Here is a 144179-nt window from a genome sequence, read left to right as displayed (position 1 = left end):
TGATGGCCTGTGTTCTGGTGGGAGTTTCCAAAATGGTTATTGCTTTGAAATCAGTCTTCCACTGAGCTTTCTCTTGGAAACGTAACTTCTGGTTTTTTTCTTGCCTGGTAGTGTTAACCTAAGGAAAAGGTAACCAGTTTTTGTATTTGTATTACTGCCTTGCTCTCGTTCATCCCTTCTGTAAGCCTCCTTCACTTCAAGACTAGCCAGAAAACAAAATCTTATTAAATATATGAATGCTTTGCCACTGACATCATCAAGAGACAATTCAGACCATCTTTTGTTTTTTCACAGCTGAGACCTAACCTACAAAGGTAATATGGATAGTTCAGTCATCCTCAGTCTTTGGGTCATGAAGAGAACTGGAGAGAAAAAAAAAAAAGTTTTTTAAAACCCTTCATCAAGTGATTCATTATTTCCTGAGGAACAGAGCAGTCCTTCCAAAAAGCGCTCATATATTAAAAGCTTCCTTTATCATTATACAATTTTGAAGAGGTGATCTTTTAAACAGTCTGAGATATTATTCATCAATCAGTAGCAGTATCTTTTATTGACTATGCACATAAATGATATCTTATAAGCTAAATGAAATTAAGCAAGCTGAAAATAAAGAAATTAGTGTGATACAGTTACCTTATTTCTTAGCAGACGCTAATCCCCAGGCAACTAATGCTTGATCCATAGCTTTCTGATCCATGCATCCACGCACATTGCAGTATGTGTCTGCCCAAATGCAAAAGGATTTTGCTTAATTCTTCAGCGATATTCCCGTTCAGCCTGGTATGTGTTTATTGCCTTGCAGTTTCATTTTACTTAAATTCATTTGCAGTCCTACAGCGCATGGTGACTTCTTGACTCCGGTGCCTCTGTGAGCTCTTGCAGGTCATATACATCTCCTGCTGCTCCAGGCAGGCTGCAGCACCTGCCTATGTCAGCTATAGGAATTCACTCACCAATTAGTTTTGCGTTTGTATTTTTTTTGGAACAACCTCTGCTCTAGGCCCGAGAAGAGCCATCGCACACGATTTGCAATAAAATGAATGTTGTGTTTGCTTGCAGCTGCAGAAAGCAACCGGTGGAACTACAAATGGGATATCTCAGAGATAAAGTCCTGTTCAGTGTCAATAAAAGATCGCAGAATCAGCTCTTCCAGTTTATCATGATCTTAAAACTTTGATACAAGAAGGCAAGGATTTTTCCAAACAGGAGCCAGTGCTCCATTTCTCTTGATTACAAAGAAAATGCCAGTACAGCGACATTTCTGGTAATTTCACATGACACAGTCTGTGTAAGAACCTGTTGGTTGTGGTTGATGGTCAAATGATTGTTTTGAATTAACACAGAAACCAAGTATGTTTAGTATTCACCTCCTTTTTGTCCTCCATTTTGCTTGTAGAATGTTGAATTAGACTTACAGGTTCTAACTAAAAACCTTTAAGCTAATAACATTTTAAACCAAAAAGGCTGAACTGATAGCAAGGGCATGCCGTACGTCATTAATAGTGCTTCCCAAACCACAGGCCTGGAAATAACATATCTATTTTAAAAAGGCTGCCTGGGCTTATCAAAGGCATTGCATAATTCTTTTATTACCATGGTAAACCAGTTAAAGCAATAATTAAAATTGGAATTTCAAAGTCATTAAAGTTAGTGGACCTGTAGAAAAGCTTCCAGTGGAAAGAAGCCTCAGAAAAACCTTATCAATATATCAAAAATCCAATGGAATCACAAACCCAGAAGAGCTGTTACAGGGAAATAAATTAAACCTTTAATAAACTACTTTGCAATTAATCTTTTAGTCTCTCGAAGATCTATGAATTGAATGTTACCTTCCCTGAGCTGGAAAGGCATTAATAAGTTTTCCAGTATATTTAAAATAATTAAGCAATCAGGTGAAGAATTGGCAGGTGATGCACGATTAGTTGAGCTCTGAAGTCCACAATTCCAGCACAATAAGGGAGGCAAAGCAAGCTGTGTAAAAAATAGATATGATCATGTAAATTAAAGATATTTTTGAACCCAAACTCTTCTGCCCAGCCTGAGGCAAAGATCCAAATATCCTTCATTAATAAAGCAGATGTATTCGGTTAGATCATCCCCATACGTACAATAACCTCCTCCCCTGCAGAACTTATTAGGAAGAGCAGAAATTATACTCTGCCTAATAGAAAAACAAGATGCAAACCCAATTTATTTCAATCACAAGATAACACTTTTAATAATGGACATTTTGTGCAAAGAAGTGAATAGATATGAATATCCATGTAAAATTGCTATACCAGAAGCAATTACAAAACATAAAATACCTAGCTAATTGCTAGATGGAAGTTTATGAGTGCGCGTGCTCATGCATGACTTTTTCTACAGAAACAGGCACTGCCATCTACGTATCTTTTTAAAAGCCTTCTGTTGCAAGCCTCTATTTTTGTCTTTGCTGAGTGAGAAGGAGCCAGCCCAGTTTAAAACAAGAGGAAATTGAAATACTTCACATCTAAAAAGAGCAAGTGTGACAAAAGTGATTTCTGCTCTGACATTTTGAAGAACTGCAGGGTAAAGAGAAAAAATTCTGCCTAGAAGAGAGTGGCTGTGACAGATATCACTTGGTTATCAGATCACAGGATCAGTATAAAATGTAGTATCTACCAAATTCAGTCCTGCCTTTCCTCCACAAAAATTGGAAATGAATTTGTTTTACCTGTCTTCAAACACCTGAGAATATTTTGGGTCTTTTAATTAGTGACTGTCTTTCCTCTTCCTCTAGTATATATTCCCTGCATTTCAAATATCCAATGCTTGTCCCATGACAGTTTAAATCCCAGAGTGACTGTCACATCTTCGGTGGCATTATGAGCAGTGCGCTAGAGGTCACTCCTAAGCTTAATTACTTTCCCTAAATGAGTGCCTTTCCAGTTTCATTGCCTTTTCATTTGGACACGGGTCTCTACATTTTTTCAGGCACTGCACAAGCTCGGACTTCTCAAAGCCTTCCTCCCCCATATGTGCAGATATAGCTAAGACGAAGTGCCTTTGGATTTGTTGGAGACCTCTAGCACTCCTGCTGCAAATTAACCACACAGCGAGATGAACACGACTCCCTAAAGTTAATGAACAAAGAAGACGACAGACACGGCTTGTGACTGAAACAGTAACGATGACAAAGCCATCCCTGTTGGCTGTAAACCCATGCTGGACCTCTGGCAGGGATGAGTCTGAAATTCAGCCCTACCTGAGCTCAGGTTGCTACATCAACTCACAAGGCAGCTCCACTTTTCTGAGGGACTGCACCGCATCCTCATGGGAAGCCTGGCAAAGGCAAGGACATCGCCATCAGCTGTGCCAGTTCAGCTCTTGTCGAGGTAGTCTCGATAGCTGATAGAGTCCTCGTTACTTCTCCCCATGGGACAAGAACTCATGGGTACTCATGGAGCCCCTTTTAAACATCAGTTTGCTCTCATCCTTTTGACAACATCGACAGGAAAACATAAGAGTCACTCAGAGCAATAATAACAGTTTTTTTAAATTCAGGTGAAATTTGATTGACATGTTTTCATGTGAATAACATCAGAATAACTATGCAGCTTGCAAATAATGATGGCATAATCTAAGTAGGCTTTCAAATGCATAAATTCTTTTTTCCCAATTTTCCAAAAGCAATTCTCATTCAGTTGGTGCATGTAACATACTGGATAATGTTTCAACAATTACTGGAGGCTGGAAATCAGCCTCTCTAGAAATACCTTCCAGAGTTTGGGTTAGAAAGTGTGTTGGGGTGTGCTGAATAATTCTAACCTCTGCAGATGTGCATGTAAGAAGATGAATGGTGAAAGAGCTGATGGAAAAAAGTATTTTTCCTCTCTGAAAGTAATGATATTATTTTAAAGGTTCCTGTATTATGGATATATTAATTTAATTCTCTTTTAAATGGGTGGGGGTGCTTGTTTTATATTAGTTTTTCAACATCTCTCAGAGAAAATTATCTTAATTTTCAGAGTAGTTATTCTTTTATTCATTTGCATATAAGAAAGAGGTGAGGAGTAAAAACAGGTTGAGAATGGAAAAAATTCAGAAAACAAAACTAAAATTCTCTTACATCTTTTCAAAAATTAAATATAAGTAATTATTCTTTGCTAATAAATATAACTTTTGCGAGAAATGGAAAGCGCATGTAAAATCTATCAACCAAACTTTTCTTTGTTGTCTTTAGAGGTAAACCAAATAAAACAGGTACATTTATGCACTCTCTCCTTTAAATGAATACTTTTATAATATAGCTCAATATGACGATGAAGTGTGACTCAATATCTGCATCATTGATGATACTGGTATGGAGTGATTCCAAAATACAAATTGTGAACCAAACCTCATGCTGGAATATGTCATTTAATATCTTGCATTTGCGGGAATAACACAGAGACACCAAGTTACTTTCCTACTCGCACCAAGTGACTGAGCTTGCTCATCCACTAGTTGGTCCCCAGGAAGAAAGCTCTCACCTGGTTCAGAAGCAGCCCAGGGAAAGGGAGAGCTCTGCCTTCCACCTACACACACATCCACCCACGAAAGTCCCTGACTCAAAGTTCACATGGCTTGCTGCTGCTGCTGCTGGCTTGATTTGATTTCCTTAGCTGCCCTCAAAGCCCTTAAAAACATAAGTGCCAGAAGCATCAGCCATGTGCCTCAGGACCTGATGTTTCTTTAATTCCATGCAGTAAGCTAACAGGAACAACCTGAGCATGAATAATTCACCAAGAGTGCTCTGGTGAGCGGTGCTGCTGTAGCTGTCGTGGCACTTGCAGCACAAGAGCTGCACGAAGAGACAGGGGAGGATTTCTCTCCCCAGTTCCCCAAAGCGGTGGCCCATGAGATACTGGCCAGTAACCCCCAGTTAGTCCCAGTGTACCATAAAGTATTCGCTGTGGACAACACATGGCACCTGCTGGAGAGCAAGGAATCAGGCAAGAAGCTACTGCTTGATGCTAATTATCTGGGGCTAGGAAGAGCGGGGCTGAAGTAAAATAATTTTTGTTCAGTGAGGGTAACAGCTACCTCTGCACCGTGACACCCTGCCGGCCAGGGCCCGAGAGGGACAGTGCTGTATCTTCTCTTTACACCAAGCAACCTTGCCAAAGTTTTGCATGGTACTGGGCTGAAGACAGTCCAATATCAACTCACCAAGTGCTTAAAGAGCTTCCTTTGTGCCTTCTCTTCTTCAGCCTCTGTCCTGGCACAGCAACCAAAGGCTTGGATCACTTGCCACGCAGTGAATCAAAAGTTATGATTTAGCAGATGCAGAGAAGAAAGTGTTCTTCGCTGCTTTTGACATTGTTAATGGAGCAATGAACCAGCAGTGCCAGCTGCCCTGTTAAGTCTCTCTACCATCCTGACAAAGTACGTAGACATTACACAAGTCATTACTCATGGTATCCGTACTATACATATATGGTGAAATTCTGATGGCTGAAGACAGTGAGACTTTATCGTCGATCTGGCAGAATGATGATTTCATGACCCATTATGTTACTCACATAAAAGAGGATAACACTGTTTTTTCCAGCGTGACACTTGACCTTCAAATAATCAGACTAAAGATACTGCTGTTACTAAAGCTTTGTTTAATTGACAATAAAGTGAAATAACCCGGTTCTACGGTTCATGAACATATTGCAAACTCTCCAAACAGCCGTGAAGTAAAGTCAAGACTGATGGAGGCAAGAGGAAATACCCATGGGCTGTCTGCAGGCACACTGCCTTCCCAGGGGACATCGGCTGTCTTTGAATGGGCTAAGATACAGATAAAGGAGAAAAAATATCTTCCATGTGTCAATACTCCTGTTATTAAGGTCCTGTAAAGTTTGTACATTGCTGATCAAAGGAGGAAGGTGAGACAATAGGAGAAGGAAAAGGCAGGGAAAGCATGAAGCTGAGATCTGAAAATCTGGCAGAAAAATTGGAGAGCTACAACTTTCAGTACAAAGGAAATGCATCAGACCTGAAATGCATTTTCAGGTTAGATTTTCAAGTAGTTTTCTTGGTGATATAAAGCCTTAAACATTAGTTTCCTATGAAATGAGTGTCTTAGATGTTTTAGTTAGGTCATCAAAATAGCCTCCTATCTAGGACATAACTTTGAAAATTTCATTTATCCCAAGTAGCTATTTCATAGTCCCGAGTGGGACAACATGTAGAGAAAGCTTTTTCCCTTCATGACCACCCCAGCAAAGACAAGCCTTCCATCCATGTGTTGTAGACCTTTTGAAATTGAAAGATCAACCCAAAATATGGAAGATTGAATCAGCTTCATGCCTTTGTCCATTGCCAAATATAGACAAAAATGTAATAAAAATTACTACATGGAGAATAATAAATTAACATCTTATCTAGAGGAGTTTCATATTGTTGCAATATCCCTCCTGTTTGGTACAATACTAGTACAAATCATATCTCTGTCAGGGTAAGCTGGTATGCATGTGGTATGTAGGCCACAAATCCATTAGCTACAGGCCATTGTAAAAGAATAGCAAGAGATTTGTGTAATCCGTCTAGAACTGGTCATTCACGGATAAAATTCATTATTTGATTAAGATAAGGCTTTTAAGCTCTCTCAAGGATCAGGGCCTTACTGTGTATAAAAACCTCGCCTTTGTCCCCATGAATGTATTGAACAAAGCAAAGATGGGAGAGGTTTGGTGACGTGATGTCTCCATGGTCACATAGGAGCCAGGTCTCTTGGTTACTAGCCCATTGCTCTACCTGCTGGGCCATGCTTCTTCACAGAATCACCTATGCATTTAATATGTATAAAATACAGTAGATGTTCTCTGTGTGTGTGTGTGTTTGTGCTTAATAATGGAGCAAATGCCAACGGGGTACTGATCTTCTAAACCCAGACCTAGTACTGTCAGAGTTCACTGGTGACAACTGATATTTATTGGTGGTGCTTAATGCTAATTCATAATGTAGCCTGTCATTGAAATATTACAAACCAAACTTCCAGTCCCTGCCATTAGCAGCTCACAGGCAACGCATTCATTTCCTCTACCGTGATAAAATATGCACAGCATACTCTTTCCTCCTGATTTGTATCAAATGAAGCTATTTGATGGATCCATCATGCTCTCTTAGGTACGCATGATAAGTAAATCCAGAAGCATTCAGTAAATATCCTCAGCTGCAGAGATTACCAACAGGGGAATCAATTATGTAAATTACTTGGACCTTTAGAGTTAGACATACGGACCAAGACTCAAATCAGCCATCAAGAGAAAACTTCAGCTTTCTCCTGAAATCTAGAAAGCTGTTTCACTTTATTGTAGATTTAAGCCCTTTTTAGCTGCTACATTTTTCCTGTAAACACTGGGAGTTTAGCCTTACTGATAGCAATGTTTTCTTCACCCGCGACACTTGTGCAACACAGAATAGCTTCATAGGAAAAGGCAAAGCAATCAGTAAACTGCGAAGCATTGGACTCAGGATGCTTCATTCATTTAGGCCAACAATTACTGAAGAACATGACAAACTTGCTACTTTAATTTAGCTTTCCCACAGCGTTATGAACAGGAGTAGCACCCTACCAAACTCGGCGGGGGGGAAAGGGCTAGGTGGAGGGAGGGGAGATTTCAGATCTTGGAAGAAGGAGCTCAGACATCACACAGAAGACACTGTGGGTCTGCTCCAGACAGTCCTGCAGCTATCCACTCCTGATGCTTTTCCACGCCCTGGTAAAGGGATTCAGCAGAGCCAGTCCATAGTCCTGCCAGCCTCTCCTGCCCTTCAAGATATGTCCACCATTGCCCTTTGTTCACTGTTCCCTCCACATCAGCTCCACATTGGCCCCCTCAGGACGGGTCCTCTGCGGTGTCTATCCCATGCCACCCCCAAATACAACCTTTAATATTCCATCACTGCTTCACTGAACCATCTCCTTCTGCCTCTCATTATTGCACATTTTTCCATCACTTTGGGAGAATCCTCCTTTCCTGACTGTCATCCCTAATCCTTTATCTCCAGATGCAAATTTCCTCCCTCCCTGTCCATCTGGGTTTCACACTGATGCCAGACCCCCTGTCACACCAGGGAATTACGAGCAGAGCTTTTGAATCCAGGAGACATCACAGCTCACTGCAGGGAAAACAGCACGCTGCTTCAGGACACCGTCTTGATAAACCCATAGCCTCGTGTGCTGCAAGGCAAGATAAATGACTACCCAGTGCCTGTGCTGCTGGGCTTTGAATGACTTGTGCAGCTGGGGACGTTGCAGGATTGACTTGAGCCAAGGAGGAGGCTGAGCGCAGGAAGGAGAAGCCAGATGTCACCTCGACACCAAGCGTGCGTGCGATTCCTCTCTACCACTGCCACAGAGCACCCGCCTCCCATATGTCACTGGGTTTTCCCTTCCTTTTTCCCTGTCCTTCCTAGTCTCCCAGCAAGTCTTGCCACGTCTTTAGAAACTTCCCAGTTCCTCTTCCCAGTGCCTCCCAATTCACACGGCCTCTTCCTGGGGGCCTGCAGCTGCCTTTGCTTGCTGAGCTTGAAGCTGGCGTCGTGCTAGGTCCTGTCACATGGACACCCTGCTCAGGCCATTGACGCTAGGACACCTTTCTCAGCCGGGGCAGTTGCTTCCTACCCAAGGAGGAAACTTGCTGAGGTTCTGGTGCCATGCAGCAGCAAGATCTGCATCTTCTCGCTCATCTCCCTAGCGTACCTCTCCCAAGAGGGTAATGAGCCCTCTTATTTAGAGAAGGGGTCACCTTTAGGCTTTTCTCATGTGGCTTTGAATCACTGCCACTCAGGAAAAGACCAGACACTGAAGTCCTGCTCCTCTTCCACTCAGCACGAGGACATGTACTTGTGTTCTGGAGACAGGGAGCTCACAGGGCTCACGGACAGACCTGGGCTCTGCACCCTGAGCTGCTCCTCCTCTGCTGAGTGTGTGCATGGAGGAGCTGGTACCCAGCTAAACTGTCCCAGAGAGTCCCAGCTGCCTTTGATGACAGTCTTCTGTCTCAATTAGCCCTTTAAAGCCAGGTTTAAGAAAACAAAACAAAACAAGAGTGGAAGAGAAGGGGTCTTCCTACAGCATGCAAAGCTCTGACACTGTGCAGCGTGACAGCTCTGCCACTGAGTGGATGAGCCCCGGTGTCTGGAATGAAGAGCTGCTGTAAATCGAGCGTGCACGGCTCTGGCAAGGACTGTGAGCACAGAGGAAAAATCTACCTAAGCATCTAGCTCTCGCACACGTGCAGAGGCACTTACTAAGCCACAGTAACTGCGCTGCAGGGTATCTTTTGCCTTCTTATTGTGCACGGATTAAGGCTTGGCTGCCTTGATGAGAAAGCTGTCCTGATTGCTCACAACCGCTCAGCATTCCCAGTTAAAACTGTTTTAAAGAGACAGGAAAGGCAATCAGAAAACGGTTCCCACTCCATCCTTTAAAACAAACTTGATTTTAACACCTAATTATGTACAATACAGACTCGTTCCTATTTCCTTTGCCAAGCTGCTGCTTAGTTTTGATCTCACAGGATGCTCAACCTCACAGGGAGGGAGGCTTTGATTAGGAAGAAGCAGAGGCTGTTGAAATGGAGAAAACCTGAGCGAATAGCGAGACTGTCGGCACGTTGCTGTCTCTGCCACTCACCTGCTCTATGACCTTGGGCGTGTTACAGTGCCGTTTGGGGCTGTGGTTTCCCTGCTTTTAAAGGAAGAGGGGAGGCAAGCATTTTCCTCCTACACATCATGCTTGGAGAAACAGGACTGCAAAGTGCTAAACTAGAGCAGTAAAACCATTCCGGTAGCCTTCCAGAGAAGTAGCAGAATACATCCATCTTTCCCCATCTTTTTGAGCACAGCTAATGAAGAGAAAAGAAAATCCCTGCCCTGGCTGAGAGCAAGCAGCAACTGTGAAAGCGATGCACCGAAATGTAGGAAACACGCTGGAGTGCAGGAATTCAGTTACATGGCTGTTTGCAAATTAATGGCTAAATCAATTAAATGAAAGCATGGGATTTCTCTTGAGGAAAGTCTAGTCACAATCGCAAGGAGAAGGGGAGGGGTTGTGGAGTGGGGATGACATAATCACGTTTGCGAATCACCAGCAGTGTGCATGCTTTAATCCATTAATGGGGTTTTTATCTGTGATCATAAAAAGCAGGTTACATTCAGCCTGGAAGGGAGTGAGGGTTGGAGGAGAGGGGAGGGGAGAGAAAGAGCAGGAGAGAGAGAGAGACAGAAAGCAAGAGAGAAAGAGAGCACAATTCACTCGGTGAATTGCTTGCAAGCTTTGGGCTGATAATTAGGGATCTCAGGAGAGCAGTTTCTCAGAATAACCTGCTCTCCTTCGAATGGACCGAATGGAGACAGTGGTTCAGTCCTGCTGATATTTTTTAAGCCCTCCTTGCAGTTTGATGGGCATTCCCAGTGCTTTTGTGCACGTCTCGGAAAGCGTTGACGTGGAAAGGAGCAGCGAGGAGGGGGAGGTTGGAGAAAAAAACTGCAGCTCTTCTAAAAATACGGAGAGCATGCAAGAGTGCGAGCAGGCTGGGGAGGAGGGTGAGGTGAGCGCGCCTCGCACCATGTTCCCCGGGTGCCGGCGCGGCACAGTTTCGGAGATGTCCCTCCTGTGACTGGACGCACCATGAGCATCTGGGAGGTGATCCTGGCTTTCGTGGTGGTGGTGCTGATGCTCGTGGCCCTGCTGGCCAACGTGCTGGTGCTGATGTGCTTCCTGTACAGCGCCGACATCCGCAAGCAGGTCCCGGGATTGTTCATCCTCAACCTCACCTTCTGCAACCTGTTGATGACTGTTTCGAACATGCCCCTGACCTTGGCTGGGATCATTTTCAAGAGCCAACCAGGAGGAGATCAGATCTGCCACATTGTGGGCTTCCTGGAGACTTTTCTCACCACGAACTCCATGTTGAGCATGGCAGCTTTGAGCATTGACAGGTGGATTGCTGTGGTCTTCCCTCTAAGTTATCACTCCAAAATGAGGTACAGAGATGCTGCTCTCATACTGAGCTACACGTGGTTACACTCGGTGTCGTTCCCGATAGTGGCAGCTTCTCTCTCCTGGGTGGGTTTCCATCACCTCTATGCCTCCTGCACCCTGTACAACAAGAGACCAGAGGATAGGACACAGTTTGTGATTTTCACTGGGGTCTTTCACACCCTCAGCTTCCTCCTCTCCCTTATAGTCCTGTGTTTCACATATCTAAAAGTGCTGAAGGTGGCACGGTTTCACTGTAAGCGGATTGACGTGATCACTATGCAGACCCTGGTGCTGCTTGTGGACATCCATCCCAGGTAAGGTGCTCGTGTGTTCAGCAAGTGAGACTATTCACTGCAGAGGAAGCGAGGCTGGGGTTCAATGTAACGTTAAATACAGTTTGATCTGTATCACAACAGGGCATGGGGAGGGGGAGAAAACAAGCATCTTTCTTGCCAGTTTCTATTCTGCATGTTTCTTGGTCCTTGTGTTTCTTTTTCTGGTTGTAGAAGCAACTCTTTTTTGTTATGCTTAAGGGCTTGTTTCGGGAGGGAGAGCAAAGAAACAGGCAGTTTTGGCTGAGCATGCACTTCCCTTGGAGATAGCGATCAGATCACTGCCCTTTGTCTCTGAAGGTGGATTAGTGGTCGATAGATTTGCATTTTTTGGCATGGTCAGCCCAAAACATTGCTGGATCCCTGAGAAGGAGCAGGCTGAGGCTGCACATGTCCCTTCGGTCGGAGTTCAGAAGGGAAGCCGGGTGCTGCGCGTGGCTCCTTTGCCCGGCAGTTTCCCTATTGCGCTGCTCTCTGTAAATTTATCTTTCCTGAAGGCAGAATTGTAAGGGAATAACATCTGCAAAATGCATACGCTTGAATGCCTGTACTTAAATCCAAGTGAGAGAGACTTCAGTAGCGATGCTAATATGACAAGCAAGGGATGTATAAAGTTCATTTCAAATGAAAGTCTTTAAGCAAGCCCCTTGTGCCTAAACACAGGAGGAGAAAAGTCTGCAAGGGCTGGGAGGATAATGGGCTTGAAGGCAAGCAGCAAACGGGCATGAATGTGTGCTGGGATTCTCTGCAACAGAGTCCCGTCAGGCATCGTACACAAACTATAAATCCTGCGTGAATAGGCTATGTCTGGATCTGGAAGGGATGTGGATTTGGCTGGAGGAGGGAAGGTGGGAGAGACAGTTTTCCCTGGGTCAGTAAGGGGTGCGTAGTGGTAAAGCTGAAGGAGAGAAAGCCTTGCTGGATGGAAGCCCAGGGGTGGTGCTGGGCAGGCAGCGATCCTGGCGAGGAGCTGGGGAAGGTGCCCCGTGCACGGGGGAGGAGGAAGTCGGTGTGTGCTGTGAGTATGTGATGGCTCTGCCCATGAGAAGCAGAGAGGAGACAATGGAGAGGACCAAAACAGGCACGTTTGGAAGGATGTGGGACCGGGCTGGTGAGAAGGGAGCCGCAGGACAAGCCAGAGTGATCTGCCCCGGGAAACGGGGATTTGAGAAGTGAACCTGCACAGCTGAGCCAGGATGGAGCAGGACAGGGTGGCTGATGGATCAGCCTGTCCTGGCTGAGGGCTGAGAGGCTGTGAAGAGCTGGGGCAGATCGGGCTAAGACCCAGGTAGGACTGGGACGGGGTGGCAGAGTCAATGAGTGAGCTCTGGGAAGGGAAAACCAGGGGCACTGGTCGCAGTGTGCAAAGAAATCAGCCCCGTTTGCTCAGGGGAACTAGCATGTCTTAGGAGCGGGTGACTGGAAAGGAAAGGGTCTCACGTATTTGCCTGGAAAAAAGGGAGAAAATGGTTTGGCTAGGTAGGGCGACAGAGCGGCTGTGAGGGATGCGTGTGCTGCTTGGGAGAGAGTCAGAGACGGGATCTTAAGGTTCACACTGTCTTTGTCAGAGACTGAAGGGAAGGGAAATGTCTTTCAGAAAAATGCTGTCAGCTGGCAGCGCAGGGAGGCGTCTGATACAGGGGAAGAAGTCTGCCTGGAGGAGAGGAAAGCTGAGAGCAGCCGAAGAGGGCAGTCCCACGCCAGACATCCCACCTGACCCCCCTTGCTGTCCTTTGCTCTGCAAGCTGGAGGGGAACACCAGCTCCCTCCCTTTGCAGCCAGCCAGGAGCAGAGCTGCAGGACTGAAAGCTGCGGCTGTCCTCAAAAAAAGGTCATATTTTGGGGATTCCTAAGCCTAAGGCAAATCAGTCTGAAAGGATCAGGGCAGGACAGCACAGTCTTAGAGGAACAGAAACATTTGCTCAAAATTCTCCAGTTAAGCTGTTTGATCTGTCTCTTGACCAAGAATGCGGAGCAGAACTTCAGGCAAGTCCTGTTCCTGAGAAACACATGTATAAATCTTCCCTTATCCCCCAAGTCACAGAGAGGAAAAAACACCCTTCTGCCCTACATGCTGTCTGGTTGCTAAACTGTGCCTCAACTGGTCTCAGCTCCCGCACGCGCTATGAGATACAGCGGTTACTCCCAGGGCAGTGCCATCGACCCACTGGGGCTATTTGGAATAGCGATTGTGATGCCTAATGCTTAAAGTATGCCTGGACTGCACAGGAAAGTTTAGAAAAAGGGCAAAAATCTCCATGGTATTTCTCCTCCTCTGCATTTTTTCCGGTCTAGGTTAATTTGAGGGTGTCTCTGCATTTTGTAATCACCTCACTGAGGGATGGATTCAATGGGGCTGTGGGAATGATACCTCCGTTCTTCAGAGGAGACACAGTTGCACAGGCACTTTGCTGCGAGTAACTCGTATTGCCAACCATTATTTATCTCTTGCATCAGGTTATTCTAATCCCTCTCTCTAAGAAAGGAGAGTTTGAGCTTCTTTTCCAGACTACAGAAGCGGTGGCTGGTTTAGCCTATGGTAGTGCTGCCTTAACCGGTGACAGCTATCACCGCTGCAAGGGTTAGACCTCGGATTGCCTCCTCTACCGTGAGAGCTGCAGAAAGGCTGCGGTTCTCCTGGAGCAGTCAGTGACGTTCATTAAGCTCTGACATAACAAAGGCATCATTTGAATTATGTAAGTGCTATCCATATGGGCAATTTCAGTGTTTACTATAGCACCTAACAGCATAGACATGGGTGCTGGGAGAAGCCTGTAATCCCACCTTAGAGTACCCTGACTTCTCTGGCTTTTTTGCACGGTCTAGTTTCATTGCTGAGAAATGTGTGCGGACAATTTTCTGCTTCCTATGACTCAGAATCCACCCGCAAGCAGGTCCAGCGCCAGGCATTGTGATAGATGGCTTTATTACCTGTGACTTGGAAAGACACGAGTGATCTTCTGAAGATCGTGCGAGACAAGTACAAAGGAAGCCTCTAAATACCACACAAAATTGTGTGAATGTTTGGGGCACGTGTCCTTTCAAGTTAGCTTAGGTATTTTTACTGGATACTGCTTTTTCTTGACTTTGTTCTTAAGAAAAAGATATCGTAGGTATTGTGAGAAGTTTGGGCAAGACTTCACTTAAGTGCTTAACCCATGCATTTCTTCACCCAAATTATTTATACTATCTTTTTGGTGTATCCAGCTTTACAGATTTTAAGGTCCAGTATCTTATAAACTTTGTTTAAAATACCAAACCTTCAAAGGGATATATCTCAGATTTTCCAGGATATCAAAATCTTGAAATGAAAGCTTAGTCAATAATCCAGTTCTATTACTAGTGTCACTACTGGACCTTGCATACGTGTTCTTATCTTAGTGCATAAAAATGTGTGCAAAAGCAACATAGCCATCTGTATACATTGTCTACATGAAGGAATGAGATAAAATACCTTCGTCTGTGATGTGGTATTTATTAGCTACATCTGGAAAGGCTGAAAAAAAAAAATTGGTTGAAGTCTATCAGGACTTTTCAAGTCATGTGTGAGCTCCAGGAGTCAAAGACAGCTTTGTATGTGCCAGTAAGGAAAAGATATACCTGGGGAAACAGTTAGAGCAAAAAATACAGCACCCTCTACACCTTCACAGCACCCAAATTGAACCTACTTTGGAGATTTCTCTTCCTAGATCGCTGTGTGCCTGGGATACTATGAATTTAATAACGCAGGTCTTAAGCGAAGCTGTCGAACCTCTAAGATCATCTGTCTGCACCTAAAATTACTCCAAGTTCTCCAGCTTTTGCAGAACTGAAAGCACATAGGTTGCCTTGAAAAGGTGGATATTTTTTTCCTTCTCAGCTGTCATTTCTCGCTGCAAATAACTCAGACATAGAACATGTAACACTTTTAGATGTATTTTCATTCTACTTAGGCATATTCTTTAAGAGTGAGATGATTTGTTATTTCAAGCAGGAAAACCTTCTCCTCCAGTATTTTGTTCATTTTGCCATCCATCGTAGTTGCTCTTGGGACTGGCAATGTAAGACCATATGTAAAACATCTAAGAAAACACATTTTCTTTAACACAACCAAAAGGGGACATAAGAACTCACTGCCACATGGATCATCAAAGCACGCTGAGATCCCCGGGACATAACGTGTTTAGATGATGATCAAACATTTGCAGGTACAGCAAACAGCATAAGGGTATGGCCATAAACCTTGCAGCCATTGACATATGTGAGTGTGGAACCTGATAGTGAGCCACCAATTACAAATTTACAATAAAACCAGAGACACCAATGCCAAGCAGTTACAAAATGCAGCACACGGGCCAGACCATTCGGCTTGCCCGAGACATGCGATTGCTTTACCACGAGACCTGGGCATTGAGTCGACTCGTAGCAGTGCTGCTATGTGCGTAGAGAAGGATTTCAGGAGTACTGTCTGGTGCTGGTTTTTCTCTTTCCCAAAGGGACTAGTTCAGGTACAGGTGGCCCTGGGAGATACAACTAGTGCTGCCCATCCAACCTACCTGCCTGGAGAAGACAGTAACCCATCCGCTTCCCTCAAAACACACAGCCAGCACAGGAGTTACACAAGCGGGTAGAGAAGGAGGATGGTTTTTTTATGTGATCACTCCTTTGGCAAGCAAACGTGCTGATTTCAAAGGGGATTTCCTGCAGTGGAAGCGTGGTCTCAGCCCCGTGCTCCCATCACCTTGCTGGCACACCAAAGGTCTTAAGCAGTTCTGTCATGGTGAGACCACCACTGGGAAACTCAAAGGAGAATCTCTTGTCCTAAAATGTCACAAGTAGGAACAACACCAGGGTGTGACTAATTTGGATCTGCTTAGTCGGGAACAAGTCTGGTTTGAGGTGAGGAGTCAGAGCATCACAGCGCTGTGGATTTGTTACACAATTCCCGGCTTTGCAGAGCGTTCAGCACAGGGGCTGTGCAAAGCTGCACAGGCTGCCGAAAGATTTATGGCCACACGGTTCACAGCTGTGGGGTATCGTGATTGCTCCAACGTTGGGCTGAACGTTCAGAGCACGTTCCCCCCCACCCCCCCTCATTATGATTTTATTGTGTTTAATTGCTTATCTTGCTGGGAAGTTTCTCCTATCTAAGATAGTGGTGTTGGAATTGCTGTTTCTAGGGCAGGAGCATGCTGCCTACCCCACTCTGGATATTTGCTGCATCTCTGAATATCATGAGGCAAACTCAGGTCTGCAAATACAGCTTACAGTAATTCAAAAAAGAGCTGCAACTGAATTCAAGGCTGAATTCCATGAATTTGACTATATATAAATCGATATAATGGGGGCACGTGCATATAAATATATTATCGTGTATTTCTCAGTAATTGTTTCTGGAGGGTGAGATGATCATGCAATGCATTAATACTTGGTATTGTCCCCTATAAATGCAGCGCACCTGGTATTGGCTTATGCGAATACAACACTTAGTGGAACGATTGATTGCCATCATTCCATAAGTAAAGCCATTAAAATCTGCTACCTGACGTTATGATTCATGTTCTTGTTTGTGTTGAATGTCACACAGCGTAAGAGAGCGTTGTCTAGAAGAACAAAAGAGACGGAGGCAGCGAGCAACAAAGAAAATAAGTACCTTTATTGGTACTTTCATACTTTGTTTTGCACCTTATGTAATTACAAGGTAAGTGTGAACCTACATACTGGGAAAGACTACTGAGATGCGCTCTTTACTCAGAGAAGTAGGGCACTCTGAACCAGAAAATGATTCAGGTCTCCTGTGAAAATTTTGTGCAATGTTTCCACTCCTCTGACAGCTACTGCATTTACTGAGCTAACGAAACTATAAAATGGCACAGCACTCACACAATCCTGATGGAGTCTGTGGGTCAAACTCTGTTCGGTCAGCCCAGTCGATATGTTGGTCGCGTGAGGATGATTTAGGAAGTCAGTCCACAGGACTTTGCAGACTTTCAGGTCACTTTTTTCACCTACTCCTCAGATTGCCTCCCTGGTTCTGGGGGTGATCTGCAGGGGAAGACACTTCTCTGAATAGGTCAGGTCATAAAAATCTGGCCAAACATGATCCACTTGATGTGAGAACATGGTGCGCAAACGTAAATGATAGTTTTGTTTGACAGGATAGAGTTTATTAGTCATAAACATCAAATACCAGAGCTGTTCAGGCTCATAGCTGAAAAAAATCCTTGTGATTTATGGTCAGATGTCCTTATCTATCTACCAGCTTATCTTTGGAAATGGCTCCTATGGGAAACACAAAATTACTCCAATGAAACATAAAGTATTAGAAAGTCAGTATATCCAGAAAAGTGTTACCTAGTTGTTGAAGGAAATTTACAACTTGCATTCATTATTAAGCCTCTGGAAAAACTGAAATGCTGCTGTGCAGACCAGAGGAAAAAAACCCCAAAAAACAACTAACCTTCAGTCAAACTCAGATCCATCATAAAAAATCATTGAAAAAGCTGAATTAAGACTCAGTATAAGCAGGCATGTAGCCAGCCCAAAGTTTTTCCAGTTCAGTAGGATGTCTTGAATTTCTATTTCTAACAAAACAATTCACAAGAAGGTCTTGTAGTCTCTTGGTAAAAACGGAAACCTGCATGTCACATTGGTTTTATGTTGGTGATAATAACAGCTAATTGATTCATGCTGTTTATTTGTAACAATGTTGCAAATAAATTCGTAACAGTGTTACTATATTTACCTTCGCTTTCGCTTACTAGTCACAAGAAGACACTCCTTGCCACACACTTTAAAAGGGTATAAAAGGATTTATTATAATGGCATTGAGCCTTAATTCTCAGGCTGTAAGATATTGGAGTATTTGTCTCACCAAAAATGGTTAAATTTCATTTTATGTTGGGTCTCTGAACTTAATGAAAATCGTCGCAGTCACAGAATAGCTTGCGGCTGCATCCTGAGTGACGCCGAGCGCTCTAACCGGGACTGTCAGAAGTATTTCTGTGCCTCTCTATTGGCATCTCAGGCCAGCATTCAGGTGCCACCTCCCCACCACCTCTTAACTCTGGGGCATCCTAATCTGTGTCCCAGTAGCCCTAAGATCCAGAAGAGGGGTTAGAAAAAATCCGAACCCTCCTCCCTTTAGTCCACACAAGGATCACTGAAATGTTCCCTTGGGTCTTCAGCCTGCTGAGGACCAAGAGCTTTGGCACAGAGAGCGACTGTGAGAAGAGTCAAGACGTAGGGTCTTGAGTGCATGAAGAATGCTCAAAGGGTTGGGCACTGGCCAGGCATGCCAGGTGGGGTGAAGTCTATCCCTTTCCTGGCCTTTTCAGGTCTGGCATGCCCAGGGGGATCACTGCACAACAGGCTACAGGGAATTCATAGAATCATAGAATCACAGCCTGGTTTGGGTTGGAAGGGACCTCACAGCCCATCCAGTCCCAGCCCCCTGCCATGGGCAGGGACACCCTCCACTAGCCCAGGTTGCCCAAAGCCCCATCCAGCCTGGCCTTGAACACTGCCAGGGAGCCAGGGGCAGCCACAGCTTCTCTGGGCAACCTGTGCCAGGGCCTCAGCACCCTCACAGGGAAGGATTTCTGCCTCACATCTCATCTAAATCTCCCCTCCTTCAGCTTGAGGCCATTCCCCTTGTCCTGTCACTCCCTGATAAACAGTCCCTCACCATCTTTCCTGTAGGCCCCTTCAGGTACTGGTAAGGCGCAATTAGATCTCCCTGGAGCCGCCTTTTCTCCAAAGAAAAAGAATTCCCTCTTTAGCTACTTGAATCCCCCCACCCAGACCTCGCTGGACCCTGCACCGCACGGACAGGTATTCGATGCCGTGCATTGCTGTGCTTTCCTGTGCCTCACACGTATGGCCGAGGGTGTCGAAGTCAAGGGGAGTAGGAGGTTTTTGAGCTTTATTATGTAAGGAAGTATTATCTTCTGGACTACGTCCATCGCTTTGCATTCACGAGACAGAGGCAATCAATCACTTTTGAAGGCGGCGAACAGAAGATAGGCGATGAAGTGTACAGCTCAGCCTCTCGTTTGGACAGCCAGCTCTAAGTACTTCACGAACGGAGGCCTGAAAGCAGCAAATCACAAGGCTTTACTATAACAATATCGCTCTGCTTCCACACCAAAACCAAATCGCTGTCTCTAGCAATTCCATGAACCAGCAAAGGAGTTGTGCTTGTAACCCCAGCCAGGTCAATTCTTCTCTGGGTAAACCAGAGTTTTTCAGATTACATTAAAATGAAAATCAGATTAGGCACCTCTTTTATCAAGAAAACACCCTTCTAATAGTTCAGTGGCTGACCTTAAGTAGTATATCAGTAGAATCCAATTCTTCTTGATTCTTTTCCACTGTACCAGTGTGACAGAGGTATTACCCCATATTATTTGTTTCTAGGCATAGCTTGTTTCTTGGTTTGTAAAAATGCTGTTAGTACACATCTCTTCTTTTGCTATATTTATCATTATGCGATTAAATAACATTGTTCAAACCCTATTTTCTCCAAGGAGCTTTTTCATAAGAAAAATTAAAATAAGTCATACCAATTTCTAATATTAATTTCCAACTCCAGGCATTTCATACTGAAATACAGAACTTTGCTCATGTAAGTTAATAAGTGCTGTCAGTGTGTGAGGAAATTGGCTTTAAATTAAAAATCCTGAAGTAATATCAGAAAGAAGTTCATAGCCCCAAGCCCTCAGGTTACAGAGGAGGATGGTGGAACAGGCAGAAGATTAAAATTCTCTTGTATCATCTCTGGGGGACAAGGGGTAAACAAACAGTGTTTTTAAAGTAGTTGCCTGTCCTCTGCGTGCAGATCCTGCTCAGGTAGACAAGCAAGTTGAGAATTCCTCTGCAACTTAAGTTCTTGCCTGTCTGTGCACATAAATGCATCGTTTTCCTATGCAATCTTAGGTTGACATCTTCAAAGAGAGTGGCCTTCTAGACTTCATCAAAAGCCTCAGCTGATGTGAGGTAGAGATATTTTCCTCCTGGATAGAAAAAAATCTTTTGGTACAAGCTGGACAGTGCTGCTTGCTATCTTCGTATCTCTGTGCTGCCTTGCTGCCCTCATGTCTCTGTGCTGACAGGTGGTTCCTGCAGCTCTGGGGAAAAGCAAAAGCTAAAAGCAATGGTTTGCTACAAGAGGTTTGCAAGATTAGCTACAAGAGTCCAAAAGTCTGCTTCTTTACAGAAGCTGGCCAGTTGTAATATATGTGCCACCTAAGAGACAAAACTGGCTGAGGGTAAGTCGGCTAACAATCAGTGCAATGTCAGCTCTGTATCAAGAAGCAACAATTAAAACAGGGCTTTTCCACCAGCAAGGCAGCATACAAAAGATTCAGTCTACCAAGCAATAAAGTGAAAATAAGGTAAAATCAACATCAATGTAAAAGTCATGGTCAGCTTATTCATATCATTAACACAAAAGAAACAAGTAAGGCCTAATTCTGGTACTATGGGACTTGTGTGGGGGAAAAAAAAAATCAGAATTAGACACAAACAGAAATGTCAGGAATGCAAGCTCAAAGAGCTGATCCAAATTGTTGGGGAAAGGACTGAAATTATTCTTGTGAGAACTTATCACCTACCAGCTCCAAAATGCAGTGCTAGCTTTGTTTCACTCCTGAACAAGATGACATTTTAGCTTGTTTGATCTAGTCAGAGCTATGGAGACATAGGGCAGTAAAGTTCTCAGGTTTAAGCAATGCACAACAGATATGTTGCCATTGTAGGAGCCTCCAGCTGGATGTATACGTGGTCAGTAACATATTTTACTAAAGCGATAAACTGCACATGTATACAAAGGGTTTTCAGTGTGTAATATCTGCATAAAAGATCAAGGTCTCAATCTTCAACATAGCATTCTCATTTGTTTACTGAAAGAGAAAGAAAATAATTGGAGAGCCATTTGACATGACACACATTACAGAAGTATAAGTTTCTAATGTATTAGCAAAGTATCACAGCAAAACAGCTTATAGCTTTGAAATAAAAAGACAGTAGAAGAGTGGCTTATGAAAGCAAGATAGGGAATTATGTAGCTGATACTGTAGAATCTAATTTACAGGTAGCACTGAAATATTAATGCTCCTTCACTGAAGATGTCTTCTTTTTGGCTGAAACTTTTTATGAAAATTGAAGCTACGCATATAATTTCCCTCATAAATGAGAAACAAAACTCTCTTTCAAAGTCAATAAAGTATGTGATGTGCCTCGAAAGACTGGCATTTAATTGTTTGTACACGAAGTGGAATTGCATAGCTTAGGGTTTAGCTGCATTTCTGTGTTTGCTGCTTGATATCTGCAAATGTAATTTACTATAAAAAACAATACACAAGAATTACAAAATGTGTAAATATCAAGGACACTTAGGGAACATAATCAAAGAAAATATTTAACATTCTGTCAATAAAAGTGTAGGCTTTTTAGTTGATCAGTCGATGAAAGTAAAATTAGGAAGTCTAGTCTTGCAACCCTGAAGTGTCTGTTTAATGTGCTTTAAATGGAGATTTTTAACATCTCATAGAACTGATTGACAGACTCAGACACAAATTGTCATATTTTGGCCATTCAAGGCATCCACTGAATTTAATTAAACTTAATCAAATTCACATCTGTAAAACATTTGGTAAAAATAAATCAACCAGATGAAGTTCAACATGACGAAATTCAAAATGCAAAGAAGGCATCAAATATGCGAAGTGGAGAATAACAAGAAGAAGGATGGCTCATGGTAGATTACAAAGTAAACATGACTCAGTAGGTGATTAATTTCCAAATAGGCAATTCTCATCTTAAAGCATATTAACGTGGGTGTCATAAGCTACGTTTTATTAAACAAGAGAGAATACACCAGATGAGATCCCCCGCCAGCTTGAGTAGATGATAATTATGTCTGAGTTTGGATCCTGCTTTGTAAGAAAGATATCAACCATGAGCTACAAGGAGAGGTTAATAGAACAACATTTGTTTCATCGAGACAAAAGGAGAGAGAAACGGGACAGATGGTGGTTTTCGGTATCTCAAAGTTGCTTACGGTAACCAGCTGAGCCTAGTGCACCCATGGAGAGGCAAGAGCAATTCCCAAGTATTTTCATGTAACATGGCCTGGTCACCTCAAATGTCTCACACGTCCGTGAGCCCAAAGAGTATTTTAGCCAATGCCACCACTCCTGAAAGCATCATCGTACAGGTGCATATCACTTCCAATGGACATGAAATGGAAGTGTCGATGGAAGTGATACACAAAGCAATCAAATTGCGAGCATAAAGCACACAAACTGTGCTCAGCATTAGAATTTCCAAGACCGTGACAGTGGCTAAAGGCCCAACACTGGCCGCAGACCCATGGTGCTGAGCCCAGCACACATATCTAGGAAGGGACAGAGCTTCTGCCATGGAGTCTGCAGTCTAGGCAAACCAAAACAGAGAGAGAGGACAGAAGCTTGTAGTCAGTGGTGTAACAAATTAAGGCTCCTTAGTCCTACTTTCATGCTCAAATGACTGGACCATGCCATCTGCCAGTGCTATTTTAAACAACACGATGTAGCGAAAGTTTATGGAATGAGAATAAAATGACTGAGGAAAAAAAAATAATCCTCATCTTTAAACTGCTTGAAGTACCAATACTTTTGTCATTGCTGCCGCAGAAACCACGTTCAGAACGCTCCTTAGAAAAGGTGCTTTCTCTGAAGAAGCATTAGCAATTGAAGGATTTTCCTGGCAGGTTTAAGAGCACCGGCTGCTGAAGACTGTTTCAGCAAGGATCTTATTTGCCATTGCATAGTGGGGCTCTCTAGCAGCACAAGCAGCTGTTCCTCCTCTAGAAAAATCAAGAGTTTCTCAACAGCTGTAGAGACATATTGAACAGAACTGCTCTTCGGTGTTGCTCAAAGACATAGGGAAAGAAAACCTTATGGAATTATCAATATTTTACTGTCAGAAATACTCTCAGTCACAGTACAAAGTGAACTATGTGTAGATATGAGGAGCATATAAAGCTCTTCCTTCTCTCCTTCTCTCCCTCCCTCCCTCCCTCCCCCAATGACTTTAAAATTTTTCCTTGCTGAATTTGTTGCAAATGTATAAGTTTGGCCTTTAAACTGACTAGTTTTTAAATTCAAGATATATTATGCCATCTCTCAATGGTGAATTTTCCTTTCTTGCGTGCTTCTCCTACAACCCAGACAAACTGTTCAAACACACCAAACTCTCTCTCTAGGAGCCGGACTGGCTAAAAAACTAGATAGCACCAGTGAGGTGGTTTCTCAGATGCTTCAGAGGGGACCTAGAATCATGAGTTCAGACTAGATGTTGGATTTTTTAGATGGCTAATGGTAATGGAATACGAGTCCCATAGGACCAAGCAATGACACTTTCTGTCCTGATTTCAAACTTTAGTGCTCAACAGATGGTTTTGCATCGATATTTAGAAAATTATGGTAGGCTGTGCAGAAATAATTTTTTGCAATACTTGTGGTTAAATTTGCTGTCATGATGGATTCAACGGTGACAGTAAGTGTGAAAGTCAATAGGAAGATTATAGTCCTTTATTCTCTTTAGAGTTATATTAAGTTTGTGATGAACTTCAGCTGCCAGAAACATGATTTTATGACACACACTACTAGAAAAATACACACAACAAGAAAGAATTTAAAGCGAAATATCAAATGAGAAACTTTACTTTCTAACGAGAGATCTTACTAGGACTGAAAACCCTAGTTTTGGGAAAGTAACACACTTTGTCCCTATGGATAAGTTTTGGCACAGGGACTAAAGGTGTAATGGTTGAGGATAGGTTATGTAGGAAATGATTTTATGAGTAGATGCTGCATGATATTTTTCATCAGCAGTAAACTTTCTGTGAAGTGTTGACCTGCTTACCTCAAAGTATTTATGATTCCAAACAGAGTGTTCACTAGACAGAAAAAAAAAGACTAGGTTACAGTACTCTAGAGAAGGAGAGGTCCATTTATCAAGTATCTTGATGGCCTGAGAAAGCCAGATGAGTTCAAAACCCAGCTCTGCATCAGAGATCTGGACTCAGTTTTTAGTCTCCAAAAGGCGTATTCCAATAACAAATAAATAGGCTCTTTTGAATAGTGCCTCACATACTGCTGGAGCTATTCCATTTTGCACTAAATTCTTCAACATTTATTGTGGCAAAAGATCAAGAGAGCCTTCTAGGAGGCCTTTAGGTCCAAGGTCCACTTCCAGGCTCAGTAAATGTACAGCTAAATGTCCAGAGTCAAGGATGCCTTGAAGTTTGGTGGTCGAGACATTCTGATAGGAGCTATGTAGTCCCATCCTTGGGAAACAGACCTCAAGTTCACATTTTCAGTCTCAGGAATGTATAAGGGGAGCACTACACTCACATTTTCATGAGTATGGCTTGCCCTTTTTTTTTTTTTTCCCTTGCAACTGCCCAGGAATAAATTGGGGTTTTAGAGGGGTCATTGGCTTACAGTCGTGCTGTTGCTCCATGTTTTTAACATGAATATTCACTGTTTCAACCTTCCTCTTTCCACAGACTTGTTGAATTATCCTCTGTGGTCCATATCAATTCCCACTGGGGAATCATTTCCAAGTGCTTAGCTTACAGCAAAGTTGTTTCAGACCCTTTTGTGTACTCTTTGCTACGGCATCAGTACAAGAAGACATGGAAAGACATCATAAACAAGATCCTCAAAAGAAGCTCCATCAATTCCTCTGCCCTCACGAGTGAATCGCACAATCGGAATATATTGCAGCTGAATGAATGAGGAGCCTGGTATGGGACCTTCAAGACACATAAAATGATATATGGGAAACAAAAGTAACTGGCCTATCCCTAGTAGCCATCCTGAGCTGTCAAGGTTTCGGGAGGCGGTCATGGACAGCGTGAAGCCCAGTCCGTGGCCCTCCAGTAGCCCATGTAACACCTAAGGGAGGCTGCTTGGTACCTCCTGCCTCAGACTAAGAGTGCTATTGATCTGTGGTCCCGCAGGCTTCGCAGATACAAATCTCCCATTGATTTCCATCAGCAGTTACACATACATATTGGGTAAAAAGCTAGTCCTCAGCAGAAGGACTCATGAAAGTAATGGGAGCAAACAAGTGACATCATAAGATTATTCTGAAAAGCTGCACATGAATATTTGTGCTGTATTTTTCACTGGCTGTAGGTAACGCTCCCTCTGATGGAGCTGCCAGCCTGGCTTTACAAAACCAACCCCAACCCAGTTGCTTGAGTAGGTCCCATATAGAAAAACTCGTAATAGGAAAAGGTTAATAGAAAAATCTTAACCTAGATACTCATACAGTGCCCAACAGAGCTTTCAGCCTCTTCTAATACATATTTTTTCAACAATCCTGTAGAACTGAAGGAAGAGAAAAATCACATTTGAAGTACACTATAGGTTGGATTCAGCCATGTCTTCTCTAAGTTTTTTAAGTAACTTCCACAGAATCCCCTTAGTTTTTTCCCCATTAAGTTTCAGGGAAAAAAAAAAAAAGGTAGACAGGATGGAAAGGTCAGGATGCCTCCTGACTACCTTCCAGTATATCTTAGGTATAAAGAGATGGTTTTTGCCCAAAGCTGCAGAACTGGACCCTATGCCCAGGGGAAAAAAAAATTAAAAAAAAAAAAAATCTCTTTTTCTGAGCTATTATTAATCGTATTTTTTCCTATAGGTTTGTTACTTAAAGGAAAGATGAGTCTAAAACTGAGTTTAAAAGTATAATTTCCAAAGCAAGTGGAGCAAAAACAATAAACCCCCTCCCCACCACGAAAGTGCAGCCAATAATCTGAATCCACATCTGAACGTGCAAACCTCAGGAGGTTTCGTTATAGATCTTTAGAGCTCTACAATGCAGATCTGCATAGTAACATTATTAACATTTACCAGGCGTTCAGTTCATCCTGCAGCTAACACAGGGCTAAATACCAGTAGAATTTTCAAAGCCAGGACAATCCTACATGTCACGCTTCCTCAGACACTGCCACAGTATCTTCATTTTTGTAAACATTGTTTAATTCACTGTAAGTACAATTACAGCCGGTAAATGGCTTCACAACTGTCAGGTAGACACGTGATGCTGAAGCCATCCTCCAGTGACTCATGAAGAATTAGTTTCCTGGGTAATTTTCGGTGACTTCTCTCTCAATTCAGTGAAAACACTATGAAATGAGACAGTTTTGCAAGTGTTTTCTTATTAATTAAGCTGTGGAATATCAAGAGCAATAATTAATCAGTTGTCATTTCTGTTGTTATGATTTTTAGGAATATCAATTTCTAAACCAACTTGCGTCAACAAAGTGTGTCATCCTCATAACAGCTTAAAATTATTTTCAGGTGAAGAACTATTGGTTTCAAATGCTTCACATTTATACTTTGATTAGCAAAAAACTTACTACCAATTCTCACCTTAATTCTGCACATGTTTTTCTCCAGCAAGTGACTTAAAGTCCATAAGACTTAGCAGTAAGTTAACATCAGAAATGAAATTAATTTTTTGCTGGGTGGATCAAGAAGGCTTCTGTCCAGTGACCATAAGGTACACAGTTTCTTTTGTGAGGGCAAACGACAATACATGACCAGATTTTTAATAGTCTTGGTTAATTAGGCTTCATGCATGCAATAGCAGCTTAACATCTGACATAGCTGGTGATCTTAACCCCTAGCCTTGCTCATGTTCTGACTGACAGTACAGAAGTCAGGACCATACCGAGACAATAAGGCCCTGAGTACTAAAAATGAGGAATTACTTTTAGTTCCCACCTCCTGTGTCCATGAAGCAAAGGGCACTGTTTAGTGTCGGAATCCCTGACAGCAAAGGTTAATGAGCTAAATTAGTATATCCCCTATCACTTACTTACACTAAATATCAATCTCTCTCATTTTGCAAACATTAGCCCGCTCCGTCCTGCCAGCTCTACCATGTGCCTTTGATACAACACACTTTACGGCAACTACAATTTCCTTCGTACCTTGCAAAACGTGTGCGCTGCTGAACTTTCTGGCCAGTGATTCAAAGCTCAGACAGGTAACTCAGTGAGGGGCTTCACCCCAAAGTCAACGAACGTGGGGTAATACCTCCGGCGGTCTGGAGAGTCTTGCCTCAGCCCTCGCTCTGGCGTGGTGCAAGGAACCGCGGCAATCCTGAAACTCACATGGCATTACGAAGGGAAGAATTAATATAATGAAGATCGTCAGCTACCATATAAATACAAATCTACAGTTTAACTATTCATTTGGGTTACGAAACGATAGCATACCTACAATAAAGCATACACACAAATACAGTCCCAGAATTTAAGAAGGTTTTTACAACACTGCGTTCAAAATTAGCCCCTAGCCAAACTACATAGCCTACCTCGTCTTCATCATTTTACTTCTTAGGCTTGACATCATTTTCTCAGGGGCAAGAGAGAAAAACACCCAGTTCAATACTTGTTTCTTAAGAAATTCAAGTCATTTTGATGACTTGATTGTATCAGAAGACAGGATATTAGAAAGTTGATTATTAGCGAGTTTAAAAAGATAAAAAGCTCTGTATCAGATTGGCGTAGGTTTCACTAAGACCACTTTTACTTAAGTAAATTGCAACAGGAGGATTGTTAAAGTTCACAGCTTTTGTCAACTTAGACTTCAGGCTGCTGCCAAAGTCAATGGGAGGTTTGTATGTCCCAGAAGGAGTTCAAATTTTAAATCAATTATTCAAATAGACAAAGATAATTCCACGGGGCGGGGGGGGGGGGAGAAAGAAGAAAAAAAAAGGTACATTTAGGATGGCTAGTAAAAGATGGAGAAAAATACAGCATTGGTCTTGTCTCATTATGCTTGTGTATCACAGTCAGTCACTGGTTGATTTATGTGTCACCATGAGCAATAAATCTCTCCCCTTGTATGTGTTTAAAAATTTGTCTTTCTTTCATGGTGCCTTTCTTCTAGAATTAATCTTATAACAGAGAATAAATATAATTTCCCCTTCCTTACATCAGCTCTCTGACACATTGTCATATTTCTACCATCTGAAGCAAGCGAGAGTTGTAAATGCTGGTGCTTGACAAACTGACTCAGTATACAAAGTAAAAGTGATACCCTAACATTTCCTGATGACATTTTATAAGATACTAGAAATATGATACTGTGGCTCGTTAAGTGCTAGATATTCAGCTGAACTCTTATAGGTAACTGGCAAAATTTTCTAAAATGTATGTCTAAGTGATGAATGTAGATATGAGTAACTATCTGTCTGCTGAGTATTATATGTGCTATACAACACTTTCACTCGAGTGGGTTAGAATAATGATGGTAAATGTAATGCACAATACTTGATTATCTGTGATCATGAAGTGGAACTGTTCTCTTGCCTAACGCAAGTGCGCGTGTGTGCGTGGGGGGGGGGGATTTTCCATTTGTTATTTAAATATTTTTGAAAAAGTTTGTAAAGTATGGCTACAATGTGTGCCCAAAATATGGAACTGCATGTGCAAAAATTGTGCAGCTGCTTAGGCAATATGCAGTTTTCTGTTTGTTGGTATCTGCGATCCATATGCAATATCTATTTCTCACACGCATGTTCAATTAACATTTTCTTCATATCTTGTAAATTTGGCAGGCAGAACATTGGCAGACGATTAAGAGAATTTAGTCCGTTATGTCATTTTGCAGATTCTGAGCTTTTTTCTCCGTTCATTTTACAGTCATTTGTATAATTTCACAGCCCTCTCTGTGAATTAGGATCCTGGTTTATGTTATGGTTTTGAGCCAGTTTGAATCTGAAGATCTGGGGAATTGCATCTGGCAAAAACAGTGAGAGATTGATAACAGTTTATTCAATAAGTCCCAGGTCCTCTCCCGACATAAATCAACATAATAATCGGTTGTTTCACCTGAGGATTGGGTCCCACTAGATAACTATATCCAGGTTTTATAGATCTGTCTTCTAAATGTGTAGGGTCCTGTTTTCATGGTATTTACAAACGGGAAGATGTAAACAGGATTCAGGGAGTTCCTCACGTGCATACGTGCCCACTTGCAGTGTCAGGCAAGCACGTGACTCTTCTGTAAATAAGTTCTATCCCTGTTTTCACTTTTTGAGTAAAAGACCTCCACAACCTCTTTTCAGTGGCCCTTAATCAGACTTTTTATAACCTCCCTTATTTCAGGGGGAAAAAAAAGTCAAATCTAGATATTAAAAATGTTCTAGGCAAATCCTGATGAAACCTGACGACTGCTGCAGCAGTAGCCACGCATATCCCAGCATCACAGACAAGCTGAGGTTGGAAGGGATCTCTGGATGTCATGTTGTCCAGCCCCCAAGAGGCACTGACTCTTGCTGTCATTTACTGTCACAATTTTGCCAATGCATCCGTTTGCTCTCCAATAGTGCTGGGAAATGATCTTAGTCTGCTTCAGGTCAACAAGAAAATCTTCCTGGAAAGAATTTAAAAAAAAAAAAAAAAATTTGGGAAGACGTCTTAGACTTAACTACAAAAACAACTACATCAGAACAACTTCAGAGGTTACAAAGCTGGGGCAGAAATCGATGGGAAGCTGAGGGTCAGGAAGGTTGGGAACGATAAACTGGCTTTGCTGGCGTTGCAATGATATGTGTTACCTTGGCTGCAGCGGGCTTTTCCTAGTGACCTATTTCCACACTGAGAGCTCTCCAGGTCTCTCAGACACCCACTTACCCCAAAGAGAAAGGTAAAATGTCTGTCAAAGCCCAGTTGCTGCTACAGAGTGGGCTGAGGCTACAAGAACAGCACGGTCTCCATAGGAGGATCCTTGCTGGGTTGGGAAGGCTCTAGTGGTTTTCAGATGGGCTATATGGAAGCTACTCACATTGTTTGAATGACCAGAAACCACCCACACCTGGATGAGCCTTACCTTAGGAGAGTAATTCTTAAAGCCCAGGAGGTTTAGGTAACCTGCAGAAAGTAATTTTTTTCTGGACCTACATGCCTAAGGTTCCATAGTTCCCTTACCCCTCTTAATCCTCAATGAAGAAGGCTCCAAATATCTTGCCCTATCCATTTTCACATGTGCAGTGAATACCTTTGAAACAACCCTTTGGAAATTGCTTGTTTTTCACTGTGGTTAGACCTGTCTTCTCCCCACGTTAAACATTCTTTTGATTAAAAGAAGCCTAAAAGCAAAGCTAGAGACTTCACACCTATGTCAGCTCATTGTTGCTTGACCCTAAAAATCACATAATATTTCAACGCATCACATTCAGCACAGAAAGCTCAGTTAGATCCTGATCTTATGGTCACTAGGTGTTTGCTTCAGTGGGAAGCCCTGGATAGTTAGAGCTAGGCATAGACTTATGTGTTTGCAGAATCAGGGACTATATCTTTGTAACCTACCCAAGTCTGAATAAGTAAGAACAATAACATTTTAGCCTTAAATCTTTTTTTTTTTTTTTTTTAATTTGCTTTTTATGCTTTCATCATTCAGTATATCAAAAATCTTTGATGGGCAAAGTTTCTTTATGAAAACCCTCCCGCTCAAAAAGGCAGTTCTCCCCGGTGGGGGGTATAAAAGTTTACATGGAGAAAAGAGTTGCTGCAGTCTTCGTAAAATGTCTACTTCTTATCCTGTAGTCCTGGTCTGTATCATGTAAATATGTATTTAAGATTGTTGGTTTTTAAGCAAATAATGCTGATCTAATGAACTAGAGAGGTTGGTATAGTTTATCACATATGTCTATATTTATAAGAAAGATGGTTAGCCCTATGGACTGTAAGTGCACTTCAGAAATGTGTGTGTCGAGAAGCAAATGCATCAGGTGTATGACAGCATGCGTGGGTGGTAATTGTGTAGTAAAATGTGGGGGGGGGGGGTGTGGAAGAAATGCTATTGCACACGGTTTCAATGTACCCAAAGGCACAAGCCCGCATGGTTGATTAATAATCTACAAAGATATATTAGGAAAAGAATCTCCATTTGGACTTATCACTGGGAAATTGTTTTCTAGTCACTGTAGTTATACAATTAGAGCTTTAAAGCAAACCTTTCTTAAAAATCATACAAATAGCAAAAAAATTGAAAGCCTCCATCCTCCTGGGATGTGGATCCAGCAAGAGTTCCTAAGAAAAAAAGAAAAGCAGTGCTTTTGAATGAAACGCCAGTGCATGCTGGTGAGATATTAGTGGGCATGCCATATGGCCCAGGGTGCGAAGGTGGCGATAGCCTTCCTCTTGCCGACCATCACAGGTAGTCCTATTCACTCATATTGCATTTACACTGCCTTGAGTTCTTGAACAACCATTTTAAAAAGCTCTGCTGGATATCGGTGTGTTTTACATTACCTTCTGACCACAAAATCCTTACGCAAAGCCAGTAATTTCTACTCCTCCTGCTTTGCTAATGTGAACAATGAGCTACAGAGACAAAACAAAAACCAAAAAAAACCCCCCAACAATAAAAGCACCCCACACAACAAACATGTGACAAGGCTGGGGAGAAGTTCTCCATGCTCTGCCATCCAGCCCAACCTCATTCAAGTAAAATAAAGCTACCTGCATCAGCCAGAGTAAAGAATGGGTCTTTTTATAATAGAAACCATAGAGCTTCCCAGATAAGACGCTTGAAAAATCATTATCACAGATTGCCTTGGAAAATAGAAATAGATAACTAAAAGGTGCCTTGATTTACCTTTACTTATACACAGGGCATTTTTCTAAACCTTAGATTTCCCCCCCCCCCCCCAGTCTTTTTATTTTCTTAAGATCATTTTAGGATAAAAAATCCCATCTATTTGGCAATTGCTAATCATTCCCTTCTTAATTCTTGCAGGGATGTATCGTATTACCAGTCTTTCAAGATACATTTAGATGTAAACATTTTCCCCTATATTAGATTATTAGATGGTCATTTGCTTTAAAAAAATGTTAGGAGCTGGTTTTACAAATCCTTGCTGTAATGACAGTGGAGTCGCTTGGATGAATAAGGACCATTCACATAATGAGAGGTATAAAAGTTCCAGCCTGTGTATTTAAACTTTTTTAGTTTGTTTTGCAAATATTGAAATTAGATGGTTCCCTATTTCTAAAAGCACCTAGCCAGTCTGAAGAAAGATAGTTCTGAAATAACATTAATAATAGCTGCGGTAGATAGGGCATGTTTTGATTATATTATTATAAATAGACCATTATAATTTATTGCATTTTACTTTTTTGTATAACAATGGGATGTAATTGCAGGGGCTATTTATTTAGGAAAAAATGGCAATATAAATACAACCTTTCTAAATTGCATGGATAGAGAGTTGCACAGACCAATTTGTAATGACAACACGCTCAAGAGTGACGTGGGTTAACATGGACTTTAGGGTCCCAGGTAAGCTAAACTGCAATAGTCTCCTAACAGGTATTTCAGAGACACAGATTCATTCATGGAAAGGCAGATACATAAAATTCTGCTATATTAGTACCTACAGTTGAAAGGAATACAATAAAATAAATTTTACTCCTGACTTCAAATTTTTGAATAATGGGGCCTGTGCTATGCTGTTTACAATGGCTTGTGCTTTGTGAATACATATCAAATGTTGTAATATATTTTTATTACATAGAGCTAATGGTTAATACAAAGTGACTTATATAAATACGTACTATATATGTATATTGTGATTTTGTTAAATTTACTGTTAATGAAACGTGATTATGATTAAATGACTTCGTGTGAGCTATTTTTTGCATATAAAATTAACATTTTAAAAAGTCTGTTTCACTTCATTGTTGCAGAAGTCAAACCTGTAATGTCATTGCAATGACGTGGTCTGACCGGTCCGGATTATTTTTGGAAAATATCTACAAAGTCAACTGCAATAGAATATTACTTTCACGAGTGAAATAATCAGAGGACCTTAATACCTAATACATACATCTAGTCTTAACGCATGTGCCTAATCTTAATACACATGGTCCTACTTAAGTTCAGCTGTTCCTCGACTTCTTGAGCAGGTTTCACAGTTGGTGTGAAACCAAGGTTGGGGGTGAGCTGGTAGCGTGGGGCTCCCTCTTGCTGCTCCCTGAGCATCCTTGCCCAGCCAGAGCTCCCACAGAAAGGTCTCTGGAGGTTTCAGACTCACCCTGAACACCACCCAAGAGACATACGGTGCAGAGGGAACAGCTGGTAGTCCTCACAGAGCAGAAGTCTTTTATTGTCTATGTGAAGTCCAAACTTTTGGTCCCCAAATGTGTTCTTCTGCTGACTCACAGGGTTTAATCATTAACTGTGCTTTAATAACAACGTCATAACTTCAATACTCAGATGTGGGTAAGCACTCATTGAAATAAACAATATCTCCAGCCTTCTCCCTGCTATCTCTAGACAGAGATTTGAGCTGAAGATTAAATTCCACTCCAGTGCACAGATTAGGCCTCTTAAGGGCTCTTTTGCTTCCCTTACAGGCATTAAATCTCTGCTGCAGAAAAGCAGAAGAGACCCCAGAAGAGCTCAAAATTCTCAGATCTCAAATAATTTCTGATTTAACCAACATGATTACTTTGTGCTATGTCTTGGGTTCCCATTTCCCCCCTTTATTTTAAACAGCTCATCAAATAAGTTTCTTTTTCCATCTTTCTCTGTGTGTGCCCTCCCTTCCCGTTACACACGCACACGCGCGCACACATATATATAGATGGTCTCTACAGATTAACACCGTGCTCTCAGAAAAGCTGGCAGGGCTGGATGAGGTAAATAATTTATTCATGTTCAGCTCATAGCCACTTTCAGTTTGTACCGAGGGCAATGCACAAATCAGGCTCCAGATGCAAAGCTCTCACTGTTGTCTTTGGGAGAAGAAGCTGGAGACTTGCTGGCTCTGCCAACCCTCAATGCCACAATAACGTCCTGTCACGGGGGGCGGGGGGGGAAGACGTTTCCCAGCATCACAGATCCGTCCTGGGCTCCAGGCTCAAACGAACACCCAAAGGAAACCTGCTAACACAATGTGAGCGGTTCTGGGAGGCTGTTCCCTCTCAATCTGTGGGAGGTTTTATTTTGCTCTGGTCTCCATTACAACTGCTTCTTTTCATCCCTTAGGAAGGACCTAAATATTGCCTTTCACATTACAAAGGCTGATGCAAAGTAATATTAATTCCTGGAAAGTTTTGCCTAGACATTTAGCAGAGACAGAATAATTATCCTGGAAAATGCATCTCATTTCAAAGGACGTGCCATCCACATGGTTATAAAACTTTTTTCTTTTGCCAGCATCATGCTAGAATCCAGTTAGAAGCCTCATGCCAACTTCTGCTACCCAGATGTTTGAAGAAAACAAGCTGTAGTGCCAGCAACACAGTGGACACGCACCCAGCATGGCGAGACACCTCAAAGAATAAAACTACTTATTTATTCTTTTGCATTTAGTGGCACGTACAAGGTAGAAAAGGGGCCTGGCCAAAGCGATAGGGGTCCCAACACCAAACAAGATGTATATTGGATCCTAGAGGTGCAGTCCATCCCTCGAGTCGGGTCCCTGCACGCTGGAGCAGTACATGAAAAGGTAAATCTCCGCACATCACCAGGTGGCCAAGAGGCCTCTGAAGGGTTGTGAGCTATTTGGTGGTTTATGGTCGATTAGATAACAACAAGCTGACATTAACTGATATTAACCCTGTGTGTGACTGTACGGACCATTTTCCGACGGGTGTGTGCAGATATGCCGTGCAAACAATGCAGAAATACTCATATTGGTGCCATTTACTCAAATTATTTGTGTTAGTCTCCCTCCCAGAATATTCCCAATGTATTTATTGACAGAAAGACTCTAATGAAAGATAAAATTAAAGAAAGCAGACCAAACACAATTACCTGGCAGTAAATAAGTGGTTATTCATGTTTAGTGCTGTATCAACAGAAAGAAAAAGCTTTCCAGAAGCAGAGGAGATTAAACAACTGCTCTTCAGCACAGGAAAAGCGCTTTTGGAATGAGGTATAGCTCAGGAGATGCTTTTCCAGTGAAGCAAGAGAGAAGAGCAAGCAGCAGCTCCAGCATTCCTGTGCTCTGGCTAGCACACGCGTAGCACCGGAGCCCCTCGCTGTGAGCTCACCTTGGCACTGAAATGAGGAAGCACTTGGGTTTTTTTGGGTTTTTTTGTTGAAATTAAACTCAATCAATTCAGATCATTGCAGCACAGCATTTTCCAGGTAATTACTTGTATTAATCTTTAAGCCCCATAGCTCAATATGCATATGCTGAACCATTATATTTGATAATTAGGATCAATAAACTTTGATGGTAATTTTGAGCGTACACAGAGGCTTCAGCTGAAGGAAACACTAGGAGGAAACACTGCGTATCGTTCTCAGTTCAAGCAGTCTAAATGATTCAGCTTTCCAGTTGAGGCTGGACATAGCTAATGCTATTTGCCTTTGGGTTTTGGTAAGGAGTTTTATTACTTTGAATTGCAAACATTTCTTTTCAGATTTCTTTTTCTTTTCAGCTCTTCCTGAAAGTACTTTAGAAAGCCTATTTCCAAGATGACAAGTGATGTTCCGACATCTTTCCTAATGGTTTCATCATTACATCCGACTTAATAATTTAAAAATTAATGCTGCACCTTAACTCTCCAGGTATCACATTTAATTCCCATTTTGCTAACTGTAGCTACATAGTATTTTCCTATATCTGCCTATATTTGATGTCACATTTGCTTTCATTAGTTCTGTAAGCTTCTTAAACTGTAAAATAAATTATTATATACCTTTCCTACACAGCAGTAATTCCCGTTGCTATGTGTTAAATACCCTGACTTTCATGGCATATGGGAAGAAATAATGTTGGCTTGATTTACTCTGTTCTACCTTTGTTTCTGAAGTTGTGTGCTTGAACCTAATACTCTCAAAATCTTTAATTTACCATTTGTCCAAATTGACCGTCACAAGATTTCACTACTAACATCTTGGGATAAACCTCTCATTCTGCTAGTGTTTGAGGAGAAGCCCCACTGGGGCAGGATCCAACCATAAATGTTTGTATTATTGTCTTATCGTTCCTACTTCTTTCTATTGTAAACTCTCCACTCCCCACAGGCAAACTGTCAAACCCGAATTGTTTCATTTAAAAGCAGGTTTCTCTGGAATCCACACAATTTCATACCGCTCGTAAAAATACATGTGATATGAACAGCCAACCCAACAAAATGATAGCATCCCAACTCGCTCCAGTCCAATTAGTTATCACCTCTTAGACAAACCATACTTGAAGTATTGCATTTCAGCAAGTAAACCTGCATTTTGTCCCTCAAGGGCTGTCAGTAATCCTCAATGTTCCTGTACTCACCCCAGGACTGCTCAGGTTGGGTCCCAGGGTCTGTGCGGGGCGCAGCACCTAAGCAAGGACCCAACATCCGGGATGCCCCCGCGCACATGGGCTCCAGGGCAGGCTCTCCCTTGGCACCTCTGTTTTGCAGGGAACGCTTCTCCACATCATCTCTTGCATTGCCGAGCCCTTGAGCCACCACTCTGAAGTTGTCATTGTTCAAAGGAACATGAGAAAGGAAAAAGTATGTTAAATGTATTTTCATTTTCTTACTTGTGGTAAGAGTTGCCAACAACCATAAGCATTTCAGATACCTTTAGGAAGTCCAGTGCCTTGATAATTTAGAAAGTCAATTTTCCTTCCACCTTTAGGAGATTTAATACTTCCCCATAAATTAATGTAATCTGGTGTACTGACCATGCACTTGCACGAGAGCCTTCACTGCTATTTCAGAGTCTAAGCTGTAGGGTGGTTTTCAGCAGTGAGCTTTGTTTCTCTGGCTTTGCCTCTCTGCCAGGAGATTTTCATGCCAGTTGATATGGTGATATGTCTTTCCTAGTGCCTGGGACTGCTTTTCCGATCATTGGAGACAGGCTTTGCAACAGGGCAATTCAGAAACCCCATATGGGACACAGGAACTATTCTTCCAATACATTTGCTGAAAAATTTTCATCTGAAATTTATTTGTAATCACTAAAATCCTACTATATGAGCCCTGCACACTTTTTTTTTTTAATATATTTATTTCTCTTATAACTGTTACTAATACCAAACAGCTAAAATTCTTATAGGTCCGTAGGGAAGTATTTAAAATAAAATGTTACAGCAAATGATAGCAGAAGGGTCCTAGGAGATAGCCTGAAGGGACCTGATTGACAGGATATTATAGAGACTTTCCACCGAGTCCAGAGGCCCTTGGACTGCAGTAAAGTCCCAGATCCGAAAGCGTGTGACTATCACATTCCCTATGTGCAATCAAGAAAGCGTAAACACTAGATTTACAATCACAGCTAATCTGTCATGTGTACACGAACAGAATCACTTCCAGCTGCAATGCTTTGGACTGGAGCGTAAGAAAATAATTGTTAAAGACAATATTATAGCGAAGTAGATGTTTGGGGCTCCCTGCCCTCAGGTAGGCTCAGGTATAACTAATCCAGCTCCAGCATAGGATAGCCTCACCTGTTTTTTAAAACTCCTAGTGATGGTTGTTCCACAGATCCTCTATATTGCCCACATTACTTCAAAGTTTTACTGTTCCTAGAATTAGATTACTCTCTATAATATCTAACATTGCCATAAACCTTGATGCAAACTATATACCTCTTAATCTATCTTATGCAGGTGTAGTTACAAGAGAAAATATTTTAATAAGTGAGAATTTTAAACAGAGTTAAAACTCTATTTATGAGAAACTAAAAATATAAAGGAAGCTTTCAGAAAAAAAACCATAAAGTTCCTCAGCCTTTTTCTCCTGCAAACCCGCTTTGAAATGGATAAGCACTTGCACAATTAGACTCTACATGCGGATGGATGGGATGCTGGCACAGTTCTGTTGCATTATTTCCAAGCTGCTAATGAGTCAACAGTAACAATGTCACACGATGTTTTTGAAAAGACTTCAGGACATTAAGAAATTCGAAAAAAAACTCCAATAACCAAAACCTCACATTTTCAAAATTTTGGTTATGAAAAACTTAGTCAAAATCTTAGCTTTTCCCCAATCAATGTCCTATAGATGAAAGGTTTTGATGGTGTTTTATATAAAAAATATGCATAACCTGCAACATTTATGTTATATGTAAACCTTGATGAGATAGATACGAACAGGGGCAGCACTGGCAGGTTCCTCCTTGCCTCCCTCCATGCTGGGATGCCCATCCCATCACACACAAGTACCCCCTGCCAAAATGAGGTAGACAGGGAACATAGGAGCTACATACCCCACTTGAGGCCAGCCGAGAGCTCCTCTGCAGTTCCCAGCAGCTAGCACCAGCAATCGCATCCCTGAAATGGTGCCAGCTACCGGGGCTGGCAGGTTGGTCCTGAAACGCTGCAGTGTGGTTTTATAATCAATGTCCTTTTCATTCCTCTGAACGCCACTGTGAGAGCTCCCATGTCGCTCTTAGGTGGATACTCTTTTCTAAATGGAATTTACATATCCTAAAAGGTAATCTTTATTTTCCCAGTATGTTTTTAGAACATCTACCTCCTCCTTTGTTTTCTAAGATGTGTGAGTAGTGACATCTCCAAGACTTCAATCACAAGCCATCTCCAAGACTTCCATCCCAAAGTCCTAGAGGAGCCACATGCCTGCCAGGCTCTACCATCACATCCCTTTAGGGAGAATGGAGACGAAGCTTCTGCTCCCCCAGGCCAGCCCTGCACGCCCCAGTCCCCAGGACAGAGCCGTTCCTGAATCACACCCCAAGCAGCCATTTCTCTATGTTCAATCCAAATTCAGTCAACTCCTGCTCTTAGCGAAGCCCAGTTCTCATGCTGACTTTGCTTGTCAAATTAGCCTCTCGGCAGTTGCAGATGCTAAAAATTCCAGGATATTCTGGAGATCAAAATAGTAATTACGAAACGCAGGTGCTTTTTTAAAATTTTAAAATGCCGACAGTTACTGCAATCAGTATCACGAGGTGTTTTGCCAGAAAAATATCCACCTGCACACTGTGGATTCAGAGTGAGGATGCCACAAGAGTCAACAGTCAACCTTACAAAAATTCCAACGGCAGAGTAGATCAGAAGATAACAGCAAACCTGGCAGTGCTCTGAGGCTCAGCCTTTGTCTGAACTCGGACAGAAGAACAAAAGCCCGCGTGGCACTTGGCTGCGCTGTTTATTTACAAAGGTGTACACTTTCTCAGGATCGCAAATTCTCGTTTTACCACTGTAAGAAAAAAAATAGCTCATTTAAATTTTTTAATACATACAAACTCATGGTATGTTAATTTTTACAAGGCTGCTTTTTCCTTCCATTTTTCTGATGTAAAGATTGCTTTCAGTGCTTTATCGTCTGTCCTCATTTAATCCATTTCAAAAATATCTGTGCAGCATGAAACATTGCCGTTGATCTCATTAGGTGTCTTCTAATAATTGCAGGTTTTAAGAAAGCTAAAGACAAAAACTGACTGAAATTAAACTTGTAATGAAAAAGAACTAGAAAAAAATGAGTAGGAGGATGGTAATTACATGCTTACGACTGTGACAGTAGGCAAAAGAAAACAGAGCAGCAGATGGTATCTAAATCTAAAGGAAAATGTAAATGATGCTGAACAGAGACAGTTCTCTAAATAATGGTGTATTTAGCAGCAGGTAGATATTCCACCTAATTCAAGGACATTCATCCTATATAGGAGGGATATACCAGTCGTCTCTATTTCAATGATAAATCATTTTATCAATTTCTATGTATGTAATGCAGGGCTTTTACCTCACTTTCCTGGCATCTCTACAATTTCGCTTATCAATAAACTTACATTAGATTTGATATTTGTCACTGGTAGTCACAAAAAACATCACCTTCTTCTGTGACCTTGGTAGCCTTAACATGGCTATTTGCAACGTAACCTGGGTCAGTAGTAGCTGGCCTCTAGTTCAGTGGGGAAAATAAACTAAAAGCCAATAAAAATTATCAGCAGCATTTTAGGACGTGCTCCCAGGAAGGCTGCTCAGCATCATAGTAAAAGCGTTATGTGAATAAGTGCAATGGAAAAATCATGTGTCTCCAATTTCCCACGTCTGTACCTGCAACAGAACACGAAAGATCAAGAGGACCCGGGCGGGAGGTCTAGCCAGCAAAGTGCTGACTTACAAAAGAGTTTTTTTTAAAGAAGGGTAGAAAGCAGGGCATGTGTGCAGTCCAAATGTTTCATCAGTGAAAGTTTGTGTGTCAGGTCTGATAAACTGCTGGCTGAAGCACCAGCCAGCTGCCTGAAAGCCTCTTTCCAGCTATGAATTATTGGGTGTGTATAAACACAGTTAATAAGTTTCTTGGGCCTTGTTTTGCTCATCTGGTTATAATTCTGGAACCAGCAATGTACGACCACTCTGTAGAGCCAAGCAGCATTTGTCCAAAGATATTTTTACTCATACTTTGTTCCTCCTTTGCAATGCAAAAGAAAGAAGAGGAAGGGAATCTTCATCTATGCATTTTTCACATTTATATACATATATATACACACACATATATACATATATATACATATAAATATATATATACATTTATATACATATAAATATGTATGTGTTTTATACAAATTTATTCCTCCAGAGGAATACTACAAAGGCAATAAAATCCATTAACTGCTAAAAATTAGTCAATTATTTTTATAAAAATATTAATATTTAGAAATTATAATTATTTTCACCTCTGCTATGTCAAGATGACCCAAAGAATATTGCTGCCTACCAGCAAACATTGAATATACATAGGCAGTGAGATCATCATCTCAGAAGAACTTCTGCTTACTTTAGATCGTTTCCTCTATTTCTTGGCCAACTTGCACAGACTTCTTCCAAGGACTGAGGCATATCCTGGTCTACGATAAAAGTGAGATTAGATTAAGTTGATTAGGTGCCAAAGGCACTACCTGTGCCTTTCTAATTTTACTTTTTCTTCCTCCATAACCCAAATTCCATGTGTGTTCCAAAAATCTCCATCAGTTTTAGTTTCCTGTGGGAGGTAAGCATCCAGTGCGGCCCCACGTCACTTGCTTGACTCACCTGCACCACCATGAGCTTCCACACCATGGCCTGAACCAGCAACACACTTTTGTGCTTTGTAATGTGCTAAAAACCTTCAGTACATGGTCCTAGGCTGCTTTACGATGTATTTTCTCTTTCCATCTCAGTTCCTACCAGCCCATGTCATGACCTGCAGATGGGCTGACGAGTTACTGCTTGTTATTCTGTATATTTTGCTTCTTTTAATAGATGCAGGTGCACACGCTGCTGAAATGTTTTCCCCAGGAGCCCGCAGTTCTTAATCATCCTATTAAAGTGGTTGTGTATTTGCCATAATTTTCACATTAAAATTATCTGCTTTAACTGCACACATAGAGCTGTTCAAATTATTTGTTGTGAACAACTGATTGAATTTAGCTCTGTTTGTTGTTTACAAGTTGTCCCCTGCCTGTTCACAGTTTTAGAGAGCTGCTGAGTCACTGAAGTTGTTCAAGATATTTCAGATACTTTGGGCTGGACAGGGGGGTGGGGGGCATGAGCGCTATTGCTTGCAGTGAGCCGATCTGACCATATAGTTTCTGAAATGCCATGAGGCACCTTGCAGACTAGCACCTAACCTGGTGGCGTGCTCGGTCTTCAGTAGGCTACCAGAGTTTTTCTCATCATTAATGCATGTGTGCACAGAGTCTTCCTACGGCAGCCGCCTCTATGGATAGGGCACTGAAGCCACATATATATATATATAAAAGTCCTGACTTCTGTTTATGTAGAGCCTGTACATTTTTGCCTTTCCATACTATGTTCTTCAGTCTTCTGGTCCAACTGGCTGATGTGCATAAAACAAGGGAGCTTCCAGGCAGCTGTTTAGTATCACTTGATGTGATGTAACTGCTTGCTTTAAATATCTTGCTTGCCTGGACAGAGCGGGTAGATGTGTGCATCGCTCCTGCCTTGGAGTAAAGGGATGAAGACGATGACCTCAGATATCTTCTGGTACTTCTTAAGAATCAGTGATAAGAAAAAAGATATTAGCTACCACACTGACCATGAAGACCTCTCCTGCTCTGTTGGTTGGGTTTTTTTAAATGGTTAACATGTTTTTATAGTGGGGTTTCAAGAACTCTTTTTTGCCTTGCAGCAAGAAACGTGCTTGCATATGGGGTATTTGAAAGGCTCTATAAATTTAAGAAGATGTCTCCTATTTAGAAATGCTTCCTGTGAACTTCTACTCAAGAACTACAGTACTGTTTTAGAATTAGTCTCAGCTTTTCCAAAATACATTTGTTTATAACATGCAGGTACGTGCATTGTTCAAGCTAATTTAGCTTGCTGAAGTTTGAAAATTGTGCCTTTGCCTTTGGAACAACATACCAGTGAACCAAAAAACCTGCCAAACGTTGCTGTGAATACTGCTGCCACCATCCCCTCCTGTCCCACTTTGCTTTCACAAGAGAAAAACATTACAGAGACAAGCACTGGTGATGGTACTCAGTTTATTTGAACATGAAGCAGTGTTTGCCTGGAGGAATGAAAAACAAGGACACCATTTTCGTGCTCCCAAGTCTCTTCTCTCTCGCCTCCTCTCCCTCTGGGATGTTTTGCACGAACATACTGGCAGTGTATTTCTTTGAGGCTTTCTCTCGTTAGTGTCTTGCCCCTTACGCTGTTTCTCTCTCAGTCATCTACGCCATCACAAACAAGTGATCAGCTTTTGAGAGATGGCTAGTTGATGAAGCTTTGGGGTTACAGCTGAATTTCAGGGAGTTTTCTGTACAAACCATGATAAATGTACAATGCTGGATGTGCCAGTTACTCACATCAGTCCCCACGTCTCCTTACCGTGACACCGATCTTTCCTGGGACCTGTTACTGTTCTCCATTTCTCCCTTTTGCCAGCAGAACAACATTACAAAACTTTTTTTTTTTTTTTTCTTTTTTTTTCCCACCAAAACAGGCTGATTTTCAGTAGTGACTTGGACTATAGGTCTGTCTCTGGGAGGCTAATGATTAATGCTTAAGATATTGTGCATACAACTTAGAGAGGGAAGAAGGGCCAAAGGCAATAGGGTACCATGGGTACTGTGATTAAAGCGATCTCTTAAGCACAGAAAATGTTCTTATAAACTCAATGTTAATGTTAGGCACAAAATTCCTATAAGAAAAGCAGTCTTGGAAAGCAACAAGTGAAAAACAAAATATCCTCATAATAGTACCAGTTCAATGTCTTAAAAATTTCTCGTCTGGCTCAAGCAAAGTCATGAGTTCAGCTTAAAAATACTGAAAAATGTAATTGAGGGCACTGGTATTTGGCTATGGTTTCTCCAGATGCTTGCAAACTTCTGATCTTCGGCTTTCTTCTACAACTCTGAAGGCTAGAAATTTTTTTTCTTTTAAAAAACCAAAAGCTGAGATTCTTCCAGGGAGATCTGTGGTATAAATACAAGTATTGGCAGCATTCTACCAGAGCTCAAATGACATATTTTTATTAGTAGTTTGTTTACAGCAGCACCCACAATGTGCTAGAACTTTTATAAACATTCAAGTGGGGATGGGTCACAAACTTTGATGTAGAAAATCATCATACTTTCACAGTAGGAATCAGTTAAAATTAACTCTTGGTGAGCCACAACCACTGTCTCTGTATTACTGATAACTGCAGCGACAAAGTGGCTGGGCAATTTTATCTTGATGCCAGTAGGTTTTGTATGGCTTCAACAGATGAGAATTCCTTCTTGTTTCCTGTCTAAAGCCTATTTAAACCTGACTCATATGAAAACATGGCCAAGTTCCTAAATATTTCAAGCAACCATTTTCAGGTACAAAAGTCACAGGAGGCTTTGGGGTTTTCTTCAGCAGGGTGGTGTTTTGGTTTTTTTGTTTTTTTTTTTTTTGTTGGTTGGTTGTTTTGTGGTTCTTCCCCCCCCCCTTTTTTTTTCTTTTTGGAAGGTTGGAGGGATGTTAAAACCACTATTTAACACCTTGAGTTCTTAGGCTGCAGCTTCATCACTGAAACGTATTCAATGAGATATAACCGGGAAAGCTGATAAATACTACAGACTCCTACACCCTGCTCTGATTGTTACTATAATAAGGCTACATTCGTACAGTTTGGTTTTTCTAATGTCGAACAATTGGCAGCTCAGCAGTGTTGATGCCCCTGAGGGCTGCCTGTCCTCCTAATTGCTTCTGTCTACTGAAAGTAAACACATGAAGTGTATACAACATGCCCACACGAGGTACATAAACACACACACCGGTATTGTTGTGGGTCACGGAGACTCATTCCCACTCTATTATTTTTAACATCCTTATTCGCTCCTTCCTCCCCCTCCAGAGTTTATTTTTTACCTCTAATAACAGACATTTATAATATTGTAAATTGGGAATGGATCATTTCAACACCCTCAGCAGTTCATGATACTTCTATAATATCTTTCTAGAAACTCAACACCTCTCTCCAGATTCTCTGTTACGGGACAGCAACGATTCAGAGCCATGCCTGTGTCTGGTATGGGCCAAATATTCTGGACAACAGGAGGCGAACAGAGCCCTGGCTTGGCTTATTTCACATGTGCTCCACTAACTGTCCATCTTCCTGCCCTGAAAGGATATAACACCATTTCCTCCTTCAGACCAAATGTGAAATTCATGTCAAAACATAAACTCATTGAAGGAATGCTTCTTTGACCATCCTATTTCCAACCTTGGGCTTTTACCAGCTCTCTTCCAGTTCCCTTGACGTGAAAAAACCCCAGTCTTCTCCTTCCTGCCAGATCCCAAAATTCAGATTAATTTTCTGTTATTTGAAAAACTATCACCATTTGGGGAAAAATAATATTCCAGCATCTGCTTCTGAACTCTCTGGTTTGGACTGGAAATCTTCAAATGCCACCACTTACGCAGCTCTTTGTTAGTCATCTCACTGACTGCTTCAGAATCAAGGACAGGCTGACACAGTTGGGGTTGTTCAGCCTGGAGAAGAGAAGGCTCCAGGGAGATCTAATTGCGCCTTACCAGTCCCTGAAGGGGCCTACAGGAAAGATGGTGAGGGACAGTTTACAAGGGCAGGGAGTGACAGGACAAGGGGAATGGCCTCAAGCTGAAGGAGGGCAGATGGAGATGAGATGTGAGGCAGAAATCCTTCCCTGTGAGGGTGCTGAGGCCCTGGCACAGGGTGCCCAGAGAAGCTGTGGCTGCCCCTGGCTCCCTGGCAGTGTTCAAGGCCAGGTTGGATGGGGCTTTGGGCAACCTGGGCTAGTGGAGGGTGTCCCTGCCCATGGCAGGGGGGTTGGAACTGGATGGGCTGTGAGGTCCCTTCCAACCCAAACCAGTCTATAATTCTACGACTATTTGAAAATTCAGGAAAAGGCAAGTTCAGGGAAGATTATTCAGGACAAATATGGGAGTAGATTTCAACTTGAATCCTCTTTTCCATGCTTCAGCTTTTTTCTGAAGAAGTGGTTATCTTTCTCCCGGACCCAATCTCATGCTTCTTCTGTTCTCATTTCCCAAATGCTAGACCTAAGAAGCTAGCAAGTTCCCAGTAGATTATAAGGATGAGTTCCAGGAAAGCTCTGTTGACATATATTTTGCACAGATCTGGTCACAGTATTCCTTCTCAACCAGCATTAAAGGTGAGTTATCAAAAATGGGGAAAGTTTGCTCTTTGTTAATGTCCCATGAGTTAGTACCCATAAGCCACCAAGCAAGTGCCCAGGTGAAACCCCATCATTCTCAAGCACTTACTACATTTGATTTTCAGTGTGCTAACAGCAAATCATCCAGCAGTCAAGGAATTAATAATACATCTAAAGAATGTGATAATCTGAAAAGTACTCTCTGAAGACTCATACCTCTTTAAGAATAATCGATTGCTTCTGAAGCCAAGATGGAAATTCATCAATTAATTTGTATGAACACTTTCATTAGCAGGAAACTGATTTTATAATGCTGTATTTTCTCCAACTCACATATGTTCTGCACATCACTTAATGCTGAAGGTGGCATGGTTATTGACAATACGTACCATCAGTACTCAAATTTACAGTGACTCAGAGTCACTAAACTGATCCTTGATGACCTTCTTAGGGCAAAAGTGGTATAAAGTGTGCAAAGAAACGCTGCTGTGAAATTTCAGTAAAACCAGATACCATATATCTCTGAATAATAACTCTCGAAGTTCTAACACTAAAGCAACATATTTTAAAATTACAGTATACCAACAAACAAGAGCAAAACCATTTAGAATTAAACTGAATATGTGTATTTAACAGCTTACACTTTGTTTCTGGTGGGGCCGTTGACTTGATGGCCTTGGTCCTTCAGTGCAGCCATAGAGGGTTGAAGTGTTCCCAGAAACCATTATGTTCATTACAGTGGCATTAGATGCCCTTCATTAGCCAAATACAGAAAAATAAACTTTTGCATTTAGGCAGATACAGGGTAGATCATAGAAGCAGAGTCTGTTTTCCCATTCACTTTCCACTCCTTTCCAGATTATACTGTGAATCTACCAGTTCTGCTTTTGAGAGCCTGATCCGACCTGGGAGCCACCAGGAGCTGATCAGTGAGCCGGGTTAGAGCTGTGGCATGGCACAAGGAGACAACCAAATGAATGATTCCATTCACCTAGGAGTTAGAGGACTCACAACACTATAATGAATAGGAATGTGATTTTAACGCCTTTTACATTAAAAAAACACCCACCCTGAAGTCATGTAGTCAGATCCAGATCCTTGTGGTAAGAAACAGATCTCAAATTTATATCCCCCTGGTCTATTCAAGTGAGATTATGCTGCCATTGATCCTTATTAACCCAGGTATTGAATTTCTGTCACATCTAAACCACAAAAAGTAATTCCATTTTTCATATTTTTACTTGCTGACAATAAGGCTGGCTGAATTTTGTTAGATCTTTAAATGATGGTTTATTCTGAATGCTCTTTCTTGTTGCTCTTGCTAATAGTACAGAGTTAATAAGAATGATTGTGCTGTTGACATAAGTGAATTCTAGAAAGCAGCTGCTGCAAATTAAGTGAGATTTAATGACTAGAATAATTAAAATATCAGGTGGTTGATATTACTTCATATAATAATTGGTGGGAATTGTTACTAACTGCTTTCTCTAAACAACATGAGTATTTCAGAATATACAGTACAGATTTGGAATGGAAAAGCATTCAAAAGAAAAGAGAAAGCTTTCTCTTCATAATTGTGATTTAGTATTACTATTCATAAATATTATTTCAAACATGAAGAGGAGGATTTTGCTTGCAAAAAGTAAAATGTTGCTTTGGGTTGATTTTTTTTTTCTTTTTTTTCCATGGGACAGCCCATTCTGTGTGTATATATATATATATATATATATTTATCACAAGTGTGGCTGGGCTTTGTCCAAGTGGGCACTTACCAAGCTGCCATGCTTGAAGCTACATCCTGGGTCTCTATATTTTTATATTTCTTTAGATCCCTATACGTCCTATTCCATATATCTTTTTTTTGGCCTTGAAAGCCACTGTGCACATTGAAGCTTTACCCTCTGAGACAGCATCTTTCAGCTGCTTTCAGCCCGTCTGCGCTGGACACTGCAATTCCTCAGTACGTAGTGAAGGACAGGATGATTTAATATTTAAGCCGCTGGGCAAAAGTGCTCATTTTCGTATGGAATTCATAGGTGTTGCAAGACAAATTTAAATACATCTATAACTTCTTCATAAAGTCTTCATAAATCTAAATGCAAAGCATTCCTTATGGAGCCATCACTTCATCCTATTTTTTTCAACATTCGCTCTTCATCAGGCTTCAAGTTTTTCTTTACCTATGTCCTGATCAGGCAAATAGTGCTTTCAAAATTGCCTACGCCTTCTCTTAGAATAGTATTAGGCTAAAAAAACCAGACATTTGCAGAGCAGTGTAATGATCCTTCATAGTATTTTGGTGGAAAAAAAAAAAAAAAAAAGAAGCCACTTTCAGAAGCGCTGCTGTACCTTGAGAGCCCAAGTGCCATCTCCCGATGTGATGCTGGCACTCTGGCCATGCTCCCATGACCTTTGCAGGTGAAGGCTGGACGTTCATCTGGGAGCCTGGCTGATGGGGAGAGGTAAGTGCTGGAAAGGTCTCTGAAGATCGGTTTAGTAAAGAGTCAAAGTAGCATGAGCAGAAAACTGTGTGGGATATTGTTTAATCCAGCCTGCACAAACCACAGGGGAGGGGAAGATGGATTTAACCTCTCTGAGCCTGGCACTATAGCAGATGACTAAAGGCACTCATGTAACTGAAAAGGCAGATTAAGTATGTAAACACGCAGCTATAAAGTACCTTTATGTTCACTGCCGAAACTTTTTTGATGGGCTTTCCAAAATCCCACTCTTGGCATTTTTTTACTGATAAATGTATTCATTTCAGGTAGTTATGAGCTGAAATGCTATACCAAAAATTGTCCAGTCAATACAACCCCTCTGAAATTTATGAAAGGCGTAAAAATGTCCTTTTTCTGCCAAATGAGCAAGGTAGCAGATAATGACCTGTTTCAAATTTTCATGTGAAACAGTAATCCAAATCTCCATCAAAATAAAATTGGGTACCTTGCCAGGTGGAGAGAAGAGATAAGCTACCACAACAACTCATCAACAAATTGTCCTGCAAATCTGAATGTGGACTTGGTGGGTTTGCAGGTCTCAGCTAGACATAACTGGCTACGCATGCTGTGAAACGGTGATTATATCAGTGGAAAATGGCAGAGAATGGTTATTTCGTGACTTACTGTTGCAGGCACAAGATTGTGTTCACTGTGATGGCTTCATTGAACATAAATTTTGCGGGTCAAAAATCATATTATAGTGTTACGGTGAAATACGAAAAGGTCATCTCAAGCTAAATGACCTTTTAAAAGAAATTAAGGACTAGTAAGCATATTAGACTAAGTGTATAGATATGATTTAAACTTGAAAATTAAGGAAATACCAGAATAAAGATCTAAAACTTCTGTAAGTTAATCACCTGAAGCCAAAAAACATTCATAACTGTTTATTAGGGATTGAAAAGGACTGAGAAAACTGCTTGCCACTCTGACAGCACAAAGAAGCAGAGGCAGAAGTAGTACTAAAATTATCCATGAAATCAACCGTAAGAATCACTGACTCTCTTTCCATGTACGCAACTGCTTCAGTAAGAAAGGAAAAAGATGTTTGGAAAGCTGTATCCTCTCAGTGAGCATGAAACAGATCTTCTTTGGGCTCCTGCTGGACAGCTGGTAGGTGTACACAGAGCTGTTTGTCCTGCGGTGTTTCTGCGCCGGCGTAACGATGTACTGCAGCAGGAGGTGATGCTCCCACAATTTATATGACTCGTGTGTGCTTTTATACTCCCTCACACTTACAGTGTTATGACTGAATCCATATGGAGACTAATTACAAAGACAAATGGTAGAGAGGCACATTTGCCTCCAAACTCAGGCATTTTCAGACCCACACCAAATATATTACATGCCAATTTTTAAAGGTTAACTAGTGAAAGTCGTTGGTGTGAAACCACTTGTACCCTATTTTTAAGTTAACTCATCTCTGTTCCGGTGTTTCTCAAAAAGGTCAACCACCTACTACAGCATGATAAAAGAGGCAAGTAAATTTGGCTGCCAAAAACCACACTTTGGGAAGATCTCCCATATTCACTGAGAATAATGAGCGGAAGTTAGAGGAAAACCCCACAACTATACATGGATAAGAGAAGGGAAAGTAGTGAGTGACAGAAGCTGAAAATATGTGACCGGCTTAAAATACCCAATGAAAAATTACATTTCTTCACCAGCATAGTCAACAACTTCATTTACATTCATTCTTATCAGCACAGAGTTCAACCTCCTGGTAAAAGTGACACTCAGATACTCCTAACAATGTTCTGGTGTCAGCAGATTAAATTTGGGTTAGAGATTACCAAGATTCACGACACTTATGCCAGCGTGTGTAAATAGATATAGTTTTAGTAGATACAGTTTTATTGGCTTCAGCAGTCCCAAGCTGATTTGCAGATACTGAGATCTGTCTTTGAGAGTTTAGCGTACTTGTAGTTACTAAGATGGATGAGAAAAACTGAAATACAGGGTGATAAAAATTATGATAATTAAACAGCTAAAAAATGGATAGCTGGATAGCACGATACGGATAGTCAAGGAGAAGCCAGCCAGCTCTCACTGTATTTTATGATTGTCAGAGCTCTGCATGAGAGCACATGACTGATGGGTGGTATTATCAAGGAGAGTAGAATATGTCCTGTTTTAACCTTTTATTTGTTTAACCTTTCCTGCATAGGTGAGATTGTGCAGCTGAATTTCTTATTACTTGGAAGGGACTGTATTTTTTTCTTTTGTATCAGGGATGATCAAAGCGTAGTAAAGTCTTTGTATAAGTAGCTGTTGAAATGGACCTGTAATTACAAAAGCAGCGTATCCATCCTCAAGCTCTATTTCCTGTCATTTCTGCAGGGCTGCCAATTTTCCTACAACACTAAAAGGAAAAGAGATTAAAACCATAGAATTTAGAAAAAAATTACCTGTTCTAAAAACATGGAAAAGGTAGATAAATAGAAAACACGGGTATCCAAAATTACTGTTTTGTGGTTTGAATGTATTTAAAGGTTAAACAGCAGTGCTATGTATTTCAAAGAACACGACCATTTTAACTCCCAAGTGCATAACCGTAGCAGTAAATAGGGCACCCATCAGTTCAGTATTATTATATTCAGGGCAGGCATAAGCATCTTATCTCAGCACAAGATATTCACACATGTGAAGTTCCTGGTAAGACTCCTTTAAACTTGAGTGTTTTCCAGTGTAAAGGTGCTGGACAATCAAAAAATAATTGCGCAGACAAGTACACTTGACAGCTGTTAGGCCGTTTATTTAGTAATGCCTGGACTAAAATGGAGTAAGGTCACCTGCATTAGTCATAGTTCTGCTGTGCCCAAGTATGTGTAAGCACTAGTCATGGCCAGTAAAGAGCACCAAGGCCACGGTCTTCAGCATCTGATGTTACTGAGGTCTTCAGCAATCAGAGTCCATCTAATTTTAGCTAACAGAGACCGAAGAATTTCCCATCAAATCCATTTCTTCCTATCAAATAAAAAATAACTTCTCGTTGAGATAACCTCATACCTGAGAACAAAGCGTAGGCACCTCTAGGTGTGTAAAGTAAATCTCAAACCAGGCTGAAACATTATTTCAAGGTAGAAAGAACTGACCTGCCAGGACTAACATAGAGGTTTCCACCTTCAATCTGATCATTGGAGTGATTTCAATTTGGCCGGTTAGTTCCTCGTTTGCCTATGCATGCCAACCACTCCCAGCAAGACGACTGGGTAGCCTTCGTGGGACTCCAGAGAGAAGCCACCTAAGAAACTCCGTCAGCTCATAACACAAAAAATCATGTATGGTCCTGATCTGTTGTGGTGGTAACAAAATCTACATATGCCAATCAACAAGCCAAAGTAAACTGCTAACACATTGTCTGCTGCCATTGCTCCGCATTCCAAAATTATTTCACATCGTTACCTGCATAAAGACATCATTAATCCTTTCTCAGCTGCCAAAAAATCCCTTCTGGACAAGTTGCTGTTATATTGGCATATAGACTGTTGTAAGGGTGGTAAATAGAGTGAAATAAGTAAAATATAATTCTAGATACTAATGTAATGATTGGATTATTTGTTTACCTCTATTACTTAATTTAAATGATGCTGACTGGGAGCTGGAGTTCCATAATTTCAGTTATAGAAAATTATGTATGCACTCTTCTATTTTCTTTGAGGCCTTGCTGCCAAATAAAGTGCTGTTATTTAATGGCATCTGCAGAACAAGCATGGGCTGGAATTGTCTAAGAAATTTAAGAATACAACTATTTATTATGCAAGGCTTCATGATGATATTATTAATTCTGCAATCTTTTGCCTTTTATGTGTTTACAGGGTTTGCTGACAGGAAAAAAGATTTAATACAGATAGCACGTGGTATTTTTACAGTACGTTTTCTACTTGCACTTTATTTTTCCTCAGTTTTGAGTGATACTTGGATGAATGTCTTTTCCAAGAATCATATCAAATAGGCAAAAAGTGTAATAGCAATTAAAATGTTTTAAACAGAACCATATTTGGAAGTGTATGCCATGATTTTCTACCAAGCATATTGAGATATTTATTTAGCTACAGACTTTTGACTGGCTAAAATCAAACAGCTGGCCCTTCATTTGGTATAATTACGGTCATAACATTGAAGCTAACGGAGGAAAGTTGATTTTCACCAGCTGATACTTTGTCCAGTGTTTGTTTACTTCATTCTTTCCTAAATCTGACCTGCATCCTTCCTGAACCTCAATCCTATCCTGCTGTATAATTTTGTTTCTTAAAAGCCAATAATAGAGCCCAAATCCTGCTCCCATAGAGAAGTAAGGCCAGAAAAACAGCAGCAGCTGCAGTGACAAGAGGAGCAGACCACGCAGAGGAATACAAAATCCCTCGCAAGTCACAGAAGACAGTGGCACAAGGCGTGCACGAGCACAAAAGGCACTTACAGGCAGGCCAAAAATCAAGAAAAAAGATGGTATCAGTGGATTCGTGAACTATGCACATGCCAGTGACCAAGCCTCTCCTCTCACACACAATACGACTGGCTGTGTCCCAAGAAAAGCTTTGTTTCAAGTCCTTCTCCCAGGTTAGAGAAGGGTGCGCCATGCCACAGTGCTGCAGGGGTCCTTACCCCGTGCCCTTTCCGTTAGGTTTACTTCATGGAGTAAAAACGCAGCCTTAAAAAGCCAGAGGAGAAAACCACTCCTGGTATGAAATTCAGGAATCGCAAGACATCCTTAAATACAAAGAGCCCAAGCAGGAAAGCTAAGGTGGGTTATTTGCTTCAGGTTTTTTCCCCAAATATTATGGTGCTTGTCGAAAGGTGGACTTTCAGGGAAAGGGGGACTGAAATTTTGACCAAATTTTAATGATATTCAACAGAAGTAGTCACCTCTCAGTTTTCCTCCTATATGAGAATAAAACATAGAGTGTCAAAACTTTTGAATTGCAAAAATATACCAATTTTATACTTTAGTAACAACATTTTTCAGTTTTTCATTCAAAACAACGCTTCTCCTTTATAAGAATCTCTTTTTTTTTCTCTTTTTTTCCTACTTTTAAAGAAAACAGATTTACAAACGATTAAATAACCCAACAAGCAAAAAAAATTCATTCCAGGTTAACTCAAAACATCTTTCTACATTCTTCCTGCCTCACCCCCCCCAACCTGGGGCTTATTCTGGTTCACCTTGAATCCTGTGTCTGTTTTTTCGCCAAACTGAACCTCCACCCATTATTCATCCAGCTCCACTAACAGAAGGGCCTCGTGCAGAGAAATATGCATGAAGAGACGGGCTACGTAACTCTCACTACAACTACAGCCAGGCTGACAGAAGCAGAGCTCATGGATGCCGCGGGCTGCCAGGCTGAGGTCTATCGCCGCTGCCGCCACTGCCGAGCCCTCTGCCTGAGCCGCCGGATGGACAGGCTCATCGGCTGCTTCCCAAACTTCTTCATGATCTCCTTGATTCTCGCCAGGTTGGTTTTGGAGATGGTGAAGTCGCACTGGGTCGCTCCCATGTCGTAACCGACTTCGCAGGTCTTGGTGGCGGCGGTGTAGCCCTCCGCGTTCACGCCCACCACGTATTCCCCAGGGTTGAGAAGACGCCAGTAATCCCCGTCGGCTCCTGGTAGGAAAAGAGATGGTTTTCAGGACAGTGGCCCTTTCTCCTCGAGGAACGTGTTGCGTATGAGAATACGGAAATGCCTGCACATGGGTAAGGTGACAGCTGAAGCAGCAACCCTGCATCCTCAGACCAGGAGGGTGTCAATGAGGCTGCCCTCATCACGCACACCCCTCCTTGTCCTGCCAACCCTACAAGAAAACTTATTTTCCAAACAATGAAAAAAGGACAACGGGCTTCAGTCTGACCTAAGATTTTTGTTAGCTGAAGATCCTGAGGCAAAGGGCCACCTTGTAACGGTTGGTGATTCCTGAGGGATATAAAAGACCTTCCCCAAACTAATTTGAAGTAACCAACCAAGAGAAGCTCCAGTGGGGTACTGCCATCGCACTCACGATTCTGGCCAGACCGCCTGGACACATGTTTTGGTGCTAGTCAGTACACAAAGCGTGTGAATGCACAAAGTCAACTCACTTAGACATCTAAGTAAATATCCCCTTCTATAAAAGCTTACACTGAGTTTTATTACACTAATTTTCCTACAAACTCATCAGGGTACTTAGCCACTTGCTTACCTGTAAATGCATGAACAGAGCTCCTGTAATCAACTAAACTACTCATGCACAAATCAAGATGCATTTTAACACCTCGTTGAATCAGGACTTTCTGTTTTCTTCTTTTTTTTTTTTTCCCTGGAAATGATCTCAGATTACCCATACATACATAAAGATGGTTTTAGACGACTTCTTAAATATTATTTTAACTAGCAAGTGTGCTTAGCTGCGGACTGAAAAAGGTGAAACACTAATATCTACAATTAGTTTTGCTCTGTCCTGGGAAAACCCACTGTGGAATGAAAGTGCATATTCAAATATGCAATTCCATATATAAATAGAAATGCAACATCTCTTCTATGAAGAGAGCTTGGCTTTTTTTTAGCACTGATGAGAACTGACAACCTTACTATCACTAGCCTTGGGTCGCTTGCAATGCAGTGTGTTGCAAAAACTAAAGATGATTTACCTAAAAATATTATATTTGGGAAAAGATCAGACTAGCTAACCTCTGCTTAAACAAATGGGAGTTTAATTTAGGGGTTGGCAAAATAAAAAAAAACACGTTTGCAAACAGCAAGTGTTAGCAAAACAGCAATATCAGGTATACCCTGGTATTAGAGTCTCTGAATGCAAGTGTGAAATTTTTTGCAAGAAGCACACCCGATCATCTCAGTTCTTGCATACCAGCTTGTTCAGGTTTTTCTTTCAGCAGTTTTGACCCCAGTTGGGGTGATGATCAAGGTCCAGATTTTCTACTTTTCATGACTTGGGCATTTTTAGGAAGGACTCTTTGAGAAGCTCTTTATTCAGTTCTCCCTTACTATTGGGTCTGTTGGCACCTTAACCAAAACACAACACATAAAGCTGCCCAGGTTTCTTGAATTTATCCCCAAGGGCTCATTTTTAGCTGTAAATGCTCTGGTGATACTACAGGACTAGCAAAAGGCTACGGATCACCCCGTGCGTGGCTGCGAACGCATCCTTGCTTAGAGGTTGGCTTTAGCCCCTGGACTTCAAAACTGACCCACATTTTTTTGACACATTTAACAGGCACTTCATCACAACCCTGCACACAAAGCCAGAAAAACATCTACACATTCACACACAACCGGGAAGTTATTACAAAGCTGGATATTAAACTGTTAGCAGGATGCACTTTACCTCCTTTCCATTTACAAGTAAGTAGAGATTAGTATTTCTGTCAGCTGTCATCGCCCAGAATTTAATACCAGACTAAAAGGGTTTGGTTTTTTTTTTGAAAATCAGATTAAATGCAGTAGGTAAAAAATTTCAGAGCAGATGGCAAGCGAAATACAATTAGAAATACAGATAAATTTAGTAAATAATAGGCTTGCTAAAAGAATAGGCTCCAGTGGGAACAGGCTGGAGGCAGACTACATCTGTCTCCTCCTATTGGGTCTGGAAAAGAATTGCCATGCCTGCCTAGATAAAACAACAATGCATAAAAATATGAAGACAGTATTATTATAAATTAAATGTGTCACATGACTCCATAAACACTTCAATTAAGAGGAACACTCTTTAAGCCTGATAGGTTCCTTGTTACAATTAAGTGTCATATTTACACTTAAATGTACCAAATTTAAATACATTATAAAAATCTAATTACCTACAAAAGACTCTCCAGGAAAGCTAGCCATAGTGCTGCACACCCAATGCATGAAACAACTAAAATTCAATTATTTACTAAACAGGCAGCCAAGAATGAGGCTGAAGAGTTATAATACCAGAATTATGCTTAGCTTAGATTAATGTTATTAAATATTACTAAATGCTCCTTCAAAATCTTTGGGTTTCATTACCTAATGTATGCTGAAATCATATGAAACTTAGCAAAATATTTAAAAAATGTCTCTGAACGTTGTGTGAAATTAATTATGCTTTATTGCAAAAATCACACTAAATGTGCATTCTTCTTTGGAGTCTGGTACAGGTTGTGATATGGAGGAGTTTCACCAGAAGGAAACTCTGCATTTCTTCTTCAAGATTTGCTTTGAGATTTCCCAAATGTGCAATTACCAGAAGCAACCCACAAAACTGCCTTTGCAGCATGGGCTACAAAGGTGTCCACGTGCATTTGGTCATCCAACCTTTTCCAAAGGTTGTCTCGTAGAGCACAGCCCGCATCTAACCGCAACACCGTGTAATCACTCAGACTTGGTCAATAGTTACAACTGCATGAAGAAAAAATGGCATAATTTTCCAGAAAGAATCAATGACTTCAATTAGCCTATTAATATTGTTAGCTTAGTGTCAGCAACACTCTCTTCCCGTAAGATATATTGTACATCCAAAAGAAAGTTAAAAAAAAAAGTGCTTTCCATATACTCTTTTTTGTCCACAGCAAGAAGCAGAGAAATTTTCTCAAACAAGTAACTGTTATTAGAGGCCCTTTACAGACAACTTTTGTCCGGCTCTACAGGGTACTCGACCACATTAATGTATCAAAGAAACAGTAGATACCTTACAGCTTAGCTCATTTCAAACAAATCTTATGAATAGAGATAGTGGCCATAATTCTTCTCCTGCTTGTCCTATTTTTATATCAAGGCAACTCGGAGGTTTAAATGGATTCATTTTTCATTTTAAAAGGTATTACTGAAAGAAGACTGCTGACAATTTGCCTTCTTTTTCTGGAGTTATACATGTCATTTTAACTTTTTGGCTCCAACATAAATTGTCCAGTTTCAAAGACTAATGAGACATACATTGTTACTTGTATAATATAAAACAAGATAGAACTTTTATGTTCCCATCTATAAAATGACTCCCAAACAGAGCGTCAGCTTAAACATCTCATTAAAAGAAAAGAATTAAAAAGAATGAAATAAGTACTTTTAGTTTTACTAACAATCTCAGATGGCCTTGAGCAACAGAAGCTCAGCTCTAAGTCTAGATGTAAATAGCTGCAAGTTTCCCCGAGGGTTACCAGGTGGATTCCGTGATCCTGCACCATTATTAATGTGCCACCAGGACTCCTCTCCGTGTGCATGTTTGCTGTCTCTAAACTGCTGATTTTTTTCTTTCATGTGGCAATCCAGTGTCCCGAGAGCTGGAGATTAATCACCTATTGCATTTGCTCAGCCTCAATCAGAGCAATATATTAATTCTGTTAACAGAGAAATACAAACTACAGTTTATGGCAGTCTTTCAAGACTGCCAAGACTTCAAAGACAAGGAAAAACAACTGATTACTTTAATTCCTCCTATCATTTCCCAGTGGTCCCATTTTGAAATATTTAAGGCAGAATCATTATTGCCTAATTAAATACCTGTCATCAGATGTTTTCTTTTACAATACAGACACAGTAGCACTGAAATAAAATTAATGTAAACTAAGTTAGATATTCCAAGATTTATTATTGGCTCAGATAATCTACTGTAGCAAACGTTCAAGATTTGGAAGTCCGTTATCCATAGCTGTATGATATTCCATAGCCTGAAGTCAGTTTACATGTCAAAGTGTGCCACAGCGTACCTTAGTGGCAAAGTAAGTGAAAGTGGCAGCTAATGAAAGACCCAGAATGCCAGTCAGGATGTAAAAAACACATAAAGTTAGTGTTCCTGTTTCTAATATTGAACCAAACCTAGAGTACACAGCAACATGATTTGTCTGATTTCTCATCATGATGCTACTTTTCCATAAACATCCAACAGAAACCATAAGCTCTTGCAACCAGCACTTTGAGCACAATCGCTAAAGACTCTGGCTGACACCTTGTTCTGCCATTCCTTTCCGCATATCCCCTCCGTTGTTTCTCTATTTAAGGTGACTCTGTGGCTTAAATCACCGTACAGTACCTACACAAACACAACGGCCGTTGGACACTATCCTGGCCATGACCTGCCAACAATTTTCATTAATCTTGTAATTGCTAGTGTTTATTTAAAGCAGTTTTTTTATTTAGTGCCATAACTACTTTCCAGGACATTAAATAGGCTCAGAGTTTACTCTGAATATACATATCCGTGTCTGGGTAGCATCAAGACGGTGCTAACAAGGCAAATAGCCATTTGTGTGGGTTTTTTAAAACTATACATATTGAAAAGTAATTGCCTGGGCTGAAATTCACCCCCACAAAGCAGCGTCTCTACTGAGCCCCAGTAAACAATCTGTTATAAAGCTGTGATGTTTTGCAGGAGGCTCTTCAGGTTGTGAAACTCCCCCTTCCCTGCAACAGCTGTTCCTGCTCTGGACACCGTCTAAATCACATCTCCGACACATTCACAGTCCTGTAACCGTTAACAGCCAGAGAAACACTCTTCGCCCACCAAGGCATTACCTACACCCTCGTTTTTCAGCGCTGTAATTATTCTGGGTTAGGTTCGCGTTACCTTGCCATGAGAAAAGGAGCAATAAGAGTTCTTTAGACACAGCCTTACTCAGGCTACTGATTTTGGGCAGATAAAAGGCTATTTGCTCAATACTTTAAAAGTGGTGGAAAGAGGCAAAGGGGCAGAGAGGAAAGCCATGGAAAGCCATAGTTCTGTTCTTGACTACGCAGCTGCACCATGGCAAGAAGTGACTCCCTCCTCGTGTGCCGCTCCTTCTGCAACGCCCTCCTCGGGCTGGATGCGATCTGCTGGCTTTTCTCAGAAAAGAGTTCAAAGTTGCAACGAGGTCCCCTATTTTGTTTTTAAACCACAAATCTGTTCATTTGCACTGATGTTTTGGGGGGTTTTTTGTGAGCTTTTTTGTTGTGTTGTTTTTGGGGTTTTTTACCTGTACGAATGTCATGGTTAACGCCTTCTACTGAAATAACAGCATTTGGGATTCCCTTTCCATGGACATCTTTTACAATGCCTTTGATGCCTCGATGGACCTATTGAGAGAATAAATAAACAAATATATATTGCACAGCAATGAACAGTACTATCATTAGGAAGATACAACAAATCATTAATTCCATATGTGAATTAAGTGCATTCTCTTCCTACTTTATGGTTCAAGTAATTTTGAAATATCATTATTAACCCAGTATTAGCCTTCCAGGCATTAGCTACTTCTGAACCAGCTTCCACATTCTGTAAGGATTCCTGAGGCATCAAATTCAAGAGACAGATAAACCAAGCAGATAAAACAGCGGACGTAAGTGTTTTTTTCTGGCAGTCACTTCTAGCAAGCTCTGCACTCATGTCAAATTTTAACAAGCTTCATTGTTTTGTCCTCCTAAGTTAAAACAGTCTGGCTGAAGTGATATGCCAGTATTGCTTGTAGATAAGGTTTCTATCACAAATACCAATAATCATTTAATTAGCCATGCAAGAAAAACATCAGAAACCTTAAACTCCCTTTCAATCTGAAAGGAGTCATCGAGTTATTCAGAAGTTGTTCTTCTGGCGAATACCTGTTCCATAAAAACAATCAGGGACTCGCGGTTGTTTTCCCATTCTTCGGGCAGCTCGCTCTCGTGGGGATACTTGTCACAGCCAACGTAGATGGATAGCTCAAAGCAGTTTGTGTGCAGATAACTGAAGTCATTTATGCCTGTCAATAGGAGGGAAAAAAGAAACGATTCACATCCTCTTTTAATCTATTCATCAGATCTGAGCAGCGCCCTTCTGCTATCACAAAAGTTACAGGAAATAGAGAGTTAGCAGAAAATAAACAAACCCACAAAAAACCCAATTAAACTCTTTCCGGATAAAGTTTCTATGATACTGATGGAGAACATGGTGGAACACCAGGAAGATGTTAGGAAAGGTGTCTCTTTACAGCAAAGAGCTTGTGCTTTGCTTTTCAGAAAGCACTATGCTGCACTAATCGTGGACGCATTCCCTTGGAGCAGCTCTCACTTGTATTTGCCCTGGGTAGAAATGGGATGGTCTACGTTAGCTTGCATGAATGTGTGGCCGTTAACCGAATTTATACAACCCTAAATGTCAGGATGCAGAGTAATCTGCACACAGTGATCGTTAAGTAAAAAAGATTTATCAGAACAGTCGATGAAATAGTTTCTCAGTCTAAATGTTTTCCCATGTAAGTAATCTAAATGATAGGAAAGCCAGAAAAATCAAGGCAGTAAAAATTCCTTTAAGTTATAAATGGTGCCTGTTACCTTGTAAGGAATGGAAGGATCTATTCTGTTTTCTCCCTGTTGTGGCTTTGCAGAGGCCTGGAATCTGCAGTAGGGATTTCCATTAGAAATGTGTCCTAACCAAAACCCAGGAACCCCAGTGCCCCTGACCTCCGAGGAGCTGCAGTTTAAGTCTACGTTACAGAGAGCGCTGTGACCTTCACAAAGGTCCTGAGCACTAGGAAAGATTGTATTTCCATACAGATCCCAAACATTTCCCTTCTCCAGGTTTCTCTCCCATTTCTCACAATTATTTTCCTTTGGGAAATTCCATTTATTAGTTCTCCACAATCACACAGAAAACATGACAAAGCACATGAACATTAGAGGAAGAAACGATAGGAGCTTCATTTTTTTATTATCCATCTGTATTTTGAATTAAAAAACCTAATTTAAATATTTAGTTGTTTTATTTTACAATAGCAGAGTTTAGCAGGAAATGCATTCACCAAATGCTTCTCATTGCAAAGAGTTAAAAAAAAAAACCCCTAGTCCTGTCCAATTACCACAGAACAGTAGTCAAGTATTTAACGAGTCCTCAGTGCCTGCTGGATGCAGAGCTGGAGGATTATATAATACAGATGTTCAGCTTTGCACTTCTGTTGAGGGGGGAAGCCTAAATATCAGGCAGTGACATATGCTATTCTGCACATAAACGTCTGAGAAACAGCCACAATTATTTTCCCCCTCACATACTGTAGCGCATCCTGATTAATCTGCTGTGAAATGTTTCACAATACACAGCAATTGCTCAGTTTTAATACATGTATTTAAGAAAATGGCTTAATGTTGCCAAGAGAAACTCTCCGTGTAGCATCTGAAACATGGAAATCCAGACTTGAAAACACTGGAAATAAAATGAAATTCATCTGTCCTTTGCCTTTGTGCAGTTCACTCAGTGCAGGAATGTTATATATAAAATTGCGGAAGAACTTGCATTCATTGCAATCCAAAATATGTGCAGGAAATAGTATGTCTGGGTTTCAAAGGCATACAGAGGTGTTTGATATCTGTGGTGCACGTACTTCTCTAGGGACTCTCTGGTGCTGAACAGGAACTAGAAAAATCCCTTCTAAATTTTCCCATGGCACGAGCAGTGAGCAGTTTATACGCATGATCACTGCAAGGCCAGGCAGCAGGGGGATGAAGAGAGAGAGGATGGGCAGCTTCAAGTCGTGCTACAGCCAGGAGATGCCACCCACACCAAAGGACAGAGGTGGGGCAGCTTTCTGCAAGCAATATATTGGTGCGTCGCCTTTAAGTCAGGCATTAAGCAAGCAGGGGCTTAAGAGAAAGTGCTACGTGTTGATCTAAAAGGTAAAGAAACAGAAAAAGTGGAGAGAGCTGTACAACTACATCTGTATAGTCATGGAATCACAGAGTGAAAAAATACAGGAGAAATTCATCTTCAAATCTGGAATCGTATTTGGAGAACCCTTCACGATGCAAGGTGCCATTGGTTAACTATCACCTGTAATACATACAAATGCATGCATAAACATATCTGCAATACAAACCACTCCCTTCCATTTGTCTAAGTAGAGAAGAGGGCTAAAACCATCCTGCACGTTGCAGGCTGAGCTCAAATGCAAACCACATCCTTTGAGGTTCAGCCTGGAGTCCAAGGTGTAAAGAATTGAAAGCAGTATTCCAGCATTTTTCTCAAAGACTTACTACAATGCAAGAGAGCAGGATGTAAAGTATAATGAGAAACATCATAAAGCAATAAAAGAAATCAGATGAACCAAATCCAATATGCAATTTTTACTAAGAAGTCAAGATGCTATTCGGCACCTGTATTGCACATCATTACTTAATGTCACTTAGTGTGACATCTGTTAGTGACATGGCCAATGTCATCTTTTCTGGATCGATTCATAATCATGTTTCTCATAACACTTAGGACAATTAAACTCAGATAATTAAGCAGTCAAGTTAGCATTCAGAGGGTTTTTTTTAGAATTTGCTGAAATGCATAGAAATGTGTTATCAGGTATTGGCCTTGTGATCTAAGAGTTCAATCTTCCCCCAAAATCCACCCAGCACTTTTTAACCTCCTGAAAAAATATTTGAAAAGTTTATTCTTGGCTCTAGCCTTTAAAGGCTGGCCAGCATTAACTTTACACAGGCCAGTGTAAAAGCCATAAAAGCTGTGTCCAAAATCCAGAAATGTTTATGCAGTGAAACTACCTGCAAGTTACAAACAAGAGCCAGCTCCAATAAAACGTGGTCTGCGCAGACGGTCGCTTGCATCTGTTTGCTGTTACTGCTGCAGTTGTTCCTATTGTCATTAACGTGACGGCAGATGCACAGCTCATTTCTTAATTTCGTAGAATATGTTGTCTAACCTATGTATTTACAAGAAAACCCACCAACATTTGATGACTCAGCGGAGTGCCTGTTCTGAGTCTGCTCGAAGTGTACACCCATAGAGACAACCGTGCCTATTGCTGTTAAAAATGTGCTTCTAATTGGAATTTCTGGAAATCGATGCTTTGTCTGCGCTACAGGACACGGCTTCTGCTTCATGCTCCTTGACAGGGTGACACTCTTGGGCATATGGTGAAAGATGCAATCTGTAATTTATTCTGGCAGCAGAAATGCCTACGGAGCCCATGCAAAGTTTAAGTGTAAGCACGTCCAGGTCTTTTAAAAATAGGGTGGTAGCAGGCAAGCAGTAGCTTTTCGTGGCATGTTTTTACAACTCAAAGTGAATGTGAGTGGGGGCTGATCTGCAACTGTGTTCAGTGAGCAGGAGGTAGAGATCCTGATTTTATCATCTGAGGGCCACTGGACTCTCTCTCCCCAGGCTCCCAGACTGGTTTGGGAGTCGCTGCTTCGGCTCTGACACTGGTTACTTCTGCTGTTTGGCAGTATTTTTCTGTTGGCACCCTCTGAGATGGCAAAGGCTAACAGGCTCCCCCCTGCTAGTGAGTTTGGAATGGTTGGTTTTCTCCTGACAAACCATCCCGCATATGTAGAATCCATAAAACTAACATATTGCACGTGCACTCTTGGAAACCTCAGCAGTAAACGAAATGGTCACCAAGTCACGCAGTCTCCTTCAACCCTCTGATACCTGATGAAATGCGGTGAACAGACTTTCAGATGGGGAAATTGTCTTCTTAATGCACTTTTTACCACCTGTGCCTCTGCAATGTACACCAGGCAGTGACGGCATTATCATATTTAGCAAGGTCACGCTAATTGCAGGTTCTACAGACACTTACTTCCAGCCACGGTATGCCAGGAGGCTCCGTTAACGGTGCCGTCCTCCTTTTGGAAATCCTCTGTGTGGCACGCTCTCCTTCTCGCATCTGTCATCAGGCGGTGAGTGGAGGCATAGGAATACGCGAGCCAGCGAAAGACGTGGTCGTCTGGGGTAGGTGTGTAATCCTGGGTTTTCCACATCGATCGCACCATATCGTAGGGGTACGCCACCACCAGCTCTCCTCCCTGCAAATTGCCACCCAGCACAAAAGGAATTTTTTCCATCCATGCTATTATTGCCCGTGTCTCAACTGCCACCTGGGAGAAAAAGAAACAGCAGCTTTGATTCAAACCGAGAAATTTAGTAATTTTCTTCTAAAGGTAGACCAAATGCAGGAGTCCTGCTGTGAGTTTCTCAGTACGGGGTGAGTAACCAGCACAAAAGATGTGGCCAAGGAGAAGGGCTTCTTTAAATTACGGTGCTTGCCAGCCATGCTTTGGACGTCACTGACAACCCATAAAAACTTACAAAACCTTAATGTTTGTAATTTATGCAGCAGGAAGATCTTCGAACAGTGAGGCCGAGAGCAGCAACCGACAAAGATGTCAGGCCATGACACCGCTCCCCCTGCCATCGGGGGAAATGAGTTTTGAAATAAGGGATTTTAGACACAGAAATATTTCTAAAGCCCACAGAACTGCTACAGTTCAGTGCCTTCCCCTCAAACTAGGGGAACCTCAGCCACTATAAATAGTTGCCATTATATTTAAAAGGCCGTGCAAAACTAAGTTACATTTTTGGCACTGCGATCCTATAAATGGCTTTAACATAAGCCACTGCATCGGTTTTGCATATGCTTCAGTGTTTGCTGTGTTATTTCAAATAAGAACATTAAGAAAACCCCAGGAGAAACCTGTATGGCGACTGAGTTTGCAAAAAGCTCATCTATGCTGCAAAACTAGGGAGAAGCCCGATTCGCAGAACTGAGCTCTGCCGTGGGTTCCTCTTTGTCTGCCTGTTTCTGCCTAAAAGTTGGGTATGGAGTCCTCCAGGTTCTTGCAATAGCCCGGGGAAAAGAGGATCCACCGGGAAGCAGTTCCTGTCCCAATGGCTGCCTCTAAGATATGGCAATAATGGTACTTTTCTGGTGCATTTTTATTTCCAAATAAAAATAACAGGGAAGCCTAGACAAGTAGCTTAGATCAGGTGTGTAACCTCACCCACAAGTTACTAATCTCTTGAGAAATGTAAAGCTCACTCTTTCAGCCCGCCCCAGCCTTTGTGTTCCCCTCCCTCTGGTCTTACTCACCGTGGCGTTTTCGGACAGGTACCAGTCGGGGATTGGGATGTGATGGTTTGGAACTTTTCTTTTACTCTTTTTCTGATCTTCTGACTCCCAGAGCAAAGAGTTTAAATCGGGGAAATTATTGTTGATGTCAATGCCATCCTGAGTCCATCGTCCTAAAGACCAGCCCCCTAATTCTGAACCCTTAGATTTAAAAAAAAAAAAAAAAAAAAAAAAGAAGAAGAAAATAAAGATAAATGTTCATGGAGAATACAACAACCTGTGAGCCCTCAGCAAAGTGTCTGGGGATGTGTCAGAGATAATTCTATACAGAGAAATGGAAGGATGAATTATTTAATTAACTGAAATTAATAATTGGCGTTTTTTCATTTTGTATGAAACCTTGAATGAGGTAAAACAAAACCCATGAAAAATTACTTGGGGTCAGTCAAAGTGTTCCGTTTTGTTTTCAAGGTTTCTATTTAAGACTGATTTTCCCCTGGGTTGCACTAGGGGTGGCATATATTCCCTTCTACAGCTGTGAATGAAACTTTTGTATTCCAGTCTTCTACAGACTGCCCTGGAAGATTTTCCAGTGCATTTGACGAGCCCCTGAAATTTTTCCTCCTGGTGTCTGTCTTCTTCCAGACTGAATTATTATGATGCCCAACACATTGTGCTCTCCTTAAAGACACACTATTAAATTTCAGTTGCAGAGGAATGCAAATTTTCATGTGCTTAGCTTGGTTTCTCATGAGAAACAGACTGCATGAATTTTCCATTTTCCATAATGGTGTTCCCATTGATCTATACACCTCGGTATGGTTTGTTCTGGCAGTCTTTGTGATCCTCCTTTCCATACACATCTTCCTGTTAGCCAATGTCACGTAGAATTCTTTCAGCTTTTTTTCTCAGTAAGATGTTTCAGTGGCTTCTGTTTGCTTTGATGTGTTTATTTTTAAATTTGTTTATTTTGATTGCTTGCAAAATATGACCTTTGAAAAAAAATAATGACAACAGGAACACATTTCATTAATCTAATACAACTAAAATAATTCCTTGGTATGTTCATAATGATATTACCGCTTTATACGCCTTGTCATATCCATCTGGGTTGACCGAGGGCAGGAGGTGGATTCTGGTGTCCTCAATGAGATGTACGATGCGCGGGTTCCCAGCCAGGTATTCCTGACACATGAACTGCATTAACAAAAGGATTAGCTCACGTCCAAGCACTTCGTTCCCGTGAGCTCCTGCAATGTACCGAAATTCTGGTTCACCTGTTGAAAACACGTGGGGCAGAAGTGTAGTCAAAGCAGCAAATCAAACATCTAACCCAATTTCATTTATGTCAATCAGCAGCACTTCACTTAAGGAGAGCTGGAGAAATGCCTTAACTGAACAAATGAGAGGTGAAAAATGGAACTTTACAGAAACAAATAATTACTTTCTGTTGCTGTTTTAGAAGAACAGGCTTATGTATCAGTGATAACTAAAGACACTGTGTAAACCCTCCAAAACCCATTTTCCATTAAACAGATTTTTAATTATACTCACAATTTCAGCATGTTACAGGTAGATTTTAAAAGTTTGGATAGTCTAAAAATAACATGAAAAATACATTGCTGGTAGCTCATTGGGACAGATGTTAAGGGTCGTGAAAGATAACACTCAGATACCGTACAAAATTGATCTCTGAGCTCACACATTCCTTTTCCTTCCCTAATCAAAAAACAGGCTCACATATATTTTTCAATGTTATGCTGAATGCCACAATACTTGCACTCAACTACAAAACACTTCATACTTTAATAGCACCAGCTATTAAAAAAAAGCCCCATAAATGAGTTGTCCTTTGTATGAATAAGACTTGCAAACATCAACAGGACAGACCCAAACTGGCCACCCTCCCAGTTTCTCTGGCCCATGATACACTCCTTGCATGTTCTCTGCAGGACTCTTAAAGACAGGTGAGTGGACAAGGCAGATTAGATTAATTATTCTGGTGTCAACATCTAGGACTCAGATGCTGCAGTCTAAGATCGGCCCCAAGTCTACTGAGACATTAGATCCAATGTGCTGCATCCCTTGTGGCAAAGCAGAGAGATGTCTTAGGAGCATGTCACATTTTTCCTTGGGTGAGATGAATACATATCAAGGTATTTATGGACATGGCAAAGCACAAGACACCTTTATTCCAACAACTGCCCCAGGCACTATCACGCTGAGATCTTTATTCTTCTCTACAGAAGGACCAAAGACTGAATGAGTTTCTATTTTGAAGAATTATATCACCATAGAAAACTGTACCCCCGCACTCACCAGTGAAAGATGATTTGGGAGATTTGACCTGTCCTTGCTTCCAATGCATTCACCCCACATAAAAAAGGTAGATTTCTATCCAAAGCTACATAAATCCCCAGAACTAAAATCCATTCCCCAGTACTAAAATTCACTTTGTAAAGAATAAAACTCATCATCATTAAAGAATTTGCTCCCATATTCAAAATGCCTTCTATTTGTGCTCTCCCTCCTCTTCCCAATTTAGAAATACAGCGCTGAAGTTCCTCCCACATACATTTGAAATCTTTGCTGCCGTGAATATAATTCCATCAGTGATAATTACTGCAGATACAGAGAATGAAGATAAAAAAAAGCCAAATCCCAACACCCTTCAACAGATTTAGTTAGACTAAATCCTAACCAACTTCATGTTCTCCTGGGTTGTCAGAAATCTCGACAGCATACAGCTTTAGTCCTTGGTTGCTTTTTCCAATATTGTAAATTCTTGTGATATTCGGGCACATTTTATTCACAGTTTTCATCAACTGCCAACAAAAAAATGACACAAAGTTAGACAATGCATCATCAAAATAGATCCACTATTAATTATTTCTTCCCAAATTGGTTGCGGCAAAAAATTCATTTTCTGTTCTGATTATTTCTTAGTTGTAAAAGCTTTATGTTTAGTTCATGAATGACAGCTCTGCTATCACACAACACATTTGTTCAGCTGGAACATGCTGAATACTGTCTGCTGAAACACCACAGAGGAGGTGAGATTCAAGATCTTTTTTACATGAGATGTATTTGTAATATTATCATAAAATTAAAGACTCGAGGGGGAAGTCCAATAGGAATAAAACCAGCAAAAACCACACTGCCATACTACAAAAAGGCAGTAAACCATGTTTTCAAAACTTTCTGCAATGGAGGGTAATTAGCCACCTTAACACTTCCTTCTACACACTCTGTGATTTGCTATAGCTAAGCGACTTGAGATGACCCAAGGCGTTAGTGGCACGGCAATGTATCTGCATTACAAGCTGCCACAGGCACACTCTGCCCAGTAAAGGAGATTTCTTGCTCCTTCACCCTACGTGGCAGCAACTTCGTTCAAAACGAACTAAGAGGGAATGATATCATCCCTTTAAACATGATTTTCCCAGTGAATTCTGATTACACCTGCCTCCACTGAGGTAGAAACCAAGCTCACTCTTCTTGTATCACGATGCGAAATTTCATATGGAAAAATTGTTAGTTAAGGCAGTGTTGATGTGACCAAAATAGCAAAATAGATGGAATCCGTATGACTCCATAAACACAGCAAGTTATGCTCCTTCAGTAAATAACAGATTCCTCAGAATTTGCTTACCAAGTTTCAGCAAAAAATAGTTAATAATGGAAATGCCAACAGGCTGTCAGAAGACATTCCTCCCATCAAAAATCTATTCTATTCGCTGTTTCTGCAAACACTGCATGGTATAGTCAAAATATAATCAAATAGCCTCAGTGCTTACTAATGCATAGGGAAGGTCGTGGTTAAGGTTAAAGCTGTGTTTAAACCAATGGAGTTACACAGATGGCATCCAGATAAGGATATCTAAATTGTCCTACAAACACATACTGTGGCATTTCAGATGAACGCTCAATTTTAGAAATAAGACTGAAAATTTATATGTTAATAACAAGAAGGTATTGCAAATAGCTTTAAATGACAAGAATTTATGTCTCTTTTTTTTTCCATTGGAAGGCATTAAAGAAAGAAAGAAGGACTTTACTGTAAATTGGAACCCTAGGGACTATTAATTAGACAATATTTTCATAAACAAGGGTGCATACATTATTGAAGAAATATTGTAGCATAACAAAACTCTTTGCTCACAGAGTGTTAATTTAGAAACAATATTGGATGATAACAAGGCTGATGATTTAAAAAAATGCAATAATTAGATGTGTTCGATTCCTATGCCACCATTTACCAAATCTAAGCGGAAACACAATTCACATTGGGAAGAACATCATTAAAATTCCTCTCATAAAAGGCTTCACTCCTATTTATAATCATATTGCAAAGAGAATGAAAAGATGCTATTTTTGTACGTTTGTTCATCTCATACCTTGGTTTTATACGTATGAGAAACAATTTCTTTTGCAAATCTAAACTCAGCACTCGTCTGAAAAATAGAGTCGGATATGCTCTTTCAGCGTATTGTCTAGTTTCATATCTACATTTTCTCACCACTGTCACCATCATCAGTGTGCTGGTATTTCAGGTACCCAGCTATTTCCATAGAACTCTTTTTAATGTTCTGGGCACACGTAAGTAGGTATGTCATCATTTGTTGTTCTAGTTGAAACACATAGGTGAAGCCAGAGGACATTGTTTTACATTTTCTAGTGTTTGGTTTAAACAAGTCAATTCCCAACTTTTTGAGACAGATTGCCTTAAATCTTCATGGTCAAGAGCTACCACGTCTGAACCCACTCATAATGAACCAAAAATACTAGCAATGGATATCGAGCTATGAACCTCTTGCTAGAGCCTCACAGATCAAAACTTATCCAAGGTTACTCTGGGAAGATCATTAGTTTATGCCCTGCTGACAAGAGGATGAGATGGATTATTATTGGATCAGATACAGTATTTTTCTCAAATAGAGATAAATATTATTTTTTTTCAGTCTGCCAATGAGTACAGATATTGCATTAAAATGAGGTGGTTTTTAGCAGGCTAAAACCCGCTTTCTATAATGTATAAGTAACGTTACTGTCTCAGCTCTACGTTTACCAGTTCCTCTCCTTACACCCTTTTCAAACTGCAAGAAAGTCCCTCCTGGCTGGTGTATCGCGACATCCATGCAGCTCCCCAAGATGTGAAACGGGGAAGATGAACATGTCCTCGCAGGGGTGTCTCTGAAATCAGGCTGCAGAGCAGAAGCTTTCCTAACACGCCTGGCTCTTGAGGGGGCACAGGATACCCAGAGCATCGATTTAGGAAAGCAGTTAAAAATACGTTAAAAGTTTCTTATTAGTGAGAAAAATGCCTAGAACCAAGTTCAAAGTATGTTACAGTCAGTGGAAATGTTTGTATTGGCCTCAGTAAACTTCTCATCATCTCTTTAATTGCAAGCATGTGATTACCTTCTGAGTCAAAGAACCTTTCGTGAATTAGGGCCTCTGCAGTAGACTTCACTGGGGCTCTCTTGATAACAGTATGGATATAGTAATGTAGTTAAATGTTTATATGTGAATACAATACTGAAAACAAACATATTTCATATTTGCTTTTCTCAGATCCATTTCCTACAAACGGCACAATAAGTCACCTGAAATGTCACAGTGTTTTCTTTGCATTTTGTAGAAACTGTCAAAGACAATTGATGATAACAGTCAGTCAGGGCTTTATTAACAACCAGCAGGACTGTAAAACACTTTCACAATTACGTTCACTAACAGTTCTTATTTGACAGTTCCTATTTGTTTGTCACTACCAATTATTTACCCTGCTAGCACAGTGGAAAAAGATTGCATGCAGTCTTTGAAGCAGCCCCGTAAAACTGGTCTCTTGAAGGTCCAATTCCTCCATTTTGATGAAAAGGTGTATTAAACATAGGTCTAAGTGCCATCTACACTTAGAGGAGGCAAAAGGGCTCTCAGTCAATGCCTTTCAGGTTAGGGCTATTCTTTAACCCTCTGTGGAGATCTCTCTATTTCTTCTGCTGCGGGCCAAACCAGAAACTACCTCCTCCTTGAGCCTGGAGACTATCAGACGGAGACCGTCAATCTGGCATTGAATGCCACCTAGGATGTTTGCTGGGTATCGCTCTAGTCTTCTACATTGGGCTGTTTCACCCTCAAATAAACCTGTTCAACTGGTAACATATAGAGTGCTCTTCAATTCAGAATTTTCTGTATTATCATCATGCATACATCACATCACATCATAAACACAGCTGACCGTGAAGAACAACACAAGACTTCAGGGGTGCTTGGAGTCTGGCTTGTCCAAAGATAGGAGTTTTGAAATCCAGTTAAATGTTATTTCAGAATTAACACTCCTATTTCCTAAGAAATTTATGATCCAGGTTAGTTATTTCAAAGACAAGGTTTTACTCAAATGTCCATCTCAAACTATTTCTGGGGATATCTATCAACCATTTTAACAGCTTCCTATACAGCATGAATACATCATGTAAATATTTTGGACTGTAAGACAATCCTGACTTCTGCATACGAGACACACCAAGTGTTCCCATTGACTGAAAGAAGAATCTTGAATGCTCTTTTAAAAGAAAAAAATGGTACTATAAATTTCATCTTCCTAAACAGAGTTCTATTAAAATAATCTGACACTGAGAAAATCCCTCCCTCTCAGAAATACTTGACATATTGCAATGCAATGCTGCTGAAACATGGCCCTGGGAACACTCTCTCCTCCTCCTTCCTCAGTGTTTGTGAGAAATAACCTGAAAGAACAGCATTTTTCTAAGAGGGCTGGCAGTGAAGTAGCTAACAAGACTCACAATAATGCACAGTATTTAAAAAAAAATTATGAAATTAACTCTTGAAATTGAGTTATTGTTCCATTTTACACTCAGGAAAGAAATTACGAAGTTCTAAGAATAGTTTTGGGGATATAAGACTTATTACTACCCAACCAACAATCTTCTGCCTACTAGCAGCAGAACCCAATTAGAATCCAATAAGCTCTAAATAAATTGTTTTGACGCACAGAAAACCAGAAGTTGAGAGAGCACAGCCAAAGCTCACAACTGGCCAGCTCTCAGCCACAGTTGCAAATTTTCTTCTTGTATGAAAAGTGGAAAAACATTCTGGTTTAAAGCTGCATTTTTTTCCCCAAAGATATTTCTAACCTGACCAACCTGTCTTTCTGCAATGAGAATCTAAAATTCACTTTATTTTATTGCTCTTGACAGTAATTATGCCAATTGAGTTTCTTCTTGTCTAATCTTTGTGCTAAGAAATATAGGCCACAAAATCTCTACCAAAATAAATGTGTGACTCAGTACACAATTGCTCTATAAGAAAGAATGGTGATTCATGCAGTATAAATACACTGAAAATTCAGCACACGGAAAATGATTCACACACTTCAAGTCCAAACATATTATCTTTATATTTGAAGAGAAAGAGGGCAGAAATATTTCTTTAGCACAACGCACACCTATGTCTGTGGTGATATGGAGCAAGATTAAAAACAACAACAACAACAACAAAAACAAGGTTGCCTATTGGTAGATAAAGGAACAAGATTAACAAGGCTGGTAGATTTAAAACTATACCAACAGGATTTTTTCCCCTCCTTTCTCCTGGTCAACAAAGTAATTCCAGTGGTTTCTGTTGAGTTATCGCCAATTTTCACAACTATGAATACAGAATTGGTCTCTGTATAGTTTATTATACCCAAACCCACTAAAACATAGGATAATTCTAATGGCTAAGTCAGGGTCAAATCTGAAATGGGAAATCACTGCAACATTCACCACTCAAACATATATGGAAGCAAAATGATGACACTTTATGGGTAAATACTCCCTCTGTCATGTAGTGTCACCTGTTTAAGGTTAGATGATGTACAAATTAAAACTTTGGGATTTTAATAGATTGCCACTTTTACTAATAGATTAAAACTGGGAAAAAAAAAAATTAATAGATTGCAGACACCTTTTAACAAGAAGTCAGATTGCATAAGAGCTCAAAAGCCTGTACCCATCCACCCTCCATCCAGGTCAGACAACAGCCTCTTTGCCTACCTGCCTCATTTCCTTGTAGTTGTGATGCTTAAAGTCAAGATTATCTGTGGTTGTCATTTCATTTCTTCTGTGGTAATAATTATTTGGATCTGAGAAAAGAAATAAAAGAAGTTTCATATGTTTATGAATTTCAAATATAAAGACGCTTAGAGCCATAATGCATGCAAAGAATGTGGAAATCCGAATTACACTGTCCTATATGTATTTAAAACAGTTTTTTAAAAGCAAAACTCAATGAAACAACAAATTTGAAATATTTCTAATTACTGCACAAATCAGTTCATATAGATCCAAACAGAAGCAAGGAGGCAGCAGGCATCAGCTTGCTAGACAACTACTCTGCACGGACAACTAACTTCAACAGAAAAGCAGAAGAGCATCGTAAGGCTACACAGGAAGGCAAAAGGCACTGGAAAATGATGAGTCAGATGCAAGATAAAAGAGTGGAAAAAAATCACGTCAGAGGAAAAAGCCCCAGTAAATGGTTTGTGTCTACCTGATTAATTTACTGTTACAAGGCATTATCTTTTAGTTTTCTTGATGAGTATTTTCAGAGTCTCTGCACTGCTTGCAAAATACAGAAAGGATCTACTGTGCATATTAAACATTCCTGATTATTTTCCTAAACATTTTTTGTGGAAGTTGGAGGTCTTTGTTACTTTAAAATTAGCATATTCATTTCTATATGATATAATTTATGGCTTGTGTATTTTGAAGTATCAAAGGAGAATATGCGGATAGAACAAAAACCTTTGTTTTCTGACTTTCCAGGCCATTCACTTGGGAAAAAGAACAAGAGACCAAGACTGTTAGGGCTCAGCTTTATATTTCCTGACATATATGCTTCTATACCTAATCTATTATGATTTATTTTTAGAGACAAACAAGTATATTTCGAAAACACTGGACACGTTCCTTCATTTGCCATATCTGGGACGTCTGGAATTTTGAGTAATCATTTGTCAAACCAGCGGTTGTCAGGCTGTTATGATAAATTGTTTCCCTTTGCACAAAATCATCTTCATTTGGTTTAAAATTACTGGGAAAAAAGCCAAATATGAAAGCCTAAATATCATCCTGTCTTACTGTGACACAGCCAAAAGACACTGTCTCTAGAGAAAAAAAATTATTTTGTTAAACAGTATCACCTATCAGTTGTGATTTAAAAAAAAAAAAAAACCAAAACAAAACCAAAACCCTATAATTATTAGTAGGAAGAATATGTAGATACTATCCTGCAACAACAAACACTTAATGAAATGATGGAAAACTCATAACACTTAGAAATATCTTATAACTTAACATTTTTAAGCTTCATATTTCTGACATTAAAACCTCAAAATTCTCAAATGTATTCTTCCCATAAAATTCTAAAAGTAATTGGGTTTTTTTCTTATGTGGAAGGAAAGCAAAATTTGAACTATTAAGTTATTTATGGAATGAAACATGCAAGTTCCACTAAGCTTCACTATACCACCACACATGTTCTCTACCACTTATTTACTCTTCATTCCCATGCTTGTCTCCACTCCTATTCCCTAATCTAAAGAAGAAACACTGGAAGGTCAGGCGAACGCCACTCTACAAATATGACTGAAAAACGTCAAAAATTGACTCAACAAAATCTGGTTGTTCAATGCAAGTCTGTCCTTTCCAGTGAGAACTTACTCTACAGCAAGGCCACCTGGAAATCGATTTGAATTAAAGCCTAATCAGGTGAGGAAACAAGATTTCTTTGCTTGCTAAAAAAAAAAAAAAGAAAAAAAGTTTTGAAGAATCAAGAGGCTTAAGTTTCACATGATTCACCTGCATTATTAGGTCTTCTTTCCAACCTAACTGCAGGCTAAATTAATTGACCCAAGTCTGCTGACAGCAACAATGCTGTATTAACCCTGCAGATGACTCTAGAATGCCAAACTCTTAAAGGTCAACCCATGTTAATTCAGAGAAATTATTCATTAATATATTGATGACTGAGAGATGGAAATCATAGAAAACCCCACCTCTTCTAGAAAGAGACAATGTACTTAATGCCACACAGAATCTCTTCACCATTGTAAAAATACATCTCTGTTGTAAAAATATAAACATCATAATACTGCCAGGACGTTGAAGGCTTTCTCTATCACCATGAGCCAAAATATACAGCAACTGATTTTTTCTCCTAATACTTTAATCCCATTCCTTTCAAAGTCTGGCACCTTTTTCATATATCAAACATTAATATCATGGAAATGACTGTGAATGTTGTAGACTTGGTGGAAACTTAAAAAATCGTACAGTGAGAATGACTGTATCTCTCGTCTGTCCTCAAAAATAGTGCACGATTTGACAGCTCCCTACAGAATTAACACTCATATTTTGCCAGGCTGTACTGTGAGTGTGCTTGGATCACTGGATTTCTGCTGCAGCAGGAATACAGATTAGAAAATTAAAGGCTGAAATGAAGAAAGGCATACAAATCTTGTGCACAGCTGGGTAGATCCACTTTGGCAAAAATTAGTTTCTTTCATAAAACAGAGAATAAGAGACAAAGAAACTCAAACCACAGAAGAATTTGAATTGAAATACAGTCGTTTATTCATGGCACTACCTCTGACAGTCTCTCTTCCAAGGGAGAAGATCCTACAAAAGTGTGGCACTCCCATTTATACAAAGGAATATATTATTTTTTTCTACAACTAATCTGTCTTTACATTACCAGTAGAATTAAGTTTGCAGGTAAAGGTAGCTTGTTACCTTCATACTTCTATTCTTTGAAAACAAGTGACTTGGAAGCCTTTTCTATCTTCATTTCCATGAAAAAAAGGGATCAGCTGTAAAATTCCCAGCTACCTTCCAGCACGATCACCCTGGGGACTGCCCAAAAAAGTACCAGAGAGGACCGACCGCTCAGCAGTTTGACATACAGAAGAGATTTTATGTTATATTACAGCTCTACACAGCACCTCTGCAGTGGAGACCTGATGCTTCCAGTGGCTTTCCAGTTCTTATGCTAACAACAACGTGAACTGGTCTTTTTTTTCCTGCTTTAGTTTTCAATGCTCTTTTAACTTGCACTAGAAAGGTATCAAGTGACCTTTGCAATGACTTGAAGATGAAATCAACACTCACAAAACAATATGATCAATATACTCTAATAAGTAAAACTTGCATCTATTCCCAACACAATTTGTTCATATCCTTCATATATGCTTCATACCTTATAGGAGCCTTCCAGTCCCTGAAGGGGCTCCAGGAAAGCTGGAGAGGGGCTGGTTACAAGGGCATGGAGTGACAGGACAAGGGGAATGGCCTCAAGCTGAAGAAGGGGAGATTTAGATGAGATGTGAGGCAGAAATCCTTCCCTGTGAGGGTGCTGAGGCCCTGGCACAGGTTGCCCAGAGAAGCTGTGGCTGCCCCTGGCTCCCTGGCAGTGTTCAAGGCCAGGTTGGATGGGGCTTTGGGCAACCTGGGCTAGTGGAGGGTGTCCCTGCCCATGGCAGGGGGCTGGGACTGGATGGGCTGTGAGGTCCCTTCCAACCCAAACCAGGCTGTGATTCTACGCTTCATTCTCACAGAAGTCCTACAGTGAGTTTTATGGTATCCTACTGATGGAGCTTGCAAGCTCAGAAGTGGTGCTTATGTGGTACTCCAAATGAACAAGATAATTAAGTCATTCCATGTGATTTTGATAACTTTTTAATAAAAAAGAATAGTCTAGTCTAAATCCTTTAGACTGCCTTAAAATCCTCAGAGTGCCATTTTGCAAATGATTGATTTTTTTTTTCATTTCCGTGTAATATAAGTGAATTTGACTTGTCTTCACAAAATTGAACATGTCACAGACAGTGCACATGTAATCTTGAAACAATCCACTGGCAGACGTATCAGATGATTGTAAATTTTTTTCCACATGATCTATTTCATGGCACTCATGGGCATTAACATCACACATTAAATCACCAGTGAAATAATATTCTGCAACTATATATAGATTCTTTAGTATATATGTTGATGTATACTCAAATACCACACAACTAATTCCAGTGAAGTATAATGAATGATAATAATGTGTAAGAGAAAAACTAACTCTTAACCTGCAGTAGTTGCTTCTTAAAGGTTTTGTACAAGCGTTTGATGTTTCTAATGATTTCCTACAGTTTGATTCTAATAATAATGGTAATTCTGAGGACTGGTAATACTCTTCCAGAATTGTATACACTTCATTGTACAAATAAAATGTGAAAGAAAACCTTTTAATGGCACCCACCGCATTGCTAGGGGATGTTACACATCTGTCCTGATGAGCATGGAGAAACATAATATATTGGCTTTTCCCAGTGAAGTTATTGAATTTGGTGTCATTTTTATTCAGTTTTTGCTCAGGCAAACTTCAAAAAAAGTTTTAAATTGCCCAAGCTTAAGTTTCAGCTTTGCAATAATAAAAGCAAAACACAAGAACAGACTGTCACTCTAAGTAAAAATTTACTCTCATGAGTAATCTCCTGAATTTAGTACTGCTGTATACACGTTCACTTATAATGAAAGATACTTGTAGAAAGTCACAGTTTTATACAAAATCAGCACACTCCTAGACTTAATCAGGTAGCCTGGCAAGAAGAGACAAGCAATGAAAATACGATTGAAGGATGCATCCACTGCAAAACAGTACTCCAGTACAGAGTAGTTCATCTTTTATCTTGGGGTGAAAGTGATGGCATAATCATGATACCAATGATAGTTTTCTATATAAGAAGTATTAAAAATTAAATTTAATCACAAATTTATTCCATTAAAATAATTGCCTATTGCCTTGAATACTCTACAGTATAAATAAATGCATGAAGAGCTCAGCTAATTCTCTCTCTTCTATCTCTAGGTACTTTTGATCATATGAAGTTTCTTTTTGATTTTCCCTAGGTTTGAGAAAGAACAGGCAAGGAAAGTACCTCCGTCCCTCTGAGGCAATTGCAAAAGATTGTGCATGTCAGTCCACATCCATGTAAATACTAACATTTTTTGAAACTGAAGAGGGAATTAAATACTGGTGCTTTTGTCCTTTCCCCCCCCCCAGTGAGAAATGGCAGCACTGATCCTCTGCTATAGGTAGCATTTGCTGGCATCTTTCCTCCACAGCTAAATGTTTTTCCCTTGGTGAAACAGCAAATCACTTCCGTTGCCTGAAAGATGGTAGTGACACAGTTGGATAACACAGCTTTTTTTGTAGAGCCACTGTAATAGTTTAGAAAAGGTTATTTATCAAAGCTAGCCTACAATACACCAAAAATGTATGTTATGAATAATATATAAGCATTTCACGGATAAAAATTACAATGGTCTTGTATAATACCAATTAGATAAGCAGTAACTTCTCTGTTCCAATTATCTAAATAGTGTTTTCTCACGATTTGTCTAACTTTTAGTGCACCTGGCATATGCAGCATGTTTTATTAACAGAGCCCTACCCACAGGAGTGGGTGCTAGCTACCTTTAACCATTTCCATCACATTCTGCCAATGCCAACAAGCTTTCCTAGGATATTAATATCTTATTCAGGTTTCTTCTTTATCTAGTATTCCTTTCTTACCCTCCCCTGTGAGCCTACATGATGGAAAGCTGATATAGAATACAGACTGAATGCAAATCACTTAATTTACTCAGGGATTAATAAAGACGTAAAACCTAACATTACAAGTTTAAAAGACATGAAAATAAATTCATGGCCATGAAAAATTACTTACTTCCCTTCAGCCCCACTTTTTTTCTTGGGGTATTTCCCTATGCCCCATCTGCCCATGCGCTGCCATTGCCTCAGGAGGACATGGTGCCTGGGAGCTCTAAAACACGACCAAACTGCTCCTCCTGACAACTTGATTTCTTGTACGCTCATACTCAGGGTGCAAATATATTCAGAAGCACACGAGGCGTTCTAGGAAACAGCATGGCATAACTTCTTTCGCAGGTCTTTGGGCTTTGGAAAGGACAGAGGTGTGTGAACTGGCAGAGCTCCACCTCCTGATGTTGGTGAATTTAGGAGACTTGCTCAGTTTTGTGGAGGAAACCTCTGTCAGAAAAGAGCCCTTGGTTTCTAGTTACACAGTCAATACGGTGTTTGACAGTGCTATCAAAGAGGCTGGACCCATGGCCAGACCAGTCGGTTATCTAACTTGGAACGACTAAGATGACACCAATAAAGGGTCCAGTTACAGGGAACTGCAAAAAATAAGTCACGTCCTACAGGAAGAAAACGTGCATGGAAAGGCCTCTGCAACCTGGGGAACAGCTTTGTTTTGAGAGCCTTGCGTGCGATGAATCAAATGAGCTAGAAGAAAGAAATGTCAGTTCTTTCTGAGCTCAAAAGACGGGTCAGCAGCTTATCAAAACCTATTAGTTCTTTCAGTCCAATTACATTTTGAATAAACACACCCCATTCCCATTGTGTTTCTCAATGAATGATTCTGGTATTTTCTTTCAGGAATAAACTGAATCAGCCACTGCAGGCAATTAACTCAATAAATGACTACCAGGAAGAAGCAGTGATGCTGTTTCTATGCTAATCCGAGACCTGCAACAAGCCGTAAGAGCACTCACTGCAACAGCGGTGGAAGTGCAGGTATGTTCTTACCTCCGGAACACCTTCACCCACTGGTTCAGCCCTGGGACACTGAAGGGTGACAAATATTAACACAGCAAAGCAGCATCTGGCCCTGCACGGGTGCATGCATAGTAAGACTCTGGTGTAAATAACTGCTGCACTTCATAAAAAAAATCACCTTTCCAAATATCTACATCTTTGCTCTTTCCTCTTTAAGTACAGTTTTATGGAATAGAAAAGGATCGTGAGAATTTCCCTACAAATTGCTCTGCAAAATGGTTTGAATGTCATCTCTCTTATTCCCTGGAGACCTCTGTGCATGTCCTGCGTGCTGGTAAATTCACGGTGCTGAAGCAAGCTATGCTTTTCCATCAGCCTCACACCCTGTGTTAGAGAGCGGATCCTCTGCAAACCCGCACAGGAATCTGGGAGAGAGCACTGCTCTCCAACAGCCCATCGGTCATTCCAAGAGCTCAGGGGAAACGCCGGCTCTGGAATTGCCCCTCCAGGGTAAAAGGTACAGTGGGAAACAAGCAACTCACAGAGCTGGAGTTTTCTAAGCCCACGGGTGAAATAAATCAGAATCCTACTGAAAACATGAATATTCACGTAGACAGGACACCCCCGGTCACTGCCGTTCAAGTCCAGGATGTACTTGTTACCCTCAGAAAAGTAGTTGTCTAAGCTCTGCTAACTTTCACTGCTTCATGGTAATACACCTACAAAGGTTCATGACAATACTTGCCCCATATTTCTCTTTTTCAGAGAATTATCCCTTCCGTGACCCAGACTTTTGTTTTGTTCTGTTTTTCCCGTGAATATTTAAGCAGCTAAAGGACAAAAATCAGACTACCTCTGCTTGGCATGTGAAGACCCTACATCAACAGTGGACTTGGAGGCAGCAAGTCTCTGAACAGCAGCAGGAACAGTTAAAGCAGTAATGATAGGCTCTGGAAAGGCAGTTCTCTTTCTGGCTCTAGTATTTCTGAAAATACTATTCATAGCCCCCTGCAAAAAAAAGAGAGAGCTATCCCCAGGGTGCCAGAATTTAAGATCAAAGGAAAAAAAAAAACCAGACAAGCAGATGAAAGATGTGGAATGAGTAGTGGGCAACTTAGAAAAGGTTTGAACAAACAGTTTTTCAAATATTTGAATACATACATACACATGTAGACACAAATCCACCATAAGGCTATTTACAATGTGCTTAATAGAAACATGGCTTTGCCATAATTTGCAGTATTGAATGCCCTTTTTTTCAAAGCGGCCTTGTATACGAAGTGAAACCTTATACCCTTTTTAGCAAAACACAAATTGTATTTTGCACTCATATAAGAGAAACAGCTAACACCTGAAGCTTGTGCTAAACATCAGGTCGTGTCTTTTCCGCAGTCTTTACCAAGGACAGGACCATTTACCTTCACCTGAGACCTACCAGGGATCATGCTGGAGTCAATAACATTTGAAATTTGCTAGAAATTCTTTACATCCCCAAATCCTCTCCCTCCCTCTACAAGATCAGCACTACTTCAGTTATGGTATTTGCCTTCAAATTGATTCAGGGAAATCCTATGGCCTGTGCAATGAAATAATATTTAAAAAAAAATAATTAAAAATCAGGCTACATAATTGTAATGGTCCTTTCTTGCCTTAGAAGCTTAAGACTTCTGCAAGTGACTGCTCCGATATGTAATTCTGTTGCCTCCCTAGTACATGTGCACTCAGTAAGATTAATTGCACTGCATTTCAGCCCAAATAACAGAGAAAATCTTGTTAGATCATCCATGCAATTTTGTTTTATTAATAAAGCCACTTAGAGATACTATGCAGTTTACTAACATTTGAAGAGTTATCCTGACACTGTCCATGTATCTGGACAGATATTTTTGTTTCTATTTGCATAACTCTACTCACTAAAGACAGGTATCATTCCAAAAGCACAGACATTCAAAGGAAATAAAATTTCTGAGTCTTGGCACAGGCAGCCATGTCAACATCAACCAAGAAGGACTCTTACCTGGCAAAGGACACCCTAAGATTTCCAGTCTCATACAGATGCTACCTTCTTCAAACCAGGACCGGGGGTTTATACGGATATAGCGTGCAACCAGCGGCACCGGCAACATATTGAGAACTGGGATCTCTTTTTCACTGTTTCCTTCAAAAATCTATGTAGGCCAAACACACAGAAATGGCGAGATCAGATCTTCAAAAAGCCTTTTAGCGCTTTTGTTAACAGGAACAAATAAAGTCACCTGGTACAGCCCCAGGTTGATGGTGGCTCAGGCCAGAACCGCTCCTCAAAGAGTTCAATCCCCCCATGCTGCTCAGAGAGGGGCAAAGGAACCGGAGCTCCACAACCTCTCTCTGACAAAAGGCACCTCATGGGCGTGAGATGTCCCCAGAAACAAGGGGAGTGATGCTAACCCTTGCATGGGCCATGTGACAAGAAACATGTCTCATCAGAGACAAGAGCACTGCCAGGGGACAATTCACATCCATAGGCAGACACACGCAGATTTTTCATACAGGATATTCTGGGTTTCTTTCTATATTATGCGATTTGCTCTTAAAATTAGTGGGATCACTGAGAGATGTTACTTTGTAGTCTTGCACTGACTAATCTGGCAAATCAAAACTCCACGTGGACAGCCCCCACTTTCCCACCTCTGCTCTTCATAAAACATCTGTTTCGTGATACTCACCACATCTCCAGATTCATTTCTGACAGCAGTCCATGCATGACTGTCATTGCTCACCAATACTCTGTAAGAGGTCACCCAGTTACTCCTTGAAAAAGACAAAGAGCACCTAAGTTATTTTTTCATAACTTAGAATGACTGCAAATTGTGTTTAATGTAAGAAAGCTTGTAAGACTGGTAGCAATGGAAATCCCAGTTGGCAAAGTCACATCAACACTTGGCTGAAAAAGTGACATACAAATCTAGATTCAACAGATAATTAAAAAAGCCCAGCACACAGAAGCAAAAAACCAAGATAATATTCTGAGATTGCAGCAGGTGAGGGATTACTGCTCTTCTTTCCTTTTATATGCAGATTTTGGGATAAATTGCTTATCTAGAACAGATGTTCAAAAAGTCTTACCTTTTCAGGTGCAGATTATTTATTATTTCTGCTGTTATTATCAGAGAGGATGGGGAAAAAAAAATAAATCCTCTAGGATGAAGAGTCCATGAATTTCAACCAGCAAAATTTCCATTTCTTCCAATACAAGAATGACTGGAGCCTGCAGTCATCCTTGTATTTATTAGCAATAGATAGGAACAAAGAGACAATTCTGTCTCTGCACAGCAGAGTCCAATCGATCACAGTACCAGTGCACTGCTACAATATCTAGATCAATCTTCAGCAGGCTGATCTTTCCAGTGGCCTGTTATCTGATTTACAGCAAAATCCCCTTTAATCTAAAAAAAGCAAAACCTTCATTCCTACTTAAATTGCACCTTGTCTGTATTCAGTTAAAGAAGAGCATGAGGAGAAATAAAATGCCGCTTCCTATATTCTGAGAGGAGTTAAAGCTACGTAGCTTTTACACTGTCTAGGCATTCCCCATGGTAATATGTATACAGCTGCAGAGAAGGTAATGCCCTGACTCTCATATTTCTTGGTCTGAAAGGGCAGCAGTAATTTATTTTTTCTTCCTCTAACACCTTCCTGGTTTCAACAGGCAGTGACTTGAAGGAGAGTTGTGGCTTGGAGGTATCTTTGTACCGTAAAGTCAGTCCAGGATGATTAAATTCTATTTTCACGTATATAAACTGATCGTGCGTAACCAGCAGTCCTCTGGTGAAGTTATTCTTGAACACGTGTTCTTAGGTAAGCTACACAGTCAGATTGCTGGGATCGAAACCAGGGTAAGGAAAGCTCCTGGGACTAGAGAGAAGAATAGGGGCAATTTGGGCAGTTATGGGAGAAGCATCGGAACACACGGATTGGAGATCAGGGAGTACCTGGAAGGACAGACACACCTAAGAAAAACTTCCACTTGTTCTGCACCCATACAAGTACAACTGTGTTTGCTTTTCCTTCTTTTAAAATCAACAAGTAATATTAGCAAACAACCTGCAAACACACACACTGATTCTACTGTGCTTATGTACAATGGGACAAACCAGCCTTTATGTGTTCACTAAAAGAGAGTCAGGCTTCTAGTGAAGAGCAAAAAAGGGGCAGGGGTGGAACAAGAGCAAATTCATCAGCCACAAGATCAGTACAAGTTCACCCAGCTTCGCCTTGTACAAAACAGGGACCTTCAGATTATGCCTAAGTCGATGCATGGCAGCAGAAAACAAAACTTTAGATTGCCATCTGCTATTTCATTTTCTGAGTGACAGTGGTGCCACTTACACAAAAGATTCAAACGGATGTCCAGACTTACAATGACGCCTAAACCCAAAGATTAGGTGTTTAGTAGGATCTAGAAAAGCACTTCTGTATGTAGTATACCAATACCCTCAAAAGTCAAAGATATCACGTGATTTTAAAAAAATGACTGAACAAACCCAACTTTGTTTTATGCACTAAACCAGTCCTTTGTAAATCTTTCACCAGCCTTCTTCAATGACTAGATTTTGCCATTCATGTTAGTTCAAATGGAAAAATCTTGACTATTGCCAAGCAGACGGAACTTTTTATTATTGTATTGAAAAGATGAATACATCTATCACTTGTAATGCACACACTGCTTCAACGTTTGTTAAACAACATTAACAAGTTAGCGGCACTCTGAAAATACTAATTGTCTGCTTGTCGATGGAAGATCTCCTGGGGTAGAGGATTTACTGGAGATCTGTGAAGTGCCATACTGGCATCTCGAGTCTTCATGGCTGTAAAATCATACACAACAAAATAGGCAGTAACTTTGGTGCGCTATACAAGTTTCTGCTAACTCTTGTAAAGAACTTTACTTCCCTCAACTTCTCTGTGATCATAAGTTGAAATAAGGCAGATTTACTGCTAGCAAAGGTGGAAATTAGGAATTTTGGAAATGGCCAACATCAAAACTCTAGGAAGAGGAAAAAGAGCTTTTTCTGATTAAAAAACAAAAAAACCCACACAAACCAAACAAAAACCAAAACCAAACCCCAAGCTTGAGAGCAAAACTCCTGGGTTTGAATAGGGGTGGCGGTGGTAGCGTACATATTCAGTGCACATAAAGAATGGTGTTGGGTTTTTTCTTGTGGGTTTTGGTTGGGTTTTTTTTTTTTTTTATTAGTTTAGTTTGTGTTTGGTTTTGTTTTAATATTCTTGGCAATTTTTCAAAACCAAGTGACCAAAAGAGGCAATATCACAAACCAAAGAACATCATTGCTTCTGAAGTATTACAGAACCTTTTTCACTTCAACTGCACAAAAATGATTAGGAGGGCAAACACAATACACCATATTCATTACTCTACACGTGGAAAAGAAATTTAAACAGAATATGACAGTCACATAAAAACAAGACAACATTGGACATTCTTTATAATTGAGAATTGTATAAGAAAATCATGGCACATACAGAAAGTTTTTAAAAGAACCAGCTCATTTTACTGGCGTGAGAAAATGTTGCTGTTACAACAGTATTTCCAATCTAAGACTTTTATTTACCATATTTTAATTTTCTCACTCCCTACAGTTACCAAGGTTCAAACTTCTCCCAGAGGAAAATGTATACTAATCAGTTGTACACACTTTCCATCTTGAGTGGCAACAAGTAACATGCTTTTCAGAGGCAGTCTGCCAATTAAAATATAAATGGGACTACATCCAGTCTTGTACGTTTGCGGTATAGAAGGAATACAGAGGGTCATGAGAGGAGATAAATCAGCGTAATGTATTAGATCACACACCACATCCTATTAACTGCGCTTGCCTGTAGGGAATAAGCATCCAGTTTGCATTTGTTGAGATGCAGCATAAAAACATCACAGGGGACCAGATCCTTCTCCCACTGGCACAAAATGCAAAACTGCCTCTAGGGGCTTAAATTCTTCCCCCTTTTTCCCAGTGTCATAAGAAAACCAGCTTCTGCCAATATTAAGGTGGCTGCTGTAAATTCAGATTCCCCTCAGAAGTGGCATCTTCTGTCTTAAAGCCACATTCGCCGTGGTGGGGAAGGGGAACTCTGCAGGTAGTCGTGTGCTCAGAGCGCCTGGACAATTAGCAGAAGCTAATGCACAGGACTTGTGACCAGGCAGCTGAGCATCTTTAAATCTCAGATATTTCTACAGATCCAGACCAGCAGAAGAGCATTCAACACACTAAATTTTCTCAAAAGCTGCAGATTTTCTACACATGTGCGACACGGGAGGTCTGATGCTTCCAGGAAGCAGATGGACGCGTTGCACATGCTCGAATCAACAGCCAGTCTGTTTTCAGTAAGCACGGCGCTTCCTGGAATTAAAGAGTTTAATACGTACACGGTGCTCAGTTTATGCACGTAGACGCAGAAATCTAAAACTTTCAGGGAAATCCATCACAGAAACACAGCTAAAGCAGTCTCGTGCTAGAAGTATTGGGGAATGTGATCCGCTTTGTGGTGTTACCTGACGGCAGGAAGGTCCATCTCATTGGGTTTGGGATTTGCAGACATTAATTTCCGCAGCGCGTCACATCGAATCTTTTCGGGGCCCATCAGCACCAAACAATAAAGCTATCTGAGGAAAGCTGAAAGCAAGCTTTAAACCTTTACAGCACTTAGGATGCCCATACCATAGTTTCAGAGAAGCTCTTCTGAATTCGCTCTGTAAAATGTCCCTAGACCTACTATTGTATTCCTCAGATATTTGTTGGTTTTATAGGGTCAAGGAGACATAATTCAGGGAAAGTCCTATGCCAGCATTCAGAAAACAGTGCATTAATTATTGAGCTTTTTCTTGGCAGGAAGCTAGGCAATACAGAAGTTATTGCGTGACAGTATCTTCAAAAGTATTCGAGGTTACCTCTAGTTCATCATGTTCCAGCACAAAGTGCTAATTACATGACTGCCTCACAAAATTTCATCAATGCTAGAAAAGGATCACGAGATGCAGATCTGACAGGAATCATTTGGATTCAGGTGCTTCCCATTAATAATTCTTTTTAAAATTTATGCCAGCCTTATCTCTTTGGGAGGAACCTATGTGAAAAAGCTCATTATCTATTGCCAAGATTAATCAAATCATTTCACAGAAAGTAAATGCAAAAAAAATCAAATACAATTCAAATTCACTTAAGGTGGTGAAGTTATTGTTGTTATTATTATTATTAATTAGTTGGCTTTTATCTGTAATGCATTAGCTTTAGACAAGGCTTATCTGAATATCTTCAATTTTAAATTCAGCTTCTTGTGATGCATGGAAACGTCCAGCTTGTCCACTTCCATCCAAAAAAAATGACAAGCTGAGGGATTAAGTGACTTGCCCAGGGACAGAGAGGAAACCTGAATCAAAGAGAATTAAAAGCAGATCTCCTACAGCCGTGGCAGGTTCCTCTCCAGAGGATCAGCTTTTCCTTCTCTGCCCACATCATCAGGCTGCCGAGCATAGGGAAAGACATCGTGACAGCACCAGAACAACAAAACCTCTTCCTGCCTTGCCTTCCCCAATATAATTTCCTTACTTTTCTTTACGTGCATTGGTCACGTTGCTGAATCCCAGGTCAGCAGGACACACAGCGAGTGCTAAATGAGAAGCAGCGGAGAGACGCCAGGCGTTTGGCTGCCCAGCCTTCAGCCGGTGAGTACATCAGCCGAGACTTCTCACTATTTGGATATGGTTTTATTTTGTTTGAACACCATCTGCTGCATGTAATCTTCTAAGGCCAAGCTTCTCAATTATGGAAAGCTGAACAAGCAACAAGTGAAATAAATCTGATACTCTTATCCTAGTCTCTACGGATGCTTTTCCACATCACCAAAACCCCACACGATCTGAGATAAATGAGGAAGGTTGGCAGGTGCTGGTCAGCAGAAGCCCAAGCCCACAGTGGCAGAAATGCTGGAGATGAGACAAGCCAACGCTGGCAGAGTTCACGTTAGCATCATCTACAATGGACCTTGCTGACCATATTAGTCTGCTGCTGTTGTGATAATCTCATTCTTCTGCATTATAGACCTCCCAAATTAATAGAAAATAACGGGCACACAACTGTGTATCCTCCAATATTATATAAATTGACCAGTCAAAATAGTTGAAATAGTGGAATCTCTATACCAAAAAAATGCTAGGCAAACCTTAGTTTAATCTGTAATCATGCAACAGAATCAGCATGCTGGAAATTAAATTACTTTCTGCTTGAAAAAGAGTAATTTGTAGTCTTATGCAATTAAATATAAACCCATTAATATTAATTTTATATAATAATATTTATGCTGATAAATTTTAAATCACCCGCTGCCCAGCAATTTCAAAAACAAGCCAAGTCGAAAAATGCTCAGGCTAACCACAGGTAGCCCAGCAAGTTTTACAAACTAATTAAAATAAATATGATTTAAGAGATGGAGCTTGAAAAGCAAGCAAGGGTATTTTTTTTAATAATTGAAATCTTTGAATATTTAATTTTTAAAATTGCTTCTAGCTGACTTAAATGAATATACTGCTGTGAAATCTGGCTCTTCAGAGGCCCTGTAAAGAAAAGCTCAGGGCCAGAATTTCACTTGCTCAGAATGAATTAACCAGAGATTTTTCAAAGCTCTTTTCTCAGGGAGGAGGTGGTGGGGTTGCAAATACATTTCCCACTTGCAGCCAGGTTTTTACAAGATTTTAATCTCTGACTTTCTGACCCTTCTAGTAAATCTGGTGCCAGCTGTGGGTGTTTCCTTTTTGCTGTTGGACATTCAGATGTTAACACGTGAAGGTGCCGGACCTCCTGCATGGGGTTAAAGGCACCCTCTGCCCCAAAAATTTTACGGTCCTGACACCCGTCATTTCGGGCCACTCTCTGCAAAGAGATCTGCACGTGTTTGAAATTCTTCCTCCACCAGACTTTTCTTCTAAAACTGCTTTTCTGACAGTTTCAATTTTCCATTCCTGTTTGTGCCTATCACACCTTTGTAAATCACTCACGTATTTGAGGAGAAAAATCTGAACTATATAGGCGGTGCCTCACGACGCCTTTCCGTCTGCTTCCTGTGAATATTAAAAAGCAATGGAAAGTGAAAAGCAGCAAATGCTGCTGTTTGTGTGCACAGCTACATATTAAAGTTATGCTGAAAGGACTCACATCTACCAGCTGCACACAAAGATGCGGCCACGTGCCGCTCGGTGCCTGCGGAAGGGACGCTACTTGGGAAGGCTGCTCGGGGCACTGGTGGAAGGGAAAAGAGCCTGATGTCCTCTAGGTAACCACCCCCCCCGCCCATTGCAACGAGTCATAATGCACATGCAAAATATACAAATCAAGGCTGCGATTAATAAGTGTGATAAATCTGTTGCAACAGCTGCCTGTATTCATTTCATGTACCCTTTTCCTAAAGGCTTCAGCTCATTTGATTTCAAACTGTCCCTTCCGCAGAGGTTAAAAAAAAATAAAAATCTTTCCTTCATCTTCTGAACATCCGCAGTGAGCCTCACTGTGCAAAGTGGGTTGTCCTCACGCAACACCACCCTCTCCCAGTGCAAAGTGGTGGCAAACCGGGCAGGAGCCCTCCTCGTGGGGACGGCAGTGACCTGCTCCCTCCCAGTGAGTCACCGAGTCTTTGGCAAGAGAGTTGTAACTGGAGCAAGAACACCATGACAAATCATACCCGCAACAGAACATCATCAGTTTTGACATTTTTGTCAAGCAAACTTGTGAAAGTATAGATACATTTCTGGGTGTGCTGTCAGAACTCCACCTACACGGGATCATCTGAGCTGGTCACAAACCCAGGTCCCCGGTGCCGGGAGTGGATGGCAAGTGTTCATCGGCGGTGATGAACGCTGTACCAAAATCCTGCGTAGGGCACAAGAACCAAGGTGGAGGATGAACGTGGCACAGGAATTGAAGTTAAATAAACAGAAGCAGAGCACTTGTGGCTGAAGCTGCCCAAGGCTGACTGACTCAGTGCTGCAGCAACTGAAAGCCCGTGAGATGACTCCACCAAGCCAGAGTTAGTGGAAAATATAACTTATTAAGAAAACCAATCATAAACACTAGTATAAAATGTAACTAGTGATGTTAATATATCAAGGGAAGTTTTTCTACACCAAGTTCAGGTTGTTTTATAACTCCCATTAATATATTTGATATGATTTCAGTGGATTTGGAACAATTCACTCAGAGTCTGACTCTGGGGAAGCTGTAATAATCTCTGCAGTCCTGTCACCCAGTCAGGGCAAGTAAGTTTGCACTGATTCGATGCACTGTAACAGTTTCTATCAGTACAGAGCATCTGCTTATTTTATTACATGACTTGGATAAAACATAGAGACATTTTCATTGAATTTGCTGAAGTTTCATCAGGGTGTGTTTTCACAGTCTCTGTGTGGGGATCGGAGGCAGTGCTTTGAATGCCAATGTCACGTATATCTGTATATCTTTAGAAAAAGCATGATCAGACACAAAATGAAATCTGCTGGATATATATTATTTGCTATCCCTACAGAATAGTAAAAGGAAATCAAACAAGCGACACAGTAGGGAGCATATAATGGTGTCTACACTAACTTCTAGTTAATGCATCGCTTCAACAGTAATAAACAAAAATGATCAGTTTAAAAGTGGGTCAGTTTAGAAGCAAGCAATATGTGTAATTGTAATTATTCCTTCCAGCCAGCAACACCACTGGTTTATTGTGTCCTCCAACCAACTAACCTTTTAAGCCCTGTTGCAGGTTTGCAAGGCACACGGACTAACCGCTACCCAAATCAGACTTGGAAAATTGCTTTCCTCTCTTTTTTTTTTTTTTCTTCTTAAAGACAAATATCTTGTATAAGAGTAAAAAACCTTCAATATTTTCATGAGGCCGAAAGGTCTTAAAGAAAACATACCTGGAAATAAATCTATTTTGATTTTTTTTCTAAAACATTCAGAATTTTGCTTTGGAATTTGAGCATTCTGCACAGATTATTTCATCCATGCTTTTTCTTATTGTTGTCATTTTGCTATTTCCTGACATGCAGTGATAGTGCATAATTTAACACGTTGAAAGATTAATTTGTAAAATGCATCAAGTCACAAATGTATCTTACTCACTGAAACATTTCATCCTCTTCTAAAAATCAAAACTTCCTCTGCACCGAAACAATCTGAAGCTTTATATTCCAGTCAGTACCCACTGAGTCTATTTAGACATGTGGGTTTTCTCTTGATACAAAAGATGGTGCTGAATTATCAAAAGATTGTTTGGGTTGTGGGAAACATGTTTTTTCCTATGTTATTTAGATTCTTGCCAAACTGCTAAAAGTGATTAATATTTTCTTCTCCTCTGTCAAGAGAGTACATATTTTAAACTATCACATCATTGCTTTAAATACATGGCACAATTCCACAGCGATGCTTCCAGTGTCTCACTCAACAGCCTTGAACAGTCGTTTAAAGATATTTGGTTCAAAAAAGGAAGTATTGGCAGCAATATAAAGAATTTCATATTGTATTTCTCCCCCAAATATTCAGCCATAAACCCTCTTGTAGCCCAGCTATGGCACCATCCACCTCTCCGAGGAGGATGTCACATGCCTTTTTAAAAGGTCACATCACTTGCATAACTTTCTCTCATCCAAGAAGGCAAATAAAACAGCTCTGCAAAGAGATGTCATCCATGTTCATCTGTCAACTACTGGACATTCGTAGTGAAATGATGTGGTAACTGCCAAGAGACACTGATCTCCGGATGTTCTCAGTTCATACAAAGGAACTGATATTCCGCCCACTCTCAAGGTGTTAGCTTTTATTTATATCAACCAACACCTGTGGTACTTCTGAGTTTTGGATATCTTCAGTGCAAGAGTCAAAAAAAAAAGTAGTCCTGGTTCTTGCAGCTGGGCCCCATTTTATCTGTGAAATTCAACATCTGCAGATTTTCTGCATAATCTAAGCAGAATTTGCCATTTATGATGATGATGGAGCACTTTGCCGTGATTTCAGGCTTCCCAGGAATGCCTGAGGTGCCTGGACAGCAACAGTCATTAGCTCCACGTGCTTGATTTGACTGGTAAATCAAAGGACTCCTCTAATTCAGGAGTTTTGGTTGAAAGCCTGCTTTTGCTTGTTAGAGGAGCAAAAAGAAAAGCAGAAAGATTTAATGTCATGTGACTATCATTGAATTCACTGCCAGGCAGTTTGAGCACCAAGTTTGACTCAGAAGTGTTTTTCCTTAAAAAGGAAATGATTAGGCAATTCAAGCATTCACTGCTAACCAAGCATGGTTTCCTTCTTTCTCTAGTCAAGTCATCTGTGCTTTCAAGAGCTGTTTCTGCACCTTGGCCTCTTGCTCCTGAAGGCTTTGACGACTCAAGCACAAGAGCCCTGCACAGGCGAGCAGAGCTGCAGCCCGCGGGGGAAGGCGGACAAGAAATAGCAACTTTCCAAGGGAGGCTGGGAGAGGAATAACTGAGGTGAAGAAGTGACAGCCCCATGCATTTTTGTGTTCTTTGCATTTTGTCAAGTGTAACCTTCAATTCATCCATTGCCTATAAAGTTTAAAAAAAACCCCAAACCCAGTAAGTGAGGCTAATATGAACAGACTGTCTCTGGGTGGAGTGGGCTACAAGGAAAACCAAACTACAGTTGCCAGTGCTGGTCTGAAGGAGTAAAGGGCTGCTTCAGAAACAAGCAGAATCAAAGGCCAGACTGCTAGTAACTCAGATGTTGCAGCCCTGCAACGAGGGGCAAAGTTATTGGCTGCAGGATTCAAGAGGGTGTCTTTGCCTGCCCTCCCTTGTCATTTTAGGTGTCCTCATCGAGGCAGCAGCAGGAAGTTAAAGAGACCAGGACAGGTGCAAATCTGATCTAGGTCGAAGCTCTGAGAAGACTTTCTGTTAAGTAATTTTTTCTCCTTGTTAAAGTTCCTTGTTCAATACAAAGCTGGGGGGGGGGGGGCAGGGGGGAAGGCCGCTTTTCCAATTCTTTATCATAACAGCTTTGGTGAACTTAGCATATATCCTAGTGTCTTGATTTTTTTTTTTTTTAATATAGTGCTGGGAAAGTCTCCAAGACTTAAATAAAAATCTTAACTTGGCTCTCAAGCTTGGCAGGCTTTTGTTTCTAATACACCACAGATCAGAGGGGGTTTTGGCTCTCCTACCTGAAATAAGCTTATTCTCCAGCATTTGTTTCCATTAGTTATGAAAGCACTACATTCTTGTCACATAACTTCCTGAAGTTGGGAGGGTTCCTCAGGTAACAGATCGCATCTTTTTGTACAAACTTTCACACAAACAGTCCTTTTCGATATCATCACAGTCAGTAGCCAAGCATAAGAGAAGGAAGCTAATGAGTCTCGTTTGCTTCTAGTGCCCATTACAGCAAAACAGTTACAAAAGAACCTGCCCACATCACTAAAAGTCCTAACAGCCTGTTTCTCCTGGGCTGGCTTACAAGAGGCAGCTCACCGCGTGGAAGCCCTATGGCTACGGTCAGGTCTCTCGAGTTTGGCACAAGTACCAAAGCTTTCACCGGTGCCTCTGCATCCCACCCCAAGGCAACTTCTGCTCCAACCTCAGGGTCTCTACTGTTGTCTGGATTCAATTTCCCTTTGCCTAGTTCTTCTCCACACCAGGATTTCTTTTTTTTTTTTTTCCTCCTTTCCCCTCGCTTTCTTGACTGCTGGAGGAATTGGGGTAGAAAGTCATACTGAGATGATCATCTTTCAGATGCAACAACATAATTAATTCAGAAAGCAGTATCTGCCATCTTCCTGGGTATGATGTTCCCAGGTGCTGAGACTCTGGAAACCCCAGGACACCACTCTTGGCCCAGATGAGGGCTGCATGCATCAGCCTAAACTCTTTTGAAAACGTGAACATCTACTTTGGTACCTCAGGGAGTACCAAATTATTTTTAAAATCTAAGGATTTACACATGCAGAAGCAGAGCATACAAACATCAACTACACTGATTTTATCTGTTCCATCTGATGAGGGGAGAGAAAAAAAATGAGATTCACTCCAGGGAAGGAAGTCCCACAGCCAAGGATGTATCAAGAGACACCAAGTGAGATGGAGGTCATCACTCCCTGACAAGAAAAGCCACCTCCATGGCAGTCCCTTGTGTGCAAGCTGGAGGTAGGAAGGAGGTCACCTTCCAGGGACTATTTCTCCCCACTCCCCAGGCCCCTCCGTGGGTCAGGGCTCAGTCCTATAGGACGTGTTTTCCAGGGGACATTAGCTTGCCCCACAGTGCAGCTGGTCCAGCTGAAACCATCTTTGCTCCTACGAAGCAGAAATGTGCCTGTTTCTCCACAAATTTGAGCAACAACCCAGGAGGAACCTGGATCTGCTCTCCCAGCACCAACCCTGCTCTTCCTGCAGACCCTCAGGGTTCTGCCCACCAACTCTTCTCAAGGGAAGAGGGCAAAAGCAAGATTCAAGAATTTAAAAACCAACCAACCAAAAAGACGACTGTGAATACCAACCATAAATAGAGTGTTAAGTCCTGCTGTAAACTCGCAATAGAGCTGAACTAAAAATAGCAATACGACAAGACGAAGCAGTGCAGCACGGGTGTTGATAGGAACAGCAATGTCAAGAGTATGAATACAGAAAAGAATAAGACTTTGCTACAGTAATTATCTACCTGACACAGAACAATGCGGAATAAATATAGAAACCTTATTGCCAAAAAGGCTCCTACTCCCACAGCAATGTTAAAAGAAATGAAAAAAAGAAAATTAAACTATAGAAGGAAAAAAAGACTCTTTCTTTTTTCTTAGATATAGTGGCATTTTTCTGAATTGCTTTTTATTATATGGCACATTCATTTTCTTAGGTGAGAGATCTGACCAGAATGGATCTAAAGCTGTGCATCTCCTGTGTACTTGGTCAAAAGGTCTAGCAGCACAAGTGGGATTATTTGCTCACATAATGCAGTGAAACTCAATGAGAAATTAAGAGACTGAACAAACACTGTAAAGATCAGGGAAAAAACCCCATCACCTCCAGTTCCTGTATTTCACAGCTAATTGCTGTATTCCTGGTATGTAATTCTTACATCCACACTGGCTGTATTACACAGCAATCATAGAATGATAGAACAGTTTGGGTTGGAAGGGACCTCAAAGACCATCAGGTTCCAACCCCCTGCCATGGGCAGGGACGCGCTCCACTAGCCCAGGTTGCCTAATCTAGGCACCTACACTCAGAAGCAGGTCACAAATGAGTAATAACACACAAGTCTGTGCAAAAAACAGTTATTTCCCAGTACAACATACTCATTCTGTAACAGAAGCAGTAACCAGAAAGCTCACAAATGCTTTCAAACATTGGAAGTGGGCAACACTATCAGACCAAAGTTGAGTTCCTGGGGTACACGTGGCTGGATTGCCTCCTTAGACCAAGGCAGCAAGTCAGCTGCCTTATTCGTGGCAAGCACTCCTTCCTAAAAGCTTTTTAGCACGTAGGCTTGAACTGCATGGAGTCTTCCTAGCATCTATAAACACAGCACAACATGCCTGCTACCAAACACTGCAGTCCTGGTCAACATATACTCTGTGGGTTTGGGTTATATTATTAATTCCTCTATAGAACAAAAGAAGTATAGCCATAAAATTTGTTTTAACTGCTCATTTTTGGAATCTCACCAATTATTTGGTGATTTCCTACATATTGGGAGATCTCAAAAATGAGTGGTTGTTCTAAACTAATATCTAAAAAAGTAGTATCTAATCAAGTTAAGTATTGTAAGAGAATGAAGTTTAACACACGAAAATTTGACAAAGTGAGTATAAAGGCATATAATGTGAGGGAATCATGTCAGTTCCTTTGCCAAATGTAGATAATGACTATAGAAGTTTGCTACCCTTAAACTTTTATTTCATATCATATATAATCACTTTGCCTTTTACTGTTCTTCCGTTGAATTACTTGATGTCACACACCATTTCCAGCCTTTTTTTTTTTTTTTTCCCTTGAAGAACCAAAACACAGTAAAACATGAATTCTTTGCTCTGAAAGCTCAGAATCTCATGGAGAAAAGTAAGCATGTACTTACGACCAGAGAGAGTTTCTTCCTTGTGTGATGACTCCAGTGAATTTTGTTAGCCTTCGAGCATCAACTTCAATCCACTGATATGGGTCATTTCTTCCAGCACACCAAGCACCATCATAAAAATCATTTTCATTAACACCTGCCTGAAAAGAAGGCAAAACTCTCTTCATAAATCAGAACCAAAAAACTGAAGGTCTTTCATGGGAAAAAGAAAAGAACGCGTGAAGTCATCATTCATCCCACTTACTCCTTTGGCTTCAGTTTAAGACCCTGGAGACTGTCATTCTCAATAGCTATACGGACTGATCAAAATATTTTCTTACTTGAAGCGGGGAGGGGAATTCTGCAAAGTCTCTTCAAAAGCTAAGAAGCATTACATAGAAAATTAAGTTAGAGTTAGGGAGCACAGAGCTTCAGATCAGTCCACCTGTCTGTGGCCTGATAGAGCCTTTCTCCAAATTATCAGTTATGAAAGTCCTAAAAATCCATCTCCAACCCATTTAAATAACAGTGATGGAACAATCTCCTTTCCCCTGCAAGCAGCAAAGGAGACTATAGCACATACAGAAACAATAATACCACTTCCCATCAATTTTCAATCTCAGAATTATTAATTTTCATCACTAGGAAAATTCAAGCCTTAAGCAAATTAATATTAAAGGTTAAAAATTTAGGAATGCCCAGCTGTACTCCAACTTGTGCACCAATCTATATCCCAATTTATGTTAGCAAGAACACCACAAATAGCCTTCTCAACATTTTCAAAGAAATAGTTGCAACGTATTTTGAGCAAGCTATATTGTAAACACATCTGAAATTGCATGTAAAGAAACATAGCACCTGAAGTCTTCAGATATTTATCCTGTTACTAAAGCCCAGGAAATGTTTGACACCAAGCTGGCTACTGCCATAGAGAGCACAGAAGATTTTGCATATGATCCTCTGAGGCTACATGTATTTTTATGTTATTTCATCTGTGTTTAATGTGGATTTATCATTGCCATCCATGGAATTCTAAGAATGGATATCATTAAATGTCTCCCAAATATTAATTAAGAGTCTTGAAAACTATGTAAGTTTATACTGAAGACAGATCTTAAAGCTCTGGTACACAGTTGTATGTTCAGTGGCATATTTTCAGTTGGTGTGTGTTTATACAAAATATATATGAAGCACCCAAGAATACAACTGTCAATTAAATATCCTGAATTAATTTTCAGCTCCCCACTGAGCAATATTAGCAGATATTACAGCCATAGCTGGGTTACAATGGCAGAGATTGACTGGTCTGTCTACCTCCATTCTTTCAGACAGCGTGTACCGAAGTGGGCATTGGGTATATCTAACTCAGAGAGAGGAAGCAGTTGTTAATCTCTTTTCCCAACGTCAGTCTGGTGGCATCTGAAGGAAGTGCTGCAAAACAACTTAATTTATTCCAAAATTCCGAAATTTGATACCTAAACTTCTTGTTTTCTCAGGTAATCAAGTCTGAGATAGGGCAGCTTAAAAGTTGTTTTCCTGCATCTACCAAATTTACATTAAGCCACCTACTTCTGTGTATTAACTCTGATATTTTAAAGTGAAGTTCATATAAAAGTGGAAGTACAAGATGCAGAGAAAAACTCTATTAACAACAGAAGATAAATTCTTCAAGGAGAAGTGAACAATGGGAAAACATGAGAATATAAATACAATCACTGACCTGAGTTATAACCTTTTTCAAGAAAAGGTTTCAATGCATTTTAAAATAAGATGGAATTTGAAGTAGCCTTAGGGTTTAAAACCAATGCTTGCCAGGAAGCGTTAAGATCTGCAGAGCACCTTGAACCAGCATTGTGCTAATCCCCTTCACACTGATGAAACCCCGCCAGTTTCTGCAGACCAAGTACCCATACCTCCCATCGCCTCAGCTGGGATCCTCAGTCCTCACTCAGACTGAGGATATTTCCCATTGGTGTGATGCTCATCAGGGTGTAAAACTCTCCTCTACATTACAGTGAGAGGAGGGAAGCAGAGGAGAGAACAGAAGAGCTTATTTGCAAAATACCCCTAAATTACCTACTCACGTCTCCATGGTTTCAGCTGGACTTAAGTAACACTAAGCATGTGCTTAAGATGCATATCAAACATGGGGAGTCTAAAGGACATGCTTACGGTTACACACAGCTTAAAATACTATGGTCTTGAGTAGGGGCAAAGAGAACATGAAAGAAAAAAGAAACTGTGCTGCTACTTCTTCCTGCTCTTATTTCCTGATGTCAGCCTCTCCGAAGTTAAAAGGATATTTTTACTAGGTAAAAAGAAGCAGGTGTGTAAGTGTGTACATACTCTGTGCATAACTATCATAAAGTACTACTTGAAAAAAAGAGGAGTTTAATTAATGAGAAGTTCTTATTAGAAATATTTCCAGAGGAAAAAATTCCAATAAATTTACTTTGAAACTTCTCAAGCTTCAAGTCTGTATTTTTTCTTAAAACACTTGAAGTTTTGAATTTGCCCTATGGTCATTTAAAAATATTGTTTCTATAAAAACCCTTATGAACTCAATCAATTATTTAGTAGTTAAAATCGCTATTAAATTTCTTTGGAAAAATTTTCATTCCTGAAATATGAGAGCAATTATAATCAAATATTAAATCAAAGAATATAGATCAATATGGCTTTTCTCAGTAAGATGTTTACTTGAATTTAAAAATTGTATATTGAATTAATGGAGATAATGGATTTAAGTTATGACATACATAACTAAGATATAAATTTTAAACACGTTATCTTCAAAAGTAGGAAAATGAAGGAGCTAATGAAAACTGGAAGCAAGGACTAGGTCTTAAGTGAACCCTTTTTTCCTTCACTGAATTTTCAAGACTAACTCAAGAGTCTAACCCAGCTTATATTTCACCTGCAAGCAAAGGCAAAAATATTTCTCAACATGCAGTGTCTTATGAAAAAATACTTTTTGATACAGGAAAATGGACTTCTTTCTGTCACTCTTAAATAAATTATCTATAAATGTGAACAGTGAAAATTGTAATTCAAATTTAAAAAAAAAAAAAAAAATCAACTGCTTATTATGTACCCAGAAGCTAAGATGAAGGGAAATCAAAAGGTTATAATTCCTTTACAAATTATATGACTTCTGATTTTACTTCATATTTCTCTTCTGAGTTAGACATGTGCAAGACAGAATAAACACTTGCTCACATTATCACTGTTCCAAAAGCCTTATTTTATAATGAGGAGAAATATATTGCTGCTTAAATGTATTTAAACAAAGAAAGCAATTTCAGTCTTCTGCCACAAGTCAGCTAGAGCAGCAGTAAAAATATACCTAATATCAAATATCAAACCCCTTCTGCTTAAATTCTTCTCTGTTCCCAGTGGGGTGATCACAGACATTATTTTACCATAGGAAGTTTGGGAGACAAAAAAAAAAAGTGTTACTCATCACAGGTATTTATAGCAACCACTGCCAGTAGGCAAGAGGAGAAGAATTAAAGCACACGGGCTGAAAGCAGAACTTCAATACTTTTGTCTTTTGGTTGTGTTTTGATAACGGAGTTTTTCAAAAGGAACTAGTGAAACAGAGAACTGAAAACACAAAAAGTAATACGTCCTGCTTATCTGCATACACAATTGCATTACTTGGTCAATCTTCAATGCTGTTTGGATTCCTCCAACCAGGAAAATGAGGAAGGGGAAGAAACATAATTTGACTAATTATTTCAGGTTTTAACCACTGCTAATTATTTTACAAGTGACAAATACTAACGACTTTTATCCCTGAAGGCAGAATGCCTCACTGAATATTATTTTATGCTATGATTTTTCCTGATGATGTTAAATTACCACTGGTCGTGCCACTATTGCGGTTGCAGGCTAGATCTCCCGTACAACCCAAGCAGCATTGCTCCTACCCTTGAGAGGTCCCACCTTAATCACCACGTCCAAACAGGACTGGGACCAAAATCAGGTCCCACATAGTGCAAGGTCACAAGAGAAGCAGATCCCAGAAGGTCTTATCCAGCCCTGCTAAGCCTGTCCTTCCTTGGACTAAAGCATATGCTACCTGATTAATTTAACACGCTTCAAATAATGTAAACAGAAAAAATAACCCTCAGAAGCCTTTGAAAAACTTCATTATCCTGTGAGCTCCCTGTGAATCAAGGTAGTGCCTGTTACCTGGGGTGAGCCCTAAGCTTCTCAGCTGACAAGACTGAGCAGAGAGTGAATTTTGTCTTATTTTGGGGAATAAGAATATTCCGATGGCATTGTGGTGATACCCAGACCATAAAGTTGCTCATCACCATACATTTAGCAGAGTTCGCTGGTGAAAACTGGGCGGCACATCAGCCTCTCTGACTTGGGCCGAGTGTTTTTCTTCCTGAACAGTGCTGAACAGCATGAAAACACAGCTGCTTAAAAACCAGTGCCTTTTGCCTTTTCCCAGCATGCCTCAACGCTCCCTTTTGAGCGGCAAACAGAAATCCCCAGGGACCTCATTACCCATCTGACACATCAGTCCCCTGGAGTACCTATTCTTGGTTATAAGCATATAGCTTTTAAATACTACTGAAATTCAGAAGTCCTAATGCAAAGTAAAATTAAGCACTGGAAAAAATACAATCAATCAAGTGACATGGAAGAGATCTGCAAATTCTAAGTGGCTTTGAAAAATTTTAAAGTGCTATTAATTTGAAGCTAATCCCAAGGGAAGCAGTATCTAAAGAAAAATAAATGCAAACCCATACTTTTAAGACTGCCAGTCATAGCAGTAACTCCAAGTGGTCAAGGGGTTTAAGGAATTACTGTATCTATAGCATACAGCTAAGCTTTCAGTAATAGTAAAAGCTTTTGATTGGAGGATTACCAGAAATCTCTATTAGGGGTGAAGATGTAGCAGAGAAAAAGGGTTATATTTAAAGAAAAAAACCCTGTGAAGTCACTGAAATCAGACTTTGCTGTAAGCCAGGTGTTGTTGGGTTATTAGTACACAAGCCTCCCACAGCCCTGGGATCAGGTAAGCGCCTATCCCAGAAAAGAGTAAAACCAGCTTTTGGATTATAAGAAACAACCCATACAGAATGCATACAGCTCAAGAAAATGACAACGCTAAAGTCTGTATCAAGCTGAAGCGTGACGTTGTAAAGCCTTCGTTCACAGCAAAAAAAAAAAAAAAAAAAAGCGCGCCATCTTTTCAATGAAGAAGAATAAAAATAATTTGCACGGGACAGAAGGTCCTTTCACCTGAGGCCCACACAGCACTCCAGGGAGGGGACAACAGCCCCTGCGCTGTAGAGGTGGGGACCTTATACCCACAAGAAACGCAAAAGAAACCACTGCCACAGAACAGGCAGAAGCATTACGGCTGTAAGCAGCACGGCCCAGGCACGGCCGCTACCCAGCGGGTGAAGGTTGGGCAGGAGAAGCGTGGTCCCTGAGGTCCTAGGGGACAGGACACCAAAGAAACACACTTGGTCTAACCCAAGCCCCTGGGGCTTTCGGCAAGGAAGAACGTCTCACTTGTGCTTGTTTCCCAGCAAGAGATGGTCCCCTCACCTCCGGCGGGAGGCTCTGGACTGCGTTGAGAGGAACCATCACTCACAGGTAGGACTCTTACACCTCTCTATTTATTTTAAGGCAGTGTTCCTGGTGAAGACAGGACATTGGGCTAGATGAACTGCTGGTCTAAACCAATTTATTTAAACACAAGAACTGGACTTACTTAAACACCAGTATTAAAAATGAGAAACCACACCCAACAGAGAATTCAAAGGTTTGCATCACAGTCCTTGGTCTTATGCCACTATAGAAGCAAAACTGTAATAAAGCAATTAAATATTCTCACAGAACCCACCTGAATATCATCTGCACACCATTTTTGTGTTCATAAGGGGTTTTTTCCTAGCATAGAACATGAGGTAAAGAAGCAAACTACCTTGCTCAGGTCTCAAAAGGCATTAACTACAAAGGCTGCAGGTGAGACCTCACATTACACCCAGTCCTCTGTACCTGCACGCTGGCTTGGAAGGGAAGAGCCCCTTCCCACCGCCCTGCAGGCTCCTGCCGCTCCAGCCAGGGTGGCTGCATAGCACAGTGGGTTACTGAGCTTTTAGACCAGAAAGTAACGAATTTAAACAAACAACAACAACAAAAGGGTCAGTTCCCTCCCATAGAGAAGCTCCCAGAGCTGTTTGTGAAGAAGCCGAAGCAGAGGGGGGGGCAGCTGCACCGTGGGATTTTAAGGAAGAGTGGTCCCTGCTTCCAGCAGCTGCCCACCGTTACATTGCAGTGGGCACCATGTGAAATTGCACTGCTGATTAGAGCTCATCCCTCCTAGTGCCAGTCTTAGTTAATTAACTGGCAAACCCCTTCAGCTGGAGGAAAAAAAAAAAACATCTAATGGAGGGTCTAATAGTGAAAGATAACTACTAAATGAAATAAACTTTAGAGATTTTTCATTGTTGACTTGGTGATAGTATCCTGTTTATGACTTTGAGTTTTAAAGGTTGTACTTTTTACACAAAAGTAACATTTTTACACTGGAAGAGACTGTAATTCAGAAAATAGCACTAATAAAGTGAAAAACAGAAGCACAAGAAATGAGAAAATAGAAGTTGGTCCTGCAAAGCACCCAAGCATATCTTTAATATTAAATAAAAGAAGCTAAACCAGATTGTATGCTAGTGATTTCTGAACTGCAGCATTTTTTTGGTAGCATAATCATTGCCTCTGAAACGCTGCCTTAGGGCAAGCGCTTCACTTAAACCCACGCTTTCAATTAACCATTGTCATTAACTACAGGCAAACAAGACAGAAAGCAGCTTGCTGGGTGAGCTTCCTTCCAGGCTGATGGTTCTGGGAGCTGGGATGATTTCCTGCGGCTGGGACGGAGCAGCTCTGGGCTGCCTCCACCTTTGCTTTACTTGTAGAGGTCTGTTTGCATTTGTACCCTCAGCACACTAAGTTTGGAGGTTTTTTTTTCTTAACTAAGCCCCACAAATCTAAAGGTTATCCATCAACCTTATTCACTTCTATAACTCCAGTGTTTCCCCTTCATTTGAATTACATGAGCTGACAAAGTAGTCAGAACCGATAACCATCCCTTGGTTCTCTTTATACAACAGGACAACCTTAAGCCATTCTCCCACTTAGGAGAAAAATTGATGTTACCTGAATATTAAGCCTTCCTCTGTGGGCCCCAAGGCCATACCGCTTTGCTGTAGAGGCATGGAGCTGGAAGTCAGTAATTTTTAATGTCTCTAGACCAAGTGGAGGGCAATCTACAAAACAAAAGATTGATTAAAATTTAATTAAAAAAAAAAAAAAAACCAACACCCAACACAAAACAAACAAGTACTCAAAGTCTCTGGGTTTCACTTGTGCCAAACTGGCTGGGGTCCTCAGCTGGGATAAATGAGCCCAGCACCACTGAAGTCAATGAGAAATGGCAGCTCTCATAAAATCAATGAAGCAATGCTGATTTACACCAGCTGAGGATCTGGCTTTTTGAGGGTCTCAGATAGTTGTTACTGCTTGCCATATGCTTCATTTTTTCATGGATTTGCACAGTATTTCCTGTCAAGTGCTTTTCAGTACAAAATGCCAGTAAAATGTCCTTTTATTTTTCTCTCTTTTTGGCATTTTCTTTTTTCATCTCATTTTGTTGTTTTGTTTTTTGTTCCCCCCCCCCCCCGTACTCATTCCAAGCTACTGTACAAAGTTATGTTTCTAATTAAAATCTGTTCTGGAAACTTCAATCACGGTCCCTCACATTGCACAATAGCATCTGTTACAGGGGTCTGGGAGGCTGGACAGCCCAGCGCTGCGGAGGTAATGACTAAGCACAAAGAGGGCAATTTTGAAACAAGGGTCCATCTCTCTAAGCTCCAAATTGTGCAAAGCCTTGAAGAAAGAAGCAGATGCCATCGCTTCAGCAGCTAGCCAGCAGTGCAGCAAACTTGAGCCTGGAGTTCTAGCTTTGGAAGGTAAGACGTTGGAAAGAGTCAACTTCATGATTATCAGAAAAAAATATTCTGCTCTAAAATGACCCCAGCTAGCGCAGTATTTAAGTCCTTTACAATGCTTAGCATATTTATCCTCAAAACACGATGGTGAGGCGGGGTAGACCCGCTCTCGGTGTTTCACAGGAGGTGAACGAAAGCACAGAGAGACACTTTGGGAGCACCGACATTGTACAACAGAGCGCAGTTTAGACACCCTGAAGTCAGCGGCAGCTGGAATTGGCAAGCCTGTGTGGGGCAGAGGTGGAAAGCAGCGACACTCTTGGATTTTAGATCAGGTACGTGTTAGGTTAGACTAGGTTTTGTACTGCCGTGGCCGCATTGGATTCTGGTTTTGGGTAGAGGACAGATTTTTTTTTTTCTGATGTCGAGTGTGGGAGGTTTGCCGTAACGTGCACAGCGGGCTGGGACAGAGATGGGAGCCAAGCACCAGTTGTGAAGCCCAGACCACATTTCCACTCCCCAGGCCACCCCTGCCATCCCCAAACCATCCCTCCTCACCGCCTGCCTGGGGCCACGATCTTCCTTGTGCCACGGTTGCTGGAGAACTGTCAGTGAGCTCACTGCCCTGCACCATACCTGTATCCCTCTTACACATACATATTTCATCACTCTCTGAAATGTCACGAGGGTGTGTACCTGAGAATCTCATCCTGGACGTGTCTAACTTTCACACGCAGTTTTGCATTGCCATGACAAAGCGTGTGAGATTTCCTATGCTCCTCCTTAGTTCAAAACAACCTAAAATCCCTCAGGAAAAATGTTACGTGCTGCCAGTTCACACTAGTATTTCTTCGTTCATCCTCAGGAAAGTTTTTACACAAATGCAGGGCCAAATGTCTCCATCAGAGGCACTGCAGACAAATGCTAAATATTAATGTATTTTCTAAAGTACCATCAGTGATCTTAGTCTTACACAAGAGACAAAATGTAGACAGTTCCTCATTTCGAAGAGCTTTCAATCTAATTATCCAAAACAGAGAAGAGACAGGATGTGTAAGGAAAGCTAGAGGAAGGAGTAGCTCAGAGGATTTTTGTTTCATTGGCGGATTGTTTTAATCATATTTCCTTACAGAGTGTTTCATCTTTCATCATACTCTGACTGGAAGAAGTCTCGGGCTCTGACAGATCTCTACTGGGAGTAAATGATGTAGCTGGGACCTGCCTTTCTTTAACAAGTTGAGTCCTCCAGCCAGGTCTGGAAATCAGTCTCACGCTGCAATCCTGCAAACTCTTTTGCACTTTGGTATGTTTTGCTCTGTGAACAGTCTCACCGTCGGTATTTTGCTCTCACTGTTCCCCAGCACTCAAAAGCCCCCCAGAAATACCCGTGAAAACAAAAGCAAGCTGCTTTTACAGGCTCAGTTCATAAAATATCATTGAATTCGATGTCTATACCGTACCTAACAAGGCTAAGGGGCGATCTACAGGTACTGCTAGGAGTTACTAAAAACGTAGAATGTTCCTGCACAGCGAACAGCCAGCTCCATCCGCAACGGATCCAGTGAAGCTCTGTCTCTCCTAGGTTGCGTTTCTCAGCCCGTTCCCCGCTACCGACAGGCAGCAAGGGCTCACGGAGCTGCTCCGCAGGACGCGCAGCCACGCAACGCCCTCCCTCACCCTTGCTCTCTTCTGTACCTGTTTTCATGAAACCTGTAGGAAAGGCACTCTTTCTGAGCCTGGCAGCTGCCCGTCAGACCTGGCTGAAGGGACCTGGAGCGGCATACGCCCGCCAGCGCACGTACAAAAAGTGGGTTTGGTTTTATGCAGACTGAAACGTTACTAATTTACTATAAAACTGCAATATTCTTGGGGTGCCTGTGGATTTCAGGGAGGGTTTCTTAAACTGCAGGATGGGTATTTACAGGCTGAAAAAATTGCCTGTGTGTATTCGTGTGTGTTATCTCTGTTTCTAGAGAAACTGAAGCCTAATAATAGACTAAAAAATGTTCATTTGGATCTCAGTTAAACATGCCTGACTGCTCATTATTTTTCAAGGATGAATTTTTTGTATTGTCTGTGATCGGATCAGATTAAGAGGCCAATATTATGAAATGCTCAATTTAATGGGAGTTTTCAATGAAAGCAAAATTAGACTCTAAGAACAGGCAGGAGCTATCTGCTAATATGCAATATAGATACCTTTGATGAAAACTGTCCAGTACGCTGTTAACAATATGCTGTCCTTTCTCCATGTTCTTAAGCCTCACAATATTTCAGGCGAAATCATTAGGATCTTTACCACCGATTCAATAGCATCCAGGAATTTATTTTTTTACCGTTATTTATGTGAATCAGTAGGAGTACACCTAACTCGCTTTCTCTGGAAGTGACCTAAACTTTAAGCTCTCACTTCGCTAACTTACCAAATCATGTAAAGATTTTTTTTTTCTTTTAACTTGGTAAGAAAAATCACGTAGTTTTGCTCCAACACTTGACTGAAAATTAATGAAAAGCATTGCTTTTGCAGTTGGCCCCTCTTTCTTCAGCGGCCATCCCAAAGTGGGAACAGAGCAGCAGGATTCTCCGTAAAAGACCATTGACCTTTCGATGTTTCCGTCTGTGCAGCTCTGCACCAGGATGATATTCTTGGAGTCACTAAGCCTATTGTTTGCAGTAGCTTTGATGTATGGAATTTGTGCTGTTTTCCACAAGAGAAGACCTTTGATTTTGCTTTGAAATGAAATGACATCTTCTATTTATAGCTGTAATATTTGACAATTAACACTTTAGGAATATTAATTTTTTCCACATGCATATGAATTCCAGTGTGAATAAAGGGATGAAAAGAGGAGCATATTAGACCAAAACATCAATCTGTAAAGTACAGAGGTTGTGGTGGCAAATTTTTCAGTATAGCCTCATCTGATTAACTCCAGGTTACTCATTATGATACATAACAATCCACCTAAGGTTGCCATTTCACTACCAAAAAAAAAAAAAAAATAATCCTGAGTCATACTGTGAATTTAATTCAGAGAAATTATTTTGTTGGTGTGTGTCAGGACAACTTATTTTTGAAAAACATACAGGAAAAGAAACTGATTTATGGCATTCATAAAGACTGTACTTTTTAAAGTATTGCTTTAATATATTTTATTTAACTTTAAGAAATCTTCCATTTAACAATGAAAATTGCCATACAATCAATAAGACTGTTTTAAAAATTGTCTATTCTCCATGCTAGTTTGAAAAACACTAGCAGAAGCTACAGAAATTGGGTAGCATGAATAATCAGAGCAGTTCATATCTTATAGATTCAACTGGAAATGACCTAGTTATTTGGTCCTTTCTTTAACCAGTTGAAAAACTAATCATTATAAAATACAGACAATTCACCGATGACTTTGAAAGAAATTTAAATCCACATACTATGTACATAATGACTTACTAACAAAATGCAGCGAAGAGTATTTATGTTTTAGAGTGACTGAAAAGCAAGCATTAAGCTCGCAGGTGTAGGGAAGAGGCTGAGTTACAGACTTTTCTCTCTTCCTGGCCCATACCCAACCATGATTTTGTCTGTGATTTGCAACCATGAATAGGTGTTCACTTCAGAAACAAGACATTCATAAAATGTCTGGATCAAATTAATTCCAAAACCTAAAAAGAGATGGGGCTTGGATTCAGATTTGATAACATTTGTATCTTTGTTCTTGTGAGGTTTCCATTTCGAAATGCCTTTCCTGCTAGCTATGTTAAATGGCTATATCTCATAATTTTCAGTTATGCTTCTGCTAGCCAGACAGATGATTGTACCCCAGCTAAGGCATTTCTGACACCGACGCTGTTAGCAATAGCCTGTCCCTTGAAGTCAGGAGGGGGAAACACTTGAGAATTACTTCAGTCACCACCTCAGCTCAGGAAATCTCCACTTACCAGATGTAATTTTGGGCTTGCCTACACCAAGAGCACTACCTGAAGGAGCTGCTGAGCTCCCTTCTCAAGCCCACATCAGCTCAGCTTGCCATCAGCGTGGCTCTGTGCAAGGATTTAGCCCGGGTTTGACAGCGGTTTCAGCCTCATGGTGGCTGTGCCCTACCGACGCAGCATCTTCCACCGAAACTCTGCTCAAAGAAAACACCTTCTGCAGAGCCAGCTTGGTCGTCTTTCCACCTGCAGTGCTATTACAGCTGCTCGGCTGCAACGTGAGCTGTTGTGTATGATAAAACATTCTCAGAAACGTATTAATTCCATAAGTAGAAGATGTTTATTTCCTAAATTATTCATTTATTTTATTTTCTTCTGCTCTAAATAAAGATTGTCACATAAGCACAGATTGTCTTTATAGCTCTTGTACTAATAAGGATGCATTTAGGAAATCATTCTGTACTGTTCTTTCAGAGGCACAGCAGGCAAATTATTGTTTTATTTAAAGGATATTTGCCATCAATTTAGGAATATGTTCAGTTTTTCAAATGGAAAGAAAAAAAGAACCATCATGTTTCCTCTTCACTTCTATTTTTAAGAGCCACACCTATAATCTTTTTCAATTCCTGCAAGCCTGTTCTTGTCTAACTTCTCACACACAGTGATACTCGGATCCAGAAATGGAGAAATATCATCAGCCTTGTGCAGTCTGACAGTCTTCTTGACATTTGGAGGCAGAATGTACTCTGACTATTTATTTTTTTATGATTCTAAATGTGTTTTAGCTCCAGGAGCTTTGTCATTTTTGAATACGTAAGAATCCCCTTGCACTTCAAAACGTTTGTTTGGGGAGAAAGGATGTTACACTGCAGAGATACAGCAGTTCAGAGCAGACAAGGGGAGGTCAAGGCAGCGCTGACAGAATTTTCGCTATGCGAAGAATGGGTTTAGTGCCAGGAATTTTTGTTGTTGCTGTTGGTATCTGTAGCTTTGCATTTGGGGCTTGAGCTTGCGACACAACTCCCAGTGACTCAAATAGAAGCTGGATCAGGTTTTCACTATGATAAATACAAAGACCTCATCACCCTTCCAGTGTAACTGATTTCTTTTAGTGCATTTTCCTTGAAAACATACACTGCTAGTATGATTTTCAGTAATGCAGCACATCCCAAGTTATCACTGCATCCAGCCGCAACAAAGGACACTGAAGTATCTTTAAACATTATGCTGGTCAGTTTAGAGGGTCAAAAATACATGTGGCACATCTTGGCCCTAGAGTGGCCGGAGTTTGCCCAAGCCAGGGGACGACAGTGACCAGCGGGTCCCTACAGCAACGGAGATGATCTGTCGTTGTTGGGAAGGGTGTTGCAGGTATGGTGCCAGCGTGATGTGCTTTAGTATGCTATTTCTATTTCTAGTAACAACCTATTGCTGGAATCAATACCTGTTTCTTCCTTCTGTAAACCCCCTTCCCTACCAGACTTGGCTAGAGACTCGTCCCTTCTCTGGAGACCTCGATCTCTGGGGACTCAACCCATATGTTGCCAACGTGGTGTGGCCAGGTATCTCATGGTAAAATCCCATGTCATAAGACAGATTTAGTTTTAGGTTTCGATTCCCTGTTTCTTTTTCTGGGTCATCCCAGGGTACATGCAGAATTTATGCCTTAAGTAAAACACTTAAACGTATAGTTAACGAAGAAGATGCAGATCTGTGAAGCTACTGATATAGGTAAGTTAAGCACACAATTAAGTATATATTTTGGGGGATGAAGACTTTAATGCTTATTATACTATTCATACTATTCTTAGATCTTTATGCTCTTGGACAAAAATTCTTAAATTTTGCCCTAACAGCTAACTTTAGAGCTTTTCCTATGAAAAGCGTGGTTGATAATTCATCTTCCAACAGCAGAAACTTTTAATGGAAACTCTGGCAGTCTAATTCCTGTGTCTCAAGTAATACTTAGGTCACAGATATACAAAGTATTTCAATACTGCAATGCACCTGAAAGGTGAAATAACAGTAAAAGCACATTTCTGCTGACCTGCTACTTGCTGAAAATCTCTTTCGATTGCTTTTCTGTGATGGACAGCCTTTGTGGGGGCTGAATTAAACAGAACAAGGTTCTCCGTTTTCTAAATAATTTGTTATATTTACAGTCTTAGGACATTTGTGGGGGGGACACGGTCTAGCTAAATTTTGCTGTTTTGACGATGTGATTGTGGAAGTGTGAAATTTCCGCAGATGTTCATGAGTCACACTCTATACTTGGTACGGCCCAGCTTTTCCCTGGAAACAAGTCCATGCATTTCAGTCTGAGCAGTTTTCTGCCTTTGTTCACGTACAAAATGTTGCTAGCAATACATGCTAGTTTCTTTTCTGGCCTGAATTCAGGCCACCAGCCCTTATGTACCCCAGATTAATTGAAGCAGTAAAGGCAGATGAAGGTTCTTCAAGCACATACAGTTTGCTTTTATTTGCTTTTTCTTATAAATCCATTCCCAGGGCACTAAAAGAAAAAAGCAAGCAATGTGCACTTAAAACAAATCCCCTATATAGAAGTTAAAATACTGAATTTTAGTCCCAGATCAAAGATCAAATAAAGAATTAAATAGATGCCAAAATTTTCTATCCTAAGACAACATTAATTGTTCTCTACTGTTGCATCAAAGCTGTATATTTTTCTAGGACAAGCAGCAAGTACTGCATGGGGGTTTAAGACATCGGGGACTTCCCTCAGAAGGAAAGGGCAATATTTATCACAGCACTGCAACATACACTTCTCTTTATGGTTGCTATTGAAAATTAAAAAAAAAAAAACAAACCTACAAACACTGTTAGTTAGAAGCCACAAAACCCATCTCTGTTAGAGGTCTGACCCAAAGCCTCCTTAAATCGGGAGGAACATTTTCATGGGCTCTAGGAGAGGGCGAAGCCTGAGTGAGGCTCCCACAAACGCTACCCATCTGAGATCTCAGAGCTGCTTTTGATCATCAAATGTGGCTCCTGTTTGCAACCAACTTCTCCAGGGGCTGCCTCTGGGCCAGGGAGCTGTGTTTTGACAGCCTCTTAGCTTGTGGGGAGGGGAGGTGCGTTTTAATCCTAGCTTGCTTGCTAGGCACCGCTTTGTCTTCCAGGTAAACTCACTTCTTTCCCTGCTAGGAGTCTCGCCAGAAGATTTGCTGGTGCTACATGTGCTTCAAAAGCTAAAGCAGCTCTTTAGGAAGGGAGGTAGTTACCAAGAAGTTGCAAGTATCTTCTGCCAGGTGGCACAAGGCAATGCAGTCCTGGGGAGGGAAGGTGTGGATTTAAAGCCTGCATCTGCTGGAGTAGACAAGAACGAAAGACCTGAGACAGTTTAAAGGTCCTCACCATAGCTGATACCAGTGACACACAGAGCCCTCCCGTGGTGCAAAGACACGGAACACTTCCACGCTTTCTTTACGCCACCTAAACACTGCACTGGCTGGCAGGATTGGGCACAACGGGTACTTGAAAATTTGCAGGGTACAGACTCTACGCAAGGGTAAAAGTGTTCTTCTGCTTCCAAGATTGAGAGAAGATTCAGCAATTAAAGGCACATAAAGAATAAATTAATAATTATCTTGATCCTTTAGGTCAAGTCTGACATGAAACCAAACATTTCTGAGATTCAGATTTTTTTTTTCTCTTTCATTACTTTTCACATTTTTGCTCCCTCACAAACCCAGATTGTGGCTGGTTCTAGATGCAACAAACAGCACATTTAGCAGGAAGATCTTTTGCTATTCCTGGCATGGCTGGAAGTAGGAATTTCCAGAAATCTTGTTCTCTGGGAGTTCTCTGGCCAAGCTTTCAGACTCAAGAGACTCATCTAAACTCCAGATACCGTACACGTTCCCTGAGCTGCCTACTGCTGCCATTGCACAGCCTGCCTAGGACATAGCGTGATTTATGATATGGACAATACAGGAGCCCACCCCCCCCATGCACAAGTCAGCATGCTTGGGCACAAGAAGATTAACGATTTGATGACTTGATGATCTTAAAGCTCTTTTCCAACCTAAATGATTCTATTATTCTAAGCAGTTCATGTTTTTCCTCCTGGCTCTGCTTCTTGCTGCCTGTGGTCCTTGTGCTCAAGGGGGAGGAAGCAACCATACCCATAGATGCCCATGGGAGGGGGGGGTTGGAACTAGATAATCTTCGAGGTCCCTTCCAACTCAAACCATTCTATGATTCTATGCCTGCAGGCAGCAGCCTCCTCCATGGGGAGAGGTGGGTAGGTATGAAGACACTGTCCATACCTCTTCCGTGTGTTAAACTGGCTTCATCTCTCCTCCCCCACATCTTTTTAGGAGAAAAGAAAGGCAGAGGAAAGGGGGGTGCAGGCAGGCACCCCAGAGTTTCTGCCTTGCTGCTGTGGGACCACCACCTTGCTGACCTGACGTGGAAAAGGACAAGGGTGGGAATCATGTTGCAAATCTGGTCATGGTGTCCAGGCCATCAACAAAAGAAATGATGCAAGGACAAGCTGCATTCAGTGTAGACCATCGGCATACAGAGGCATTAAGCATCACTGTAGGCATAGCCCCAGGAAAGGTTTCCAGATGCTCGTGGTACAAGGTACCCTCTCATTTGTATCCAAACCTGACAAGACCTCCACTTTCTCTACAAAGGAATATGTATATTTAGTTGCTCTGAAAAAGACATATTATTCCCTTTAATGGCCAAAAAAACCCCCAGCCTGTAAAATATATCAATTCTGAACTTTTTATTATTAACTTTGACTAAGGCTGACTTCTGTGCTATTAATTTTAAAATGTTTCCTCTGATGTTTTTCTGAAGCACAGGATGAAGGCTTTCTGTAATTCCAGCTAAAGCCACGAAACTGAGTACAGCCATCAAAAATGAGAACCATTCTTTTTTTTTCCAGAGCCAAACAAATAGATTTAGCCAAACAATGGAAAAAAAACAGAGACAGACCGCTCGCACAATGGCTGGGCAAACGACAAAAATTACCATTAAAAACACGTATCTGTCCAACATCTTCATGCCAGAAATAGCTTAAAAATATCAAATCACTGAGGTATACTGCAAGATCAAATATTCTACAATAAGAACATTAATCATAGCCATTAAAAATAAACATTGAAACTTGGAATACCATTAACAAGTACAAAATCAAGATGGAAGATGGCTACTATCTTAAGATACAATCCTGGTTCAATAAATGAGACACCTTGAAATTGCTAAAGTTTAACCACTTTAACAATTCCATTTGAGTGTATTTAACCAAAAATAGTACAACTGCATAAAAACAGTTGTATGAGTATAAAATTGGCTTACGGTGCAAGTATTTTCCTCCCCCTCTATGAAAGCTGTACTAACAACTTTAATCAGAAGTAAATATATCCATAGGAAGGTATAGCATGCTCACTATGCGGCTGTACAGAGCGTCAGCATAGTCAGGAACTTCCTTAAACAGAAATAACCTGCAAAATATCCATAACTTTGGGCCTCGGAAATACACATCTACCAAGAATTCTGCCAGCTTTAAGGATTTTGCAGCAGAGCCACGCTTTTGGAGCAAAACAGGGATTCCAGGTGGCACAAGGGAAGTATCCCAGCAGGAGGACAGAGGAAAGGGGCTGTATGTGCTCCATCATAAGGATGAGAATTGCACACCTGGGGCTATAGTAGATCCAGTGGTGAAATACACACAAACAGCTTCAGCAGTTCTCTAAAATCACCTAATTTCACTGAAATAGATGACACTACTGTGATATCACCCAGTTTTCACCTTGTCACTCTCCCTAGCGCGCACGTGAAGCCCACACACCTAGAGCAGGAAAAACTGGAGAGATTGTAAAGGAGATCTCATTAGTAGAGACGAGCTGTTAAATTTTATCGCTGCTCCTGTAGTTACTTCCACTCCCAAGTACTAAATTTACACTTCAGAAAGACTGAAATCAGCCACTTCCTGGTCAGTACTAAACGTTATTCAACTTTTAATCAAGTTAAGCTCTAGCACGCACCAAACTATATTTCTTTTACTTTTCTAAAAGGCAGGAAACATGCTGAAAATGATGCTGAAATGGATGCACTAGCTTCCTTTGATGAAGCAGTCCAAAGCGTAACACAAGTAAATCAGGGATGAAGATAGAAGCACTTTGCTCTTCAGTTTTGGGTTTCATAGTAGGCTGTTTTCTACTAGTTTAGCTTTCTGACTTAGCTCTTGATGGGAGCCAGCAAACCTCAGAGCCAGCATGGTGAAGTAGTATGAGCTATGCCTTTAGGCAGCACACAGTCATTAGTCATCTTAGCTGTGAGCTGAAATGTCATCTTTCATTTTTTCATGATTAAAACTAAAAATACGCATTTACCAACAGAATGTAGAATAGTAGCCTGTGTCTGCAGTCAGGTGAATAGTTTAGGATCATCTTTCTGAGAGTCACTCCTTGCCTGCTGGTTTGTGGACAACTAATCTTTGCCAATTTTAAATCTTTCCAAAGAATATGCTGCTAATCGAAAGTGACCCTGAAATTTGCCTTCTCTGCACGTAGACAAACACACAGTTGCAAACACACCTCCACGCGCAAGCAAGAAGACCCTCAAAGGCGGGCTGACCACCTCAGCAGAGATTGCCAAGCCAACCATCACATCCCAGCACACAACTGTGCTTATACCACTTGCAATTAATATCCCTCCTCCTCTAGCAGCAGTAACCGTGCTGCCCACCACCTGGAAGCATCCCTGAGGGGGTGGGAACGACTGCCCAAGCCTCAGAGTTTATTTGTGAGTCGTCATCCTGCACAGTTGCTGCCTAACCCTCCTCCAGGTTGCACATCTGGGCTAAATACTTGACCTATATAGAAAGCCTGTGACAGGAAATACCTAAAATCAATCCAACTTGGTTTTAAAACCTTTTATAACGTGTAAGTCTCGGTTTTATGGAGACCTGGTGCGTCTGCTCTAGCAGTAATTTTTGATATTTCTACATTTTTTTCTAAAATCACATCTGTTGTTATTATTTCATATGAAATAATAAGAGGAATGAACAAAAACAAACACTTCTCATAAAAGCATAGAAGTCATTGTAGTGCCTGGAGCTATTGCTCAGACAATGATTTCGGAAAAAAGTTGTGTGGTTACAATGAACCTGAACTCAAACTTTGTGCTCCTTACGAACCCTCAAAAAGGAATCAGTTGGTATTTTTTAGAGCACAGTTAAAGAAAAAATAAGTTTAGCTGGCTTGTTTGCTTTTCACTTAATTGTTCCTTTTAATGGACTTTTCTTTTAATTGCATGGTTGATTCAAGCTCAGCTCTAAGACAGTACTAAAAACTCAGAAGTGGGTAATACATTTAAAGTCCCAAACAGCGGAAAACGGTTTTAGTGAAGAGATAAAAAATTGGCCAAGTGCACATAGAAAATAACCAGAGATTCTTTGGATATACCCAGAAGTCCTGAAAATCAAAAGATTTAGGAACTCATATAACAGAGCTTTCCTCTTTCCTTTGAAACACCCTGTGTCCAAGCTGTTGCACCCTTGAGAAGCACCCTGGCAGCAGAGCATTTAAGAGTTCAAAGCAAAAAGAAAACCTTCAAGAAACAATTAAATCTCAAAGATTTGCGAAATAAAAACCAGGCCTGGATTGAAATGTGACTAGCCCCATTTAAAAAAAAAAAAATAAAAGGAGAAGCATAAAAAAGCAGAGGAATGGGATTGTTGGGGTGCAAGGAGGGGTGCAGGAGGGATGCTTCCCCTGGGAACAGGTCTACGACTGGCATTTGGGCTCACCGCAGGGACACGAACCCCAGGGCATCACGGGAATCCCACTGGAAAATGCACCACCGATGAAGAAATCTAAGGACAGAGCCCAGCTTGCACAGGCAATTAATTATTCCCTAAAGTAATTTCTGAAAAAGGCATGATTTTTAAGGAGCTCAGAAAACACAGACGTACTCTGCAGTCAGGCTCTCCCTCTCCCACATGTCACCAGCTGTGCTCCCCATGGGCTTTTGCTTTTTTCCCAAAGGATTTCTGCTTCCAGATGGCTTTTTAGCTTTCAGATGTTCATTGTCAAAATGGCAATGGCACATACCATAGTCCATCCATTTTACTTCCCCCTCTCTACCAGCCCTCAAGCTAGTCGTGGAAAAGACAATTGAGGGAACTAAAAATAAAAATTTAGAAAAATGCCCCATGCCCAAGCAAGCACCAGGATTCTGTGGTTTTAAAAGCTTGGTTAATAACTTTTAAAATTTGAGCGCTCATCATTTTCACAAGCCTCTGAGCTTCCTGCCTGTAGAAAGAGAAATGTTAAAAATACCGTGAGAAAGACATGGCTCTTGATATATGTGAGCTGACCGGAGGGAAGAACCGGAGGTTCAGCAGGGAAACTCGTATGAAGCTCCAGCTCCATGCTGCAGAGTGAAGGAGCTGAAACAGTTCAAGCAAGGTTCAGACAAATATCTCAAAGGGTGGGCACCTCTCCAACGCAAATGACCGAGCGTTCAGAGGTCCTTCCTCCTTATTCCAACTTCCTGCAATCTTGCAGCTCTATGCAGCCCGCAAAAGATTCCCAAAATTCATTCTGTCTAAACATCTTTTCTGCTTTGTTTAACAATTCAGTCCTGGTCCAGCAAAGGCTCATAATCGCAGGCTAAACATTTAGCACATAGGAGACTTCACCGATTCAAAGCCGAGTGTGACAGAAGCTTCGACTGCTATGAAATGTGAGTTATTAGTGAGTTTAAAATTGCATGCGTGCATGGCTGCTTGCTCAAGGCTGAAAGCCCAAAGATCCAAACTGAAGGCAAGGAGGACTACTCAGGAAAGCATTCAAATAAACCCTAATTTATACGACTTGCCCAGTGAGGTTTGACATCCTTCCCCTGGGGAACAGCGTCGTGCTAGCGACAGCCGTGTTGGCACCACAGAGCCCTTGCCTCCGCTGCGAAACATGACTGTGCTAACGTGAAAAGTGCAGGCCATGATTTGGGACTTATCAGAAGCTCAACTGCTGCCTTGGAGAGCCCATCCTCCTCCTCACGCACAGGAGCAGGCACTATTTGGTAAGCATCGGTATTCTGCACATGAAAAACCGTGGAATAGAGAAAGCTTCTTCAAGGCAAACTTCCCCGAGCATAAACCCCCCCGATTTTCCACTTGCTAATTGGGAGGAAAAAAATCTGATCCAGGATTAATGAACAGAAATATGGAGCAGTTTTGCAAAGGAATATTTCTGTGCTATTTTCTCTCCACTTTTTCAAAGAGGTCTGTGGTATTTTAGCTGCATAACACCATACTAGCATTTTATTAATCATATTTTGAAAAGCTTCCTGTTCTATTCTTCTTGCAAGAGGGTAGGGGCTCTCTCTCAGTCAGTCAGCGTGATTGCGACTCGACTAGCATTCAAACATCAAAAATCCCCAAGTACGTATTTGCTGTTTGCACATCAGCAGTATCAAACAATTCAGATGTGTCTGCAATATTTTGTACTCCACATGTTATGCATGTTACAAGCCTTCATCATGGCATGGATTATTTAGAAAGTAGACTTACAAGACTTTTCTCCCCCCTTTTCATTTAATAGTTTAAAATAACACTGAATGCCTTCAGCTGCTGGTTGAGAGCTCTGCTCTTTGTTCATTATGGACTTGAACTATTGCTTGCAGACAGACATCACCCTTTTTTTTTTTTTTTTTTGGCAGAAGACTTTTCAGATCCTAAGCAACAAACAGTAGTTTTGCAGAAAAATTGGATCAAGAGTATATTACCCCTCATATTTTCTTCTGTTTTTAAATAAAGAATTCAGTCATTCAGGCAAAGAACAGATGCTATACCTTGTGATTTCAGTGACCAGATACCGCAAAACTAATTTCTCATAGGCTGCAAGTTTGGCAACAGAGGAATTTATCCATTTTTTTTCTCTGATCCTCGTGCATTCCACCCATCTCTGGGCCTCTGCAGTACATGGGCTCACTTTGTCAGCATTTTCAAAGTCTTTTGAAGAAGACTCATAGCTTTCTGCCTCTTTTTATGATCCCAAATCATCTGTTCCACTACAAGTTGAAAACAAGACTTTTTGGGGACCCTTTTTGTCACTTACATGTGTCTAATGAAATACCTGATGCAAAGGAACTGGACCAGATAAGAGACACTCATCTGAGGACCCTGCAAGAGTTTTGGACTGCAGTCTTCTGCTGGGATCCAGAAGCATCCAGAGGAGCCTGAGGAAAAAAAATATCTGCCGAAAAAGCTGTAAGCAACTTTTCTCTTTGTCTTAGCTGGGGTTTGTGCTGGACCGTGGCTACAACTGGCCCTGGATACTCCTTCTCTCCTCTCCTCTCCTCATTCCTCTATTCACCAGCGGTGTAAGAGCTATTGCCTCACCTTGGGGGAAGCCTCCTGCTCCAGTGGCACGCAATGAAGACTGGGGCATGTCCCCATGCTGTTGGGTCACCTGCATCCTGGAGCAGATCCGAGTCCAGACTTACGATGGGAAATTCCAGCCTTCCCTCCAGCCATGTATATTACACCATATTTAACCCAGACATACTTTTGGCAGAGTTCTTGATGCAATTTTTGCTTGGAATTTAAAGCGTGTAAAGAGAGTGCCATTTCAATACTCTCTGGGATAACACTGGGTCTATCCTTTGGGGTAGGGTACCTGTCATCCAGCTTGTGATGGCAAATACCATTTTAACTGTTTCTGAAATGTTTTCTGTAACTTCTCAGTACATAAGCAATTAAGGGGAAAAAGAGAAATACTAAGTTGTCAAAAGCTGAAGCTCTACTTTTAGACAATCACATATGAAAGGTTCTTGGGCTGAAATGGAAATTTCTGCTCTAAGCCAATGACAAATCTTTGGGACGGCTGAAATCCGGTCCTGTGTTCAGACATCCTCTGCCATGTGTATGGGGCAAACTCATTACACTATTGAAAATTATCTTGGGGAAAAAAAGTGTGTTAAAGCCAAATCTGGCATAAGGGGTGTTCATAATGGTGGTGGTAGGGAGTGTTTACATCCAGATTTGAGATCAGCTCTTCTAAGATGCTTTGAACTTTTCCCTTCATTTGACAGATGTTTTAGGAGGACCCTGACAGTAGAGAGGAGCCATAAACCTGTCATAATAAAACACTGTATCTCTGAAGAGATGAACATAAAAATACTCTAATTTCTGGGAAAGAATGAGAAAGAGGGCTTTCAGTTGTTCCCATTGCAAACAACACCGTCTCCCAGCACACCGCAATGATTAATGCACTTGGGCAGTTTACAGTAAATCCTGGATGTGTTAGACGAAGGAGATACTTGGCCTCGGTCTGTGCTCTTTTGTCAAACATAATTCCCCTTGAAATGGGAGACTGTTTTGCTTTCTAAAGTTCATATGAGGAAACAGGTAAAAGGCAAATTTGGGTACAACGGAGACCACAGACTTCCTGAGCCCCTCCATAGACCAAAGAAAACTCTGGAAGTCAAGCAGGGACATTTGGGGTTCCCCCTCAGATTCCCTTTTAGGTCCCAGCCAGAAGGATAAATCTTGTAGGGCCAGAAAGAAGGGAAATGACAAGAAAACTAATATATTTGTGATACGTGGGAGTGTGAGGAAGAAATCATCTACAGGAAGCGCTCAAGCCCCATAATCTAAGCAAACAGATTTAGGAAGCTCTGTTAGATATTGTCTGGATGAACCATTGAGGTCCAAAGGAACAAGCACCACAGTTCAGCTTTGGGGCACATCCAGTAGTGTCTCCTTCTGGATGGTGAAGATCTATCTACCATGTACTAGGATTCAAAACTAAGCATTTGTCTGTCCACATTTCCTGAACAGATCGGTACACTGCAAACACGTCCAACATTCCTGGGTGAAACACGGCCACCAGGCATAGCAATGGAACAGGATGTTTCCCTTTATCTCTGACTTCAAACGATTGCCCAGATGGCTAACGCACTCTCATTGCTGACGTGAAAGCACATCTTGCAGGGAAAGTTGCTGAACATCAAGCTGCTGAGGCACACAGGTGCTCTCAGCCCACGCTGCAGGAGATACTGCTCTTTTCACACAGCTCAGAAGGAGCTGAATGGGGAGAACTAGGATGCGCGCGATTCTCCAGCCTAAGGGCTAGGGGATGAGAAATCCTGCCCTGATGATTATTTTGATATTTGTATTAACCCCCAGTGGATGAAATAGAGAAATATCAACTACGGCTTCAATCGCCACTACCAAAACGATCACTACCTGTGGCCATGCATCTAAGGACAGGAGCTTCTCTCTTAGATTTTAATCTGTTGTCTTGAGCACAAGCCTACACCTCTTTCAAAACTCCTGTATTTTTAGAAGTTTATAAATATAAAAATGCACATAACCCTTTAATATTGGCTTCATGAAGATTTAAGTTGCATTGTTAGTTGAACCTGATCCTTGGGAATCATGTTGATTATAGTAGTACAACACTACTGTAATATTCTCTATGTCAGTAGCTGGAAACTACAGAGTAGATGCACTGTGTAGCAGAAAAAAATAAAATGACATGTAGGCTGCCAGTACATGATCTATGCTTAACTTATGTACACAACAACTTTTATTACATTCCTTGCTTGGACTCTTGGATGCAGCAGCACTTTTGCAAATACAGCATCCTGCTAATGCTTGTGTGAAAGCAGACAAGCATATTATTTACTATTTACAGATCTGCACATTCACAGGATTCCCATACCGTAATAACCACAAGTAAACAGAATATTAATCCTGTATCTGGGTGCTTTCACTACTAAATCAGATTTTCAACTTTACCCATAAGCAATAGCTACTGGAAGTCGCTACGGTCTGCTGAAGATTGCCAGCTTTTGTGTCATTTTCTGCAATATCAAATCCCAATGGACTCACTGTGTCGCAGCCCCACACAGACCATGGACTGCAGGTCTGGGGCTCGCTCGTGTGTCAGAATAGGAAGTCTGTCACTCCGCCTAATCCAAGAGTAAAATGTGTTTCTCCAGCTCTGACATAGTAGTAGTATCTCATACAATCGTTTTACAAGACATTCTTGTAAATATATACTCTACAGTGTATTGGGCCTGATTTCCATTTATAAGACAGCTCCTTTGAACACCCCTCCAGAATCAGTAAGTCACTTCAAAGTCTCTTTTTGTTTAGAGAAATTATGCAGATCACTGTGGAAATATGGAATAACCCCCTTTCCTCATCTCCATTTAACCTAAAATAATATGGTACAAATCCTTGCTTGCCAATGCCAGTATGTTACCCACCAGAAGGGAACAATTTTATGTCCAAAAGATGACTTAGATATCTACCAGCAGACTCCCCAGAATAACCTTTGTAATTTAATTCAAACAGGGTTAGAGAGATTAACAGCTAAACCCAAGTACTCTAAAGATGCTTTAAATGATCCCCACATACTTCCTCTGATGTCTTCATAGGCACTCTGACTCTCAGAGTCACCATCTGGCAACTTCTCATTCCCCCTCTTGTTTTTCTCAACTTTTTTTTTTGTTGTTGCCATTTTTAGCTATGGGTAGAAAAGAGAAACAGTTTTCCTTTTATACCTGTCAAGTTGATTTAGCACTGCCTGGTGACAGCACGAAGAATAAACTGCCTTGCTCCTCTCTCATGGTGCCCCAGCCCTTCCAGCACTTAGCAGACACCCAGAGCACCCTGTTCTTCCCCACACAGGGATGATAACGTCACAGAGGAATGGAATCATAAATGCTCCTTTTGCTGTGCTGCAAGGAAATTAGGAATGTGTTTGCATCCGAAGTAATGTATTAATATTGCAGTGTATTTTGCTAACGGTTAAGTGGTTTTCGATAGTTGATCAGATAAACAAATCCCCCACCAAACAGCCCGTGAAGTCAACAGAAAGAGCCAGAGAAAGGCTTCCAGAGGAGCTAGGCAAGCCCCTGAAAGAGGTAGCTGTGGTGCTCAGGGGCTCAGGAGCAGAAGTCCCCATCAGGAGAATAATCAGACAGCAGCAGTGTTAGAGACCCATCTTGGGGCTGGCCACAGTGTCCTCTAAACACCCTTATTCCATTGTCCATGCACTTCATTCTTCTCAGGGCATGGGTAGTGTGTCCAGGCAGGTTACTGAGAAGTAACTTCTACATTGCAGATGTAATTGCACAGATAGGATGGCCATGACCATCCCTGAATGAAATCCCATGCAAAAAATGAAGGAAACTCAAATGCTGCCTTTGATTCATGGCCTATTGAATGAAATAGGACCAAAATGCCCTTTAAGGTAGCTCCCAGGGACAGAAAGATTAAAGGTGATTGTCCGTTTCTAACATGAGCGATTATTCCTATCACCTCTGTTTTCTCTCAGTGAATGTTAGAGCTGAGTAAAGGCTGTGGAGTGTTTTGCATGTGTAATCACTGGATTTTAAAAGGCAAATAATTTCGGCTGCATCAGAGCTGTGGTTGTTCCCGTTCTCCTTGAGTACCCAAAACCCCAGTGTTAAAGGCACATGTTTACACATTCATTTCAAAAAGCCTTGCTTTACAAAACAAGCAGTACCACAAGGCATAACCTCACCAGAGGCCTGACAAGACGACCAGATCTGATGCATCCTTTGCACAACAATAATGGTAATACTACGAGCACAAGCAACCACTATGTGTGAATATGGCAATCAAATCTCAACTCTGTGCCCAAACAGCAAATCTTTTGGTAGTCTGCTTTTTACACAGGCAATAAATTGGGCAAGGCTCAAAAATCCCAGCAAGAAAAAGCTCAGATGTTGAAAATTCAAGAAATTGCTGCTTCTGCACCATACCTTCCACTCCTTCATCTTTTTGACAGATTCTAAGTTCACATAGCTGACAGAAGTCTTCATTCCAAACCCAAAAGAAATAAGTGAAATTTGATTGTGAACCATTGGATTGACCTGTATAGCCAGCTCACTGAACAGAGAATAACATTAAATACCAAGAATGAATTCAAATAATGAGTGACTTGTAATATGCTGGCATTTCAGGAACAAGTCTAGACTCCGGTTCATACTATTAAAATCTACTCAGTGAAACCATCCTTTTTTTAAAGAGGTATTTTTCTCACCTTAAAAATTAGTTTGAATTCAGGGAAGGCTGCTAGGAGAATTATCGTAGAAAACTGTTTTCTCTAGCATAATCAAATGTGTTTATTCTGATTTTTTTTTTTCTCACGTTACATTATTCATTGAAGTCATGGGTAAGGAAAGATGCTAATGAAAAAGGTTTGGCCAATTTTGAGAGCATTGCTCATTATTCATTCTTAGTCATCTTTTGTCCTCTTTTGTTGTGACATTCTTTAAAGGATGGGCTCTTAAATGGATGGCTATTACATTTCCTTATTCTACATATTTGTAGAAGTGCTGAGGAGAAAATAGAAGCTGGTAGATGAAAGAAAGCTCGTTAAAAGCCACGTTTTCCTCTTTGCTTGTCACATCTGGAAATTAGGATGTGATATAGGTCATATTAAAATTCATAGGATATGCACCTAGGGCCAATGAGTTCATTCTTCAAAGTTGCTAGTATAAGAAGTTTAAGCAAAAGCTTTAAAATTACCTAGTCTACATTCTAGGTCACAGGAGTGCTCCGCTTTCTCTGGGCTTCTCAGGAATGGAAGCCAGCTACAAGGTTTAGGAGAGAGGATACCAATGGGCTAGAAAACAGCAGTGCTGGTGATTACATGTGGGTAATTCTGTGCTTATTTCTTCTTAGATCCTATACGAGTCATTTATCGCTGAAGAGCCTTCACTGAAATACCAGCCCACGTACGCAGTCATCCCCAACCTTCATTTTACCCTCTGATTCAGTTCCCTAGCCCAAAAGCCTGTTTCCTGTTACCCTGAATTTCTTTTGTATTTCCAGCTCCTGTCCCATTTCCCTTCACACCTTTCCTCTAAGCTCCCTGACATCGGCCCAACGCCACTGCTGGCTCTGCTCCCCCCAGACTCATGCCAGTTGTCCCCCCACATGTGGCTTTTGGCCCTTGCGTTCCACTCAAAGGCGCGTTGCCAACGTTTCTAATGACTTCTCCCCAGCCAGAGCTCCGAGGCATTACCCCATCTTCAGCGTGCCAGCAAAGTTCAACACGCTGGACTTCATGTCTTTGGAAAACTTGGACTTTGATGACTCTTTTTGCTCCTAGACTTCCTCCTAACTCTCTAAGTACACCTTCAGCCTGCCTGTTTTCAGTCTGCCCCCTTTCCCTCTTTGCTCTAGCTAATCCCACCCAAAACCACAATTTTGGCAAGCAATGCTGATTCACAAGTTACGTTTCCCTTCTATGTTTCCTTCTGTTCTAGCTGGAAACCTGGTGTATCTTGGTGACCTCTTCTAAAGCGTTTTCAGCTATCAGTTCAATGCCTTACATATCACTCTCTCATATCTTCTTCCTAGTGAACAAATTCACCATTCATATGCCAGTAACACCAAAAACTTGTCGTGTTTTTAACTTCACACCCTCCTCAGATCTTCATCACCATTTTGCACCAAAATCTTTCTAGTTTTTCCTGAATAACATCTCTATGATTCAGCTTTTCCTCCTCATTCACTCATTGATCTCTCGCCAAGCCTTCATTATCTCATATCTTGATAAAAGCCTCAATTAATATACTATCAGTCTATTTTTAAACATTCAAATTCTTTCTGCAAGATAATTTTCACAGTTGCTTGCATTGGCCGTTGTATCCTCTTTTTGCCTTCCCTTACCGACTCCTCCTCAGACACGTGGTCCAGTGAGATCCTGAACCATCCAAAAGATTCCTATGCACTACATAAATTTTAAAAAGCCCCAAACCTCAAAATCTTAAGAACTACATTGTTGAACAGGTGGCAACATTACCCAAAAATAAACAAATACGGGGCAAGTAAAAAGTGATGCATCTGAAGAGTTTCATCAAGCCTGCAGAAAGCAACAGAGAAGACAAGACAAAGGAAATCATGATTGCTACACGCACACACACGTTGGATTGTGCAGATATCAAACACAGGAAGAGCTGTGAAATATAAAGTAAATGTGCACTAAAACCCATTCCGAGCACTGCCGTACAAATAAACACTACTCCTTCATTTTTTAAAGGCAGTCAGAATGGACGTATGGCCGGAACAAGAACTACTGTAACAAGCATAAGTTTTGTAAATCAAATAAAAATAATTACAGATTTCATTGTGGCAGATTTGGGTGCCATAGGATCGACACTGTTCAGTCGTGACCCAGAGCGATGTGCAACACCGAGCAGTGTTCGTGGGGACCTCAGCCCCATAAACCTCTCAGTGATGAATTGTTGCCTGTACCAGACAGAACCCCAAACTATCTGTAGGGGTCTGCTCCACAGGTGGTAGCTGAGATGGCATATATTAAACTCTATTAAAGACCTTATAAAAGAAAAACTTTGACATTAACAAGAATCTTTCCACCGATTCGAATGGGCTTTGGATAGAGGCCTAAACAAACAAGGATGGAGTTAGAAAATGGAAATATGTATATACAGAAAGCTGTCAATCCAACTGTTTACCTTCCAAGGATGACCTAGTACCACTTCATTTATGAGTCATTTAAAGGGCAAGAAGGCAGGATGATATTTTAGCTGTCATCTGAATCGAGTATTTGCAAATATTGAGTCTAATAATAATTTTTTTTTTTTTTTAAATTGCAACCCCACTGGCATCAATAGGATTTCTTTCTACATTAATACTTCAAAGATTGAAAATATCTATATTCTCACCACCTTTGGTAATTAGCTTAAATAAATCAAGTCCGTGTCATCTGTTATGTGCTGTGTCCTTCAGATTGCTATGTTTGATTTCAACTTTGGTTCAAAGCTAGGGCTGATCAGTACCAGCTGCTCAGCCAAAGGGCAGATCACACGTTCCCGTTCCTCCGCTTTCTTCATCCCAGCTCCCAGCCAGACTATTGTTTGTTACAACTAATTAATCCCTCATGCCCCGGCTGCCAGTGAGCCTCACAAAAAGCAAATTTTTTGCATTTATTGCATGTCCAATAAATTAATTCCAGTTCTGGATATATGTATAAATATGTATACGTCTATATACAACACACACACGTTTACACAGTCAGATTTATAGTTATTCATGGATATTTGTTTGGCAACTGCTATTATTATTTCTAGCTATCCTCTTAACAGGCCAAGCGTGAGAAATTATAGGTACGTATTATTATTATTTAGGCGCCTCTGCGAGGGGCCAGATTTTCAGATCTTTGTTTCAAACCGATCCCCGGCGACACGGTGTCACGGCACTAAGCATTGCAGTCACTGCAGGACCCGGCCCTTGCCTGCCTTTGGGAGAGGAGAAATGAGAAATTTCAAATATTATAGCCAGAACTTTTAACACTGCAGTTAAAATTGCCTGACACTTCCTGCTAAAAACCTCCTGTTTTCACTTACATCTTTAACAAACGGGAACCATTCCCTTTGCTGGGTGTTTGCCTTAGGGCTTATTACAGCTATTTCAGTTAAAATAGTTCAGCTGCTCCCAAGGAAATACGCTGCATTTTCCCGTATTAAAGTAAGTCCAACAGCCAGTTCGTTGAGTTGGTGTCAAGCCTCCATGTGCTGCAGTGAGGAGCGAGAGTTTGGTGGAGGGAATCAGGTGGGGTTTGTACCTCTGGCTGTTTTTTAAAAAAAGCTCATAGGCTTTAAAACTTCTTACTGCACCTGGCCGGTGAAAGCTTGGAGCTCGGTAGCTCAGCCATGCCAAAAGAGCACAAACCTGCTGCGGAAGCAGGGACTGAGCTATGGCCAGCTGCTTTTGGTGGTGCACCACGAGCCTCTCCTGTGCGCCCCTTGACCTTGTGCTTGGCCATGCCGAGGAAGAGAAGGAGGCTGAGGAAGGACCTCACCTGACAACGCAGACATAAAATGACTCCCTAGACTCAGAGAGTCAGGTAGCATGGAAAGTAAAAAGCAGTAAATTAGAAGATGAATCCTGCACATGTCAATGGGTTGGCACACAAGGGAGTGTCTTCTGGGAGGGGTTCGAGGAGCTCTTTTTTCCCCCTTTCTTATTCCATAATTTTGTATATAGAAAAATGAATGTAAATCCATTTGTAAAATCAAACATTTTAAGGAACAACCAAACTCAGACGGCCTGTAGGACCTCAGTGTGCTCCCCTGGTAGGTCACAGGTGTAATATAGGTTGAATTTTGTACTCCTGCATCTACAGTGCATAAACCAAACAAGGTTTGGAAGGGACGCGTGTTCCACGAAGAGGAGGTAGCTACTGGTACGGCTGCTGCCTTCGCTGCACCTGTAAGGTACTCAGTGCAGCAGGTGGGGAACAAGGAAGGTGCCTGTCTGTAAAGATAAGTGAACATTGCCCTCACAGATGGGATGCTGCCCTCATCACCGTCATGTTTGGTGAAGCATGTGTGAAGCCACGCTGCTGGGGAAATTGGGAAAAAGCCAACGGGGCAGGTGAAGGCAGAGCAGAAATCCTGCTACAGGCTGGAAATCTGTATTGTCTCCACCACACCAAGGAAGAGAAAAACCCTCGTACCTAATTAGGCAGCTTTAAAAACCACGTGTTGTCAATGGTTAGATAACAAACCTCATAAGCCAAGTCCTTGAGCCAGCCCAGGCAGTATCGTCTGCTTGGGAAGCTGCTGCTGGCCCCTGAGGGAGCCGCGGGCACAGACGGCTCGCATCTCTGCTCCCCTGGACAAGGTGTGTTTGCTGTCACCCTTGAGTTACACTGGCAATCCAAGCTGCCTGCCCCACAAACAGCTTTCCAGATTTCAGAAATGGTATTTTCTTATCACTCTTTATTATGAAAAGAGCTCGTATCTTTGCTAATCAAAGGCTAATTAATTTCTGTCAGTGTTAACATAAAATTGAAAATATTTCGTTTGCTATCTACTAGATGTAACTGGGAAAAGTTAAAGCTACTCTACAGCCCTTGATCCTCTGTTTTGCTGTACTGCATGTATTAATGGCTCTAAATTGCAAACTTTGTGCCATATGCTCCAGCTGTTAACATTAAAAGTTTCCTTCTGAAGTAAAAGGGAGTTCAGCTGTAGGGGAGTGGGATTTGGCCCCAGATTTTACAACTCTGAAGCTCATGGGCCAAACTCAGCACTAAGTGTCCCAAACCAGTAAAGTACCTACCATACATTCAGGAAATACAGAAGGAAATTACTCTTCTTTCTGGGTGGTGCAATTAGGTCTTAACGAGAACAACTGGACAGTAAAAGCTGATCAAGTTTCTGCAAACTTTAATAATTGCATATTTTCATCCAACCAAATGCAGAAAATAGAAAATGGAATTAAGGGTGGCCTTTTTTATTATAAGGTATTTTCGTTGCTGTTTAATTTCTGTATTTTACACGTCAGTAATTAAATTGAGCTTGTTATGGCTTAGTCTTTTACAGGAAGATCTTTGTTTATGCATCTTCCTCTGGAGGGCTTTAAAGTGAAATCTCAAAGAAATTCACAGGTTTATAAGTAAAATTAATTCAGGAACCTCTCTTAGATTAAAATGACAAGGCATAAAGTAAGGTGTCACCATATAAAATCAGCTTTTACTACAGAATCTGTTACTCTTCTTTTGATCATAGAACAGCAGCTTTAACAGCAAGCCAGTTGTCAAGTGGAATTAAGAAAGAAAAGTCCATATACTAGCTAGAGTGCAGCCTAATTAATACATTACCACTCTGAAATCTCTTTACTTGATGAGGAGAGGGCTAAAAAGCCTATAAAAGTTCCGTAGATCTGTTCTGTGGGATATTAAAAATTAATGTGTTGTCATCATCATCACCACAAGCCCATTTATTGTTATTATTACCAAGACTGCCATTAACTGGATATTCATTAATGCTAAAAGTCAGTCAGCATGAGATTCAGCAGACTCCAAGCTCTGGAGGAGGAGGAGGAGGAGGAGGAAAGTTACCTGGTGGAGTTTCAAGAACAGCTTTTCCTTTTTTGTTGCTTTTCTTCTGTTTTAACTCTTTCTTGCTCGGTTTGAACCCTGGGTGCTCCTCTGTCTCTGCAGCACGGATAGGTCCTTCCTCTCCAGGTTGCTCCGTGAAAGGAAAAAACTCTTCACCGGGATACGGAAAGGAATAATAATGATCCCTGTTGCTAATCTCCTGCAGGTAATAATCCTGATCGTCCATGGGTACAGCCCGGGACACATCCCCCAGCAATGCCAGCCCAAAGGCGCAGAGAGCGAGGCAGAGCCGAGTAGAACATGAGCCTTTCTTGCTAAGGGCAATCATTATTGTTTGCTTTTGCAGAAATCTCCTCTTCAAGTCCCAGAACTTTATTTGGAAACAAGGAAAACGGAGAGCCTTGGCAGCTGGCGAACCCCTCCCAGGAGACGCAGAGGGCTAAAGGAGCCTGCCTGCGGAACGAGCCTCCGCTTTGGGCTAGTTTTGCAAAAGTTGCGAGGAGCGCAGCGGGACGGAGGGCTGAGGAGGGAGGGGGCAGGACGGGGATGCATGTGATCGTCGGGCTCACCAGCCAGACAGACGGACAAGCGCTCCGCTCCGCCGGCGTTTGGCAGGTGTGATCTCCAGCGCGGTTAGCTCGCTGCTTTCCCTCTCCTGCCTTTCAGTTTGGGTTTTTTGTTGTTGTTGTTGCTGCTTTCTCCCAAAAAACACAGTTACAAGACAGTTGCAGCTAAATTCCCTAACAGTTTCTTTAGTCTTCCCGCACGCAGCTGATCCAAGAGAGCATTTATTCAAAGAAAAGTAAACTTGGCAGCCAGCCTTTGCCTCCCAGCCTGTGTACAAAGGCATCTCCCTCCCCCAGGAGATGCTGTGCAGCTGGGGGTGGGCACACAGAGCCGGGGATGAACCCTGCCTGCGCTTTGACGCTGGGCACACATGAAGAGAGGTGTGATGTGGGTCTCTGGCAAATAATTCTCATTCTATACATATTGTGCTATCTTCCCCTTTGTGGTGGGTTTTGTTTTTTTTTTTTTTCTTTTTTCTTTTATGCTTTTACAAATGTAGGATCCCGCTCCAGCACCAATCTCAGGGTCCCTTGTTTATATTGATTTATACATATATAACTTATATATAGTTTTTATATATAACTTACATTAGTTTATATATGTATTTATATATATTTATATATAAAAGTTATATATAACTGATATAACTCAACACATAGCATGTGCCAATTTGTAAGAGGCTTCTCCCAGGGTACATGGGAGCTCCCTGGACTCGGCCCAGCTGAAAACCAGGAAGGAGATGTTTCATCAGTGGGCCTTTTTCTCACTCTTTTTGGAATGATCCTGACTTTTGTTCTCTCTGAAACATCTTCTAAACAGATTAGGATGTGCAGTGCTAGCAGCTGCACACATGCAACCCAGTGTCGGTAATGGAATCAATTTGGCTGAGAAGAAAATGGTATCTTTCATCTTTTTCATACCTCTAAAATAACCTTCAGTGCTGAAGGAAATGTGCGGCAGTTGGCTCGAATGAAATATGAATCCTGACTCCCGTGTTGAAAATACCAGCTTATATTTTCATCATGTATATTATATTTCTTGCCATTGTCCAGTCATCTAGGAGAAAGTATTACATCTGTTACCCCACTCTTTATTCTGCCTTTGCAATCATGTTTCGTGTGTTTCTCTTAACTTTAATACCATAATAAGCATAATTTCTTATCTCGGTACCTATGTCTTTTGGTATATTTGGTTTCCAGACTGTGGGTGATCCAGTCCCATATATTTAATGATCATCCTTGCTTTCTTAGTTGCTATCTCAAAAGCAATTTAGTGATTGTATTGTGTCTGTTTTCCTTCCTTTTGGACAAATTAAAAAGGTTTTCACTAGCAATTCTATTTTCATTCTTCAGTTTTACATTTTTTTAAAATCTGAAAACTATGGCTATTTCTATTTAAAGATAGGCATTTTCATTTTCTAAATGAAAGAATAAAAGTTACGTTGCTTTTTCACTGCTTTACTGAATTAAATTTAAAAAAAAAAATAAATCCTTTAATGGAGAACTGCTTCCCATCAAAGTTATCACATAGTTTTATCTGGAATAGACAGCTTTGTGCAGTGACTGGGCGCAGTATGGGAGCTAAGACCCACTGGCCATGGGGTGTGCAGCAGATTGCTTGTTCTCTGCTTTCAGTGGCAGGCTGAGTATCCTGGATATCCCGTTTTAGCGATTTTGCAGATGTTCTCTTTTCCCTTTCCAAAATATCCAGTCCTCTCCTCCCTTGGTCCTAACTTATGAGGGCAGAGCACAAGCTACAGAAAATGCGTATAATTCTGTTACCATTTGCAGCACAGTCGCTCTTGCAAATATTGTGGACATTTACATATGTGGTGAGAAGTAATAGAAAAATAGACTTTTCCATGACATCATTAATGACCTATTTTTTTGGTAACTAAAGGAGATTGAGCTGCAAATTATTATTTAACTCATTGCAGTAAATGAAGGATGCACAGAAACAGAAGAGGTTTTACATTTCCAAGCATAACAGGAAGTATTCTCATAAAATATAGAGTCAAGTTTACATTAATTAATGTAAAATTCCCCTTCAGGTCTTTATTTACTTTTGGTGATTTTACATGTGTACATTTCAATAACGTATGTCTGTAAACATCATGTATTTTCTATCACATACAACAGTCTGGTTCTATAAAATAGTATCTCTTCTATAAAGAAGAGAAACTGTGTGTTTTGGGGTTTGTTTTTGTTTTATCTATACTCTATAGTATAAGAACGTATCATATTGGATTTGGACCTCTTCAAAAGGTGAGCATGCATAGTAGCTGTATGTATGTCGATGTGTGACTATAGCTGCATACAGTATAGCAGCAAAAATCTTCTCCTGCCAATATCAGACCTGTAGTTGTTTAAATATATGTAAAAATATACATTTAAGTGACACAAATAGCCACCCAAACGTTACCCAGATCACCCGTCATGACACCTTCTTACCCACGTAGCAAACAAGTCTTGGCTTTATGTTCATGTTGTTTAAGTGAGGTTGGTGGAGACATTAGCGGCCAAATCACGTGCCAGCAGTGTTTCACCTCATTCTTTCATCTCCCCCCAATAACTTCTGAATTCACTGGCGGATTACAAGCAAGTTCAAAGCAGTGAAGATCTCGGTGAACTTTCCATGCACTGCAGTTAGCTAAGAGTCCCTTGCAAGGGCCTCCTCGCCGAGGGATCTGAGGTGAAAGGCCACCACGTGAGCTTGCACGTCGCTGGAAACAGGAGAAGCCGTGCCCGAGTGTACCTCTGGGGACACCCGAGCCAGAAGAGAAGCTTTGTGAGCAATTTGTGGCGAGTCACAAGGACGTGGCCAGGAGGACAAGGAGTGGCAGGTTTGCTTGCACACCCCCAGTTCTGCAGGTAAGAACTTTGCAGAACTTCAAGCAGTGCTGTACCCACTCCTCCACCTCCTGCAGTCACCACACATATCTCTCTTTTCGCTCCATGTGTACTTACCTTAAGAAAGATTTATTCACCCAAACTTACCTACCCGATTCCTGGGTCTTGACCTATGTCAATAACCAGCTGTCCTATATTTCTGTCTCTTGAATTTTAATACTTTCTGTGGCTGTGGGTATGGATGCACTGCTGCTCCTTCCAGACCCACCTCTGGTTTTGGGGTGTGCATGCATCCAGCTGGCTGGAACCCCACAGAAGTCTGTCTCTGGGCAGAATTTTCGTCTTCCTCATTGTAAGAGGTTTTCACCATTATTTTTTTTCCTCTGTCAGCATCCTAGCAACATACAACCTACAGGAAAGGAGATGTTTTTTCTTCTTAGAGTGGCACGGGAGTATTAAGTTCACTGAAGGCTCAGATGTTTTTGGCCTAAGGGCTGTTCCTTATTTTTGCCTGTGAAGTGCCACAATAGCTTTTAAAAACTTGCAGTCGATGTGAAAGGAGATAAAGCAAACTAATATTTGTGTAGAACAACTGTAACTAGCATTATCCTCCCCTCCTGGACGGATGCCAGCGATAATGTGTAAGTCATTCTACACTTTGCTTTAAATCTTTGTCCTGCTGAAGTGAAACACAACGTGCCGTTATCTGCAAGCGAGCAGGGTTTCCCCTCTCTGTTCCCAAGAAGTATTTATTTGAAAAATGATGGTTTACCCTCTAAGCTGAGTTAACACTTCTCAGGCCGTGTATTTTCAGCCAGTTTTAACAACGCTTTTAGAAACTGAGGCACTCCCAGCTGCCCCTAGCCACAGCACAAAGTTGTCCTCAGCCCGGCCAGTCCCCGTGTCACCCCCGAGCTGGAGATGCTCATGGCCCAGCAGCGGGAGGGCACGCATGGGCCACCCTTTCCTGCCTCCCCTGTGCCCCGAGATGGTGTTTCCCAGCTCTTATGGCACATACACCATTTTGACAATGTATGGCTTTAGTGGAAGTAGAGGTTTGTGTTTGGGAGAACCGGGCTCTACATGTCACGCTCTTCCCCACCCACCTCTGAGCCTTGTTGCTCCCTGTCTGGTTGTCAACAGCCATGATGTCACGGAGTTCAGATTCAGGAATGCATTTTTGCTGAAGAGCGGGAGAGTCGTATGTGTAAGCGCTGTCCCGGTTCCAGTTCTTCATTTGTATTTACACCACACGATCAATGATTGCGTGTTTATGCTTGATTCAACTTTAAACTGCTCGGTGACTCCTGCAACTTCTCCTTTGGAATACGTGCATCATTTTTTAATTGGAGAAAAGCTTTGTGGTTGGAAAGAAAAGATGAAGAAATAGGCATCCCTCTTTCACTGCCATCCCACGGTAACTTTCTGAGGTAGCGCATAAGGTTTCTATATGCCTTGGCAACAAAACAACACTAAAAATAACTTTCCTTCCGAACACCAGTAAAGTTTCTGTTCCTTTGCACTTCAGATCTGTAGTAAATCATGAAGCGCGGAATGGAGCAAGAAAATAGAATTACACTTTTTAAACTATCATTTTCTTTCCTGCATAGAGCATTTGCTCCTGCTGTCAACAAGGTCAAACCATCTCAGAGGAAATGGAAAACTAAAACTGACAGTGGGAAATACGAAGTAAACTGTATTTAACATTTATGCATCTTTTAGGTGCCCGTTTCTTAGATACATAACAGAGACAGATACTAGCTGGCTGTCGTCCTGCTTACGTGGGTGCGCTGCAGGCATCCCTGGGGTATCTGGGCACTTAAAAGCCTATTTGCACTTGTTGATAAGGCAGATCCTCAAAAGAGTGGCTTTTACTGCAAAAATGACTGGAAACAAAACCAAGATCTCATATGAAGACATTTTAATCATTTTAAGAGGCATTTGACTTCATAGGGAATGTCATTATTTTACCTAGTGAGGGATGCCAAAAATATATGGGATTTTAACATTTGTCTCTGAGCATATCAAGTAATGATACAAAACAGGAGTGAGCCTAAAGAACAGCCAGTGATGCTCCCCTCCCTCCCTCACGAGCAGGCTGCTGTTTCCTTTAGGAAAACAGATTTGAAAATAAACAGATTACATTAATGAAGGCAATTATTTCCTTTAGCAACTGCCTATTTTAACTGGTTAGAAATGCAGCATGCATCCTAACTGGGGAAATTAGCCCAGCGTATTCTCTCTAACTTTTCTCGTAAGAGCAACATGACCTTCAGATAATCATTCACCATATTGCCTTTGTGCTTGTGGCTGAAGAAGGAGCTAGGATTGCCATGGAAACAAAAGTTCCTTGTTCTCTTATACTTCCCTGTGCTATGATATCATTTTCACTATACAAACCCTTTTCTTAGCTAAAAATGCTACTGTGGGATTTTCACGTTTCGAGCATCCCAGATTCATCATCTTAGGTGATGGCTCAGTTCATGGCAGAAATGCTTCCAATGTGGAGCGGAGACTGCACCCATCATCGTTATTATTTATGGATATTTACATCAGATGCGTCTGCATGCGTTCATTTCTGCTGGAGGAGTGAAATATCTCTATAGACTCTTTTCCAGAGTTTACTTTACTTTTCCTTCCATGCTGAACAACTGAGAAGAAACAGCATTTTAAGAAAGACAATGTTAACCAGTGACATAAACAAAGCCAAAAAGAATTTCTGGTATTTTCGCAAAGAATGCAATAATTTTTTTTTTTTTTTTTTTTTTATGATGGGAACTACATTTCCTTATGTCCCAAAATGCTCATAGATTTTATGTTGACAACACATTGCCCTGGCATTTGGCAGCCACTGCTGGATTAATGCCAACAGGATTGTCACTAGGAAAGGGACTGAAGACCCTGCCTTGCGATTAAAAAAATCTGCAATGCTAGCAGTACAAAAAGGAGAAGTATTAATATTTTTTTTCTAATACTATTTATTTTTGGTTGATTTATCAGCCTTTGACAGACTGTAGGTCTGCATTAGTCAATCGGGGTCTTTGCATTGTTCAAAAATGGCCAAATTTTATGTGCATTTCATTTTAACTGTAAGACCGAGCCAACATTAAGACAACAGAGATGACTGGATGACAGTAGTTTTATGGAACAGTTGGAGAAAATGGGACGAAATGCCCCGGCTGTGCACGCAGCCAGGCTGCGGGTGATGTGCGGCTGGAACGTCCTTTTCGGCTTACTTGTACGAAAACAGCCACTTCCAGCAAATTCCCATGGACATCACCTACCTGCCAACATTTCAATTTCAAAAAGTAATGACTCTCACATTTCAGTCTGGTATTTCCTGGACCAAAACTGCTGTACATGTGCCATGCGGAGTGTGAGCAGTGTGTTTAACACATCCCAGGCAGCAACAGGGAAATGCAACGCGGAGTTTGTCTGAAACCTACTCAAGGGCCATTTTTCCTGGGATTTCTTCAATATCCACAGCCACGGACAAAAGGCTGGTGGGATCTGAAGATGACACATAAATGTGGTAGTCTTTGTCACGATAAATGCAATAGAGCTGGCAAATGCAATATCGTCAGAGAGGCGTCCTTAAAATGTCTGTATTTAAGGATTGTGTTTCAAAGACAGAACAGCAAGGATTTATTCCTTTGAGATATGAGTAGTATTCATGGCTGTGATTCATTTGGGTGAATAAATACATAATGTGATACTTCCATATGATAACTATGTCTCTGCATAGTTTATGTCCAAATCCAAACAGATTCAATGTAATTTAGTGAAGTTGCATTATTTTTAGGTACTGTGTTTGTTTGAAGGTGGAAAAGAATTATTTTGTTTATCTTGATAATCAAATATTTTTGACAGTATGCTGGAAGTGCCTTCCATAATGCATTCACTTATGAAAACAGTGAAAATGCAAGAATTTATGGGAAAGAAAAGCTCTGAAATAAGTTTTCACTTGTCATACATAAGGCATCAAAGATTCATGTCAGACTTACATTACCGGATATGCGAATATAATTTCACAGCTGTGTAATAAACTTGTTTGAACTTGACTTATAGCCATTAAAAAAAGGACTTGTGCCAGCACGTTGCATAAAGCTATTTGAAAGGTGAAGTGATAGTCTGTAAAGACACACAGAAGCTTTAAGGCTATGCAGATGATTGCTAATATGTGGCATAACATAAATTATGAAGTTCTGGAGAATTTTTTGCCATCTCATATCACAAATGTCCAACTGTTAAAATGCACTAATATATTTTCCCGCATAGGTCCTTGGCACTAATTCTGCCAAGGAAGCGGGATGGTGAAAATTGCCTTGCATTTTTCAATCTATCTTAAGTATTTATTTTCCAAGGATCATAGAATAGCTTAGGTTGAAAGGGACCTTTGGGAGACCAGCATTTTCTTTTTTAATCCCCTTTGTATGTTTAAACTATAAGATCTCTAAGACAGAGTTTATTTCTCTCAGTGTGGCTGTATATCCCACTCATTAATGGGATCGACACTGTTAGAGATATTACTGATTTCAACAGAGTTGTATCATAACGAGTGTCATTAACATTTGGGTTACTGAATTTGAGGTTTGGAAATATGAAACTGATTACACCCTGTAGGGCAGTTCAGATGGGTTTTGCTTGCTTCATGCCGGTTACGGCAAACACAGTCCAAGTAAAATACTTTGGCTTCACTTGAGGCCAGATAAGCTTGTCAGCTGAGTAGGGAGTAATTTCCAGAAGCATCCATCAGGACTTAAATGGCTTATCTCAGAAATAATGATAATAACAATAATACTATTTTTTAAAGGAAATCACTTGTGACTAATTGTAAGAACTGCTGTCTCCTTTGCAACAGTATCCAGACAAGTGAGTTTCTTATTTCTTTTTTACTGCCGTAACGGGATTGATAACAAAACTGGTACAAAGCAATTTCAAAAATCCCCTGGCATTTGTAAGGATGCTGTTATGTGCTGTTATTGCCTATGACCTTCTCTACCTCTCCTGCCCGTGGTCCCTACACGTTTGTCTTGGGATGGGCCTCTTCTTCTTTGGCCATGATGTTGAATGGCATTGACCACAGCGCAGCGGGGGAGAGGCTGAGCCCAGAGGGCCGGCGCAGTGAGGACCACGTTGCTTCTCCAAATGGTGAGGTGTTATCTAGTCAAGCAGGCTCCCCGATTCTTCAGTGTCACTTTTCCAGATTTTAATACAAATATTGCTACCAGGACCTGCCTTCACAGTTGCGATTGTGTTCTGCTTCATCGCTCCTTTCTGCTTCTCAGTGGCCACGATCTCAGGGCTTCATTTCATGGGAAATCTCAGAAGATTTGCAGTAGTTTTGGAATGAAATCAGCAGACCTCCTGCAAGGCTGGCAACCCGGGGAGTGGGACGTCTGCAGACCTGAGCCTTGAGGTTGGCCTGATATTTATGTAGGCATAACACTGCACCGTAATTATCTTTCCCATCTTGTTTCACAGGTGATTTGAAGCCGTATTAAATACGACGCTTTTTCTGAATATAAACAAGCATTTTCAAATGCATTCATCATCCGTATTTTATTCACTTCGGACAAAATCCCGGCAGAAACTCACAGGAGGCTCCAGATCATTTGCAGCGAACATCACCGAAGGCCTCTTTGCCAGCAAATGAGGAAAAATGAAAACTTAGCTCCTCTCTCTCCAGAGAACTCCATCATGCGCTCACATATTTTGATTATTTAATGCTGAGTGACAGCTTTAGGTTTTAAGGGTACTTTACATGTATTTTAAATGAGATTACAGTCACATGAGGTCATGATGGCTTATAAATTGTAGAAGTCACTTGCAAACACTCATCTGAAAACTATGATTATATCAAAAATGTCACACCCTTCCTATACATCTCAATTATCTCCAACAAATTCAGACTGCCAAGGGTGTTATAGAAGCATCATTTTTCCATCCTTACTCCCTCAAGCCCCATGGAAGATAATTTATTTAGTAGGGTCTTCGGAAACGCCTGTGCCGTTGTGTTGCAATGTCACCAAGCTGTCTGTCCTTCTGCAGTGCCCTCGTCGCTAGTGATGCTGGAATCCCTGATGGATTACATTTGAACTGAACAGAAAAAATCAAGATGGCAAATACATTCCCTTCACATAGTATGAAAAATTGGCTGAATAGTAAAAATACGGCAAATTAGGAACCCCAGAGATGGAAAACCACTGTGAATTTAATTATTTTCTGTTCTGTTTATCTAGCTGATTTCTCAACATACAGATAGCTTCAGACCAACCCAAGCACACAAATCCTCTTGCCAAGAGAGCAATTTGGGGGTGTGGAAGAGAGCCAGAGGTACTCAATCAGGACAGGGGAGCAGGAGGTATGAAGAAAAACTGAACTCACTGTGATGAGCAGCCATAGGCATCATTAGAGAAGAACCATATAGGGGACATAGAATGGAGATCCAGAAGAAATTATGCTCGGCATCCTTTCTGCCTGCACATGCTACCTGTGCCTCAAGTTCCCCCAGGACGCTCGCTGCAAACTTAGTTGTGGGTTTGTTTGTTTTTTTCTTATTTCTACAGCAGCCTCCCTTTTCCCAAAGGCTGCAATGGTCTTCCAGTCCCTCTGCCCCTGGCCAAAATATTGTGTCATAGGTCTCCCCTGGGGGACAACGCACTATCTGTAGATGGGAGGTACTGCTGCTCTTTTCATGCCTGTGACAACGATGGTCCGAAGCTGCCATTTCTGCACCAACATTTCTGGTGTGTGATTTCCACAGCCCTCGCAAGGCTAGCAGGCAGAGGAGGAGGGCAGGCTGCCGAAAGCTCTTCCTGAGTGAGCTTCCAGACGTGTAGGCAGCACATCACCCAACAGAAGGGAGTTTTATAGGCACATTTGATTTAAATCACATATATTAATCTGAAGTGCAGAGGAAGAAGGAAACTTCACTCACAATACCTGTCCTACCAATGAAGTTGCCATATGTGGAATTCAGGTTACAGCTAAGAACTTCTGGGCTTTTTAACAGCTGTGAGTATGCGTCGTGATTGGTTTCATAAACGAATATGAATACAGTCTTTGGCCACCGATCATCTTCCCTGAATTTTTACAATGACCCAAGCTGTCAGCCACTTCTTTCTTTAATCCCAGAGTTGCAATTATTTTGGTTCTTGATTCAGCAGGCACATTGCTTCGAGACCCTGGTGAGTACCGTTTGAGCAGGATGGGAAAGTCCTCCCCTGTCCTGAGCCGCTTGGCAGTCTGTGAATACGGGTGAAGGGCTCCGAGTCATGAGGAGGAGAACGCTCAGGTAGACATGAGGTTCATCAGTGGTCACCTCCCTTACATGCCCGTACACCTCCTCGCCTGTCTCAGCAATTCACTGCAGGGCAATGTTAGTTATCTATCTGAGACACTCAAGAATCCGCTCAGACAAACTGAGGGTTTTCCAGTGTCATATTTTCCTGTGTGAAATGCTCTGTGTCATGAGCCTTTCCGTATCCACAAACATCTACTGCCTCCAGGGCTGCACGGTCAACCGTGTCTAAACAACCTGAGGGCCAGCACAGCAGGGAAGGATGTGATGTGCCTAGAAAGTTTTCTTCTGCTGTAGCAGATGTATCTTCACCTTGGTAGTGGAAAATTAGCTTCAAAAGTTCGGGTCACGTGGAGCATCACTTACAGCTACTTTCTACATGGTTCGCTTCTAGCTGTGATCCATCATACATACCAGATTAATGGATTACAATGCAGCAGCAACTTTAGCTTCATCTTCCTTTATCTTGGAAAATCTGGGTAATGGTATTAAGTGTATTTTTCCATAAATAATTTGTATGAGGAGGCCAACCTTGTAATTGCAATGGAAAATATTCGTTTCTTGTTATTTCACCCAATCATGGGTAAATTCCTCCTGCCTACTTGTCTAAGACTGTCACAAAAGAAAAATACTTAGAAGAGAATGTCGAAAATGCCCTGGAAAACACCAGAAGCTTAGAACAAAACAGTAGGGTAGAGAAAGGCAAAGCAAGACACAGTAAATTCTAGACAGACAGCCAAATTCCACAGATAATCATTAATCTGGAAAAAAATCCTTGCAATTTCTAAGATTATTGGAAGCGGGTGTCAGTTGCTATTGATTTATACTTTCTAGTATTTAAATACTTACTCCTGCATAAATAGCATTGCCATCGCTCATCCACCGCAGCGACAGCAGGAGGGGTGAACCACGTGCGAGGGTTCAGATGCAACCTGCAACCTCATCCCGCCTGTGACCTGCCGGGAATGCGAAGTCCGCTGGCTGCAAACCTTGTGCAAACATCACTCCCAGCTCTAATTTACAACAATTTTCTTTTCAAAAAGCTCTAATGAGTTGGTGTTTACAGAGCCCTGCTTGTGCGTGTCAGCGGTGCCGGGGAGCCCGGCAGCCGGTGGTGCAGCCCTGCCCGAAAGTAGCCCCGCGGTGCCGAGGCGTGCAGCCAGCTCCGGGCTCCATCACGCTAAAAAGACTTTCTTCAGGCCACATCAATTAACAATCCTCTGAATTTCTGTCTCAATTCCCTTTCAGGCAACCCATTTATTTTGTAGCTTGGTCCTTAATGCCTGTGCCATCGTTTCACGTGGCTCCTTACTCCATTTCTTACAGTGTTGGTGTTCTCAGCGCCTCACATTTTTCCAATAGCTGTTTTTGCTAAGAAAATAGGATGAAACCAGAAGGTTTTATTATTAGCCCAACAACAAACTATTGAGGTAACACCGCCTTTACAGACATTTCTGCTTGGTCTGTCAGTCTCTTTCATTTCCTTGTCAGAAAATAAATGCGCTACAAAGAAAGGTTTAAAATGGGACAGTTGTGATTCTGGTCTCTACGGAGTGGTCTGTAATTGTGCTTCTGCAAGTAAAATATCAAAAGCTATTAACTCTGGAGAGTCAGAAATGCATGTTCATCTTTAAACAGATAAGCAGTTTCAAAATCAGATCTAGGACTCAAGAGAGAGGAAAAATTTTTTTTCTCTAAGTTCCTCCCTTTCCCCCAGGCACAGAAGCGCTCCTTGCATATTTTCCCTTTGTCCAGCTTCTTTGCACTAGCAGCAACACGTGGCTCGGCCACTAGCACAGCAAGCTGAGCAACAGCAGAGCTGAGTGTTGCTTTGAACCCTGGCACTGACTTGCTGCATGAACCTGAACCACGTTGCTTAAACTTTCTGTAACTCACTTTGTTCATTCTCCTTGGAAGAAGTGCGTTTTGATGCGGCTGATAAGAGCTATTAGCGTTATTCGCTTGTACTGCCATATGCATTTGTATATTGAACACAGGTTCAATATTACCAGATAGTTTTGGGTTTGAAAATTTAAATTAGGAACATTAATTAATAAGATGACTATGAATGGTGCTCCAGCATCCTAACAAGGAAAAGGCAGGAAAAATTGTGGCATCTGTGCAGATAGCATCACCTGGTTGGAGTCTGTTCTCCAAATTATTTCTTGAATAAACTACAACTTGTAAACTGCCAAATTAGGATATTTCCCTAATGGTGAAATTTGGCATGCAAATTTTGGTGTTATACTCAAAATGTAACTTTCTGCATATAGCAAGTGTGTTACGTGCATATGTTTTCATAGACAGGTATAGGATTACTTGGTGGTTTTATACGGTTGTCATAAAGTTGTTGAAGTGTGGTGTTCTTAAATGTTTAATTATATATTGCTGGCTGTATTTCATAGATATATAAATTCATAATTGTAATGTATATTGTATGCCTCATAAATAATAACATAATAATACAGATTATTAGGAAACACATCTGTACACACAATAGTATGGAAGAAGGTGGGAGCACAGAGATAGACTGTGTTTGCCAGAAAATCACATTATGGAGGCTGCTGTCGAAAGTCAGGCTCTTTGCTAGACCTCAGGAGAGGGAAGAGGTGGATATGAGAAAGAAAGGGAAGAGAAAGGAAAAGTTACTTTTCTGAAAGCTTCCCAGTTCCGGAATTTAGGGTTAGTAACCCAAGAGGATCACATTTGTAGACTTCTCACGGGTGGCTGGCTTTGTCAGTGCTGTTTCCTCGGAGGTGCCGGCCACGAATCACGGCCATTTCAGATGCAGGACAGATTGCTAAGCCTTTGCCCGGCATCAGGACGAGGTGTTGCCGCAAGAGCCGCGGCTGCCTGATCCTGACGGACGGTGTGCCCCGGGCAGCGCAGCCCCGTCTGCTGGGACGGGCTCTGCGGCTGGGTGCAGAGCAGGCTGACCTGCTTTACAAGTGCTGCTAATGAGGGTTTAAAAATGAGGTCAGGGATTTGTTTTTGTCCAGAAAAACACGCAGCTGATAATGATGTGTAACATCTCCTTTCTCCACACTTATCATTAATTCAGGCTAATTCTGAAGAATAAGCTCATGATCTGGATGGTAAAAATTGTTATAATTGGATATTTAACTCCCTTTACAGAAGCTCAGAGGAGCTGAACGCTCTTGGACAAAAGCAGCAGAAACTCTTAAAAATGTCTGTTGACATTCTCGAAGGCTGATGTCATCGTGCAGCTTTTCTTAATAAAAGGGTGATATGTGTGGGTGCCTACAGTATTAATTAACTCTTCTTTCTGTGTGGCTCTGGATAGTTAATGATTAACACTTCTATCACATGATAGTGGTCAGAACGGATTAGCTCAAATTGCTACTGTTGCATCTCTAAATAAATGCAGATCATAATACCAAATAAACAGCAGCAACGGCCAAACCGACCTTTAAGTATAACATGCAAATGAGCTCAATACAAATAGCGATCCCGGGTCATTAGTAAGAGGGTGTGAGTGTCCCTCTCTGTACACATAGATGCTGTTTCAGGGGGGTTCTTGCTTTTTGACTGTAGTGATACTTGTTCTCAAAGTCCCTCCTGTCCAGACTGGTTTGAGTCCCCGGATCCCCCCAGTGTGTATCCTGTGACAAGCCCAGGGCTGATGGATTAATTTAAACTGTAAATGGAATTTTTAGAAGATGCCCAGAAAATGCTACCGTATCCCCCAGACGGGCAGTGAATCAGCCCCGTGAACAGCCCAGAAGCCATCTTCATGTGAGAACAGCTGCAGGAGTGTGAAAACCTGTCTGCTTTTGACGGCCTCCCCAAGAGTGCTGTCTGTCCATCACGCTGCCAAGCCTTCACCAGGACCGCGGTGCGTGCTTTGGGGGAGATGTGCTGTGCAGAGTCACTGTCAGTTATTTCAGACCGCTTCCCTATTCCTGACTGTTTCAAGAGCAATTAATGGTGGCAGCTCAGGATTTGGTTTGGTTTTTTTGCTTCCCTCTTCTATTAGTATGTTATTGGTCCAGCCCCCTGCTCTCTGGGGGTCCACCACGTGGACATCGGTGGTTTGGAGGTGCATTAGCCTCACTGATTTTCCCTGAAGTCCAAGGGCAACGCGTGTAGGCAGACACCAAGAAGTCGCTGTATTCCAAGATCAGGCCAAATATCTATCATCTCAAAACCAGAACAGAAACTATGACAGTTTACATTACATAATAACCTGTTGCAATAAAAATTGCGATTAATAACATCGTATGGTGACCGAGCTGCTTACGATGTATCTCCCCACATAAATTCTCTGTTGCCTGTTAACAAGTCAGTTCAAGCTGTGGGCTGCTCCTTACCCAGAGCACCAGTAATCTGTATTTCATAAAAATAAGAACGTGGGAAAGGAAATCAGTAGTAACTTTAAATCTCTGCAGCCTCCATATTCTCTGTCAAAATCCAATGAGCCAGGCCAACTGGAACAAAAGTTATTAGAGAAAACATTCTCACAGTATGGATATAAAAGCCTAATTAATTAACAAAACAGGCTAATTAGAGAATCACACTGGGATTTGGTAACAACATCCAGAGCACTAATAAAATTAATCACATGTGCACAATTAACATGCTGTGAAGATTTGGGCCAACAGATTATAACTTTGGAGTCTCCTTTGAACATCAGGAAAAGGTGAGGAGCATCTTGTGACTGAGTCACTGTTCACATCGGCTGTTGGATATCAATGAATCCAGAGGCTCTATGAAGTCATATCCATGGAGATTTCTGCAGTG

The 144179-nt window shown here is 41.1% G+C and overlaps 2 protein-coding genes across 2 annotated transcripts; one reads left to right on the top strand and one right to left on the bottom strand.

Moving 5' to 3' along the window:
* The first annotated feature begins 10468 nt into the window (after positions 1-10468).
* Positions 10469-25411, top strand: GPR26 (G protein-coupled receptor 26). Its single transcript, XM_054832273.1, has 3 exons — positions 10469-11301; positions 16886-16999; positions 24854-25411. Exons 1-3 carry the CDS (start codon positions 10634-10636, stop codon positions 25083-25085), a joined length of 1014 nt encoding a protein of 337 aa, XP_054688248.1. The 5' UTR covers positions 10469-10633; the 3' UTR covers positions 25086-25411.
* Positions 25412-51149: 25738 nt separating this feature from the next.
* On the bottom strand, positions 51150-129515 carry CPXM2 (carboxypeptidase X, M14 family member 2). Its single transcript, XM_054832554.1, has 13 exons — positions 128700-129515; positions 103079-103188; positions 95912-96051; positions 82505-82589; positions 81817-81967; positions 73223-73311; positions 67870-67993; positions 66249-66445; positions 65190-65369; positions 63900-64197; positions 59941-60080; positions 59316-59415; positions 51150-54017 (listed from the first exon to the last, which is right to left on the bottom strand). The coding sequence occupies exons 1-13, from the start codon at positions 129025-129027 to the stop codon at positions 53764-53766; spliced, it is 2196 nt and encodes a 731-aa protein (XP_054688529.1). The 5' UTR covers positions 129028-129515; the 3' UTR covers positions 51150-53763.
* Positions 129516-144179: the final 14664 nt, after the last annotated feature.

Source organism: Grus americana, chromosome 7 (assembly GCF_028858705.1).
Source record: "Grus americana isolate bGruAme1 chromosome 7, bGruAme1.mat, whole genome shotgun sequence".
In the NCBI taxonomy this organism is placed as follows: Eukaryota; Metazoa; Chordata; class Aves; order Gruiformes; family Gruidae; genus Grus; species Grus americana.
The sequence above is the reverse complement of the archived record's forward strand: the minus strand, read 5'-3'. Positions and strand labels throughout refer to the sequence as shown.

Bases quoted from the DNA above. Each gene is read 5' to 3' on its own strand.
- GPR26 (XM_054832273.1), top strand. From the start codon at position 10,634: ATGAGCATCTGGGAGGTGATCCTGGCTTTCGTGGTGGTGGTGCTGATG. The intron at 11,302-16,885 runs GTAAGGTGCTCG...AATGTCACACAG, and splicing joins CTTGTGGACATCCATCCCAG to CGTAAGAGAGCGTTGTCTAG. The intron at 17,000-24,853 runs GTAAGTGTGAAC...CTCTTTCCACAG, and splicing joins GCACCTTATGTAATTACAAG to ACTTGTTGAATTATCCTCTG.
- CPXM2 (XM_054832554.1), bottom strand. From the start codon at position 129,027: ATGATTGCCCTTAGCAAGAAAGGCTCATGTTCTACTCGGCTCTGCCTC. The intron at 96,052-103,078 runs GTAACATCAATT...CCTTCTTTTCAG, and splicing joins GAGGAAGGCTTAATATTCAG to GCAGGTGTTAATGAAAATGA. The intron at 59,416-59,940 runs GTATTCGCCAGA...TTCTCTCAATAG, and splicing joins TGATTGTTTTTATGGAACAG to GTCCATCGAGGCATCAAAGG.